At 31.8% G+C, this 144,179-nt stretch overlaps 4 protein-coding genes and 1 long non-coding RNA gene across 6 annotated transcripts; all 5 read right to left on the bottom strand.

Moving 5' to 3' along the window:
• Positions 1–6,674: 6,674 nt before the first annotated feature.
• Positions 6,675–9,068, bottom strand: LOC127732060 (uncharacterized). Its single transcript, XR_007996043.1, has 3 exons — positions 8,978–9,068; positions 7,992–8,070; positions 6,675–7,115 (listed from the first exon to the last, which is right to left on the bottom strand). It is a non-coding gene; the product is annotated as an uncharacterized LOC127732060 (long non-coding RNA).
• Positions 9,069–11,446: 2,378 nt separating this feature from the next.
• On the bottom strand, positions 11,447–19,805 carry LOC127732232 (uncharacterized). The gene is made up of 7 exons (XM_052241313.1): positions 19,522–19,805; positions 17,184–17,387; positions 16,456–16,565; positions 15,499–15,586; positions 14,881–15,003; positions 13,850–14,023; positions 11,447–11,556 (listed from the first exon to the last, which is right to left on the bottom strand). The coding sequence occupies exons 1-7, from the start codon at positions 19,574–19,576 to the stop codon at positions 11,447–11,449; spliced, it is 864 nt and encodes a 287-aa protein (XP_052097273.1). The 5' UTR covers positions 19,577–19,805.
• Positions 19,806–26,792: 6,987 nt separating this feature from the next.
• Positions 26,793–54,344, bottom strand: LOC127732054 (uncharacterized). Of its 2 annotated transcripts, XM_052241096.1 has the most exons (9): positions 54,226–54,344; positions 50,317–50,514; positions 48,177–48,280; positions 46,786–46,873; positions 43,734–43,862; positions 42,835–43,013; positions 41,995–42,117; positions 28,036–28,113; positions 26,793–26,867 (listed from the first exon to the last, which is right to left on the bottom strand). In XM_052241096.1, exons 1-7 carry the CDS (start codon positions 54,281–54,283, stop codon positions 42,109–42,111), a joined length of 765 nt encoding a protein of 254 aa, XP_052097056.1. In that variant the 5' UTR covers positions 54,284–54,344; the 3' UTR covers positions 26,793–26,867; positions 28,036–28,113; positions 41,995–42,108. The 2 variants fall into 2 exon arrangements, with proteins under 2 accessions (XP_052097056.1, XP_052097057.1); XM_052241097.1 differs by lacking the exons at positions 26,793–26,867; positions 28,036–28,113 and adding an exon at positions 37,022–38,043.
• An 11,910-nt stretch (positions 54,345–66,254) lies between these two features.
• LOC127732053 (uncharacterized) lies at positions 66,255–102,416 on the bottom strand. Its single transcript, XM_052241095.1, has 11 exons — positions 102,168–102,416; positions 101,332–101,418; positions 99,422–99,619; positions 98,097–98,200; positions 95,750–95,837; positions 80,762–80,884; positions 80,012–80,191; positions 78,595–78,714; positions 75,929–76,009; positions 69,715–69,793; positions 66,255–68,630 (listed from the first exon to the last, which is right to left on the bottom strand). Exons 2-11 carry the CDS (start codon positions 101,387–101,389, stop codon positions 68,039–68,041), a joined length of 1,623 nt encoding a protein of 540 aa, XP_052097055.1. The 5' UTR covers positions 101,390–101,418; positions 102,168–102,416; the 3' UTR covers positions 66,255–68,038.
• Positions 102,417–113,436: 11,020 nt separating this feature from the next.
• Positions 113,437–136,615, bottom strand: LOC127732231 (uncharacterized). Its single transcript, XM_052241312.1, has 12 exons — positions 136,578–136,615; positions 133,203–133,296; positions 132,577–132,756; positions 130,664–130,782; positions 126,802–126,922; positions 125,296–125,421; positions 121,941–122,147; positions 120,984–121,103; positions 120,204–120,272; positions 119,174–119,209; positions 114,687–114,765; positions 113,437–113,446 (listed from the first exon to the last, which is right to left on the bottom strand). Exons 2-12 carry the CDS (start codon positions 133,267–133,269, stop codon positions 113,437–113,439), a joined length of 1,134 nt encoding a protein of 377 aa, XP_052097272.1. The 5' UTR covers positions 133,270–133,296; positions 136,578–136,615.
• Between the last annotated feature and the right edge of the window lie 7,564 nt (positions 136,616–144,179).

Raw genomic sequence — 144,179 nt, 5'->3', positions numbered from 1 at the left:
TCCTCCTCTTCTTTCCAATGGCTCTTGATGGCGATCCCCTGGCATTTCTTTTGTTTGGCATCTTTTCGTTTAAATAATTTAACTAATTTCTGCAGCACCTGCTTTGTTGTCGACAGCAAATTAACAAGTAAGTGCCCGATACGGGAATTCCAAAATTCAGATTCCACCTGAGAGCGCCATCTATGACCATGCCAAATATGGCAATGAGCTAAAGGCTGCAACACCCACACACCCACAAACCCACACAAATATTTGATTGAATTAAACCAGATTATTGAAAATATAAAATTTTGATAATCTCTATTATTTCTTTAACTCTTATAAAGAAACTGACACAAAATTTTATAATCCTTTCTTTAATTCATGTAATTATTTCATCGAACTTCAGTCTTCTAGTAAAATAGTCGCATTGAGAATGCCGTTTATATATTTTGGCTATTTCTAAGAACACGAATGAATATACATGTAGTGTTGGTAGCTGGTTGGTTTGCTTCAATCAACTGTAACTTCCTGTATTTCGGTAAATGACACTTTGCACAGTATTAACAACCCATGATATGTTTAAACCCGTCACATGCTTTATGTGCCGGTCCCAAGCCGAGTATGTCTGTATTTCAATGGTTGTTGTTAGTTGATATCTATCATAATTATTTTCCGTGTGTGGTTATGTGATTGATCAGGCCGTAGGTTTTTTCTTTTAAATTGTCATTTTGTCACGAAGCGGCCTTCTTAAGCTGACTGTACGGTATGGATTTTGTGCATTGTTGAAGATCGTACAATGACATAAAGTTGCTTGCTAACACCTAAATCATTTGGATTTTTGAGGATTTTGTACATTTGCAATCATGCCACATCTCCTTATTGTTATAGAATGTAGCCGAATTAACAACAAAGAAGATCCATGTAGGCGGAGAATTTCGTTGCGTCCTTGCAGATTATCTCTTATTTTCGCTATAAACGATACTTGTCCAACTGCAGTTAGAAAGAAGCATATACATGTAATCCTAATCTTTATTTATAAAAAGATATGTTCGAACACGCAATTATCACGGTTATATATCATCTGCATGTCTCGCATTCTTGCATTTGTTTGGAACACAAATTGTAATTTGGTTTCATTATCTATACCAAACAATGCTGTATATAATTATTTCTTCATAGACATAATAATAATTCTAAATTAAATATAGCAATCTCTTACTACAACATGTCCGTTAATAAATAACATATTACTGCCAGTAATTTATCTTTTAAAAAATAAATGGACAAAGGAAAATATGCAATTTGGTTTCAAATATTTCTGACATATATTGATCGATTAAGAAATACTTCACTCTCGTCATGACTTTGCTCGTTTTAACATGGACAGGGACTACATTTGTTATCATCTGTACACCTAGTGTTACCAAGGTGTAAAATAGTGAAAAATATAATGTTTTAAGTTAGATGGGTGGTCTAAATTAAAATCCATAGAATTTTTTAATAATTTGTCAGAATGTATTTTATATCATGCTTTTTTAAAAAAATATAATAAAACGTATGGGTCACCGGGCTCTTTTTCACGCTACAGGTTGTGCAAAATTGTCAGATTTTGTATATATTATGTAATGAAAACCCAATTTTGTGTGATAAAAAGAAAACTTCACCATAGAATGTTTTAAAAAGATAAAATAGGAAAAAAAAGCTCTAATAGTATGCTTTCAGATAAGAAAAAGAAAAAAATTGGTCAACGGTCTCGTTTCCTTCCTACATAATAAAATAAGTAAAATCTCTACACATTCTATTATAAAAGTTACTTTATCTGAGTTTTCTCCCCTTAAATCTGAGTTATCTGCCCTTATGTGTCAAAGTTGAAAAAAAAATGATTCAAACAAAACAATTCTGTTTTTTTGTAAAAGACAGCCGTAGATATGATAAAACACAAAATTTTCTATATTAACATGAAAAGTCTTACACATGAATTATATACTACTCTCGAAATTTGCACATTTCATTAAAGATCTAGACGGATTGTTATCTGCTATTTCAAAATCCAAGAGGGAGGAAGACACCCCAGTTACCTTATGCACTTTTTCTGTACTTATGAGCATGTACTTTTACGTATACTTTTGATAGTTCACTGATTATATTTAAAAGAAACAATGTTGTGATCTTAAGAAAAGAACTTGTCCAGGTGCATGTATCTTGCCAGGAACTTCATCATTGGTTGCCTTTAAGATAAGTCATAACTCTTTAATGCATTTTTGTTATCAAAAGGAATCAGCTTTGTTTGCAGATGTTTAATAGTTACTTTTTTTGTATTTAAATTAGACCCTATATGGAATGTTATTATTAGGTGTAATGTTGTGTTGCTGTCTCATTGACATTTATCTTTATCTTCGTTACACTGAATAGATAAACAAACCTCGAATATATATCCAATTGGTTATTTTTCTGAATTTGCCAAGCCACACGTTTTTGTTCGCGTTTCAGAATTTGTCGAGTTCCTTCAATAAAGTGACATTACTTTCTAATACTCCACCTTGATGTAGACAGAAACTAGCAGCATCTTTCCATGTTTTTTTAATGTTGTGAAACGTAACATTTTGCATGTTGAACTCTGTTGAATATAGAAATGAGATATCTCTTTACAAACTGCAAGGTATGACTATTTGCATCGAACGAAAGACAAATTTGCTTGATTTTTCGTAAAGGAAACATGCATAGAAATTTCCAACACGGTCATTAAAATAGTAAACACTAAGACCATGGAAAGCAAGCACACACATCCCATCCCCTACCTCACGCCAATGTACATAAACGACATTTTCTTTATATGTGTAGCAAATGCACCCAATGATATCTATATTAAATAGAGCGTGAAAAAATGTCCCCCATCCCGCAAACGAAAACAGCCTCTAACCCCCCCCCCCCCCCCCAAAAAAAAAAACAAAACAAAAAAACATGCAAACAAACATAGAATTAAAAGCGAAAAAATAACAACTCCATCCCCTCAAAATAAAACCAGAAACAAATAAAACCAACAAGACAAATAAAAGAGTATTAAGACAATTAGAAAAAAACACGACAAAATATGAATATAGAAAAGGTTTTCTTGTCTACAATAGTGTCTTTCACCAGTAATATCAATATTGTTATGCAGTAGACAACCATGTAGTTTTAATTTTGACAACATTCTAAATTATAATTGGATTCCTTTTTTTCTTTCTGTCATGATCATTTTGGTCTAAAAACATTATAACAAAAATACCGAAATCCCAGGTTATTTCAAAAAGGGGGAGTCCACATAAACTGACAAAATAAAAGGAAAAGCCAAAACACACTTTTAATGTACTGTTGTTTGTCTGTTTGTCTTTTTATTTTTGGCCATGGCGTTGTCGGTTTGTTTTCGATCTGTGAGTTTGACTGTCCCTCTGGTGTCTTTCTTCCCTCTTTTTTAATTGTTTACAGTATAATAGACATTGCCAAAGCAGATTTTAATCGAACATGATACGTTGAAATGTTATGAATTGAAAGCGAAGTAAATAATGATAATGATAATAATAATAATAATAATTTAAACAAAATGGTACAAGATGCATAATATTTCTTACCTTCAGATTGCCATAAAGTAGGAAAAACTGAAACCAGGACTTTAAGTTGCTCCATATTTGCATGGTACAACAATATAAAGGATGATTCCACAGCAACAAGGAAGTATTTGCCCTAAAATAACTCCGATCCTAAATTAAAGTATTAGTTATTCATAGCAGGGGCGGACACACAATAATACACAGTCTTAAAAATGGAAGAAAACACGAACACGACATATTGAAAGCGTCTGAGTATGTTCATGTACATGCATTGTAGCATTTTATCTAATTTGTTAAATTCAATGATATAGATTTGGTACAACATATAATCGAATATTCTAAACCAGAAAGAATTTGGTCGACTGTTTAACAAGATTTTTGTCCGCTTGAAAAATTTGACAAAAACATTGTTTGTATTCAACTAACAGACCATAAACAAACAGCTGTTATGTGTTTTTTAAATGTTTCTTATATCAATAAAAATCAAATAACAGTCGCAAATTATACTTGTTTCAGTTTAATGCATTCTGTTTTAAAAGCTCATGTGTCATGCGTTTATTAGTAATAAAGTACCTTTCGCCGGGTTTTACATTGCGTATTTCAAATTTTGAACATTAGTCTCTATACAGTTCCTTTTGCATTCATATTTTTTTTTAAAACAGTTGAACATATGATTCGTTATGAACAAATCAAATAGGTTAGAATGTACAATAAAAGAACAACTGCACTGAAAAAAATATCTATAGATAGTATGTGCAATTATCCAACTAAAACTAAAGCATATGCTATGTCCGGAAAAACAAAATTGTATGGAATACCCCTTGATGACAATGATACATGATACTGTGCATTGATAAATGTTATACGCCTTTCGATTTTTTTATACTTAAAATAGAAAAAACAAAGGATATGGGGTATCTATCAATGACACCAAATCAGTACATGCACAGCAAAAAAAAAAACAAAAAACAAACAAACAAAAAAAAAACACAAAAAGCAAAGGAACAGCGCTTTTTTTGCTGTTCTTCATCTCAAAGTCACAGTGAGGCCTTCAACACGGAGCAAAAAAACTCTCACCTCACTGCAAGTTTAAGACGTCCCCTGGCAACCGTTTGAGTGGAATTCTTTGCAAAAATACTTTGGACAGGCTTTGTAAGATTTAACACCACCTAATCGGGCCTGGTAAAAAAAAACATACAGGAAAGTAGTACATATTTAAAACAAAATATTTCCTACGCATAAGGTTAATTTAAAACGTTAAACTATGTAGCATATATTTTAGCAATTAAGGTATCTGATGATAGGTGGAGGACTGGTGATCATTGTAGAACACACAAATTACTGATTATTTTGAATAATACAAAAATGAAGAATGAATTCTAAAATTGAGGGCATAAATAGCCTGTTTCTCAGATATAAAGTGCCTGGTTTGGTGTTTCCAAATTCCGGTAACCAGTGCAGTACGATCTGATGTATAAATACAGGTTTATTGATTCCGCTTCCATAAAATGTTCTGAAGTGAAAAATTTAACGTAGAAAGGAATGAGGACCAAGAATAGGTGGTGTGCGTCTTTTTTTTTTATTATACAAACTGGGCAAAAATTGAGAGAATAATGTGACACACGTAAGAGAAGTACCCCATGAACACAGAAAGCAAAGTAACAGAGCTTTTATTGCTGTTCTTCATCTCAAAGTCACAGTGAGGCCTTCAACACGGAGCAAAAAAACTCTCACCTCACTGGTATAAGACGGCCCTTGCTAGTTGTTGTTAGTTAGAACAGGGATTGATAGATGTATTAGTCCTATGTTATAAGCTATTTTTAATACATTTTATTTTAAAGGAGAGGAAAATTCAAATAATCTCATCATAGATATCAAAATTATGTACGCGAGATACTCGTTTCGTCTACAGAAGACTTTTGAGTGACGCTCGAAGTTAAAACGGCCAAATAAGGTACGAAGTTGAAGAGCATTGAGTACACAAAATTCCAAAAGAATTTGCCAAATACAGCTAAGGTAACCTATTCAAACTTTAAGAAGCAAACGGAAAAGATGAATCATTAAACGAGTGCATTTCATGCACTTAAACCTAATAAAACCGAATTCACACAAACAATATACTAAGTAATTGAAGTTATCAAAAAATGCGTCAATTTCCTTGCAAAACCACAAATCACCGAATGATTACTGATAAATTATACAAAAATAGTATCTGTAGAGGTTGTAAGCTGAGGAAATGACATGGCCGTCTCTTTTACATACTCAATTTATCTTTTTTAAACTTTATTTTACTAAGAAAAATCTATCATGTCTATCTTCAATTGCAGAAATGAATAGTTTCATATCCAACTATTGCAGTCATCACGTGACTTTTACGATTCAGTTTTATATCAGTAATTGCCGATCGTTTTATCAATGAAAATGAATGGGGTTCATACATTAAACGATCATAACTTTTGGTACATTTTGTATTTAAATAACGAGCCTCACGTTGTATATATTTACAAAGCTCCAAACCGTCATCAGTTTAGAACATCCGTCAATAAATCCACCAAATTTTCTCATTTGCATGACAGTCATAACAATTTCAATAACAATGAATCTGAAAGTCAACTTTCTAAAACACATAGATTCCTGCGACACGGTATGTGTATCTAACAAAGCAACCAGTTAACCAGTGGTTGTAGGTTACGATCGCGTTGCTTAATCATCATTTTTTGTATGTTGTGTCTTATCAATATTTGTCTTTTTGTCATGCTAGCCTATGTTTTTTAACCTACAGTTTTTTATTGTCACCTTGCTATCGTGTCATTTTTTTTTACAGATATACAAATTGTTTCGTTATACTGAAAAAAGATAAACAAACATATTTATACAAATTTATTATAATAAATCTTTTCAAAATCAAAACTAAGTATGTAAGAAACTTTTACAGCTTAAGAAAGTGTCATCCTTAAACGCAAGCACCTTGATACAACATGTTTGTATCATACATGCGCTTCGTCAGTCTTAAAATGATCATAATAGTCCTCATTATCTAAAACAATCTTAAGATTAGAGTGATCGTAAGTAGGGTCCTCGGTTACTGCCGTAGGAAGGTGGTCGTATACTTTTGTTATCGGGTCCTCTATTTTTTTAACGTTATTTAGATGATCATAGTCTCTATCAATTATATACGGATCTGATTCTTCTTCTGTGTTACTTGGAATTTGTTTTGCCAAACAATAGTTACTTGACATTGCAACTTCTGAAGAATCCCCTGTTAAAATTTGAATTTTCGCCATTCCGTATTCTTCTTGACCAACTTTAGTATTTAATTTGTTGAAATCTAAATTGGTTTGGTTAGAATTTACATGGTCGTACGTTTTGTTATTAATTGCATGGGAAACATTCAACTTTCCAATGTTTGGACTAAAGTTTTCGACCTCAATTTCATGGTGCATTACAAACTGAGAGGTCTTGTTGTTGATATGCGCCTCCTGTGTATCCTGCGCGCCTCCCATGTTTTGTGATTCAAGACTTGGAGGACTGTTATTAGACAACCTGAAACGAATCGATTTAAACGCATATTCGTCGAAAAAAAGACAGTAACTGTTTCATTTTATATTCCGAGTGAAACCAAATTATACATCCCGCCATTGTGTTATTGTTCTATGGTAATTTGTTGTATTTTTTGTATTCCTGTCTTTCATTTTTGCTTATGTGATTTATCTATATGCTATTTTGTTTTTCTTTGATGACATATTTGTTTGTTTTTATAGTACCCCTATTTTTGACATGTTTACCTATTATATCTGTTTGTTCTGTTCGCACAATGTTGTCAATATAATTGAATTTTATGCGAATTTCATACAAGTGAAAGGTTTAGCTATCTATAAAACCAGGTTTAATCCACCATTTTCTTCATAAGGAAATGCCTGTACCAAGTCAGTAATATAGCAGTTGTTTTCTATTCTTTTAATGTGTTTGAGCTTTTGATTTTGCAATTTAATAAGGGACTTTTGTTTTGAATTTTCCTTGAAGTGTGGCACTTTTGTTATTTTACTTTTTTAATTTAATGACTAAAATTTACCAAAAATAATTATTCGTCAAACGTTTTACCATAATGAAACATGTAAAAAATCGTGACGTATAGCGCGGTGAATATCAATTTTCTTCATTTGCTGTCTCATTAATAAATCCAATTCTTATGAAAAAAAAAGATTAACTATATGCTAAAATAAAATCTAAAACCAATATGGAATAATTTCTTTCAATAATATCAATTATCTATATTGTGTGTACAGTTAAAGTTTTTCTTTGATTAACATGACAATAGGGAGACGTATGGTAGCGAAAATGTTTACAACTTGAAATGTGTCTGTTCAAAAACATGTTTTATCGATTATTCTAAAAACATATGTTAAAATATCGAGGTACCTTCGTCGATGAATGAAAATGAGAATTGAAATCACAGCAATAACAACAATAATTGATGTTACAGTTCCAGCTGCTATGCCTGCAAGTTATAATATAAATATTTAAATAGTTTACATAAAACGTCGTTGTTATATCTCATTGAAATTTAAAATATCTAACATAATAATAGCACTATGAATAAAAACATACACAGTTCTACTTGTTTTAATCAATTTTAAATTGATAAGCATCTGACGATTTCTGTCTTTAATATTACGTAATGTCTATTGTATTTAGACCCTAAACGTATTCTAACATACAACTTATGGAGTAAAATGTTCTAAAATAAAACATGAGAATAAGGCTGGTCATTTTGGATGATAAATAGTTCACAAAGCAAGGTGACTTAATGTCAAAATAAAATTCATTTTTTTTTGTTGGAGGTAAATTACATTGACCGAAGCACATTCGATATTAAGCTAGGAAGCGCATCTTTTAAAAATTTTCACGCGATCTACGCTTTTACAACAATATAGATTAATATTGCAAATAGATTTAAAGCATTGAACGATTTTATTTATTCTATAACCATAAAATGAAGCATTAATTACATCAATCTTTTTGGCTGTTTTCCTACATAACTGAATTGTTGTAATGTTGTTAAGGAGAGCATTTGCAGTCATACAAATAACATCTTTTGAGAAAATAACTGCGTCTTGATTGTTGTCTGGCAATAAAACATTTCGACAATTATGAAACATCTACAAGTAGGTAATGTTATTATTTTACATGTACGCTTAAGGGTAGTCTTTACTTCCGTTTTTTTTTCTGGTTGCTTTGTTGTTTTTAGTTTGGTTTTTTTGTTTGTTCGAAAAAGGTACAGAAGACGCAAGCTTATAGGGGGCATTGTTTAACAACAAAAAAAAGTGCACTAGTTGTGTGTAAGGCAGATTTTTTATATTCAGATACAATAACACATTTTGCAAGCTTAAATCATATAACCTAACCTCCCGATTTGTCTGACTGGACACTTTTCTGCTGCGGTATCAAAAGACTTGGAATTGAAATTATGTCTCCTGTGTCTTCCTCACCTCCTAAAACATTCCATTCGATAGTCGTACAATTTTGATTAAATCTAACCGAGGTTAGTATTGACAATAATACCATTGATAATTCTACTACTACTAATAATAATAATACATTTATAATAATAATAATAATAATAACTAAAGACCTTAAAGAGTTCATGTCCCTTACCTAGGTCTGTGTGCATTTTCAAAAATGGGCAATCTCAACAGTGTAGACCAGAACAGAATTCATGACAAAATAAAATTGAGTATGGAAATGGGGAATATGTCAAAGAGACAACAACCCGGCCAAAGAGCAGACAACAGCCGAAGGCAACCAATGGGTCTTCAACCCAGCGAGAAAATCCCGCACCCGGAGGTGGTCCTCAGCTGGCCCCTTAATAAAATTGTGTACTAGTTCAGTGAAAATGGACGTTACACTAAACTCCAAAACATATAAATGAACTAAAATTAAAAAACATACAAGACTAACAAAGGCCAGAGGCTACTGACTTGGGACAGGCGCAAAACTGCGGCGGGGTTAAACATGTTTTGTGAGATCTCAACCCTCCACCTATACCTCTAGCCAAGGAAGAATAAAGAAACACATAGCAATACGCACAGTAAAACTCCGATGTCAGAAAAGGTAACAAAAGAAACTAAGCAAAATGACAATGATACATAAATTAACAAAGGACTACTAACAGTTACTGACATGCCAGCTCCAGACCTCAATTGAACTGATTGAAAGATTATGTCTTCATCATATGAAAATCAAGTACAATCCCTCCCGTTAGGGGTTAAGTATCATACCATCATAAAATATATGAGAAGAACATAACCCGTATCATGCCAACAACTGGTTTTAGAATAAATGTGTTTATTTCCGATGCAAAGACCCTATGAGTGAATCAATATTAATACCAAAATATGCAATCCTTAATGACCTGACAACAGTATCGTAGCTATATCCTTTCCGAATAAGTCTGTTTAAAGGTTTGGTTAGCTTTTGAGGTGAATGCCGACATTTTTGTGTTTTGTAAAGAATATTACCATAAAATATTGGATGTGAAATACCTTAACGTATAAGATGTCTGCATGTTGATTTATATTTACGAATGATGTCCTTGTACCTTTATTGTAAAAGAATCTTTTTAGATCTTGTAGTGTCGATCATATTTTCTGTTTACAGTTTCTCATTATCTCATTTTTGCCCAAAACAAAAAAAATCATCGTTTAAGGGCAATCACTTCTATAATGAGTCTACTAACTATGTCAGTATAATTTCAATAATTAGTATTTGTAGATCTTGTCTTGCTGATCATTTATGCTAGATAAAGTTTCTATCTATCTTTTATAGTTTTAGATAATACGCAATAACGCAACAAATTGGTGAACATCGTCATTAAAGGGCAATAACTCCAATAAAAAGTCATCTGACGATTTTTGGCATTTAAAGTTGTATAGATCTTGTCTTGCTGATTATATTTGCAGTTTAAAGTGTGTATCCATCTTTTATAGTTTTCAAGATATTGGGAAAAAAAGCCAAACAATCGTAACAAATTGTCACTAAAGATCAATAATGCCAATTAGAAATCGTTTGACGATTTCGGCCATTTACTATTTTTTATAAATCATGTCTTGCTGATTATTTTTGCTATTTGAAGTGTGTGTATTTAACTTTTATAGTTTCAACATATTAGGCAAAAACACAAAAAGTTGGTAAACAAAATCGTCATTAAAGGCAATACCCTAATAAAAAGTCGTCTGACAGTTTCCGCTATGTTAAGTTTTTTAATAGATCTTGTCTTACTAATCATTTTTTTTAATGTTTCCTTCTATCTATGATAGTTTTCAAGATAATAAGCAATGCAAAATCATAGGTAAAAATCGTCATTTAAGGATAATAACAAAAAGTCGTTTGACAGTCTTGATGTAAATAGACAGTAGGTAGATCTAATTATTTTGAACATTTCATTCCCTGTCAAATTTTCTCTATTCAAATCGGTTTTCAAGATATTATTAGACGAAACTTGCATTATACCCAAGGCTTATGTTCTATTGTTAGCCATATCGGTCATGTTGGTTGGCAAGCGGGGTCATCGGATACATTTTAAAAAATGGATATCCCGATGACAATTGTGGTAAAGTTTGTTTAAAAATAGCCCTGTAGTTTCAAAAGAGAAACTTCATCATCATCATCATCATCATCATCATCATCATCATCATCATCATCATCATCATCATCATCATCATCATCATCATCATCATCATCATCATCATCATCATCATCATCATCATCATCATCATCATCATCATCATCATCATCATCATCATCATCATCATCATCATCATCATCATCATATATTGACTGATAGCTAGTTATCTTCGTATGTTTAATTTTTGTATTTACTTACCGAATTTGCAGAAAAACGAGATATTGTCATTACAACCTTCCTGCTCTTCGCTCCCATCGTCCAATTTAAAACATTTCAAAGGTTGAAAGGTTTCTGTGTCGTCTATAAAATAATATTATTCTTCCAACATTAAACGCATTTGACGATTAATGTCTCTTCAGTGAAGGTTACGATGTATTAAAATTCAGAACCGTAATATACGGACACAAAAAACAGATACTTACAGATAGTTTTAATTTTCTACATAAACGTTGTATAGCTGATATAGCCGGTATGCAGAATACGATCAATAGAACAGCCAAACCCGATAAAGAACTATAAATATAGATGTGGGGGATGCATTCGATATTTTTCAATGAATTCAAAAGTTTCTTATAGGAAATTTCAATAAGACAATAATAAATAAATGTGCTACTAAGCTGGTGATACCGTCTGGTACATGTACTAACAGTTCATAAATAAAGTGACCAACCCAGTGGTAGTAAAATATTAAACGGTACAAATTTAATGCACCTGATGTTCGTTTTGACAATACATGTCTCCTTATAGATGATTGAGGCCTAAATATTTGACAATCCAACACCTAATATAAACGCTGAAAACTGGTATAACCGAAAATACTCAAACGTATAGAAAAAAAAGTATGAGAAGGATTCAAAACTATATGTATGAATGAGGGAGGTACATACATTATTAAAATATGGTGTATTACAACTTTGCATTAACTAGTCACGAAACAAAAGTACTGGAAAACACCAAGAAAGTGCGCGAATATTCAATTTGACTAAGAAAGTCGGATAATGCAATTCCTCCCCCCCAAAAAAAAATCATCCAAAGTTGAAACAGAAATCAATGTTGGTGCTTTATAATGTCGTGTTAAAAACGTTTTCCTTTAAATATTCGAATAATAAGAAAAGATCAAACAAAAAATGTTGAAGAGCACATCAGTTTATAAATGTTTAAGCTCGACTTTGGAATGCACCAAGTTAACGAAGCAAATTACGTGTTTCAATTTGGAATTAAAACATTAAATAAAAAGGAATATTGCTACAATGCAACATGAATAAATTCATGAAGAACAATTGATGTGAATATATATACATTAGTTCGAATCCCGGAGAGGGAAGAACACTAATTTGCTTCCGCAAATTTGCAGATTTGACATTGTTGTGCTGATATTTAGAGTAATCATATATATATTTATAGATTATTGATGGTTTTTCAAACGAGAAGGTGTTTCTCAGCTACAATCTCAACGAAGGGAGACAGCCTTGAGATAAGATATGGCTAAGAAACATCCTCAAGTTTGAAAGACCATTGATAATCTGTTTATCGCTATTTTGCCTATGAGGTCGTTCATCTTTACATTGACAACGTCACGTGCGCCCTTAGTTTCTGACGATAATTTTCCATCTCAAGCGAGTAGCATGATATGAAAAATTATCACCAAAAAAGATCAAAGGAAAAATGCACAAAATAGCGATATATATATATATATATATATAACTCTAAATATCAACACAACAATGTTAAATCTGCAAATTTGCGGAAGCAAATTTTTGTTCTTCCCTCGCCGGGATTCGAGGATATCGTGACAACACCGCCTGTACTATGTCGAGCGCTCTAGACCACTCGGCCACCTAGACTCAACTAAAAATTCAGCTTTCGGTGGTCTAGTGTTACCTTTCCTCGTCAGTAGAATCTAGAGTTGTAACATAGTACATGATATTTTAGGCATGAAGATGGAATTGATTGCAGATTACCTAAATTATCTGTCGTAAAGGATCGTAAGATGCCGTCACATAAATAATTACATGATAAGTACGTCTCAACAAGTGACAACTCTACGACGGATCCATCCATTGTGTCACCAGTGAAGGTGATACATGGCTGAAAACACATATTAAATTCATAATTACTCTAAATATCAGCACAACAATGTTAAATCTGCAAATTTGCGGAAGCAAATGTTTGTTCTTCTCTCGCAGGGATTCGAACTCATGCTTTTGGGATGTCGTGATAACACCGCCTGCACTGTGTCCAGCGCTCTAGACCATATATACATATATAATTGTTAATATTTTGATCCATACTTTTTAGAAAACTTTGGAAGAAGATTTCAAACAGAGAAAACACATGTTTTCCCACATGTCCTATTTTAAAGTTACAAGGAAAGATATTTGTTTCGTTCGTAAAATTCTCTGAAATAGTCACTGTTATCTCATTCGGTTTCAAATAAGATACTTTGATCATTCATCATTTAGATTAAATTAAAAACCAAACATACATGTCCATTTCGATTCTATAAAGAGATGTCCATAGAAGTTAATATTATTCTTCTGTTGAAAGAACGTAGTATACTTTAACGTTCATTGTGGTGATAGAAATGTCTTACATGAGTTTTTAAGAAGAAGTGTTTCCTTATGTCGTCTCCCATTTGTCCAGTGTTGATGTTTTAATGTTTGTGTTACACAGTAATTGTCTGGATACCATTTTATAAAAGATCCTTGTGTTTCACATTCATCTGCTGCTGTCAGATATTTTTGATATTCAAGTTTTGCACCATTATCTGTAACATATACATTTATATCAAAACCGAATAAAAAATTGAAAAATCTAATTTGCATTACTGTGAATAAGAGATAATGTGGGTACTTTACCTGTATTTAGCAAAACTTTTCGGAATCTTAGGTCTTAAATGCTCTTCAACTTCATACTTTCTAAGTTTGTTTTTGAGACTTGTTTTATTTGAGCATCATTAATGACTTTTGTAGACGAAACGCACGTCTGGCGTACTAAATTTGAATTCTGGTTTCTACGATGATTTTATTTAGTTGAATGGGGCAGCAACGGAAAGATAGGCACTAACAAAAATCAAAAGACCTCTACATGTAAAAATATGATGTCAAACAAAACATTTTCTCGAGTCTAGAATGGTGGTAAACTAGTTTTACTAAAGCATACAAAAGTATGAAAACAACATACAAGTCTGTAAAAAACAAAATTACTAGGATATCAATATCAAAAGAAATCAATCTAAAACTGTATTGACTTCAATTTACAGACAGGTTTAAAGTGTGTAGTTTTGTTAAACAACTACAGTACAATTAGTACTGGGCCTTCCTATGTTTCATTATCAATCAGTGGAACTGTAGATTTAACTATTGTTTATTTCAAAATGAAACCTAAGACTGTCTGTAGTCACTATGTCTGACTTCCTATCAAAATGTATTATGTAAAACCTATTTATCATAAAAGTGGTAAATTATTTCACATACCTTCAAGTTGATAAAAAAAAACATAAGTTTGACAATCGTATCACTTTAAAATGAAATAAAAACGAGCATTATTGTAGTCACAGAGTCAATCACTTTACCACACGCAACATGAAGGAAACGTTAAATGCAAAAATAGCATGTGTATTACCACAGGTAGCATTGTAATTTTCGTTGCAATCTTCATAACTACGTTGGAGGTTTTTACCGTCACACCCAGTTGCAACAATGCATTGTTTGCTTGAATCTAGAGAACCGAAGTTCGGAAGTTGATCTGTTAGAAAAAATATAAAGAAATAAATGTATGTCAAATTTCTGTTAACCCAACATGTTTTTTTCCAATTTCAGTAAGTTGTTTCAATGATTGTTATGTCGTTTTTTTCGAATTAGTCATTGCTACATATTCTAACAGATTTGTTAACTATTTGCAAAAATCCATTTATATATTGTGTACTATTAGTCTGATGTTTCGGTTTATGATATGAACACCACTCAAAGATTATTTAGATTAAAAGAAATAATAAGAAATTCAATACTATGAATTTTTTGAACACAGTGAACAAAAGATAAACTTTCAATGACACATGCTCCCTCTGCAAGAAATATGATTTTCACAATCAATTTTAATAAAAACAATGCTCATTCTGTTTTGAATGGCCGTTAGATTGGTACATATTGGAAAAAGTATCGTGCATGGATTTTGTGCTGTTATTCAAATTTAGTGTAAAAGAAAAATTAACCAGTGGATCGGACATTAAAATGTACTCACGTTCCCAAACTTTGTAGCAACCGACACAATTACAGTTATTGGCTCTGTGGAATGGCAGTATTTCTTCAATACAATAACAATCTTTTCCCTTTAAAAGACAATATATTCAAAGTTCTTACATGTATTACCATGCATGTATATTTCAATTGGTATATTTTTATCAATGGAAAAGAGTAGAAATTGTGAATTAATTCAAGGTGCAAAATTCCCAAACGCTCTTGACAAAAAACAAAAGTAAGGAAACAGCGTTTTTTCCTTGTTGTTAAACTTAAAGCAACAGTGAGGTATTTCACATAAACCAAATGTTGCATCTCACTACTAATTATATATAACCCTTGTCGCTTTTCGTGAATTTCTATGCTAGATGTCAGTCACGATATACTTGCATGTGCATTGACTAATCAGACATGGGGTAACATTAACAAAAATACAGGCTACAGTTGGCAGATAAATCTAAAATTGATATGGTTTAGTAATTGATTGATTTTTGTTCCGCCTATCGTCCAGTGGCAAATATTTCATGCATGTTCAGGACGAGAACAAATTAACAATACATACAATAGTAAGTCCTGTAATAGAGGCCGTCCGGAATAAAGGGGGGGGGGGGTAACCGTATAGTAAACTACATGTATAAAAAGCCCCGCATTATTGAATGTGAAAAATATAACTGCCCGATTAACATCGTATACATGTATCAGAAAAAAGATATGAGTTAACTTAGTTGTATGAACACGGTACAATTTGACTGATTTAATAAAAGATTATACCTTATTTGATGTATATTTTGTGCTGTGGAAATGATTAAATTAAACAGTCGAGTTATTAATCAAAACAAGATCGCATATTTGTGTTGTTCAGAATTAAATTAAGAAGTGATTGAAGCGTCAAATTTAAATGCATTAATTAACTCTCAGAAATATAGCATAAAACACACATAAAACAAACAATTTTACTTACGTTGATACTATAAAATTTGTAGTTATTACATAACATTTGGCATTTTAGCTTTGCGGTTTCAGGTGGTTCAATTACAAAGTGTTGGAAGTCTCCATAAATGTAAAAGCATCCTGTACAAAATAAACATCTATCAAACTAAAATAACGAGGTCCAATTTGTTAGCCGGCATGACGTAAAAACGTCGAATCAAAGAACTCATCTGTATATATAACTAATATAGTACAATGGTGTTGATTAAAAATTACACCATTCCAGGCCCTTTTGTTTTAACAATCCGAAAACTAAAAAGGAATGAATTTTTCACAGTCGTAATAAATTCCATTGAGCACACGGCTAATCCAAATCAGATTTAATGTGTGGAAGAAATAACAAAATTTTAAATGATACAGTTTGACTTTGAGACATTAGTTTAAGATTTAACATTTTACAACAAATATCATATAATAGGAAGAAGTTACACTTTATCATACTTTATTATTCTATATTTCGAAACGATTGAGTATGAACAAAGTTGTTGAATGATCAACTATGACGTAATCGTAAGGCAAGAGTGTATTTGAACTGTGTAGTATATCTGAGGTAGTTAATGCACGCATAAGCTGTGCATTATAAAGATTATATTACATTAAGAACAAAGAGAGTTTGCCTATGCCATGTGTTAATGGTTACTAAAGCATCTCAATAACCCATTTTTGCATCATTTTGAAGAAAGGGTTTAATTTACAAACCTAGAACATATGTCCACTTGGTTAATAGTTCGCTTTTGCCAAGCCAAATGTCTTCGTGTTCTCCGTTTTGTGTAATGCCCCTTAAGTGTTCTGACAATAAAGTGACGTTACTCTCCAGTGCTCCACCTTTTTTTGAACAGAAATTAGCAGCCTCTTTCCATGATTTTTTTTCATTGTAAAAAGTTACATTTTGCATGATCAATCCTAAGAAATTAATATAAAAAAAACTAAAATAACAAGAACAGTTTTAATGAAGATATTACAACTTTTCTTTCATTCGTTGAGTCAGAAGTGTACATATAAAAAAAAAAGCATTTAGCATTTAATATACGTCAAAAGCGATTTTCTGAATTAAGATGAGTAAAAGACCAAGTTTACACATTAATGAACGGTTTGAAAATATCATTTACAACTGATATATGGGCCTTTTTAAAAAAAAGTCCATTTTTGACAACTGGAAAATGATTTTGTTTTGAGAAATAAGTGATTTGACTGTACATGTCAATACTTCAACATCAGTATAAACTAAATACAAAATATGCAACCTTAATCTAAACGGTAAGTTTGACAACAAGGCTGTAAAAGTGAACAATGTGTAAGAAGATGTCCCCTTCGCAATTATTTTTTTCAGGCTTTACCATGCTAGAAAAAATAGAATTTAAAGGTATTTTTCTTCAAGAATCTGACAAAAAAAAGATTTATACGGTTTAACTATTTGATTTGCAAGTTTAGCTACTAGAAAATATTAAAACCGTTTTTAAAATATTCACAAATGCCCACTGCGTAACGTATATGTCCCCTATGAAACGTTATGTGTCCACTTCGCAACGGATTGTGTCCACTTCGAAACGATTTGTTGCGAAGTGGACCATTGCACAGTGGACGTGTTAGCAGCCATTGTTGGTACACGCGGTTACCCAGATACATGCTTTTATGATTATTGTCTTAGATAATACATTTCATTTCATTAACTACAAGCTTTTTAAGATTTGAGGTCAACATTTCTTAAAAAAAGACGTTGCAAAGTGGACAAATAAAAAGGTACGCTATCAATAGGAATTGCCAATTGATTGAATGCAGACGAATTATATCATGGGAATCCAAAGATGACCGCCATTTTACTAAATGAAGTTGTATAAGTTGCAAATAAACGGACAGACTACAATTTGAATAAAAGACTGATTATAATTTTGCCAATTGTTTGTTGTCGTTGCGAAGTGGACATTTTTTCATTGACGCCACTGAAAAAATTACTACCACAAATTTATTTGAACTTATCTAAATATTTGAATACTTTTTGAAATGTTCAGATGTAGCCCTATGAAAAAACATTGAAAAAGGAGCAAAAAAGATTGGTAAATTGTATGATATTTTTGAAAATTTGAATAAACTTTCAAGTGTGGACAGAGCGTTTTTTGCTGTTTTTGGGCCCTTTGGTCTGATATTTTCAGAGAGTCGTTACAACAAAGCAGATAAAAATGTTGTCGTTGTCTTTAATTACAATTTATAGGCTGAGACAAAAAAAAAATATATATATGATGTTTTCACAATTTATGCCCTGGACAGAGAAAGTGGACACTTTTTGAAAAACGTCCATATGTGCACTGAAATGTACGTTGGTGTGGAAATGCATTCCCGTGACGTCATGAAAAAGGCTAGAAATAGCATTGACTGGCTCAGCAATTAACTTATCCTTAACACAAATAATTTCGGGGCCGTCGATAGGTTAATATGCGATATGGGTTGTGATCATTGTTGAAGGTAACATGGTGACCTATAGTTGTTAACTTCGACTCTGGTGGAGAGTAACCCCATTTTTAATCATACTGAATTTTATTATTTGTATGAAAAGCAGTGATATCAAAATAAAAATGGTGTAGATTTTGTTGAAAATAACAATCATTCGTATAGCGTAAATGTGCACAAGTTTAGATGTACCAAAAGGTAGGCTAATATCATTGCCTTGTAGATTTGTAATTCCCTAAAAAATTCTGTAGGCCTCATATTACTGACCATTGATACAATGTATACATGATATAATAGTATCACGATTTTAACGAAAATTCTCACAAGATAAAAAAAAAAACACATCGCAGATAGACATGTCACTTTACCCGTTACTTAAACGCGACCAGTTTTGTCCTTTCACCTATATATCGCGTGCTTGACATAGTTGCATCAAATATCAATTTAAAAATCGCGGAACGAATCAAACTTGCTCCCACATATTTGTGAAGAACATACCACGAGGCGACCGCGCGCGTTTTGGAACAATACATACAGTTATACGACAATATATATATAAATAATTAAAAAAGTAACATAATTTTTATCATACCTTCAAATTTCCATAAAATAAGAAACACATAAATCAAGAGCTGAAGTTTCTTCATATTCTCACATCACACAAATCCTGGTGGACTTTTCTCTAAAAACATGAAAAAGGAAGTTTTATTTTCACAAAGTCTCAACCTAATTTAATATCAAGTGCCATTAGATTTAAACAATAAATTTTATGTCACGAGAAGACAAAAATAGAAGTGAGACGAGTGTGCTACAATCATTTTACCTGAATTGTCTATTAGCGAATAAAAGCACATGATTAGAATAAACATTTAAGTCACATTTCTATTGCAGCTTTCAGAGAGAAAACAAATAATAAAAAAAAAACCATAATTGTTTTGGTATTAGGTTCAAGCAAAAACAAAACCGCCAACGTGAACTCACTAGATGTTCTTGAAAATACTTCATATAAAACATCATATTCAGTTTGTTTAATGCAAAGATTTTAATGGTCGCCGTTTGTACTTAAAAGAACATCAAATATACAAATATCGAGGTACACAACACGACAAGCTCCCAAACTATCGGAAAGGTCGCGGATTTCCAGTGTACATGGTTATGATAAATTATGTTTAATTAATATGAAATAAGGATATGGGGTTTCCATTCATGACACAAAATCACTACATACACAACAACAACAAAAAAACGCACACACAAAAAGCACACAAAAAAAAGAACATTTTTGCTTTTTTTCATCTCAAAGTCACAGTGAGGCCTTCAACACTAATCAAACAACTCTAACCTCACTACAAGTTTGAGACGGCCCCTAGCATCGGTTTATTAATTTTTTCAGATGACCGTTGTTCAGAACAGATATTAAAATGAAAGATTTTGTACATGTGGCATATTTTTTTGTCTGTTTTTTTTCAATGGGAAGTACTGTTGGGGGACAAATAACTTAACTTGGCTTCGTAAATTTCTCGGATTTCGATTAGATAATAACACGTCGTTTAAAAACCCATAGCTCTAGATGTTTTTAACCCATATCCCTGGGCGTTGCTGCTTCCATTTTCCACGAGGAACTTCACGCGCTTTTCTACGGTATTTTATCTAAGTTCCGTGGTTGTTTCCAGTAAAAAAATGAATTATGTAGATTATCCATGATGTCTGTAATCAAATATGTAATGCATTAACGATTTTATCTAATTATACTTTCACGTTACACTTTGCGTCTGAAGTCCCCAAAAAAAGTCCCCGACCAAGACCGGGGATAAAATTGTTATCTACGTATATATGGGTATTTTAGGGTGTACAAGGGGGTACTTCAGGATGTTAAAATACCCATATATACGTACTGGGGTACCTCAGGATGTTAAAATACCCATATCTACGGATATGCACGTAAATAACTTATGTTCCCATACTGTAACTTCCGAAAAATGGAAGTTATTGTGCATTATGAAATCACTGAGAGAAAGTTGATTTAAATGGTATAGTCACCTCTTAAACATCTTCATGATTTATAGAACATATATTTGACTATGCAAACACCTGAAATCATGACACAAATATTGTTTGTATAATCTCATCAAAAAGTTTCATTAAAAAGAATACTAAATGTTCAGGACATATCATCAAACAATCGACAAAGAGAAAATACTTATTTTTCTTTTTTTTTTCTTTTCAAAAACTTTAGTTATGACTGTGGTTCATTAAAAACGAGAAAAAATATTCGTGCGAGATAAATAGTATACGTAACTAATCAATACATTTTTGCCTTTAGATTTTTTGTAAAAAGAACAGCAGACCTAGTCCAATAACAAATGACTATTACTTACACGTTTTTATGCTGATCATCTATTTCTTTTTTATTCATTGGGCCATTTTTGGTCAGCTTATTAAATTATTAAAAAGCAAATAAAACAAATAAGTAAGAAACATTTTAAGAAAACAAAAAGAAATAAAAAAAAATATCGTCCCGAGATCATACGTCATTTTCGTGGACATTCACATTGTATGCTTACAAAATACTAATCGTGAAAGATGTCGGGTATATATCAGTGAGACAGAATCAGATGACACAAATAACCACAAAGACATAAACTAATGTTTCAATTACAAAAAAATACAGAAAAAGAAATTGAAAAATCGTCAAATATTTTTTTTTAGATATAACATTCCAATTCGTTTGAATAACATTAACGGTACAAATTTTACTTTGCACCAGATGCGCATTTTGACTATTTATGCGCAAGACCAACATATTTAAAAATCCGATACCTATTAAAAAATAAAGGAGCTGATAAAAACCTAAAAGGCCAAAAAAGATAGCTTAAGTCAAGTACGGAATCCGAACTTTGCACTCGGGAAGCATATTTTCTAGTAGGAATTGGCTTAATCCCAACGATCTAGTTGAATAACGCACCAGAAACACACCGTGATGTTTGCTTGATATTCGTAGACTGGGTAGGCTTCAGTTGTTCTCCGTTTTTTTGGTTCAATGCATTTCTCTCGAGAAATACTATCAAGTTGAAACATTCATCTTGGAAACTGTATAACAAAAGTGACCGAAGATATATAATATTTATTATTAAAAATGAAGGAGGTAATATTTTTGTACATGTTGTACGTTTAAAATAACTGTGGTTTATTCAAATTAAAACTGAATAGTTTGATTTCTGGTTGCCCATTTGAGACAATGTTGCATGACTGTTCATTTTCATGTTGTATGCTCAACAATTTTAAACATTTTAAAGTCCTCCTATCCCCTAATTTTAACTGTACGATCGTCCCTTTACAATTTAAATGTATGACTTATTTTCTTTTTTTTTTTTGGTATTCTTCGATGTGTTAACATTTATCAGTGAATTAAATAGTATGTAGTTAATACCTTTGTAATAATGTATTGCAATAATACATCGAGCGCTCTAACTGACTGATCAACAAAAACACCTAGTAATTTGTAGGCTATTATGTCAACATAGACATCATACGTATTTTTTGTTTAAGTGTGACCATACAAGTTTTATGAAAATGTTTAATACTCTGTACATGCTATATATGACCAGACCTGAAGTAGTAATATACAGTCAAGCTTATTAATACTAAAAATGTTTGAAAGTTTAAAAAAATCACGAACTGTAATGAATTAGGAGACAGGTGCCCCTCGTGAGTACCCAAATCTATAGTAATTGCTGGATGTGTCGGAAAATACGTGTGGAAACCTATATGGGCTACACACGGAGGAATTTTTCCACTTCTTGTTGAAATAAGAAACCACCATACAGTTTCTTTAGATCATCCGTAGATAAATGTCCATAACATTGATTTGAACTTTCTTTTTGTAGTATTTTTAACTAACACATACAAAGTGTAATTCAGTACATTATCGGTCATTAAATAAAACACTATACGTCATTGATGAATCGGTTAATCGAATTCATAGTCCGTTGAAACCATTGATTGGGGATAAAATGTAGGTATGTTCATTTGAGAGTATATTTGTAGAGGATACCGCAGAGGGAGTAACGCAGAAGGTCAGACAAAACCATAATAAAAGGGAAAGAGATGATACATTAAAACAATTAAGAAATGACACAGGAAACTAAAGATTGAGGGGTAAGTAGGTTCCAATCCACTGGTATCATCGTTTCTGTTTCAGTTAAGATATTATCATCACTATAATATCGTATCATTATGACAAAACAAACACGTTTATCTTTGTTAATTATACATCATTATCAATCTCTTAACAAAAGTCAATTGTCAGAATGTAATTCCTTTTCCTCAAAAACTCTGAAATCAATGTAAATTTTCGTACATTGTATCTCCTCCATTTATATTTTATACATCAAATAAAGTACAAATAAATTAAATAAAATTAACCTATTCAGGTTGCTTTATCTCCAAAATTTACAAATCTAATAGCAGGGAAATAAATATTGTGAACCGAAAATTATTATAGTCACAATAAAGTAATGATAAGATGTGTTGTGATTGTCAAACAAACAAAAGGTTGTGCAATAAAAGTGCCATATAGATTATAATTCATCATTTGACATAACAAACACTTATGTGTATAAATTTAAATCAACTTTACAATCGAACTTTTACATTTACCTGCTGATGTCTAACCCCCAAAAAGTACGCGTTTGCTCAAAAGTAGTCATTTCACTAAAGGGACAACTTATATTGAAAATAAGTAAGACGGCAACGAACAGAAAAATGACATAAACGGTGTAGCTCGTAGCATTGTTTTTTATACATTTTTTTTGACATAAAAATACAATTTTGTTCCGCATTTACACTTTGACCATGGACAGATTTTCAACATTGCTGGGTGATGTACTAGTATTGAACTTGACCATTGGATACGATCGCAACTATTCCTTAATACTCAATAATGTTACAAAACAAACACTTATATAGTCCAAAAATATTTCTGAAAGGTTATGAAGAACGACTTCCGGTTTTCTTTTTTCGTCGTATCAATGTTTGTTCTTGTAATTTTAACCAAAGCCACGAATCTCACGAATTACTAAAATGTGGCCATTGTTGAAGTTGCAAGTGAGCGACACAGGCTGTTTAAAGCCTCTAGTTCACTATTCTGTAAACTCCATTCAGACCATCATATGTTACGGATGTTGCTATCGGCACCATTTTTATCGAAGTGTTTACGAATAACTAATTTACTTCGTATATTTCACGGACGCCATCACAAGTTTGTTGACCGTTATGAGGTATCTGTTTCAAAGATGACGACGGATATGTCCCAATTGTCGTACCTATAACGACGGGTGCCAAATGTGGAGCATGATCTGCTTACCCTTTCCGGAGCACCTGAGATCACCCCCAATTTTCGGTTGCGTTCGCCTTGGTCAGTCTTTGGTTTTCTATGTTGTTTTGTGTACTGTTGTTTGTCTGTTTGTCTTTTTCTTTTTTAGCCATGACGTTGTCAGTTTATTTTCGACTTATGAGTTTGAATGTCCCTTTGGTGTCTTCCGCCTCTCTTTTACATTCAAGTATTTGTAAATATGCAAGACATATAAGATTTCTCACTGTACAAAGTATGTATAATCTTAACATGCTAATTGTCAATTTAGAAATCAACCGAATGTCAAACAGGCATAGGGAACTGCAATTTTTTCGCCATTCAACTTGATAATTACAGTTACTAACAAAAAAGGAATACATACATGTATGGTATCCGGGTAACTAACTACAGATAATGTTTTTATACTATTTTGAGAGTTACTATTTCACGTATCCTTTTATATCAACTAGCATCTGCCAAACTACGCAAACTTGTATGTATACATTCTATATCATAAAAGATTCTTTCCTTTACATAACGACTATTTGTTGGAGAAAATTTTGAACTTGCTTAGCAGAAAAATTTCCAGGTGAGTATTTTTGCAGTAAAGTTTAAGTCGAACTCATTTAGGAGGATGGGCTTACTGTGTTTAAGTTACACATTGAAAAAAAAAATATTGTTCTAAGATTCCACTATAAATTCCTTATCAACACAAATGGTTTATGTATACCAATGTATAAACAAATGCTTTTTTACTTACTTATTTTAATAGGTGTTTCAACAAAGCTGACATAAAATGTATTATCATATTGGTTGCAATGAATTACATTGATTTCCCACTCAAATAAAAACCGATAATTTCACATGTGAAATAAACGTGGTTATTTCACTCCTCTGACGTCATACAACAATAGGCGTTGTCAAGACGTCGATAACGTCGGATCAAAACAAATTGTGAATGCGTAGAAAAAGATATAGTTCCTTACGTTTTCTACTTTAATTTCACAAAAAAGCCATTTGCCAATGTAATAAAAAGAATAACTAATAAAAGAATTCAAATATCGAAAAATATTCAACTCGTGACCGAACAACACTGATAATTAACTCATGCGCTACGCGCATTCGTGAATTATTGTGTTGTTCGGTCACTCGTTGAATATTTTTCTCTATTTGAATTCTTCGACTAGTTATTCTATAACTATCGTTTCCCAAAAAAAAAATATTTTACTTATTTACAAAATGAGAAATACCTCTCAAACGGAATTTTGGATACATGTATACATGTACGTTCATATTTTGGTCCTTAGTTGTGTATGCCTTTCCCAATCACTACCTATGGTTTATTTCATGGCTAACAGGGGAAAAAACAAATAAGAAAACAATTATTTTTAATTTTAGTTTCTTGTGTTCAATTTGGAGTTTAGTATTGCGTTCATTATCACTGAACTAGTATATATATTTGTTTAGGGGCCAGTTGAAGGACGCCTCCGGGTGCGAGAATTTCTTGCTACATTGAAGACCTATTGATGACCTTCTGCTGTTGTCTGTTCTATGGTCGGGTTGTTGTCTCTTTGACACATTCCCCATTTCCATTCTCAATTTTATTAGCAAAAAAAAAAAAAAAAAAAAGGGTATAACAACGCTTTGGTTGAGTCTTATTATTTATCATTTGCCAACAGAAAGAGAGCTATAGCTAGTTATGGCTGTTTTAAGAACCTGTGTTGGAAATTGTTAGTTAAAAGAATACTCTTCTACTATTAATGTCAACGTAGCAGTATTAATGCATACAAATTTATAAAAATAGACGATATAGTAATAAAATGATAAGTATAATGTTCATGTATTACGCATTATGGACAGAAATATAAGCAGGAGTGTGATGATTTATCAATGATTTAATTCTGTGTATTATTTGTCAACATTAAAATGATCATATTTTGCTCATTATTTCAAGGAGGAAATGAATTATTAATAATTTACATTTGATATGTTATTACTTTTCAACACTAAAATGCTCATAATTGTCAGTATTTTCCTTAACAGTAAAACCAGAATGATCATACGTAGGATCGGATTCTGTTTCACTTTTTAAATGATCATAAACTTTTACGTCACTTATGTCCTGCTTTTTAACACTATTCAAATGATCATAGTCAGTATTGTCTGTATACGGATCAAGTTCTTCTGTATCAGTGATTGACTTTGCCAGATCATAATCACTTACGTTCATCTTGTCAACCTCAGGATGTGTATCTTTCTTGTTAAATTTGTTATTTTGGTTGCCTCTGTCTTTTGAATTCATATCTTTATATACGGGATTTGAAATTGTATTGTTTGTTTTGTTAGCCTCATTTTGAATTTCGAACGCGGATGAGACGATCCTAGTATATACATTTTTATCTTCATCGATCTTGTTAGCTGGTTCTTTATTGTTTGACAATGGTTTTGCTACGGCATAGTCAACAGTAGGTATATTAAGTTCATGATACTGTCCATCAGAATTATCTTCCTTTGTATATGCAGGCACATTTACTGGACGATCGTCACCTCGAATAGTTTTCATGTGCGGTTCTTTGGACATTTTTCTACAATGAAAATACTTGCATGCAATAGTTCAAGGAGTATTTTAAAATTTAGACATCTTCATTGTTTTTGTAAGATTTCTTTATGCGAGTTTTTTGTATTTTTTACTTTTAATTCATGTGTTTGTCTTGCCTTTTCTTGTTCATTCGCATTTTTAATGCCGGAATTATAAATCCGTAAATTGGTAATATAGGATAAATGTTAGCAGTATTGGTAAAAAATGACTACGAAATTTTGTCGGCCTTAATTTAGAGTGCTACAGTTCCTCTTTTTATTTAAAACACCACACCGGCACTAAAATCAGTAGTTTTGATCTCTAAAGATGGTTTGCATGATAAAAAATGTTTGCCCACATAAATCATACTGTCCATATTTGGTATCAACTGAAATTTTCGGCAGCACAAATCGATCGTAACCAAGTGTTTAGCCTTCACTGTTTTTGTTGTTGTAAATTGAAATATGAAGCAGACTTTACGATTTCTTGGTATTGTGTTGAATGAGATGGTAACCATATTTCATTTCTCTGAAAATGGGTATTACTGTGATTGAACAAAATAATGGATTGATGCTTTTCCCAGTTTGCTAAGCATGTTGGTGTGTGGGTATGCTAATGAATTATACTGTTTATACAAGTGAATTGTTTGCATCAAACAGAAAAAAAAAAAAAAAAACCAATTAGATCATGTATCTCATTCCACAGAACATTTATGATACGGTAAATTTCCAGGTCATAACATATAGTTTGAAATTTTGTTTCATACATTATAAATAATTGTTATGCCTCAAAAGGAATGATCGAATTTTCTTCTTTTTTTTTTTTTTTTTTTGTGATAAGTATATCATTACAAATATGAATTATTTTATTATGCTTTTGCACATTCATACATCTTCGAAAGGTTGCTGTGAAACAAATGTGAACACATTTAAGATGTCATATCATGTTGAGAATAAACAAATAATGTGAATGGAAATGATTCCAGGCTCTGTAGAATCTTGCTCGTCCAAAGTGATCATATTTTGCAAAATACTGATTTATTATGATCAGCAAATGGTCTCTTTTTTTTTAAATGTGAAATATATGTCGATAAAGTTTTTCAAATATGGTAATGACCGTGTTTGTCGAAGAACAACATTACGCATGTCCTCATTTTACAAATTACTTAAACTTACTTGCTGTTATGTCAGCTTTTTCCGGAGACGTGGAGGCAGTCGGAAGAAAAATCGTGTCACCGTCGTCCTCAACTAAACCTTGAATACATTGCAAATACATGAAGTATATTATGACATCACTATGCTGTATTCAGAAGACACACAAAGAAAGAAGATAACATTTGTTTTGTGTATAATAACTTATGAATTGAGATTGGTTGTCATGATTTACCTGGGTGTTATGTTTTGTTCTTCTAAATCAAATCCAAGATTTTGAATTAGAGAAGTCCTACTTCAACCCTGTAGTAAGGCGTAAACGGCCTAATTAGTAAATGTGATTAGCTATGAAGGGAATATGAATTTTAAAAAAAATTGGCTATGTACTTGAAGTTATAGGAAAACGTGCCTTTAAAACTTATAATACTTCATTATTTTATATACGAAAGCGAATACGAAGACTTTATCAAACCAATGAATGGCTCACATAGGGCATGATACTTATAATGATTACAAATAGACATAGTGTCATGCCAAAAAATGACTTACGTGTCCCCGTCTTTCCACCTACAATACGGTAAGGTCCACGTTTAATGGTCGTACATTTTCCTTAAATTTTGAAACTAATATAAATTGAAAAACTAACAGTTTTATCTATTTACTCACATGAAACAAACCGGGATGCGGTATTCAGTACGTAGGTGAAACCGGACGCCATTTATCTAAACGCACGCAAGAACACCTTTATCGCTTTAGAAGAAAGTATCATCTATCAACACCTTAATAAGCACATTCATCCTATTAAATATTTAACAGTTCAACCATTAGAAGTAGTAAATAAGCAGCCTGGGGAATCTCATTCAAAGTATGTACGATCACGGAAAATAATTGAACTAAACTGGATTAAAAATTTACAGACAGTCTATCCTCTCGGTCTTAATGATAATATCATGGAAATTGGTAATATATCAAGAACCGATTCTGTTAACATTTTGGATATAGTTTCTAAAACTGTTCTTAAAAACCGTTCTCATGGGCGTAGAATAAATCGCAATCAGAAAAAAATTCGTACCAACAATACAAACAATTTAGACCTAATTACTATTTCAAAAAACAACGGCAGACATTGTTTGTTAAACAAGCTCTGTTCTGTACCTGTTAATAATAAATGATATCAACTTTTAGAGGAGTGCAACACAATACCATATTGCAGTCTTAGTATGAAATCGTCCAAATTATAATTGCATATTGTTATTCTAAACTGTTTCCCTAAATTGATCGCCCTGAAGATCATATAAAAAACATTTCTTTGAAATCAAATATGTCAATAAAGGTTTTGGTTTTGTAAATATTGCCGGTATTTTTAATGATCATTCCGCTAAAGAACAAATTCCTTGCTATTTTGATAATACTAAACCCCCTTATTTGTTATGTTTACACAAAAATCTACCCGGAAATATGTTAAATATAGAGAAGTGTGTAAAGATGTTAATATCAGTGACAATCCACCTACGTTATTAAATTGCAGTTATTCCGAATACATTTATGGCCCCATTTATCATGTTATAACAGGAGACCTTAACATCGTTCATTACCGGGAGTTGAAATAAGTCCTCAGTAAAGGACCTAAATATCGTCCTCCGTCAATTATTTATTTCAATGAGTGTCGTAACATCATCCTAGTCTTACTCCGTACTTACTGCACGAAATGGATAAAACGAGAAAAACTGACAACAAATCCTTAGATTCTTTTTTTAATTCAGTAATGAACATAGTTGATATTCGTATTAAACATTTTAAAGCACATTTTACTCCTAACAACAACCGTAATAGCCCTATTTCTCGTATCAAACATAAGATAAAAGAACTCGCCATGGAATATGTTTTGTCCCGGCTGAGTTGGCTGCCAATAATATCATTATAGTCTGACGTAAATTTTATTTTGAGGTTCTGCAAAAGGAAATCACGAATTCACTAACATTCTAACTGACCTTATTTTCGGAAAATGACATCTGTAACAAACATAAACTTTTAGCTACCTCTTTACAAGCAAAACCAAATACAATGAAAGTTCTAACTCTGTACTGTCTTTCGAAGCTGCACAATATCTACCCTATATACTACTTTGCCTCATAATCTCCTTAATAAAAAAATTCACACACCTAATTAAACAGGCTTTTAAAAAGTCAGAATGCGAATATATATATGTTCAAACTCTTTTCGGTTATTTTTTAGTAACAACAAACAATAGCTATATCAGTTGGACCTGCTTTTATACGATAACTGCACTTGAATTTTTACTAAATAACATTTTTGTTCGCTATGGAGATTCCGTATATCGTCAAGTTATCGGAATTCCAAAGGGGACTAACTTTGCACCAATTATTGCGGACCTGTTTCTGTATTATTACGAGTTACAATTTATGACTAAAATCAGCAAAGACCCATCGGAACAATATCTGATACAAAAATTTAATAACATTTTTAGATATTTGGATAGTATATTGGCTCTCAATAATAACGACTTGAGTATGTACACTAAAGAGATTTATCCCGCTGAACTGACTTTAAATTAAGCTAATACTAACAATGAACACTGCCCATTCCTGGATCTTGATATCTATATCTTTAACGGGAAGCTTAATACCAAACTTCACGATAAAAGAGATGATTTTTCATTTCCTATTATTAATTATCGATTTTTAGATGGTGACGTTCCCATGTCACCTTCTCATTGTGTTAATATATCTCAACTTATTCGATTCGCTCGTGTATGTAACTACGTATTTGATTTTAACGAAATAAATCTCTGTATTAATGAAAAATTATTACACTAGGGTTTTCGATATCACAAACTTGTCAAAACACTTACTAAATTGTATCATGTGTACAAGGACATCATTCGTAAATATAAATCAACATGCAGACATCTTATACGTTCAGGTATTTCACATCCAATCTTTTATGGTAGTATTCTATACAAAGCACAACAATGTCGTCAATCATCTCAAAAGCTAACCAAACCTTTAAACAGACTTATTCACAAGGGATATAGTAACGATACTGTTGTCAGGTCATTAAAGAAGACATTATTTGGCATTAATTTGATTAACTCATAGGGTCTTTGCATCGGAAATAAACACATTTATTCTAAAACAAGATGTTGACATGATCCGGGTTATGTTCTTCTCATATATGTATGTTATTCTGCGGTTTACATGTTGTATCGACTATTATATTATTCATTTGTGCGTTTCTCTGTGATGAGTGTTCCTGAGTGTGTTTGTACTGTATTTCTGTCACGTAGTTGATGTGTTTCCCTCGGTTTTAGTTTGTAACCCGGATTTGTTTCTCTCAATCGATTTATGACTTTTGAACAGCGGTATACTACTGTTGCCTTTATTTATGATAGTATGATACTCAACCCCTAACGGGAGGGTTTTTGTGCTTTATTTTCCTATGATAAAGACATTTTTTTTCAATCAGTATTATTGAGGTCTGGAGCTGGCATGTCGGTAACTGCTAGTAGTCGTATATGTTAATTTATGTATCATTGTCATTTTACTTAGTTTCTTCTTTTACCTATTCTGACATCAGACTCGAACTGGACTTCTTTTAAACTGATGTTTATTGCACGTATTGCCGTGTGTCTGTTTATTCTACATTGGCTAGAGGTATAGGGAAGGATTGAAATATCACAAAACATGTTTATCCCCGCCGCAGTTTTGCGCCTGTGCCATGTCAGGACCATCTTGACTTTGTTAGTCTCGTGTGGTTTTTTTTTAATTTTGGTTCATTTATATGTTTCAGATTTCAGTGTGACGTCCATTTTCATTGAACTAGTACACATTTTTGTTGAGAGGCCAGATGGATCCCGCCTCCGGGTGCGAGATTTTCTCACTGTGTTGAAAACCCATTGGTGGCCTTTGGCTGTTTTTCTATTCTTTGGTCGGCATGGTCGGGTTGTTGTCTCTTTGACACATTCCCCGTTTTGATTCCCAAAAGTGAAGAAAAATAAATTATAATGCTTATGATAGCCACAGTGTTGCAAAAATCTTCATGTTCACACAAAAGAAGAATTCAAAATAAATCGATTTTCTGTATCTATATTTTTGAAATTATTAAATATTATTTAAGTAGAATCTAGCATAATTTGTTGTTGATCTAATGCATATTCCATCAGGGAATTAGTTACATCTTCAATTGATTCAAAAAAAAAAAAAAAAGAAAATTATCTTATCTTTGTCAATCTTTATATAACAGCCCTGCTCAAAAGCTAATTTACTCTCATTCTCATTTGTGTGAGGTGCTTTCTAGTTTCAAAATTCTACACAACATTTAGAAAAGTCTCGATTTTTAAATATCTTAACAATTTAAAATAAGTTCGCAATTTAACCTGTTTTACTATTATAGCATTCCGTAGAAGATTATCTTTTCAAAATTGCATATACCTTTTTGACTGAAACATCTTTAATCTTATTAACATTGAGATTATTAATGACTGTTTTGCAATTATAAAAGAATAGAAGAACACCATGTGTTCATTCCATTCTGGTGCATATAAATGTTATCTGTTAGAATTTGAATTAACACATGACACTCGTTCATCATGTTCATGTCATTTGTAGTGGATTACGACCAAATTTCCCGTGAAGTGTTAATTAAGATGATTTCTATGAACTCATACATACAAATTTCAGGTATACATTTTCGCAAGGATATTTCGTAAACTTTTGCTCTAGTTCATACGAATTATTTTTTTTGTGATTTAAAATGAAAAATACTCCAAATTTCGGAACCATAAAGTAAAATAGAATTAATTGTCCGATAAAAAATTGGAAGATTTGTACAAAGGTTTTGGCATGGAATTACCAAAAACGCCTGTTAGCTTCAACATGCTTTCAGAGCTCTTTGATATAAATCATTTAAGCGGTTATGAATGTCGATGGAAAGAAAGAAAACTAATAAAAATCTACATTGCATAAGAATTAAACTAATTTTCTTTGTTCTTAACACTACCCATTTACATTTTGGTCAATTAAAACGTAAAAGATAAAGGGAGACGTAAACTCAAGGGCGACTTATAAAAAGAACAATGTTTACTTTATAATATAAGTAAAACAGATAAACAAATCTCTTAGAGAAGAAATGCAATACGTGAATCTATTAAAATTAAACAGAGAATAAACATATACTGATGCCATGATTTAGCATCAACCAACAGAGTGAACCTAAAACTGTGTACTTAAAAATCACTTTGTACGAACACAATCATCTTAATTTTTAATTTGTTATTCTTTATTTCCAAATCCACAAAACGATAACGAAAGACTTTTTTTACATGCCAGTCTAAAGAAATGGAAGCAGGAATATCAGGACCTACAGTCCATGCCCAGTACGACATTACATCTATACAAAGCCTTATTAGTTTATGATCGACTGTATATTTAATATGGATCTAAATTTCAAGAAAAAATTATTGTTACTAAGTCATATAAGTATTTTTGTGTCGCCTAATTTGTTACAAAATCGTCCAACTTTTTCACAAAAACGAGTTTTGCCAACTACAAATTCTTAATTCGCATATGAATACAAAAATGTATTGTGTCGCCTGACATCGACTCTGTAACGACACACAGAGATCATTTCTATCATAGCCTGCGTCAAGTCAAGTAAACCCTTTTAAAACCATGTCTTTTCTTTTTATGTACATACAACAGATCTTCAGGAAATTTTTATATATCTAATTTTCTCACTTATTTAATGGGTTTTTTCCTCCGTCTAGGATTAAAAAATAGTTGATTATACGTGCTACCAAATACATGAACAGCTTTTTACTTATGTCATTGTAAATTTACATGGACAAGAAGGGGGACAAACAAATTGAACACCTAAATATAGATGACAGAGGGGGTCCAAGCCATTATCGCTTGATGTGTGCGTCACACATTGTAAATTCGCAACTTGTTAACTTGTTTAAACTGAATTAACAGAATTTTAACAAAATTTAACAGATTTTTCTGCAGGATATACAATTGTGCACCTGCTACTTTAAATTAAGATGTGAGTTAATTTGGAAAAGGGGGGGGGGGGGTCACATAAGGAAAAAAATTGGATGAACATTTTTACATTTCTACTTATACTGTTTGAGGACAATAGGCTAAATTTATAAGACAGAACGGTATCTCAAAAAAGCAATATATTAATGCCAGATATATTGCCATAAATAAACCATCTCCTTGCAATATAAGACACTAACGAGGCCTTATTGTGGTTACTTTTAGAGTAGTTACATAAAAAAGACGAGGTCCATATACCGTTACATAGGGTAGCGCAACTGTGATCGTAAAATTTAATCATAGTTCAGTTTGATTAAAATCTGGTACATCAGATAGCAGACACATTTCAACATATGACATAAAATGTGTATGACTTCGGATAAATGTATGTATTACTGTTAATGTCTCTGAATCATTGAATAAGGATTTTAGGGACAGGCTATTTTTGCATCAGCCAAGTTTTATGTTCTAGTCCAGGTATAGCTTTCTTCAAAACTTATTAGGTCCAAACAAACAGTGAATTACACAATTTTATGGACATAAGATCTTCAGGAAAGAATTTTATATATCTAATTTTCTCACTTATTTAATTGGTTTTTCTCCTCTGTCCAGGATTTGAAAATAGTTGATTATATGTGCTCCAACTACATCAACAGCATTTTAACTACTGGTATTGTAAATTTACATGGACAAGAAGAGGGACATATTAAAAAGTTTGAAATAGGATAAAGTATTGAAGAAAGTTTACTAAAAAACAAATTGAACACCTAAAGATAGATGACAGAGGGGGTCCATGCCACTATCGCTTGATATCTGCGTCACACATTCTAAATTCGCAACTTGTTAACTTGTTTAAACTGAATTAACGGAATTTAAAAAAATTAACAGATTTTTAAAATTGTAAAAAAAATAAACAATTCCAAAAAACAACATCGACATCAACCAACAACAACGACTAGATAACAGGTTCTTGGCTTAGGGTAGGCACACATAGGATATGAAAGAGTTTAACATGCTTGTGAGGAATATATTGTCTCTTGATGAAGGACAATGGTGTTATACCACTACATGAGACCAAATTGCAAAAATCTGTTAGAAGTGGTTGTTCTTATCAGATCGGTCCTACATTTTGTAGCACAAACAAAAATAACAAACAGACAAAAAAAAAATAACGATCGCAGAGTATTCAAAGATTTTGAAAATTTGACCTTATCCCAATTTCAACTGTAACATATCTATTCTAACGAATACTTTATACTAATGAAATTAATTGTATCTAAACAACAACAAGCACACAGTAATAGGAAGAATGCATAAGCAGTTCAAATATTCTTCTTCTTAACCTTTGTGTTCTTCCAGCAGTTTGGTCGATGAAAATGAAACCAGGTTCAGGCTGTGGATTTTTTAAAGTTTTAAATCGTAACATTAACGAACATAATTCAAACTTTTTAGGTCTTTTGAGATAAAATATAACAAAATGTATCCTGTGCGTTGCAATATGCAAAAGAAAGACAGCCCTAGTGTGCAATAAAATTTGGCGAGGCAATTCGATGTTTGTTTTACCACGGTACACTTAAAAACTATTTATCACATTACAACTTTTTTGCAGTATGTATGTAAACAAATCAACGTTTAAAAAGGCGAAATTACTTCATATGGTCAAATCTTTGGTGACTTTTTAGGCCCAAAATTGGTATTGCTCTATATTAATTTATTGTTAGGTTGAAATTACAAGACATGATCTTTAAAAAAAACCGGCCATTTCCTACCTAACAAAAAACCGTAACCTAAACACTTTATACTGGGATAAAAACTCTCAGTACTGACTGGTCATTTTAATTGAATCTTGCACTTTTATATTGGATCAAATTATAATTGAAACTGTTGTACATTCTCCTAGTTGTATTATGTCATTAAGGCAGAAGACAAATTGTTTATAAATACAAGAAGAAAACCCTGAAGTTAAACATATTTGGTTTGAATATTATATCCTGTATTTCCAAAACTTGTTACAACAAATTATCTCAAAACAGGCATATCCTTTTTTTTTGATACACTTGTAAACAGTAATTTAATTGTCTTTCGAATTAAACACGGAATAAATTGATGATATCTTTTATCAATGAAACAAAACGTAATGAAAGGTAAAAGTTGCCAGTTCTTTCTTTTAATCTCCCCGTAAAATAGACCAGCTAGATACAATTAAAAAAGAACGCATTCGTGTCGAAAAATTTCGAAAACAACTTTAAAGATCATGGGTTTTAGTTTTGAATATTCGGATAAATTTGAAACTGTGATTTGAAGGCACAGTAATCGTTTTAACGGAAAATGATTTTTTAAATTTTATTATGCTGCTTTTATCTCAATTTAAAACAAACAAAACAGAGAGTAAATGCAATCAAAATATGAAATATCTGCCTATTCTATACATGTATCTATATAAGTCTGAAAATGAAACCCAAAACCGGGCAGATTTTATCTTTTACCAAACATTCATAAGGGCAATAACCCAGGAAGACCAATTATTTCAGCGAACGGTCATCCGTCGGAAAAAATCTCGGAATTCGTTGACTTCCATCTTCGTCAACATGTTGAAGACTTACCATCTCACACCAAAGACACAACCGATTATCTAAGAAAAATGCAGGCCTTAAATCCACTTCCCTCCATCACGACACTTGTCTCTATGGACGTCACCTCCCTCTATACGAATATTCCACATGCAGATGGCATTGATGCATGTAGAGAAGTTTGGGGTTCCCGACCAGTAAAATATCCACCTACTGAATGCCTGGCCAAAATGCTCACGCTGGTACTAAAGAACAACAACTTCACCTTTGATGGAGATCATTATCTACAAGTTAATGGAACTGCTATGGGTACCAAAATGGCTCCATCATACGCCAACATATTTATGGGCAAATCAGAAAAACAACTCCTTGATTCTTCAATCAAAAAACCGCTTTTCTGGTATAGATTTATAGATGATGTGGATATGAAATGGAATAAAAGTGACGAGGATTTAGATACGTTCATCACTCATTCCAACAACATACATCAAAGTATCAAATTTACTCATGAGAGATCTAAATCCAAAATCACCTTCCTCGATACTTCCAGCTCTCTTACAGATAGCATTATATCCACAGACCTATATTTTATGTCTACTGATACTCACCAATACCTGTCCCATAAATGTTGCCATCCTGATCATTGTACAAAGAGCATCCCGTACAGTCAGACACTCAGAGTCCAGCGAATATGTTCCAACTCAGAAATAACTAAAAAAACGAATGAGTCAACTCGAAACCCGCTTGAAGAGAAGGACTTTAAACACAGAACTATTCAAAAAGTTTTCAGAAAGCGGAAACTATTCCAAGGAGTAAACTGTTAGAATACAAAGATAAAAAAAAAAAAAAGACTCCATGCGTTCTTACTTACCATCCATCTCTCAAAAACAGCTTCGGTGTCATTCGTGAGCATTGAAAAACAGTTGAAAAGAATTCCAAATTATCCAAAATTTTTCCCGAGCCCCCATAATAGCTTTTAGGCAACCCAATCTGCGGAACCTGCTGGTGCGGGCTGAAGTGTCTGATCAGAGAAGTACTTCTGGAGAATGTCGTTCGTGTGATGAAAAACGCTGCAACTGCTGCCTACAGATGCATCACTCATCAACTTTTCACAGTAAGGCAACCGAAAATAACTATAGGATATTTTGCAATGTAACCTGCAAAAGTATGAATGTTATTTACATTCTAGAATGTTCGGTTTGTTGCCTCCAATATGTTGGTGAGTCAAAGCAGCCTTTCCACAAACATAGGAGTGATATCTCTAAGAAGCCAATTCTTCGGTTTGTTAGCATTCCAGACAGTCGGGTCATAAACTTGATGACTTTAACCGCATGAAAATCCTAGTGATTGAACAGATCATTCACTGAAGTGATGCCCAGCGACAGGTTTGGGAAGGCTTCTGGCTAAAGAAATAAATGTACATCATCCCAACGGCATCAATAAGAAATACTAGCAGTCTTATTTTACACTCATTTTTGGATGTACATATACACAGTCAAGTCTATGGAGTATCAAGTTTTGTTTTATATTATGATGTTCAAGATTTGGGATTAAATCAATAGACCAAAACTTATCTGTATTATTGAGCTATTTTTACACATACAATTAGTATTGTTAAAATTATTCACACTGACGAAGGCTATTTGTTAAGCCGAAATATTTGTCAACACGATTTTATAACATCACCTTTGTATATTACCATCTTATATAAGTACTGTTGTGCAAATCTTTAGACTAGATATATTGTGCTGTATTTAGACCCCTCTAAAAAGAAATATGTTTTGCATGCACATGTATAAAAATTGCGGTTTTTATCCAACGCAATCATAGGTTTGAACGTTGTTTTCAATTTAGACTTGTTTATATTTTTTCGTTTGGGCTTGTATTATATTTGCCTTCGGGTTTATATGATCCGTTCATCCTATTTTGACTCCTCAAAATTAAAGAGTCTATCCTAAATTGAGGTAAGTTGTATGGCTTTCCAAATACCGTGTCGATTCCTAACATCACTGAAGAGACATTAATTGTCGAAATCTGGATATGGTGTACAAAAACCTTTGCACCTTTTGTTTGCGATACACCATCTTTTCCGCTAGTTTCTTGTTTTCTGTTTAGTATTAAATTTATAATTAAGATCCATTTATTACATCGGTGATCCGTTTATTTTGCAATCGGAAATGGCAATCAGCAGGGTTTAAGAACATTTGTTGTTCGACCTGTTAGTCAAATGCGTTTTGTTAAAATATACTTTATCACTTTTTTGGTCTTTTGGAAAATGTTGTTTGTGCTGTATTAAGACCCCTCTAACAAGAAATTTGTTTTGCATGCACACGTATGAAAATTGCGGGTATTATCCAACGCAATCATAGGTTTGAACGTTGTTTTCAATTTAGACTTGTTTATATTTTTTCGTTTGGGCTTGTATTATATTTGCCTTCGGGTTTATATTATCCGTTCATCCTATTTTGACTCCTCAAAATTAAAGAGTCTATCCTAAATTGAGGTAATATGTATGGCTTTCCAAATACCGTTTCGATTTCTTACATCACTGAAGAGACATTAATTATCGAAATCCGGATATGGTGTTCAAAAACCTTTGCACCTTTTGTTTGCGGTATACCATCTTTTCCGCTAGTTTATTGTTTATTGTTTTCTGTTTGGTATTAAATTTATAATTAAGATCCATTTATTACATCGGTAATCCGTTTATTTTGCAATCGCAAATGGCAATCAGCAGGGTTTAAGAACATTTGTTGTTCGACCTGTTAGTCAAATGCGTTTTGTTAAAATATACTTTATCACTTTTTTGGTCTTTTGGAAAATGTTGTTTGTGCTGTATTTAGACCCCTCTAACAAGAAATTTGTTTTGCATGCACACGTATGAAATTGTGGTTATTATCCAACGCAATCATAGGTTTGAACGTTGTTTTCAACTTAGACGTGTTTATATTTTTTCGTTTGGGCTTCTTTTATATTTGCCTTCGGGTTTATATGAATTGTTCATCCTATTTTGACTCCTCAAAATTAAAGAGTCTATCCTAAATTGAGGTGAATTGTATGGCTTTTCAAATACCGTTTCGATTTCTTACATCACTGAAGAAACATTAACTGTCGAAATCCGGATATAGTGTACAAAAACCTTTGCACCTTTTGTTTGCGGTATACCATCTTTTCCGCTAGTTTATTGTTTATTGTTTTCTGTTTAGTATTAAATTTATAATTAAGATCCATTTATTACATCGGTGATCCGTTTATTTTGCAATCGGAAATGGCAATCAGCAGGGTTTAAGAACATTTGTTGTTCGACCTGTTAGTCAAATGCGTTTTGTTAAAATATACTTTATCACTTTTTTGGTCTTTTGGAAAATGTTGTTTGTGCTGTATTAAGACCCCTCTAACAAGAAATTTGTTTTGCATGCACACGTATGAAAATTGCGGGTATTATCCAACGCAATCATAGGTTTGAACGTTGTTTTCAATTTAGACTTGTTTATATTTTTTCGTTTGGGCTTCTATTATATTTGCCTTCGGGTTTATATGAATTGTTCATCCTATTTTGACTCCTCAAAATTAAAGAGTCTATCCTAAATTGAGGTGAATTGTATGGCTTTTCAAATACCGTTTCGATTTCTTACATCACTGAAGAAACATTAATTGTCGAAATCCGGATATAGTGTACAAAAACCTTTGCACCTTTTGTTTGCGGTATACCATCTTTTCCGCTAGTTTATTGTTTATTGTTTTCTGTTTAGTATTAAATTTATAATTAAGATCCATTTATTACATCGGTGATCCGTTTATTTGGCAATCGATAATGGCAGTCAGCAAGGTTTAAGAACATTGATTGTACGACCTGTTAGTCAAATGCGTTTTGTTAAAATATACTTTTTCACTTGTTTGGTCTTTTGGAAAATGTTGTGTGTGCTGTATTTAGACCCCTCTAACAAGAAATTTATTTTGAATGCACACGTATAAACATTGCAGTTTTTAGATCCATTTTGTTACATCTTGTGATCAATTTATTTGGCAATCGCCATTGGCAGTCAGCAGGGTTTAAGAACATCCGTTGTTCGATCTGTTAGTCAAATGCGTTTTGTTAAAATAGACTTTTTCACTTGTTTGGTCTTTTGGAAAATGTTGTTTGTGCTGTATTTAGACCCCTCTATCCAACGCAATCAAAGGTTTGAACGTTGATTTCAATTTAAACTTTGTTATATATATATATATATATATAAGTATATTTTAACAAAACGCATTTGACTAACAGATCGAACAACGGATGTTTTTAAACCCTGCTGACTGCGATTGCCAAATAAACGGATCACAGATGTAACAAAATGGATCTTAATTTTAATATAATACCAAATAGAAAACAAAAAAACTTGCGGAAAAGATGGTATACCGCAAACATGAGGTGCAAAAACATATATATATATATATATTTGAAAATTGAACTCAACAGTGTTAGAATTAGATTTTTTATGCTGACAAATTTTTGTCCATCAACGGGATTCGAACTCACACCTTTGATTCACTACAGTACCAATCGCTCAGCCTCCTGTCCAGCGCTCTAGGCTAAATATAACTTCAATAGTCGTAGTGGAACCTTGTCACGTAAGGTGACATAAGACATGTGTTTTAAGCGTGTGTAGATTTTATATTATTCTTTGATACACAATGTATCTTTATTTGTCAGCAATCTTACTCAACATTTTTTATATACCATATGGGATAATGAGGATAATGATTCAATTTATTATACAGTCACTAGAAATAAGTATATCATACAAACAAGTCTAAGCAAGTGACAACCATACAATATATATGCCCACTGGATTTCAGTGTTTTTGAGACACAGGGTAAATACAAATATTTATATAAGTCTGAAAATTGAACCCAACAGTGTTAGAGTTAGATTTTTATGCTGACAAATTTTATATACACGTCTAAACATGTGACAACTTTATGACAGACATTTTCTATCGAATAACACGTGGTTATACAGGGCTAACACTATACTATATATATATATACAACTCGTCTCATAGTTAGCCAAACAATGACAGATCTTCAAATTTGCGTCAGCAATTTTTTGTTCTTCCCTCAGCGGGATTCGAATTCTTGCTTCTGTGACATCGTGTCAACACCGCCTGCACCGTTTCCAGCGCCACATATATATTTGTATACACCATATTCAAGCGCTGCTGGAATATTGATACTTATAAATTGATTGATTGTAGTTTGCTTAAAGTCCAGTTGCAAATATTTCATGCATGTTCAGGACGAGAACAAATTAACAATTCTGCTCTCTCTCTCTCAATAGCAACTTTTCGATAATTAATAACATAACTTACCAAACCTGCATACAAACGGATAATTGTCATCACAGTGTTCGACATCTTCATTTTCCTCTTTTAATTGATCACCATCACGATGTATTTTGTAACACTTAATAAGTTGAACATTATCTATGTCATCTGTAAAATATCATTGATATTTTAGTTTACTGATTATTTAAATAGAAATAAGAAGATGTGGTTTGAGTGCCAATGAGACAACTCTCAATCAAAGTCACTATGTGTAAAAAGTAAACATTTATAAGTCAAAGTGCGGCCTTCATCAAGTAGCCTTGGCTCACACCGAACAGCAAGCTATACAGGGCCCCAAAATGACTAGTGTAAAACAATTCAAACAGGAAAACCAATGGTCTAATCTATATAAAAAACAAGAAACGAGAAACACTTAAGAACCACATAAAAAAACGCCAACCACTGAAAAACAGGTTCCTGACTTAAGACAGGTGCAAACAAATGCAGCGGGTTTAAATGTTTGTTTTGACACGTTGTCTTTTAAAACGTAGTTACAGATGTATGAGCAACAATCTTGCTCATTATCCTAGAAAACTTCAACGAAATAGAAGTGTAGGTGATCAAAATAGTTCGTGTACGACTTTGGCACACGCACGTATAAAATGGGAAGATGTCCATTCAGTGTTAATTTTTATTTAACATTCACAAAAGGTGACAGTGACATTATATCTAATATTCACTACACTGCAATTACCATACTATACATTTTCTTTAATTAGAATTATAAACACGATCAAATAATCATAGGAAACAAAAAAAGTAACCAAAAAAGATAAACAATCAACAAATAAATTAAGTTTGAATTTTGCTAAAGGAAACACTTACAAGATTTTCGTTGATAGAAATATGTTTCTGACGTCTTTCACTTGTCCAAAAGGGATGATTTAATCTATCAGAAGTACAAAAATTCTCTGGAAACCACTTTATGAAGGAACCTTGTCTTTCGCATTTTATAGATGCGTCGTGGTGATTGTCTGATGAAAATCCAAGGTTAAAGTTGTTATCTAAATCATAATTAAAGGGTTCAATTGCCATCGACAGTCTGTCTTGTTTCTTTAAGCAAGTGTTAATCGTTAATCTACTTACAGAAAATATAGCATGCACAAATACAGAAAGTTGTTCGCCTTTGCTTTTTTTTTTTAAATGTATCATGTCTGTGTTCATTTATCATTTCGTTGATCAGCAGGGTTTTTGGGTTATTATATAATCTAAAAATTAATAATAATCCTGTATAATCTATACTTATAGAAATTAAACAATCTAATGTATGATACCTGTTTCCTTACGAACCGTACGTATTTCTGGAAGAATGTTCATCAGGTTCGCGGACACATAATTCTTTTGAACCCTAACCGAATTAAACGTCAATGAGCATACATGAAAGAAAATAGAGAGTCAAGATCTGGTGAAATCGGTTTTGAAGAATGTCAAATTTACTTTATATTAACTATACGAACTATTAGTAAACTATTCGTTTAAGTAAACTGACCAGTCTTTAAACTAAAATATGTGTATTAAAAATTGAACTCATCTTGCATTACCTAGTTAATTTCTGTGTCATTTGGTGTCTTGTGGAGAGTTGTCTCATTGGCAATCATACCACATCTTCTTATTTTTATAAGCAAATGTTGCTATATGCGTTTGTGCTGTCCCTGTACATTTTGGGATTTTGTTTGTTGTTGACTTGGTAGTTTATAAATTTTGCCAATCTCGTAAATTCTTACCACACGTTACATTATGGTTGAGTTCACATGGATCATAACGTCGACGGAGAGTACCAAAGAGACAATTAGTTACCGCAATACATTCAGGTGGGTTGTCATACTCTCCTGTATCAAATTCTTGCAGTTGATCTATTAAGTATAATTTGAAACCTGAATGGTAATTTTTGCTTTAACTTCGAATTAGTTACTGATGCTATCTGAAGAGGTGTGCATTAACAGGATACTTTTATGTGATTACATTTTCACATTCCCCTGTTCACTGTTTGTAATAGATAAAGCAAAGCATGAGAGGAGCTTAGACCAGCAGTGCTTCAAATGCGGTATCAGAAGTTGTAATTGCACTTTCTAATTCTTCCTTCTTGAACGCGTAAAAAATAAGGAGAAAACGAAACAAAATGTAACCTCAATAACCAATTTACCTATAAACAACAAATTGCAGACTAAACAAATTAACGAAAACTAATCTAAGGAGGAGCTACAAAAAGGAATAACATATGAAAAAGAAGTATTAATGCTTTTATTTTTCAGATACTTTCATAGATTTAGAAAATATCAAATACTGAAAACGAATAAAAAGAAAACACTTGCATGAATTTTTTTTTAAAGGGAGACCATGTTCTTGTTTGCAGCTGTAATTTTTTTTTGATATATATACCTGTTTTATTTCACTGTGTCCGAAATAAATATTCTAGAAATAAATTGTAAATGACACTGGATGTTTAGTCTTGATACTTACTTTACACGATGTGTTTCTCCGTTAACTAAGTGTGCTTAGATATGTGTCACCGGACGTTACACAATCAATCAATCTTTTGTTGGAAGGGAGGAAATACCTTCACAATTGGTTTAGAAAATGTTTCCTTAATAGAACAACTCCTCTGAAACTACATGACCTAATGGCATTTAAAGCAGGCACCTTACTCCATAACAATAATGATTTACTGCTATAGCTCTTTGATTCTTTGTAACAGGCATTCAACAGATACAATTGGAAAGCTTAAAAAAAACAACAAAAAAACAAAAACAAAAAGTGGATGCCTTTATGATATTTAAAATCTTCGTAGAGACAGATATTACTATGATTTAAATAGTCATTTTGTATTTTTTATACTAATATATATGATTATTCATTATCATTAATCCCTGTTCCTTTTTTGATAAATATCAAATTACGTAGGTCAAAAAATTGATTGATTGTGTTAACGCCAGTTTGAGCACTTTTGTCTACATCATGGCGGACAGTTATCCTTTGTGGAGGAAGCCAGGGTATCCAAAGAAGACCACCGACCTTCGGCTTGAAAACTGGCAATCCTAGTTAATAAAGATCGGAACGCAACTGTCACGAGGGGGAATCCAATTCGCAATCTCAGTGTTGACAGCCTGTAGTTCAGTGGTTGTAGTTGGTTCTTGTCTGTCATAGTTGTTTTCGTAAATTGTTTTGTTATAAAAAAAAGACCGTTAGTTTTCGTTATTAAATTGGTTCAAATTTTTCATGTCTTGGTCTTGTATAACCGACTATACGATATGGGGGTTTCTGATTGGTGAAGGCCGTACGGTTGCCTATAATTGCTTACATCCACTTCATTTGAACTTTGGTGGATAGTTGTATCATTGGCAAGCATACTACATCTACTTATGTTTATATTAACGACTACCGTAGATGAACTATTACGACTAATCAGTGACCGAGGTCCTATGTAAAAAAGATAACCGTGACAGTGGCAACTTAACAGAAACATTTTGGAACCCTCATAAGCATTAAAACGAAAGATCTACATCTATAAAAGTCATGTAACCCAAATTGTTGTCATTTCATACAGTTTATGGCTTTGCCTTATTTGTTATTTCTACTACACCGAGGCCCGTTTTTTAGCTTAAGGTCAATTATATAAATCATTATGACAAGATACGTTTTTTCATCAACAAACAAATTTTTTGAATTAACTTTTTGAAATATTTTCTTTTTATACAACAAAATTGTATGTTTCAAAACATTGGGCAGTCTCAATTGTCCTAAAACACATTGTTCCGACACCACATTTGTCAGACTAGCTAGTGGTCTGACACCTCAATAGTCCAACACCCGAAAGTTCTGACACTTCCATAGTCCGAAAGCCCTTTAGGCTGTTACCTGCATAATTAGACCTAGGATTTAAATAGTTGGATGTTACGAATATAACGCCCTATCCATCGTATAAAAATGTAAAACAAGTTAACAGAATACTTTTGTCTATATTAATGTTAATAGGAGAATTTTATCACTCTGTCGTCAAATAGAATGATAGAGACACCAATTCTATGTTCATGTCAATGTCAGGTTCTTCTTTGTAGTTGGTGACGAGTCCTGTTGACTGCACTCTCCGTCAAATACACTGAGTATAGTTGGCAAAAAAAAAAACAGCCTTTGATTTAATTGTGATTCCTGGGAAGCATCATTGTCCACCAGCATCGTAATCAATCAATCTAATTAATTTGTTGCTTTACATACATGTGTTTAAAATATCAATACCAGCTTTCAAATGAAAGTAAATTGAAATACAATTTTATGTTTATCTTATCGATATTTGTTTTATAACTTAGAAATGCTATATATAATTATTGAATCAAACGTGTGTAACACTTCATATATACATTTTATAAAAATGATGTCAACTATTTGTATACTGTTAAATTGTTCGCAGACCGTATTACGTTGGCACGGAACTTTACCACAATGGAATGTGAACTACATGTAGTCTTCCAAGTTTCCTTATTTTAATACACATTTTTTTTAATTTCCAAAACATCACGCCAATATAAAACAGTTGTTTCCTCATACTTTTTATTATGTTGCGTTATCCTTCGATAAAGATTTCTTACAAAAAACAAATTTCAAATAAACCATTTCCTTTTTTACATTAAATAGATGCTATTGTTGATTATTTATAAGGGCTATTTTCATTTTGAGGCAAACCGATCTGTTTACTTCTTATTTCTAACAGAGATTTTAAACAAAAGACATCATCAATCGAAATGTTATTTGCTTCGACATTACATACAAGATGATACTCACGTTCCCAAACTTTAAAACAATCCGTACAATAACAATGATTGCTTTTTTCAAACGACGATATACCATGCAAGCAGTAACAATCGGTTCCCTTCAAAAAAATTCGTATAATCATATGTATATACCAGTTTGATCACATACCACATTTGATTTTGTTTATATTCGTAGAGTGATTTATTGAACTTAATGAATAAACCTTGGAATAAAATGTATTAAACAACAAAAGCAGCACGCCAACCCTATCAATTTCTATGACATTAAAAGTTCAATCGCATTTAACTTTTTTTTTAAGTTATTGATATGAGTCAACATTCTAACCCAACTTTTATGAAGTCATAAACACCAAATTCTTTCAAAATGAGAATTTTCTTAATCTTCATTTTTGAAGCAAAAACCATTATAGAATTCTTGACACATTTGTTATTACTAAAGTCGTGCGTATCTTTTCACTTGAAAACAACGAAAATGACTTTAATTTTCAGTTTACTGGTCGAATTCTTTTCTAATGACCAATTGGAAGTTGAAAATTTCTCTGTAAACTCTGCATTATTTTTAATGTTATGCATAAAATATATAATGGATTTCTACAAATGTTTACCCTAAACAAGAAATTGTGAACATGGGCCCGTATGCATAAAGCTACTTAGGTTAAGATTTGTTCCGAACGGACGGATTTTTCTTCATGTCCTACGATAAATTAGTATTACGATTGGATATCTTTACTTAAGTAGCTTTATGCATACGGGCCCAGCTATATATGTTAAGGTGTTAAGATGTTTTGCGTTATTTGTGTTGTTAAGTATATTTAGAATTTTATCCTTCAGTCAGGACCACTATTAAATTTTGAAATCTGAGACAATTAAACTGTATATTATAAAGTATGCGTTCTTCGAGAGCGCTACCAAGCCTTGTCAATGATGTCTTCGGCGATTCTTAAAAATATTTGTAACAAAATACTATTGTCATATGCCCTTCTCCCGTCGGAATTTTAAAATATAATATCTCAGAAAACTTTTTCCATCAGTTAATGTTTTTTTTTTTTTAAATTAAACTAACATGTCCACTCTTTTAGCGTTTTTTTCTTTTTTTATTGTGCCGTTGCTGTCTGATTGACACGCTTATCCATAAAAAATTTCATTCATGTTACGCTGTGCAAGTAAATACATCGTTTTGCTTAGTTAGTAAAATGCTATGAACAATTTGAAGAAGCTTGATGATTATTATTACAGCTTTCCTCGTATCTCAAAATATGAAAGTAACAAGACTATCCCATTTGTATCGGGATTAGAGGGAAGAGGTTGGAAATGAAAATGAAATTATATTTGTACATAATTTTAATAGAATAAACAGTTACTATCAGTGCTATCCAAGAATTTCTTTAAAAATATGCTTACCTTAATTGTATAAAATTTATATTTTTCGCACATTTTTTGGCAGTCGAGCTCCTCCAACTGCCATACAGCAAAGTGTTTGACATTTCCATTGATAAAGAAACAACCTGCAAATAAGTACCGCAGTGAACTTATTTCATCAACATAAAACCGTTAAGCATATAGATTACAAGAATATCAGTTGACAAAGACACTTTTTGTTGTCGCACGTGTAGAACTGTACAATATTCTGAATAACAATTGTATCGATCTGATAAGTTAAGCCTTTTTCAACTGATTTTGGCAGTTTGTACTTATGTTGTACTGTTAAATCACTATCCTAGGTTAGGGAGAGGGTTTAGCGCCAACAAATAAGTTTAACCCCGCCACATTCTACACGAGTCTGTCCCAAGTCAGGAGTAATTGAGTGGTTGTCGTTTTTGCTGTTCATCATATTTGTTTTTCGTTTATTGTTCTCGTGTTGTGCTGTCACACCACTGTCCCATGATATGGGAGAGTTGGCGACTTTAAAGTATTTTAACTCCGCCACATTATGAATGAGCCTATCCCAAGTCCGGAGCCTGTTTTTCAGTGGTTGCCTTTTGTTGGTGTATATTATACATGGTTTTCGTTCATTGTTTTGTACATAAATCAGGCCATTAGTTTTCTCGTTTGAATAGTCTTACATTTGTCATTTCGGGGCCTTTTATAGCTGAATAGGCGGTATTCGTTTAACTCATTATGAGTTTCCTCATTGTTGAAGGCCTTGCAGTGACCTATTGTTGTTAACTTCTATGTCATTTGGTCTCTGGCGGAGAGTTGTTTTATTGGCAATCAAACCACATCTTCTTATTTTCATAATTCATTTGATATCGCAAAACTACTTCCTTGACATTATTACATTTTTCAGTTTGATGGTTCCTTTTAAATACTATGAAACATTGTATCCAAACATTTGTGATGTTTTTTCTAAATATTGATGAGTTAATGAATTAATTAAACTGACACAATATGAGCAGACCTTAACCATTTTACAAAAACTTTTCCTTTTGAATCTAAAAAAAAAGTTATACATAAATTACTCCCATAAGAACAAAATAAAAAAGAAGAAAAAAACAAAAAAAAAAACCACTTAAAACCCTAACTAATCACAGTTGAATAGAAAAAACAAAGGCATTTTTTGCAGAAAAAGTAAAGTTAATAATGCAGATGAAATTAAAAAGAGAAATTAACTGAAGTTAATGAAATTAAAGAGGAACAAACAATAAAAATAAAGCTCATTTGAAAGAAAAAAGATACATATACATATACAAACAAAACAATATTTTGTATAAACATCAGGTACTTAGTACCTATATACAATAACACGATGTGATTTGATTGACATGACTGCAACAACTATCCATAAATGTTTATATATACCCAAATTACATGGATTTAAGCAAGTGTTGGTCAATGTACGGCCTTTACCCATACAGTAAAGTTTGCTATAAAGGTATACGAAATGACAAATATAACACAATTCAACAAAGAACAGCAACAGTATGATTTATGCTTAAACAATAAACGAAAATCAAATATGGAGCAAACAACGACAACCATTAAATAACAGGCTACTGGTGTAGTAATGGAGCAATATGATCATACAGGGCTCAACATTCAGTGCGAATGTGCAAATGTAATTTAAACACTTAATATATGCATAATTATACATGATCTTTAATTTGCAAAGCCATAGCAACAAACCATGACGAAATTTGTACATTATGTAAAAGGTTTCGGTTTTGTATCATCTACTGAGCAAATGTTGGACTGGCAATATATATGAACACCAAAATAACAGCTTCAAAACAATGAATACTGAAGTTGGCAATACGAGTGAGACATCTTGACTTGCGTTATTGGCGTTTTTAGGAACTGAATGTTGAAGACGGATCATTCGTGGTCTTTTTTTTTAAATTTTATCTATTTATAGACTTGGATTGATTCAGAAATTGAAATACATATAGTTGCAGACCATTTGAATTTCTTTTGGTTTCTTGATGTTTCTTTGACGTGAGTTTCCCATTTCCTTTTATTCATATACTTTCCCTTTTCCATTATTTATATCTATATCCCATAAGATATACATTTAAATGCTGAAACTAAATTTGTCCCCACAAACCTCGTATATAGGCCCATTGGGAATATGCCTCGTATTTACCAAACCATACATTTTGAATACCATTTCCTTCTATCTCAAATTGGTCTATCACTACCGTTGTATTACTTTCAAGGACTCCATTGTGTTGTGAGCAGAAGTTAGAAGCATTTTTCCATGACATTTCTTGTCGGTATAATGTCAAATTCACTGTTGACCGTCCTATAAAAAATATTCATGTCAACAATGTAACTTTATTCATACAGAAGTTAAATGTTTGTTAATCACATATTCACTCATCAACAATTCGTGAAAATGTGTAATACATGATCGAAACTGTAAGTGCTTCAAACACTCTTCACCAATGTCTGACTTTAGACAACGTGGCAATGCTACATCTGTCACACGAAAATCAGCTTATGCATTATAATTTTGTCTTTCCAAAGCTTTAGTTTTATGTCTTAGTTATACGTTATCCATATTTTTACATCCGTCTCAATCCTATATTTTGTCTTACATGTATTCAATTTTAATCAATTTTCAGAAGCTGACCTAACTGTCAAATACTCGAATCTATGTCACAATGTTTCTGCTAACGTTTTAAGATAAAACAACGATTTGAAATGCTTTTCACATCATTGGATGTCAACAACATAATTTGCCATTCGTTCTATTTTTGATAGAGTCTAATGTTTGATTTTGTCAGTTTTCAAGGAATTCGCCTTTGTAAATTTACCTTGGAGTTCGGTATTTTTGTTTATAATTTTTCACTTAATTAAACGTTAATATTAGCTGTAAGGAAAGCACAGACCAATATGTATATATATATTTTTGCATTGATACGCGGACTATTATTTTAGTTGTCATGACAGTATATCATTATGCGCATCCATCCTACAAGTAAATCTTTTCCTGAAAGTGTTGTTGTTGGTTCATCTAGTTTTTATTTCTTCGTGTAACAACGTTTTGTGGACTGTTGTTCGTCTTTTTGTCGTTTTTCATTTTTGTCATGGTTTTGTCAGTTTGTATTCGACTTTTGTATTTGATTTGAATATCCCTTTAGTATCTATCGCCTCTCTTTTACATTTTATTTTTCGAATAAAAAATAGTCTTGAAAATTACTCTTGCTAGCCGTTCATCACTTCAGAAGATATATCATCGCAAAGATAATCGAATAATTAAAAAGTTAAAGTCTCTAACAATAGTTAATGTTACTTTTATGATGTGTAATGTAATTCGCAACAAAGCCTACAATTAGACTAAGGTCATCATTGTTTTGCAAATAAAGAAAATTACTACATGAAAAAAAAACAGATATAAATTGTTTCCGTGCGTACAACAAGGCTATCATTCGGTATGACGAGATAAATGATCGTGAAAGAATAAGTAACGGTGGTTGTGATTGGATCGTGAAAGATCTGGTATAGGATCGTGTGAAGAAAATCTTATCGAGGAGACACATCCAACGTTATTAAATAATCTCATTTAGTAAATTATAATGAAAATATTGGAAAATTAAAACTGTCTGTCAAAATAGTTCAACATTATGATCAGTATCCGAGAAAATTCATGGTTTAAAAGAACACCGTTACAAAACAAAAGGAAGATTGCTCATCGAAATTTAAAAGAAATAAAAATATAATTAGCAAACATGATTTTTTTCATATTTTGAATGAATAAAATACTTTTCTATTAAAAATATCGTTGCATGATATTGTTCAAAATGGTTATTAAAGTTATATTGTTTAGTAATCAGAAACTTTGCAAAAATGGGAATATTTTGGATCGTGAAATATCTGTTGCCGCTTATTTGTTATTGCAAAAATCCACGAAAACGACTAAATCATTCTTTAAGAACATGATAATTTATATTTGTAATTGGTATATCAACAGTTTGGATTTTCATGACTGTTTCTGCTTCAGTTTTGTTTGTGAATATGGCTATACTGGTTCAATGCCAGTGGATCTGATTATTTGATGATCCCACACCGAACAGTTGCCCTATAACACTATAAGCAAATCTGTCCGTCCTGCATAAGTGTCACAAAAAGATAGGATTGTTTCATCTGATATCGATTAGTTTTTATACACAGTCAGATATATAAAACGAAGGTCCTTGTTTTTCTTTCGAAGCATTTGGAAATAAAAATGTAGTTTAAAAAACCCGCAGGAAAACAATTGTCGTATGGCACAGGGATTTTCCTAAGTTAATGGTGGCTTAAACTTAGTTCTTTATAGTTAGCTAAAACGCCCACTTGTATGACAGTTGTTGAATGTTCCGTAACATTGCCAAATTTGGTGAGCCATCCAAACAGACATAATTGGTTAACGTGAATATAACTGGGATCCAGCAGACAAAACTGTGTAAACATACACCACAGACACACCACAACTGAATTAAACGTTCAAACACACATACAAATATATCAGCCAAAGACACCAACAAAAAACGTTTTTGTATTTGATAATGCAGTCAGTATAGTAAAGCTATAAACTTTCAATATTAAAAACGAAATAAGTTAAATATAAATAAAAGGGTATACAAAACAAAAACAACACAATAAAAACCTAATATGTCAAAATCGCATCTCTTGACCCACCCGCATAAGAAACGCCAAAAGCCAAAAACCTGAAAGCTGGATACACGTATACAGAGCCACGTCAAGAGTCATACGACCAAATAGAACGTAATAATAGACAAATAAAGGTAAAACTGTGAAGTAGATAATATTCTACACAGAATCGGCACCTAGAATCTATTCGAAAGACAATCCTGTATTATTTGTGAAGTACACATTGAATATTTATCTATTAGGTCCTGGTACTTTCCAGTGAACTTTTTGAGAAAAGGACTAGACGTTCTTTCACAAATCATGGCCCTTTTTTTTTAGCTCAGACACTGATGATGTTTTACAAATTCTGAGTAGCAGCTGAAAGCTCCTGAAAATTGTTTGTGTTGAGAAATGTATACTCAAAACGCGGATGAAGTTGGTAAATTGCTGCTTGGGTGAGGAAAATATATAATTTCAAAATTGGAATGATCCCGCTTGTCATAGACTTTGGTATTGAGATGACCGCTGTAGTCAAGTTCGAGGTTTATGTCTAAAATTGAGGCAAAGGAAGCTGTGGTGTCTGCAATCTCTTGTTCAGGACTATTACTGAGATCCAATCAGAAAAGTTTGTATTGTTAATGGAAAAAACATCTTCAATATACCTGTATGTGAAATTAAATGATATTGCTTCTTTGATCTAACCTTTACGAAAACAAAAACGTACACGTTAAGATATTTCCAGGGGAAGACCACCATGCCCTCTCTCGTTTCACTGATTTTTGGATGCATTAAGCATTAAAAATACAAAGATAGAATTGAGAATGGAAACGGAGAATGTGTCAAAGAGACAATAACCGGACCAAAGAGCAGAACACAGGACTATCTGACACACTAAAAATTGAGTTTCAAATATATCATGATATATTTGAATGTGACCATTATAGGTACAAAACGAGATTTCTTCTTAAATATTCTCATAGGTTTATGTGTCGTCTTTTGTGTTTTCCTAAAACGTACTGCATTTTTTCTTTAACGTAGTGCACAGTATTTATCATTAGGTTAGTTGAATCATTTTGACAGACATATTTCTTTTTTTCTGATTTGTTCCACCTTTTAAAAATACAGCAGATTTTTCACAGATTTTGAAGTAGAATGACCGTAAATGCATTCATGATCCGATACCAGATCTTTCACGATCCGATCGCAATGCTTGACCACCGTTAGTTATTCTTTCACGATCATTTTTCTCGATATACCGAATGACACCAGTGTAAAACAACAGATTGTATAGATAACAATCATATATACCGAATTTATTTTCATAAATGCTACATTTGTAACAATTTACTTGTATATCTTATTATGATATTGATTTTCTCACCTTCGTCACACGACAATAAAGCAATAAATACCGAAAGTAGAAGCTGTTGATCCTTCATTTTCTCACAGATTCGTTTTCACTGAAGAGCTCTCAGTAACAAGGAAGTTTGTAGTGTTATCCATTTTAATTTTATCCGTCAATATAATATATTGTATTTATTTATGCATAATATAAACCATTTATGGTATTATTACCCCTGCGTAAAAAAGACATACATTAGACAAGGGTGAACGGAAGTAAAACGTGTGTAAATTTTACAAAGAAAGAGTTGCATGTATTGAGAAAAGTATGTTGAAATATGATCTTTTGTATGAACAGAAGTAATTATTATAGCATGACATTGAATAAATAAGGAACAGTTGTATAATTGCCCGAAATCAAACAGTTATTTACCCAAGTCAAAGAAGGGTGTGTTTTATTTAAAACAAATGTAGCCAGTTTCAAATGTTCACTTACTTTTTAATGCTGACCTAAAAACAAAAAATGGGAAATTGACATTAAAAGTGAACGTGCTCATGTTTTTTTTTTTTTTTAAAAAAATGTATCGTCTTTTACTGTAAACTTATAAGTTGTTTTTCTTCGTCATGTTCGTATTGTAGACAGATCTTTTGTTATAGACTAGTATGTTTTCTTTCTTTCTTCTTGTACCGTTTCATGGTCATCGTGGTTCGGTTGTGGCTTGGAATGCAATGTTTTAAAAAGTGACATATAATTATGAACCCTTTTGCAATTCCAAGAGACAGGCTCAGGTTTTTTTCCGGTTTTGGCAGATTTCTTGGTGCGCAATTATTAACTTTTTGTGTTTGGTTTTTTAACTTGTTTGTGGTGACGTATTTGTATCATAATTACTTGTCTTGAGATTTTTCATTTTTTCTAGGGAATTTTTCTCAAAAGTAAATGATCTTTAAGAGGGTCAGAGGATATTTTTTATTATGTCCGCCATTACAAGTATCTATGAAATACATGTAACGTATAAAAAAATCCAATTGATAATTTGATGGACATCACGGAGAAGTACGCGAATGCGTTCAGATGTGAATAAGGGAGGCGTCAGCTAGTTTCAGATCAAGTGTTCAAGTTTTCCAGAGCAACAAAGAGTAGGAAACAGAAGAACGCGACTTACTTTTAACTAACATTTTATTACTGTCATAAGCGATGTCCTTAAACTTATTTTAATTAGTTTTACTCGTTGGATTGTCTCATATTTTGTCATGCTGGAGCCTTGCGGTATTGTTTATAATCCTTGTTGGGACCTACGGTGAGCTTTTTTTCTCAAATCTGCGTCCTTTGGTCTCATGTAAATAGTTATCTCATGGTAATCATACCACATCTCCTTATTTTTATATAATTACATTTTATTTGATTAAATGAGGTGTCCCGATTGCTTGCAATTGATAAGGTTTCAGAAGACACAATGTAATTGTGTATATATGTGTGTGTGTGTTTCATAGGTATAGAAACTTAATAGTGATATCACCACTTGTATCTATTTCGACAGTTATCTGAGGGTTAATTAAGAAATATTATTCACTTACATGTTGACTGTATGATCCCGGAAGTATGAAGGAATGTTATAATGTCTCGTATTCACAACTTTAAAAAACAAATGAATAAATAAACTATGTACATGTAGCTAAATATCGTCGTGTGATATTTAACTGCAATTCACTGTTTCTGTTTGATGTAGTAAACGAATTACTTTTTTAAATGTTGTATTAATATCTATAGACGTTGTAAATGTGAATTAATTTTCCTGATCATCAAACCATATAATACGAAGGTTGTCGAGTATGTAAAAATTGATTAATTTAAATGTCACTAGACAGTATATCATCACTACTTCATTTGATATGACAACAAAGAATACTATATATTTAAATGTGGATACAAATATTCTGTCTATTATTTCTTTTGTTTTACTGAGCCTATACAAATTTGAAAGAAAGGTGAAGGAAGGGGGAGGGGAAGGGGGAGGGGAAAAGGGGAAGGGGTTCACGTTTTTTGTTCATTTGATAAGATAAACGATTTTTTTCTTTGCATGCAGCTTTATATTGATACAGAAATAAACAAATAAAACATAAAAATTAACACAACTGTTGCCACTTACGGAGAAGCAATAACATGTAATTGTCATTTCATTCCTAAACATTTAAGTTTCTCATTCAGATTGTTCCAAATCGAGGACGTGCAGTCAGTCTAACTGACCCTGTGTGCACTATTTTCATCGCTAAGACCTTGCTCAAATACTAGAGAATCATCTTCGATAAATGGGCTAAGCTGCAGTTTGTTGTCTATTCAAATTTATATCAATGAATAGAACTGTATACAAACGTTAATCAAATACAAAATTCATCGTTAATCACACTTGAAACTCTACAATATATTGTTAAAAAATATATGGGAAACCCCTCAAAATTAACAAAGGAACCATGAAGCGAAGTATTCCCTCGCAACAAAAAATAGCGGCGTGACCTTGTCCTTTGACCCTTATTGGCAATAGCTATAGGCATCTAGCCCACCCATTATTAAAAAATGTGCATTAAATGTGGTACATATAAATATCGGTTTGAAAAACACAAGGTCTACAGAGTCCGTAAGTGTGTTACGGACGGACAAACAACTGCGTTACAATAGCATCTTTGCAACGTTGTTTTTAGGAAATACAGAAATGTAAAGACAGGATTAAAAAAGCATTCCAAAAACCAGTTAATCTTCAATGGAAAACTCGCACATACGGGTTTATCAATGGAAAACTCGCACATACATCGAGCTTCGAGGTGTTTGTAAACTTTTGAATCAAAGACAAATGTTCATAAAACAGAAGATAATGTTAGGTGAAAATTAATGTGAATCTTTTTAAAATATGAATAAGCATGAATTCCAACGAAAACAAATCCACAGAAAGATAAAACAAATTAAATATTTTCTTACTTTGCGTCTGTTTCCCTTGAAACAGCTTTTTTTTTTCTTTTTTGGGGGGGGGGGGGGGGGAAGAAATCCCAAAAATGGTCAATAGTCGTATCGAAAAATATAAGTTTTGTACACCTTTTTATGTTCAGGCGTGTTTCAGTTTACTTTTTTGTCTTGAAAACGTAGAATGCAAAAAATATTTGATACATCATCTCGCTTTAGATTCTATATTTTAATATACTTAGGCTACATGTTGATATAAAAATATTTAAAATTGACAGTACCAAAAACTTATATATACGGGTCAAGCAAAATATCTTTCTACTGAGTCATAACAACAAAGTACATGTAGGTGTGTTGGAAAAACAAGAAAAAAGTAGCTTCGTGCTACTACAAATGTTAAAACTTGGTGTATTTCTGACTTATATTTTTCAACTTTTCGCTCACTCATTTTTCAATTAAATCTAGGCACATTATTATCGTATTCATAAAATGGAAAAAAATATCGGATAACACCCCTTTTACATTCTTTCTAATAAAAGCTCTTCCTTGAAAAAAAAAAAAATACTTTTGTTGTTCTTTTTTAAGCATAACTTCAAAAAATCTGATTTGTGGTATGTGTTATCTTGGGTAATTTGTTTTCTACCTCTGAATTTGTTTAGTCTGCCCTTCTACGAAATGTTTGAATTGTAGATTTTTTGGGGGTGTTATTTTAACTTTTGATAGTGATCCCTGACAACAAATAAGACAATAGTTTTATATTGACAAAAGCCATAAAAGTACATTATATGATGCTATATAGATAGTAGATAAATTCTTCTTTTAAAATACAAATACAATGTAAGGATTGTTATGATGCAAATAGGATAAATTGATCGGTTTTTAAGAACTAAATTGACAACGCGTCATACCTACAATGGCTAATTTTCAAAATTGAAAAAAAATCGGTGGGGTAATGGGGAGAAAATATTGACGAAGTAAATCCTGACTGTAAAAAAGTCTATTAACAATAATTATACGACAACACATATGATAATGAAAATCATTTACAGAACTAAATGCGACAAGAAAATATACAAGCTCGCGGAAAACAAACTAAATCTTTGAATATTGTTTTTATTGGCATAAATATTGATTTTGTTATCAGTATATTTAAACCATACTAAATATTACACATATGTACTTTCTCGGTACTACAATCTGTCGATACTTATAGTTTAGCATTGCACAAGGTCATGTTTTTCTCTGACTGTTAATGACGTCTTTACACTAAATCCATTGCAAGTTGGATGTGTACTGATTGATATTTTAGTCTTAGATACATGATTTTTTTCATTAGTTGTAATTGGTTTTGAACTAGCTGTCAGTAACTGCGAGTACTCTCAGATCTGTACTTTCTATTTGGATCCATCTGATGAGTTAAGCCTTTTTCCAACTGATTTTTATAATTTGTTCTTATGTTGTACTGTTACACCACTGCCTAGGTTACGGGAGGGTTGAGCGCTCACAAACATGTTTAACGCCGCCACATTCTTTATGTGCCTGTCCAAAGTCAGGAGCCTGTAGTTCAGTGGTTGTCGTTAGTGCATGTCTGTCATATTTGTTTTTCGTAAATTGGTTTGTTATAAATTAGGCCAATAGTTTTCACAATTGAATTGTTTCATATTTTTCATGTCGGGGCCTTTTCTGGTCGACCATACGGTATGGATTTTTCTCATTGTTGAAGGCCGTACGGTTGCCTATAACTGCTTACATCAACTGCATTTGACCATTGGTGGATAGTTGTCTCATTTGCAATCATACCACATCTCCTTATTTTTATATAATAGTTTTTGAAATATTTATCTTACCTACATGTTAAGGTACGAAAAAGAATTTGTCCACTTGTATTTTAAATTACACAACAGACTATTATAACTCAATCGTTAAATTAAGTACATTTTTTCTATCATTGAACCATTCACACATTCGTGATTCGGTTAATCGAATTCTAAGTCTGTTTATAGATCTTCATTAATTATGATTGAATGCAGATCTATTGATAGTAATGTCACACGTACGTCTGAGACGAATTACACACTTTATAGTGACCAAGGTGAAAATTGTTGGTTCTACATTTTTTTGTAATTTTTCTTGGTCTTAAATTTATTCTTTTTTAGATAGCGATTAGATACCCAGCGAAAAAATAAGAACACATATACGGAAATTATTCACTTTTCGAGACCCACAAACGAACAGTCTTTCATTCGTTTGTTAAATGTTTTCAATATAGTCAGACATACATTCAAAATGCATTTGTAGAACGTAATGTGTGGTAATCAATAGGTGAAAAGTTGTTCTAGGGTTTCAACAGACATAACAGACGACATTTGTTTGTGATTAACGTTTTAGACAATTTAAATTAGTGTTGTAAATTTTGAGATAGAAATTGGCTTTCAAATGAGCAGCTAAGCTGTTTGGTAGAATCGGTCCGATATTATGTCGGATATATATCAGTATCTATTTGTTCAAATAACATCTAAGCAAAAGCACATATAATTTTAGACAGATGACAAATCAAGCGTCTCTATTATTAACAAAATTTTGTCCTAATTGATTCGTGCTCTACAAATGTGTCGGATGTGTATTCTCAAAACCATGTTATTTAACATGAAGTGTTAAGCAGGCTCCACCTAAGGCAGATTCAATAACGTAGCAAATACATTTTCAAGGAAACGGTGGGCTAGATTCAGAGATCTACAACCGAATACTGACATTCATCCACAGCAAATACAAGATAATCCTATAACTCTAATCGCAACCATGCAAAAGGTAAAATCACAAAAATACTGAACTCCTAGGAAAATTGAAAAAGGAATGTCCCTAATCAAATGGCAAAATCAAAAGCTCAAACACAACAAACGAATGGATAACAACTGTCATATTCCTGACTTGGTACAGGCATTTTCTTATGTAGAAAATGGTGCATTGAACCTGGTTTTATAGCTAGCTCAAACCTCTCACTTGTATGACAGTCCCATCAAATTTCGTTATATTGACAACGATGCGTGAAAATGAACGAGTTGATTATAGACACAATCATTTTGGAGAATACAACAGAAGAATATTGGACAAAGTTGATACGTTTTTAATATTTGGGTATTTCATTCTTTTTTCTGTCATTGAGCGGAACATCATCAAATACGGCAAGTACCTATTTGTATTCCATCATCACATGTATCAATTATGTCTGCTTTGATTGCTAACCAAATTTTATCAATATAACAGAACTGTAAACAACATTCATACAAGTAGGAGGTTAAAATAGATATAAAACAAGACTAAACCCACCATTTTTTTTTTAAAATGCCTGAACCAAAACAAGAATAATTATGGCAATTGTTTTCCATTCGTTCCATTAGTTGATATAGTCTAATGTACGATTTTGTGTGGTTTTGTATGGCCTTTACCTTGTTTGAATATACCTTAGGGGTCGGTATTTTTGTAAAAAAGGCTTGAAAATGAGAGGCGAAAGATAGCAAAGAGATATTCACAATCATAAGTCGAAACAACTAGACAATGCCAAGGCAAAAAACGAAAAACCACGAAGAGAAAAACAACAGTACACAAAACACAACATAAAAAACTAAAGACTGAGCAACACGAATCCCACCAAAAACCCGGGGTGATCTCAGGTGTTCTGGAATAGAAAGCAGATCCTGCTTCACATGTGACAATAATTATTTTTGACACGAAAAGACAAAAATATAAAGGAGACGAGTGTGCAAAAATCAATATACTTTACCTGAATTGCTTATTAGCGAATAAAAACACATGATTAAAATACATAAATCTAAGTATCATTTCTTTTGCAGCTTTTCAAAAAGAAAACAAAGAATAAATAAGGCCCAAAATTGTCTTGGGATTAGGTTCAAGTGAAAACTTGAACTCATTAGATGTTCTTTAAAATACTACATATAAAAAATCATATTCAGTTTGTGTTATGCAAAGATTTGAATGGTCGCAGTTTGTTCGTAATGGAACTTTTTGTTTATGGATTTAATTTATTTATAAGTAATGACTGTAATTTTAATTATGTCTATTGAGCCATAACATTAATTACGGCGGTGCACATTGGGTATAATTCGCTACGCTATGTGGCATACAATATGCACAGCTGTTATTAATGTTATGGCTTAATAGACATGCTTTAAATTACAGTCATTCCTTAAATATACAAATATATAGGTACACAAAACGACAGGCTCCAAGCTATTGCAAAGATTGATGACTCCTAGTGTACATAATTGTGATTAATTATTTTAAATTAATACGAACATTATAGAAACGCAAAGGATATGGGGTATCCATTCATGACACAAAATCAGTACATACACAGCAAAAAACAAAATTCACAAAAAACAAATAATTGAACAGTGCTTTTGTTGCTGTTCTTCATCTCAAAGTCAGTGTGGCCTTGAACACGGAGCAAACAAATCTTGTTTTTTCTCAATCGATTTATGACTTTTAAACAGCGGTATACTACTGTTGCCTTTATTTACCTCACTGCAAGTTTAAGACGGCCCCTAGCACCGGTTTGTTTATTTTTCAGGTGGTTATTGTTCAGAACAGATATTAAATTGAACGATTTTGTACATGTGACCGTCGTTTAAAAACCAATGGCCCCGGATGTTGCTAACCCATATCCCCGGGCGTTGCTACCAATTTCCAAGAGGAACTTCAAGCTTGTATTACGCTTATTTCCTTAGTTCCGTGGTTGTTTCCAGTAAAAAAAATGAATTCTGTAGATTATACATGACGTCTGTAATCAAAAATGTAATTCATCAACGATGAAATCTAATTATGCTTTCTTATAACATTTTGTGCCCGAATTTCGCGAAAAATTGGCATATTCGGATCAAGACCGATTCGTTATCTACGTTCATATCCGTAGATATGAGTATTTTAGGACGTACTTGGGTACTTATGGGTGTCAAAATACCCATATCTTTGGATATGCACGTACAAATTATATTCCCATACTGCAACTTCTAAGAAATGGAAGTTATTGTGCTGTATACAACCACTGAGAGGAAGTTGATTCATGTGATGGATCCTCCCTTTAAACATCTTATCGATGTATAGAACAGGTATTTTACTAAAACACCTGTAATCATGACACAAATTTAATTTGTATGATCACATCAAAAGATTTCGTTTGAAGGGATGCTAAATGTTAAGGACATATTATCAAACAATCGAGAGCGAGAAATTCTTTTATATTTTTGCTTTTCACAAAACTTTAAACTGTGTTTCATTAAAAACGAGATAAAATAATCACAGTTTAGAGTAATCAATCAATAGATTTTCGTCTTAATTTTTGTTTGTAAAAAGAACAACAGACCTAGTCCTTTAAAAAATGACTATTTCTTAAACATTTTTATGCTGATCTTTATTTTGTTCTCTATTCATTGGTCCATTTGTGGTTAGCTAATAAAATTTAAAAGAAAAAGCGAATAATAAAAAAAAAATAATAATAACCAATAGCAAAATACGTACGAGAAAATTTAAGAAACAAAAAGAAATAAAACAATATCGGCCCGACGTCATATGTCATTTTCTTTGACATTCACATAGTAAGCTTACAAAATATAAATCGTGAAAGATGTCAGATATATGTCAGTGAGACAAAATCAGATGACACAAATAACCAAAAAGACACAAAATCATGTTTCAATTACAAAAAAAAAAAAAAAAAAAAATAAAGAAAAATAAAAATAAAAATAGTCAAATATTTTTTTTTAGATATAGCATATTAATCCGTTGGAATGACATTAATGGTATCAATTTAACTGCACTAGATGCGCATTTTGACTATTTATGCGCGAGACCTAAATATTTAAAACTCCGATACTTGAGGAGCTGATAAAACCTACAAGGACAAAAAGGTAGCTTTAGTCGGGTAAGGAATCTGAACTTTGCATGAGGGAAGTATATTTTATAGTTTATAGTCTATAGTTAGAATTGGCTGGATCACGATCTAGTTGGATAACGCACCAAAAACACACAGTGAATTTCGCTAGATATTTGTAGACTGGGTTGGCTTAAGTTGTTCTCCATTTTTTTGTTAAATGCATTTTTCTTGTGAAATACTATCAAGTTGAAACATTCATCTTCTACTGGAAAATGTATAACATACGTGACCGAATAAGTATTATTTTTATCAAAATTGAAAGAGGTAATATGTTTGTACATGTTGTACTTTTGAAATGACTGTGGTTTATTCAAATTGAAACTGAATAGTTTGATTTCTGGTCGCCCATTGGAGACAATGTTGCATGACTGTTCATTTTCATGTTGTATGCTCAACAATTTTAAACATTTGAAAGTCCTCCTGTCCCCTTATTTCAACTTTACGATCGTCCCTTTACAATTTAAATGTATAACTTGATCTTTTTTTGTATTTTTCGATGCATTAACATTTATCAGTGAATTAGATTTTATGTAGATAATACCTTTGTTCTAATATATTGCAATTATACAAATAATACATCGGGCGCTTAAACTGACTGATCAACAGTAACACCTAGTAATTTGTTGCTATTATGTCAACAGAGACATCAAACGTATTTTTTGTTTAAGTCTGACTATCCAAGTTTTATGAAAATGTTTAAATACACTGTATATGACAAGACTTGAAGTAGTAATATACAGTCAAACTTATTAATACTAAAACTATTGGAAAATTCAAAAAAATCAAAAACTGTAATGAATTAGGAGACATGTGCCCCTCGTGGGTACCTAAATCTATAGTAATTGCTGGTTGTGTCGGCTTTAAAAAGGAAAATACGTAGGGAAACTTATCTGGACGACAAACGGAAGAATTGTTCCATTTCTTGTTGAAATAAGAAACCACAATACAGTCTCTTTAAATCATCCGTAGATAAATGTCCAGAAAATTGATTTGAACTTCCTGTCTCTAACAGTTTTTAATCTAACACATACCAAGTGTAATTCAGTACATTATCGGTCATCAAATAAAATACCATACGTCATTGGTGAATCAAATTCATAGTTCGTTGAAACTATTGATTGGGGATAAAATGTAGGTATGATCACTTAGGAGTATATTTGTAGACGATATAGCTGGAGGAGTAACGCAGAAGGTCAGACAAAATCATAATCAAGGGGAAAGTGACGATAAATTATAAACAATTAAAATATGACACAGGAAACTAAAGATTGAGGGGTAGGTAGGTTCTAAACCGCTGGTGTCATGTTTTTTGTTTCTCTTTAGATATTATAATTAATAAAATATCATATCATTATGACAAAACAAACACGTGTATCTTTGTTAATTATACATCATAATAAATCTCCTAACACAAGTCATATGTCAGTTCTTTTCCCAAAAAACTCTGAGATTAAATTCTCGTTTATCCTCCGTTTATATTTTGTTTATCAAATAAAGTACCAATAAATTAAATACAGTCAACATATTCAGGTCGTTTTATCTCCGTGATTCACCAATTCAATAACAGTAAAATAAGTATTGTCAACCGAAGTTGTTATACACAATAAAGTAATCAAAAGATGTAAAATGATTGTCAAACAAGAAAAAAAATGCAATAAAAGTGTTAAATGGATTATAATAATTCATCATTTGACATAACAGGCACTTATGTTTATAACTTAAAATTTAACTTTATTAAAATGGAGTTTATACTTTTTCCTGCTGATATTAACTAAATAAAAGAACAGAGTCCGCGTTGCACATATTTTATCTGTTCTGTCCAAGGGCAATAACAAAAAAAAAAAAGAATTTCTTTCTTTAAAATCTAAAATTTTCTTACTTGAGAGTTGAAGACTTGGGAGCAATTTCCGATATATTTGATATTTCCAAGGGAAACTCATTAAGAATATTCGATTGGCACTTATTTTCGAAATTGTCCGAGACATTGCTGTTATATACCTTTGGTATGAGTTTGATAAAAATCTGGCAAAAACTGAATATGTGAGAGCACTTACAATGCACATTTGCATATAATTTATATTTCTAAGGAGCATAACTCTTTTAAAAATAGTTGATCGGCACTGATTTTCAAACTCGTCCGAGACATTGCTGATATAAACCTACAATATACGTTTCATAAAAACTGGCTAGAATTGTACATGTGAGAGCTCTAACGATACAATTTTCCATGTAATTAATGTTTCCAAGGGGCATAACTCCTTTATAAATAGCTGATCGGCACTGATTTTCAAACTCATTCGAGACATTGCTGATACAAATCTATGATAAAAGTTTTATAAAAATCTGGCAATATTGTATATGTGAGAGGACTAACAAGACCGGACGCCCGGACGGAGGGATGGACGGACGCCCGGTCTTTCTATGTCCCCCGCCACGCGTCACGCGGGAGACCAACATGTACGCATTTGCTCCTCACTAATCATGTCACTGAAGGGACATATTATATCTCAAACAGGTCGGACGACAACGAGCAGAACAGTGGCATCAATGATGAAGTTCTTAGCATTGTTTCCCCTAAAATGTATTGCCATACAGGACCAAGCAAGAATCTGAAGTCTATTGATGACACAACTCGCATAGTGCACCAGCTAACTTTCAAGTCTTTAAACCACATACCGTTGACATTTCGTGTTACCAATCGAATCCAAATTTTGCTTATCTCTCACGGAACTTCGAAACCAATTTCATATCATTTTTCGATTTTTGTGCTGCTTATTTCAACCGGGGATTGTTTGTGAACTCTAAGAACAATATCTTTTCTAAAACAAATCAGAGGTTTATAACTGAGATTTCACCATAAAATAAAGTATTATAATCTTAATTCATTAATAACATATCAAAGATGTTTTTTGTCAAAACGGTCGCTTCTGTTTATCAATCTTAACAACAGTGTAACGTTTTGAGAAAACCAATACGAGCAATAGGGGTAGTGGGCGATATGTGAACATTTTTTCAAAAAAGTCCAATAGCTCCTGAATGATATAAATGAAAATAACGAAAACTGCAAAACTAAAAGGTGGCTCGCTTTGATGATTTCACCTCTGTGAAGAAAAACAATCAGGGAAAAGTATCACAGCAAAGTCATGTTTTTACTCAACAATTGAGAAAATGTCCAATTTTCCATGATAACTTTAAAACGACATAATTCGAAATCGTCAAAATGGTAAGGTATCTTTCTTAAAATTCCATGATTGGTGATAATAAATTACAAAACTGTGAACAATGATATACATTGTAATTCGAAGAACATAAGAAGAAACCAAGTGACAATGTTAATACCATATTGCGTAGTGGTTTAATTTAGAGAAGCGTTTCGATAATATTTTTTATTCAAATAAAAATTTTTGTTCGTGGTGTTGTATTTATATATATAAAATACCAAGAAGATGTGGCATGATTGCTAATGAGACAACACCCACAAGGGACCAAATGACATTGATGTTCACAATGATAGGTCACCTCACAGCATTCTACAATGAGCAAAACCTATACTGCATAGTCAGATATAAAAGGCCCCGAAATGACAAATGTAAAGCAATTCAATCGAGAAATCTAACGGCCGGATTTATGTACAAAACAATAAACGAAAAACAAAAATGAAATACAGCAAATTTTGTACAAATTGTAATTCTTACAAACACTTTTTGGACAAAGTAAATATACAAATTATAATTTGTACAATTGTTTTGTTTATACTTAATTATTTTATGAGTTGAATCAATAAAGCTGACGTGAAAAGTACTACAATTTTTCAAAACAAAACGTAATTGCTTTACTTAAAAAATGCATTTTAGGTTTGTTATCTACAAAATGAGAAATAGGTTAAATATCGCTCTAAATCCTGGATGCATGTACATGTATACATGTATGAGCATATTTCGGTCCGTAGTTTAAAGTCGCAACATGTTCTATGGTTTATATCATGATTGACAGGACACAGAAAGAGCAGAAAACAAACAAAAAAAAAGAAGCTGATCATTAGTCAATAGACAGGACAAATATGGTTTGCTCTAAATTTCAAGTTAAAAAGATAAATGTCTACAATAAATGTCAGGCAACATTAATGCATTATAATTTATGAAAATGGATGATACAGTAATCAAAAGATAGATTTAAGATATTACGCATTATGGATACAAATATTAGCGGGGGTTAGATAATTCATCAATAATTTACCTTTGTGTACTCTTACTTTTCAACATTAAGGGCATACGCTACAATTTTGATTCCACGGTGATTCGTCTACAAAAATTTGCATACAAGCTGTTTTATACCTAGTCAATTCAAATATGTCATACAAACTATACTTTCATGTGCTACTTTTTGGGATAATTGGGGTCGAAATTTTAGACATTTACTCAAAATTTCGGTTTCTCGGATATTTCTATCTATTGGATAGGCATACTTAAGTTAACTTTTTTGTTTCAAAAGATAAATACAAAAAAGATTTTTGTAAAAAACATATGGAATATCTTATTTACATAAGTATGTTTTAAATTTATGCAACAAAACAATTCTTTGGAAAGTATTCATAATATTTAATAATTTTCGATAAAAAACGGTAGTTTTTGTGGTATACTTATCTGATTTAAAAAAAATCCATCTGTGATTTGTTCGTAAAAATTGTTACAAATGATCTTCATACATAATCAAGCCAAAGGTCATTTAAAACATAGGGATCAATGCACCTTTTTTCAAGCGTATGATTAAAATATGAGTAAAAAAAGAAACTTTTCCAAATATGTCATACTTTGACATCGCGAAAAATAACATTTTACGTGAGCAACGTCATTATCTCCGTTGTAACTGTATCGTATGCTCTTAAAATGATCACGGTTTGCTCATGATTCAAGGGTAAGATGCTTTATAAATGATTAAATTTATATGTTATTACTTTTCAACATTAAAATGCTCGTAATTCTCAGTATCTGTCCTAACAGTTACACCAGAATGATCATACGTAGAATCAGATTCTGTTGCATTTTTTAAATGATCATAAACTTTCACGTCACTCATTTCAAGTTTTTTAACATTATTCAAATGGTCATAGTCAGTATTTGCTGTATACGGATCTAATTCTTCTGTATCACTGATTGGCTTTGCCAGATCATAATCACTTACGGCCATTTTGTCAACCTCAGGATTTGTACGTTTATTGTTAACGTTGTTATCTTGGTTGCTTCTGTCTTTTGAGTTCATATCGTTATATCCTGGATTTGACATTGCATTGTTTATTTTGTTAGCCTCATTTGGGATTTCGAACCCGGATGAGACGATCCTAGTGTATACATTTGTATCCTCCGTGGTCTTCTTCTTTGGTTCCTGATTGTTTGACAACGGTTTTGCTAAGGTATAATCAACAGTTGTTATATCAATTTCATGATACTGTCCATCGGAATTATTTTCGTTTGTAAATGAATTCTTATCTTTTGGAAAATCTTCACTTCGAATAGTTCTCATATGCGGCTGTTTGGATGATTTTCTACAATATAAATACTTGTATAAAAAAACTTTGAAAAACAAACTTCTAACAAAAACCTTCATGTTCCATCAGATGTTTTCGGCTAATATTTTCAGTACGGAAGTGTAATCCATCCATTTGGTAACTAATGACTAATTGTATAATATAAATGACAGCAAAACTGATGCCCAATTTTGTCGGTCTTAATTTAGAGTGCTAAAGACTTCAAATATCACTGAAGAGACATTAATTGTCGAAATGCGCATGTGGTGCATTAAAATTTGAACAATTAATGTTATTACTTATCATTCGATTGAAAATACAATCTATACTTCCAAGGCAAAAAACGAAAAACTATCAAAAGACAAACAATATTATACAAAGCAAAACTAAAAAATGAGCAACACGAACACCACCCAAAACCGGGGGTGCTCTCATTTGCTCCGTAAGGCTATACATTCTTGATTGACATGAAAAGTTATGCAATTAAATCTGGTCCCACCTTTTGCTTTGTTTGCGCAATGGTAATGTCAGATAACAACAAAAAAATGTCTTATTGCGTAATGTGTTTACCATGTTCTTTGCATGTTGTTCTGGTGATCTTTAATTAACCTCGAAATCTTTTCATTTCGTAATATGTTTTCTAAAAGGTGGAAGTATGATAAGAGTGGTTATTACAGACTAATATATAAGCTGGACACTTTAGGACTGAAAAGTCACGTTTGATGTCAATATGACATCATAAAGTAACATGTCGTTTTTTATTCCTTAAAAAATTTAGTTTTTCGCATAACGTCACTAGGTAAATGCCCGAATTACAAATGTAAGACAAAATTCGAAATATGAATACAGATTATTGACAGCCTAATGCCAAATGAACATCTTATTTGTGTTTGTTGAATGATTTATGGGAATGTTTGAATTTTGCATTCAGTCATCCAAAACATTGATCTAATCATTATTACATTGTATTCTTCGTTTGTGTTTATTGGTAGCCGATTCTTTTCGCTTAAGGTGTATCCAAAAAGTTTGTTAACGTGTATTATAGTTACTGTGTGTTCATACATCGATGGCAATTTAAAATTATATTTGGAAGCAATCATACCTTTTTCTGTGCAAGAAAATGGCTGTAACACCAATTAGCGCTATAATCAATACAGCTGATACCGTTCCACCAATTGCACCTGGATAATACATATTTATAAAGTTAAAGCTAATTCGCATGTGATATTATTCATAGGGAATTACAATTACCATAAACAGAAATGACGAAAGTGTCTAGAACATAAGGGAAATCTTAATTTTTACCATTGCAAAACATTTTGTGAAGAAATGTTCTAGAAGTATTCCGTATGTATATATTGCAGTTGATGCTATATACTGAAACCTATATATATCATCTTTTAAATGCTTAAAATTAAGCTTCTTATGGTAAAATAACAATCATCTCATGAAAACATTTCAAAACGTTTTTATCAATTGCTTAACTGTTACAGACTATAAGGATCACAGATCACCGAAGATACATTTCATTTTTATTCGCAAATGAGAGTTTATTTATGGCGTTGTTGCAGTTCACGTTTCTCAATATTTATCGTTTTGTGTTAAAGTAAAGAAGTATTTTGGCTGCGACCTTGACCACAACCAAAGAACGGCTAAATGCAAAGTGGGTGAGGTTGTCATGCGAGAGAAAAATAAAATACGTCTAGCACACATTTCGTTGTTATGTAATTATATAGGCTAGATTAAGTCCATATTGAATGTTTTCAATTATTCTTATTAAAAAAAACATGCTAGACCGTCCCCCTAAAAACCGAACACTACAATGACTTTGCATTGTGATAAAATGAAGAACAGCAAAAACAAATCCCTAAAATAAGTTGTCGGAAAATTAATTAAATGATTTGCTATAAAGGTCGAAGTTCAAAAAATAAAAGGATACTTTTCTGAAATGATGTGCCAAAAAGAAAAGCAATGTCCTCAAATCAGAACATTGCGTCATCTTGTGAGGCAGGTGGTACCAGTAAGATATAAAGAACTGACACACTATGTGAACAATAAAACATTTTATGATACACTAACTACAAGTAGAAGTTTTACACACAAACTAATGTTAAGCAAACAACTGGACGTGGCTTTAGTATCCTGGATTACGTTTCAATGGTTCAAAAGGATAATTTCGTAGTACACATTAGATATTTTTCTTTTTAATAAAATCAAATGAAGTTCAACGTCTTGATTATGCACACGTAATGCATGTTATTAGAAGCTGAATGCATATCTATGTAAGTGGAGTGCAATCAAATTGTTTCAATGAAAGGGAATGTCTGTTCCTTGCCCGGTTTTGGCTATACCTTTTTTTATCGTTTTGGATTATAGCTCTTCATCTCTTTAATAAGCTTTGGGTTTTAAAATAGTTTGGCTTCGAGCATCACCGAAGAAACATTTATTGTTGAAATACGCATCTGGTGCAGAAAAACTAGTACCGTTAATGTTTTATCGAAATCACTTTAAAAAAATCCATAAAGCATAGAAGTTGCTTATAAATTAAGATACGGTGATGTTCGAAACAGATCAAGATTTTCAAATTATCTTATGTTCGTCAATGATGAGAACCGGCAGCCCATATGCAATTAAAATTAATCTGCATGTCAGCAATGAAACCAAGCATATCAAAAGATGTAGTATGATTGCCAATGAGCCAACTCATTACAAGATACCAAATATCACAAAAATTAACAAACTAAAGGTCACCGTACGACCTTCAACAATGAGCAAATCCCATACCGCGTAGTCAGCTATATAAGGCCCCGAAATGACAAATGTAAAACAATTCAAACGAGAGAAGCAACGGTCTAAATCATGTACAAAATAATGAACGAAAAACAAACATGTTACACAGCAACAAACAACAAGCACTGAATTACATGCTCCTGATTTGGGACAGGTACATACATAAGTGGCGGGGTTAAACTCGTTTAAAGGCGCCAATCTTCCCCTCTCATGGGACATGTACAGTGATGTAACAGTACAACATAGGAACAAACTATAAAAACCAGTTAAAAAAGGCTTATCTCATCATATTTATACAAATAGAAATACATCTAACAAAAACACCGAGTGGACGTGGACGGGTACTTATACATCCATACAACAAAAAGACACTAAATACATATATGAAAGTACTCGCAGTTACTGAGAGCTACTTTAAAGCCAATCACAACTAATAAACAAAAACATGCTTCTAAGAATAAATTATCAATTTGTACACATCCAACATTCAAAGGATTTAGTATAAAGACGCCATAAACAGTTAGAAAAAATAACATGACCGTGTGCAATGTCAGGATACAGGTATTGACGGATTGTAGAGCCATGAATGTGCATATGTATATAAAAAAAATATTTAGTTTGATTTTAATTTGAGACTAACAAAAGCAATATCAATACCAATAAAAACAATATCCAAAGGTATAATTACAGTGTTAAATCGGTATCCTTTTAGAAGAAGTTTATTTGAAGGATCGATAAGTTTACCCTAATCGTTTCTAGATTTCCAGATTCTTTGAACATCATCTCCGAGAAAATGAGGATGTTTCCCGTTTGAAATAGGTTTTCTACAGACCCAACCAAAATTTAAAACCAATCTATGGAAGAATTTAGTAAAACTTTTAAGTAATTTGTGGTAACGAAATACATGCCTTATATTTTACCTGTAATGCATATATTACGTTCATTGACATCCAAAAAGACACCACAGACACAGGCATAGCGAACGAAATATAAACACCGTAAGATGGTGCCAAAGGAACATCACCGTCCAAAAAAGATTTAAATGATAATAGGGAATCAAAAAAGTACCTTTTTCGTAAATGTTAGTGTAAAGTTTCCCTTATAAAACTGAAATATATAAATATAGGAAAGGGCAGTTATTACCGTTTATGTGTGATTTATTTAAAGTGGTGACAATGGTGACAATTTGTATATTCGATGACTACGAAGCCAAACAAAAACAAAAATTTTGCTTTTTTTATTGACAACTTCTAAGAATTGAAAAAACTATTAAATTTAAATTTCGTAATTCGTTCTTGTTTTATTAATTCTGATTTTATTTTTTGATTTAAAAAAATGAACAAAACGTTATGACACACATATACACGAATCCAGAATCTCAATTTAACAAAAGGTGACAGTCTCATTACAAGTAATTACAGCGAACTTAGGTCCTCTCGTAGAATTTTTTTGCGGCATTCCCATGTACGACGTCCTAACAAGGGACAACTTTATCGATGCCATTAATCTGGACAGAGCGCAGGTGTTGTTGTTATGATATCAAAGAAGCAGGAATTCGAACCCCGCCGAGGGGAGAACATAACATTTGCTAACTCAAATTTGCAGATTTAATATTGTTTGGCTACAATCGAAACGACGAATATATATAAATTATGGCGTATATCATGTATAACCACATGTTTTCCGATTACAAACGTATGTCGAAAAGTTTTCACATATTTAGACTTATATATACCCCTCTGCCAAGAGATTTGTTTTGCGTGCACACGTATAAAAATTGCGGTTTTTGTCCGACGCAATCATAGGTTTGAGCGTTGTTTTCAATTTGGACTTGTTTGTATGTTTGTTTCGTTTGGGCTTGTATTATATTTTCCTTCGGGTTTTAAGATCCATTCAACCTATTTCGACTCTTTAAAATTCAAGAGTCTATCCTAAATTGAGGTAAATTATATGGCCTTCCAAATACCGTTTCGATTCCTAAAATCACTGAAGAGACATTCATTGTCGAAATCCGGATATGGTGTACAAATTTTTGCACCTCATGTTTGTGGTATACCATCTTTTCCGCAGGTTTATTGTTTTCTGTTTGGTAATACATTAAATAATTAAAGACCCATTTTGTTACATCTTGTGATCCGTTTATTTGGTAATCGCCAATGGCAGTCAGCGGGGTATAAGAAAATCGGTCGTTCGACCTGCTGGTCAAATGCGTTTTGTTAAAATATACTTTTCACATTTTTTGGTCTTGTGGGTAGTGTTGTTTGTGCTGTATTTTGACCCCTCTGCCAAGAGATTTGTTTTGCGTGCACACGTATAAAAATTGCGGTTTTTGTTCGACGCAATCATAGGTTTGAGCGTTGTTTTCAATTTGGACTTGTTTGTATGTTTTTTCGTTTGGGCTTGTATTATATTTTCCTTCGGGTTTATATGATCCGTTCAACCTTTTTCGACTCTTTAAAATTTAAGAGTCTATCCTAAATTGAGGTAAATTATATGGCCTTCCAAATACAGTTTCGATCCCTAACATCACTGAAGAGACATTCATTGTCGAAATCCGGATATGGTGTACAAATTTTTGCACCTCATGTTTGTGGTATACCATCTTTTCCGCAGGTTTATTGTTTTCTGTTTGGTAATAAATTAAATAATAAGATCCATTTTGTTAAATCTTGTGATCCGTTTATTTGACAATCGCTAATGGCAGTCAGTGGGGTTTAAGAACATCGGTTGTTCGACCTGCTGGTCAAATGCCTTTTGTTAAAATATACTTCTTCACATTTTTTGGTCTTTTAGGGAAGTGTTATTTGTGCTGTATTTGGATCCCTCTGCCAAGAGATTTGTTTTGCGTGCACACGTGTAAAAATTGCGGTTTTTGTCCGACGCAATCATAGGTTTGAGCGTTGTTTTCAATTTGGACTTGTTTGTATGTTTTTTCGTTTGGGCTTGTATTATATTTTCCTTCGGGTTTTAGGGTCCGTAGGTGACCTGTTGCAAGGCTAAATTTATGTCCCTATCCAATATACCCTCATTTCCCGTGGCAGTCTAAATTTCTCCGACCTTAATCCCTTAATCTATTACAGAACCTACCTATTGTATTTATTGTGAACTTGTTCTTGTCCTGAATATGCATGAAATATTTGCCACTGGACGTTAAGCAACCAACAATCAATCAATCAATCCTTCGGGTTTATATGATCCGTTCAACCTATTTCGACTCTTTAAAATTCAAGAGTCTATCCTAAATTGAGGTAAATTATATGGCCTTCCAAATACCGCTTCGAACCCTAACATCACTGAAGAGACATTCATTGTCGAAATCCGGATATGGTGTACATATTTTTGCACCTCATGTCTGTGGTATACCATCTTTTCCGCAGGTTTATTGTTTCCTGTTTGGTAATACATTAAATAATAAGATCCATTTTGCAAACGTATAAAAATTGCGGTTGTTGTCCGACGCAATGATAGGTTTGAGCGTTGTTTTCAATTTGGACTTGTTTATTCATATATATAGGCTCAACAATAACAAATGTCAAACAATTCAAATAAGGAAATTAACGACCTGATTGATAAACAAAATAATAAATGAATGAAACACAAATATTACATGCAGCAACACACGACAATCAATGAATTACAGGCTCCTGACTTGGAAAAGGCACATACAGAATTTTCGTGTAGCAAGTCCAAGGACAGATTAAAATCTTCAATCTAGAATTGTGAGAGAGATTTTCATGTTATATAAAAAATAAAGAGTTTATATTTTTCCTATTTATAGTCAGATATAACCGACGAGTTGATTTAGTAGAAGTTAACAACTACATTTAATGGTTCACATTCGTTTTTGATAAAAACACAATATAAATATATCAGGGTTTTCCGCTTTTTTCGTGATTTATTGTTGGAATCTGTTTAAAGTCCCTGAGTAAGGCCATGTCGTCTCAGAATACAATTTGGTCTCAGGAATTAGGGTATAACATCCTATAACAAGGGTATTTAGTCATTTCCCTCGTCTCGAGACCAGGTTTTATTGGGCAATGCAGCTAAGACTCTACTACTAATGCATTGCGATTTCATCTGAATCATTGCAAACTTTGAAATAACTGTCATAAAAATTCTACAAGAAATAAAGACTTATAGATAGAACTTTCTTAACAACTTTCAATGAAATCGGTATTTCAAATGGTTACAAAAATAATGTCTCTGCCATGATTTTCAAACTCGTCTGAGACATAACTTATATCAACATTTGACAAACATTTGATAACAAATCTGGTAATAACTGTTTGTTTGAGAGCGCTAACAAGACAGAAAAAGAAGAACGGAAATACTGAAAGCCGGATGGACGGGTGGCAATTTAAAATGTCTCACATCCCTTTGTGGCAGTTTCAAACATTTGAATAGAGCAAGAATAAACATTTAGATTATGTGGAATTTCATTGCTGATCTAAAAATACATGCATGTTAAACCGGAGCAGAATACATTGAAAATAAACATGCAAAAATTACCGAAAACGTCAACTTACTTGCAGTTGCGTCAGTCGGTTCGCCGCTATTGAAAGACATATTCTGAATAAAAACTGTCTTTCCGTCGTCTCTGTCGGTTCCTTAAATACAAAGTATACATACCAAAGTATTAAAACAAAACAAAACAAAAAGCAACATGATTTTCTTAAATGTATAATTAGATTGTAGAAAATATCCATTCGGGTGCTTTAATAAAGAAAAAAGAAACGAACATAGTATTGTGACTATACAGATTCATTTCAGTTACCCGAGATAATAAACTGCAAATATCCATATAAAACCTTGTTATAACAGCCACTCATCATCGTCAGTTTTCTCTAAATGTGTTTGTAATGAATAAAAAGTAAATTAACAAAAGTACCGAACTCCAAGGGAAATTCAAAACGGAAAGTCCTTTATAAACATGGCAAAATCAAAAGCTCAAACACATCTCACAAATGGAAAACAACTGTCATATTCCTGACTTGGTACAGAAATTTCTTCATGTAGAAAATGGTGGGTTAAACCTGGTTTTATAGCTAGCTAAACCTCTCACTTGTATGACAGTTGCATAGAATTCCATAATTTTAACACTAATGGGGGAACCAAACAAACAGACATAACAGGTACACACGTGAAAAGTTGAACAGCAGTCAACATTGTAATAATCTTAATCACTATAAAAACAAATAACTGTTTCAACAAAGAAATACAAAATGGTATGTAGACAAAGTACATAAGCATAAGACAAGAACTAAAAATTGACCATAGCACAATAACACAATGGCTGGATGCATTTGTACCGATCCACGTTCTTTGACACAATCTTGACTCATTAACTTCTCAGACACTGGTCATGCTGATGACGGTTTATAAAGTCTGAGTAGCAGCTGCAAGCACTTGAATACCGAATAAGTTGGGAAATGTATATCACATATGCAGGTGACAGAGTAACAGCTGTTGGCAAAACAAATATATTAACATTATTGATTTTTACATGGGAAGGCATTTCATACTCTCCAGATATTAACTTATCAAAAATATTGAAAACAATACGTTATAAATTTCATGGGCCCGAAGCGCTGTTCTTGATTTACCTTTGTCGGGAACTCTCAAAAGCGAATATTTGAAAGCCAATAATGTACAAGAACCGAACTAATTGAAAAGATTTATGACCGAAAGGACTTAAAACAATTGCTAACTCCATCTAGGGTCAACTTTGCCCCAGGGAGTTAAAACATTAGTTTCTAAAATTCTATTATTTATAAATTTATAATCGAACAATTTTAAAAAAGTTTGTTAAAAATAATGTCAGTACCGAAGTACTCACTACTGAGCTGACGCTGCCCTCGTGACTGATACATGTAGCTCGACAGCAGAGATATCGACCAATATTGTGTTGTTTTATTTGTTCACAATATTGCATATGTTATATTTTTCCCACAACATTTTACATACATCCTCCAGCTCAGGCCATTATCATACACCTTAGACATATAACAGGACCGTATAGAAAACACATATAATTTAATACTATAGTGTTATTGAATGGGTGTTTTTATATTAATCCTGTTATAAGTTTAAGTATAGTCGTAGGTCGAGGTCAGCTGTATTGGCTCGAGTCGTTGCCGAGTTTCAATACAGATGATCGAGACCCAATACGACTGTACGGGGATAAATATGAAAACACCCATTTTATGATACCATCATTTACCAATAACTTAAAATAATCTCCAAAAGCTGACTGAGAATACACATGACTGTAGGAAGACTCATAGAGGATCAATATGAACTTTTTGGGTTCACTATCTTAGAAAGGAATACACTTTTTATAATGTGTGATGAATTACTCTTTTCTCCACCTCTAAATAACCCTTTGAGACCTCGATTCTTGCACGAGTTATCACCCATCAAAATGAGGTCTGTAAACAACTTATTATATGATGCCGAGGATAGATTTCACAAACGGTCCTTTTCAGGGCCACCAGTATTTTACAGAAAAAGTCTTCATATGTTAGACTTATGAGGCATGTTAGTCATTAAAAAAAAAATTATCTGACGTAAGTGTTTTGACAATATTTTACTGCAGTAAGACATGTACAAGAGCTTCTTTAACATGCATTTTTAGTGGTTCGAAGGGCTCTTTAGTATAATTAAACAAATGTGGCGCTATCGAAGCTGTGTATATCCAAGATTGTCAACCCTTCAACTTTCTCTCACTTCAGACTGCGCCCTCAGAGAAATAATCTTTTACGCTTGAAAATTCGGGATATTTACCCTGTATACGCGCCATAATTGTATATACACAAACAATACAATAGTACATTACATGAAAAATAACAACAACCCCAACATCAAACGTGAAACCAATAACCGGAAGTTAAAAGCCTGTGTCAAGATCAGTAACAGTTATGTATTAACCCGCGTTTTTCTGTATTAGACCTGTATTAACGACCAGTTCTTAGACACACATGAATGTATTAACTGGACAATTTATAATGCATTTTAAGTCATTGGTTAATAATGCATTATTAACAGCCTGTTATTTTGTAGCCCTGGTACAGATACGAGGTTGGCATGTAGATCATAATATATCGACTGACGGGTAAAATTGTAAACGGAGACTTACCATTAATAGGTGAAAATGAAGATAGTCATTAAGATATACATGTATCCATTTACTTACCAAACCTGCAAACAAAACTAAACGTTTGTGTACAGTTGCCTATCTTTCTTTCTATTGTTTCGTTGTTTTGATGACGATGTATTTTGAAACATTTTTGAAGTTGCAAATTCTGAATGTCGTCTGTAAAATAAAACTTAAATTTTGTTTTGGGAACTATTGCTTAGGTTAGTTTTACGAACTATTTAGATAACATAATATGTGAAGAATTTTCACTTGTTTTATATTCCAAAATAAAGACTGATCGATTGTTTTCAACTTAACGTCGAAATGCCGCAATACTAACATGCATATTCAGGACGTTTACTTATTGTTGGAAGATATGACACCCTAATCATACACATCTTCATTTTTTGTCTATCGATAAACAAATCAAGTTTGAAGGCAAAACCACAAAATTCGTCGTGCCAATAACTCCTCAAATGGATTGATATACAAATAAAGAAAAGATGTGGTATGATTGCCAATGAGACAACTATCCGCCAAAGTTCAAGTGCAGTGGATGTGAGCAATTTTAGGCAACCATTCGGCCTTCTACAATGAGAAAAACTTTACCATATAGTGAGCTATACAAGGCTCCGATGTATGTTTTCAGTAATGTTAGAAATTTTGTTAATTCAGTAGAGCTTGTTTTGTTTTTGTTTTTTGTTTTTTTTTGTTTTTTTTCTGTGACGTTTTTTTTTTTACTTTCAAGGTAACAGGTCAAAATTCTTCAATTTGTCAAAAGTTTTCATTTCAAGGCAATAACTAATATAAGAGTATAACATGTATTATTTACGGTTTCTGTCATTAATCTTTTTTTTTCGCAGTGTCGTCATGCCATATTTGTCAAAGATCTTTTATACAATTACAGATAGGGAATAGTAGCACAACGAGAAGGGATTGACGATTTAGGACTATTTCAATCATTCTGATGTTAACATGCCTGACCCGGGAAAGGAAAATCTTCGTTCGTTATCTTAAGTGATACATAATTTACACTGTCGTTAAAAGCTTTTGGTGTTGATATCAAAGGTTTTGAATATTTTGTTTAATCTCTAATTGGCATCGTTTGTTAAGTTTTGTTGCTATTTAGAGTTTGACATATCGCGTAGACAATTGTGTATTGTCGAAGATTGTAATATATTATGGCGTATTGATATATGATTTGATTTTTTTTGTCGCTGTGTTGCTGTATTATTGGCAAATATTTGCATATTTAATTTGTTCATGAATCTTTTCTGCAATCGCAGGTAAAGATTAAGATTAAGTCCTATTTCATAATTTTTATAAATGCCTTAGTTCTAAACGTTTTTTGAATTTTAAGTGACTACGTAGGAGGTAAGTAAACTCAATTTGCGACAGTAAAAGCTACGTTTTACGCAAGCCAAGTTTTAAATACAATACAGTTTTATCTCCTTAATTATTTGATACCACTTACATGACTTCTTAAGATAAAACGTATGGTTGTGACGTCTTCCACTCGTCCAGAATGGATGATCGAATTTATTCGAACTGCAAAAATCATCTGGATACCATTTTATGAATGAACCACCTTTTTTGCAATCTTCAGATGCGTTTTGGTAATTAACATACGTATACCCAAGTTGTCTGTTGTCATCTAAAGCATAATCAAGAAGTTCTCATATGGAATTGATTTTTTTAATGCAATGTTCCCCCTGTTTTTAAACATGTACAGAATATTGTGATAAAAATCTCGATTTTTAATATCCACAAACTTAAATCATTGTATTAACCAAAATACAATGTTTCTCAAGGCACGACAATTGGTACCCACGAATATAAACGAATCGAATGGCGATTTGTATTGTGATTGATGCCAGTTTTTGTGTGCACAACACGTATTTTTTAGATTCTTCATCAGTTTTGTTTTAGCCAAACTTTTTTTACAAAGTTTTATCATCTTAAACAGAAAAAGGGCGAAACAAAGAAACGATACAGGCATTTGTCAAGCTTCGTACAGGGAGTTATAACCTTTTTTTTCAGCCAAACTATCCTTATCTAAAAAAGAAAAGAAAAAATACAGTCAAAACGTATAATTAGCTTACATTTGTTATACATACAATGCCTTTTTGATTTGCATCTGCTGTTATTGTGCGGACTGTATCCTGTCTGTGAGTATTATGTATTGTTGTTTAGAGAGTTCCTAATTAATTTCTTAAATACTTACCACATGTTACATCATGATGCTGTTCACATGGTTGATACTCTCGACTGACATTATCACCATCACACTGAGTTGCTGCAATGCAACCATTGCCGTGTTGTTTATTTTTAAATCGAGGAAGTTTATCTGTGAAGAAAAACTTATTTGTATTTATCGTAATACATTATCATTTGTAACCTTAACTGTGTTTTTCGTGGCAAATTTTATATGCAATTGCATACACATTGACGTTTAATTTTAAGCATGATGATAGATTACATTCCTAGTTGTGATATCAGATTGACATGAGCGGACTTGTAGAGTTTTGATAAATCTATTTACCTGTTTTTTCAATAGTTATGTAAGTGAATGTCATCTCAGCATACTAACACCTGAGCTGTAATTTATACCAGGTTGATTTTACACTTTAAAGAAACATGGAAATAACTGTTTTGAAAGAAACAAAGATTTTTTAGAGCAATATGTGACAGACCATTATTGGATCTACAAATACCCTATTTATATGAATGCAAGATTTAAATCGGATATTATAACGATGGTATATTTGAATTCATCATACCGGAATTGGATTTCATTTGCGTTAACAAGAGTGTTTTTAAAATTATATAATATATCAGGGATAAAATCCCGTATATGAAAAAAGTAAACAAAAGCATGCGCACTGAGGTAAGTTCCTATTCGAATATGAAATTGCGTTCACAAATATATTCATTCTAGACAAAATCCGACGGTACTTGAAACTGGATGCAAAACTACATATCTCATAAGATTTGCCTCCAAATTAGCAAATTTAATACGCACTTAATCCTAAATTTGTGTAAACGCATTCCGTTATTGTTGTCAAATCGGAATTGGTAGTATCGTTTGAATATGTTTAAAGTTTTGGAAAGAAATATCACAGAGATGTTAGGTATGTTCATTGATTATATGAATCGATTTTTAAGTGACCGTTTTCAATCCTAGACAATTGTCGTCTTAATTCCTATCTAGAATTGATTGACTCGAAACCTTCAAGGTCATGTTTTTCTCTGACTGTTAATGACGTCTTTACACTAAATCTGTTGGTTGTTGGATGTGTACTGATTGATATGTTAGTCTTAGATACATGATTTTTTTCATAAGTTGTTATTGGCTTTGAACTTGCTGCCAGTAACTGCGAGTACTGTTAGATCTGTACTAAGTGGCTTTTTGTTTTGGGGATATATAATTATCCGTCCATCTCCGCCATGTGTTTTTGTTAGATGAATTTCTATTTGTATCCATCTAATGAGTTTATCTTTTGCAACTAATTTTTATAGTTTGTTCTTGTGTTGTACTGTTACATCACTGTCCCAGATAAACGGAGGTTTGAGCGCTCACAGACATGTTTAACCCCGCCACATTCTTTATGTGCCTGCCCCAAGTCAGGAGTCTGTGGTTGTCGTTGGTTCATGTCCACCATATTTGTTTTTTTGTAAATAGTTCTGTTATGAATAAGGCGATTAGTTTTCTCAATTGAATTGTTGCATATTTTACCTGTCGGGGACTTTTATAGCCGACTATACGGTATAGGTTTTTTCTCATTGTTGAAGGCTTTACGGTTGCCTATAATTGCTAACATCCACTTCATTTGAACTTTGGTGAATAGTTGCTTGTTGGAAATCGTACCACATCTCCTTATTTTTACATAGTGATGAGGAGCGCTCAAAATCATGTTTAACTCCGCAACATTCTGTGTGTGCCTGTCAACAGAGGTATAAATGGGTGTTGATAAGGCTAGGTTAACCTTCATTGCAACATGTTGGTACCCAACTTTAGTACCTTAACGCATACGAAAACTCGACGCAGGTCAGACCTGGACACATCGTAACTCTAGATATCTTTTGCTTTTTCTGTTGTTGGGTTTTTGCCTGATGGACACAGACTCATTTCATTCAAACAAACTACAACGAACGAATGTACAGTGTACAAAGTTTGTTCGTATGTTGTGCTGTTACAGTCCCTGTAACGTAAAAGTTAACACTTTTTCATTCGGGAATCGTACGTACAGCGTTCGGGAATCGTTCGTATAGAGTTCGGTAATCGTTCGTACATCATTCGTATAGCGTTCGTACAACGTTCGGTCAGCGTTCGTTCATCGTTCGTTTATCGTATGGTAAATGTCATCGTTTAGGGTTTTGTATATCGTATGGTTCATGGCATCGTTAAGCGTTTTATTTGTCGTATGTAACATGGTATGGTTTAGCGTTTAGCGTTTCGTTTATCGTATGGTTTAGCGTTTCGTTTATCGTCTGGTTTAGCGTTTAGCGTTTCGTTTATCTTATGGTTTAGCGTTTCATCTATCGTATGGTATATCGTTTTGTTAGGCGTATGATATATGTTTTATTTCAGAAAGTTATTTCAATTATTATTTTGAGTTAAAATAATTTAACATAAAAAAAAAGCGGGGAAAAAAACAGTTATTAGATTGGATTGATTTATAGTTGGTTGCGTACTTGTATATCCCAAACAACCAAACGGATGCCCCACTTTGGCAAGGTTTTTTTACTGCCAGCCGAAAGAAGACTTGTAGTGACCATATTTATATCCCCTTGTCACCCTTTGGACTAAATTAGACTGGAAAGATTGGATTGGAGACATTTCACTTATTAATTAAAGCAAATAAGTTATCTTAATTATTATATTTTTTGTTTTATACAAATTGCGTAATTCTTGATGTCTTTTTGTAATTTTGAATCATTGTGTTAATTACATTTCAAATTTGATCTTATAAAATGTTGAAAAAAAAACTAACCTAAACAATACCCTTAGTTCAATGGAACGTGAACTATCTATTTTACATAAAAAAAATTTAGTCGTAAAAAATAGTATTGGTTGTAAACGTTTTATCTTGATTGAGAAACGTTTAGAAATGTAATAAACTTACTTTGAATGTACTATAACTTAATGTAGATTTGGAACTGTATACCGTTTCTTACCGATAGAAAAAAAAATCTGCAACTAATATCATTACACTATGGAATACCCTGCTATATAAAACGAGGGGGAAACATTTCCTTTCATCAATACAGTAAATAAAAAACCCACTTTTTATCAAGGTAATCGATATCACGCAAAAACAATAACTAGACTTAGGTTGGGTACTACTTTATTACCTGGTCAGCTATGCCAGTACATCCGCAATGTACCTCCAATATGCAATACATGCGGCATTAAAGAGGATATAGAACACGTACTAGTTAACTGTATTAATCACTCACAAGCCAGACAAAATTTACAATCAAACTTGGATAAGGTTCAAATACAAAATGTTAATACCAAAATATTGCTAGATCCTCCTAAAGATAAACAACAATATGTCTGGTCGTGCTTGGTTCAATATTTAACAGAAATTGATTACCATAAATTTATATAAGTATTAAAAAAAATAAAAGTAATATAAATAAAATAAATAAAATACACTGCAAGAGTTATCCGGGTCAGTGACTCAAAATGGAGTCAGGCCGTAACCGGCAGTAATAAAACAATTTTTACAACAATAACAGGACGTACTAATTTAAAAGAAAAGATCGTTAAGAATACCAATTACACTGCAAGAGTTATCCGGGTCAGTGACTCAGAAATGGAGTCAGGCCGTAACCGGCAGTACAGCAGGCTCTTCAAGACGGCTTAACAACACATCGGTAAGAAGACCAACTACACTGCTAAAAGTTTTCCGAGTCAGTGACTCAAAAATGGAGTCAGGCCGTAACCGGCAGTACAGCAAGCTCTTCAAGACGGCTTAACAACACATCGGTAAGAAGACCAACTGCACTGCAAGAGTTATCCATGTCAGTGACTCAGAAATGGAGTCAGGCCGTAACCGGCAGTACAGCAAGCTCTTCAAGACGAATTAAAATCGAAATAAATTTATAATCTAAAAAATGTTTGAAATAATTAAACATATTTAAAGTTAGTTAAAATATATGTAGTGCTAAGTAAACTAAACTATTGAAATTATGCTAACTAAACAGTAACTCACGATAACATTTGGCTTTTTTTTTCCAAATTCGCGGCATCCAAATTATTTTTGTGTCTACTTTTGGTCCTTATATAAATTTTCCATATCATTAAGCCGCAAGTCAAATCTAAGACTTAAAAAATGGTCTTTCGCAAGATCTAGTTTGCGCTAACCCAGTTTTAATAAGCGTGGGGGGCTGTCTTCCTGCGGGCAGCGTTCCAGTGTACTAGCACTATAAAGTCTCAATAAAAGTAGCACTAGCACAAAGCAGTCAAAATTATACATACACCCTTTGGTTTTTTATTTATTTTATTTTTATTGTACTTAATTCTCTTTTTTTTTTAGTACATACAAAACATCTTACTAATTATTTTTGCAAAACTCGCATACACAAATTTAGGCATCTTTCGGTTTACACAAAATATTTGGCAAATAAATTCACATATTACACAATTTGGCATATCAAAATTTTCCGCTCTTTACTTGGCTGCTGGTGTACCAGGTCAACGTTGCTGCCGTTCACTGCTGTTTGCTTGGCCGAGCTTTCCTCCTTTTCCTACTTCTGGTGGCTCCGTGTTTATTAATTATTTATTTTTACGTATATATTTTTTTTTTTTTTTTATTTTATGCTTTATATAAAAATTTCATTTTTATATTATTTTATTTTATTTATTTTTATATTCTTTTCTTTTCTTTCTTTATTAACTTATTCATCAATTTATTTATTCATTTAGTTATTCAAAATTTTACTCTATATCATTTTTTAATATTATTTTCCATTTGTTGTTCCTTCCATCACAATCATTTTGACATGAGTACATTTGTTGTAACATGAGACCAAATACCGCGAAATTTATAAGTCTCTCTCTCTCTCTCTCTCTCTCTCTCTCTCTCTCTCTCTCTCCAAATTTTACAAATATTACATGCCTCTGTGAAATTTCATATCGACGCATCAAACTATTTCCTTTAATCGTGCATAGCTCATTTTCCGATTCACTTAAGGTTTTTAACGATCTTCGTACTTGTTCATTACATTCTAAAATTAAAATCCTACACAAATTGCCAAAACTATTATTTTCAGGCTAGACAGCGTAAAAGATAAATGTTAGTGTACAAACGGTGTTTTGAAGGCCGATATCCATTTGCGCTGTAAAAAAAAAGAATTAATTTGCGCCACAACTTAATTGCGTCAATTCTTCTTTTGCGTCACTTTATTTTTGAAAACTGCAGCATTAAAATTGCGCAAATGTTATAGACATCTGCAAATGTTTGTTCTTATTGCACTAATGACAAAAATTTGCACTAAGGACCTGACGGAATGATAGAATTGACACAAAGAACATGGCATATAGAAGGACACTTTCTAAAAGTACATATTTACACCCTAATTTTCTGACAAACCGGTAATTTCGTCGCCCGGGGATATGAATTTGACATTAATCTTCCTTCAGTAACTTTGCAATACGCAGCCGTGACGTCATTTCCGTATATTGTAGATAGTACGTGTGATATTTAAACCAGAAATACCCATTCAAGTGAATTTTATCTTTTAGGAGGACTCCATTTCGGGTAAAATTAAATATAAATAAAAATAAAATTACAATTACAATTAAAAAAAATGATAATAATAAGTTCATTTGTAAACTTATATTATTACTTTATTTCATGAATCTTATTTTTGTATTCTTTTTTTTGGCGTCAATTACTTAATTTTTTCTAATTGACCTCTTCATAAATCGAAAAACGCATAAATTTTAAACCTAAATACAATCACATGGCATTGAATGATTTCTCCAGCTCTAAACTAGTTATAGATGCCTCTTAATTTTTATTTTTCTCGTTGGGTTGCTTGTCCATTGACGTTTACGCCATATATCTTTTTCGGTATTTGTAAAAAGCCGCTCATCGATCAATTTCACAAGAAATCTAACGAGAAAAATACTCTAAGTCATGAACATTAAAGTATAACTTGCTATCAATTTTTGTAGTAATATTGTTTTGTGAAGAGAGCCCTTCAGGACACTTCATCGTATACGCACACAGATAAAATAAATGAAACACTTTTAAGCTGTTTAAATCATGCAGTGAATTTGAAAATATGGTTTAAAAAAAACGGTTATTTCTGTTTAATACTTTTCTGTCCCTTGTTTTAATAATTAGGACACGTGCCACCGGTTAAACTAGTCAACCATGAATTATAATCTCAAACAACAAATGTTTTATTGGTTTGTCATAATTGCTAATCAATGTCGTATGGTTTTCGGCAATATTGTAACAATAAGGGTTTATCCTTCAGTATTATAAAATTGCTTCAGTCATTTAATATATTTTATTTTTGTTGGTCATGTATAATATTTTTAGAATGATAATATAATTGCATCACTTTGAAGCGTTATTTATATAATTATTTAATATTTATTTAACTGCATACCGATTTGATTGGCCAATAACTGTTTAAACACATGACGGCATAATAATATTATACATGAGCGTTTTTGAAAAATTCGGCAGATATTTAATCAACGGCTCCAACGAAAGTTTTCTTGTAGGGTAAAAGAAGGGGGAAATAGACCTCTAAGGAGTAAAACTTTAAAATTTGTATAACCTTTTAATTGTTTAACTTTTCATATTCAGGCTTTCTCCTCAATTGCTAATATGGAGAATCGCGTTTTAATGCCATATCTTTTCTCATTGTTTCTGTTAAATCAAAGACATGTAATACATGTATTCTATTTTCTGGATAAACTTATTCACAATGATATATGGAAATTCGGGACGATTTAGAAATTGGCATGTTGTGTATACACCTTTCTATTGGTAAACACTATATATGTTGCCCACTCGATGTCCCTATGTGTTTTTTGTTGTTTGATTGCTGTCTTATTGTCGTTAAACCCACCATGGTCTACTACTGTTTAAGTTCTGTTTAATGTACGTTTAAATCAGTTTAAAACAAACTGAGTTTTGCTCAGAGGAAGAGTAATAGAAGAGGTTTGTATATAAATGCTTAGTGCAAAGTAAACAAAAAAAAAGTTTCACTTTTAAATTTTCAACTCCCCAAAATTTTAAACTGTATTGATTTTGAAGACGTGTCTCATCTAAACGAAATCTGATTGGTCTCCAACTTACCAGTTTATTGTTTCCCTGTTTTGCACATACCTAAATATAAACCTCATCACATTTGATCCCAGAATTATCAATAAAATTGAATTTGTCGTAGTAAATTCCATTGAGCACAAAACAAATCCAAACCAGATTTGAATTATATGGATATTCAATTTTTTTTTAAGAAATATGAAGAAAAATAATAATTATCTTGTTTGACTTTGAAACACGGAGTAAATACTTTAAATTACATTGTGCACAAAATATCATAAAATCTTCCTAGGAATGAGAAACTCTTTCTTCATAGAAATGTATGAAATAGTTTACACTGGACATTAAACAACCAACAATCAATCAACTAAAATATATTCAAGGGATTATTATATTATGCATGTATATGTATATAAATGCCAGGTACCATATAAATATATTGAATAATCAACAAAATATAGTGCTGTCAAAAAGACACATTAGCATTAGGATATCAAAATAATTCACGGTTTTTTTTTCAAAATGATTAGCAAACAATCCGCTTTCCGAAGCATTTTTCAGTTACCGTGCTATCGCTCCGTGTCGGTTAATAATTTTTAGAATAAAGTTAAAAAATCGATCTACGTAACACACTATATAATATATATAGAAGTCACAGTAAACATTAAACTTATGCATGGCGGAAAAGAAATATACGAAAACAATGTGCATGCAGCCTCGCAAATAATATTTAAAAAAATGACATTTAATTTAGAAAAACTTAGGACTTAAATTTTTGTATTTTTGGTGGGATGTTGAAGTCTCTTTAGAATATAGAAAATACACGAGAAAACCTCTTAGTACACTATCAAAATGTGATTGGTGTCCATTGTACTATATATTGTTTAAGCATTTAGTGTATTCTTATTCATTTGGACATCTGTGTCCCTGGCTCTAAACAAGAAATTGCGAGGACGTTATGCTTTTACCTTTTTTAACGTCAATTTACCTTTAAAATGATTTTTTAACAGAATGTTATATATATAATTTTTAAATTGGTGTTTTGCCTTGTGAAAACAATATGGTCCTAAAGCTAAATGTCGTCGTCAGATGTCTAGTGTCTCATAAGCCTCTCTAGTCTGGGTATTTGTCTTATCTTATTATTGTGAAATGTTTATTACAAATTTATATAATTTGTATATAACTTGGTAGACAAGTATGTGACACTTGAATAAAATAAATTTTCTCTCTGTATAATGGAAGGCGCTAAACACTTTAGAATATACACCACTTGCTGTTTTCTTTACCTGGACACAGATCTTATTACGTAACAAGTACGAATAATGTAAAATAATCGATATGGTATATTCAGTAGAATAAACATTGTATCTCTGGACTGGGATATTTAAGATATTTTGATCTGACAATGGGTGTACATTTATTTGTGTTTTATGATAAAAAAAAATGCACTTTACCATCCTATTTTCACAAAATCTTGAAAATGTGTTGACTTGGAGCATTTATATATATTTTCAAAACCTGAGACAAATCACTGATTTTCAATTATAGATCTATCTCATTATTATCAGCAGTGGGCAAAGTATTTGAAAGAATTGTATTTAGAAATGTATTTAGACGTTACGCACGTTCCCAATAAAACTATACGCTTTTGACGTTCTTCGAAAGAAAGTTTTAAACTTTTAAGCTTACAACCTACTTATGTGAAAATGCCGCTTAAAAAGACCGCAGAATTTACATTCTTCCAACAAGTATTCATTTTGCCGAGATTTTCTTAGTTGCTTCTTTATATGCCTTCATTTTTTTAAGCTGGGCTTAGCATTAATAAATGCAAAATTTCATAGAATTAAAACAAAATTTCACACATGCAATTTTTTTAATTTTGCGATAAATTGTCTCCAACAATAATATGTAGCACTGAATAACAATTTGATGTCTTGTAATATGATTTAAAATCTGTTTTGTATATTATTAAGAGTCTTTTATTTTCAACATTCAAAATGTTTTGAAACTTTAAAACTGAGTTTGACACTATGAGTGAAACAAATGCCGGAAAATCTGAGGCTACATGTACATCTAAGGACGAGCGTGCTTCCAACATATCACATTGACTGTCTTTGCTTATAACCTTTCATGTCTTATTTTCTTAATTTTCTTTTTACTATTTGTGTAATATCAGTTTCTTCTCTTTCTTAAAATTTAGCAATGTTCTCCTTGTCAGAAGACGTCTCCAAACTTGGCTAGTGAAATTGTTATTATTTAAGAAGTACGTTTTATTTATTTTTTAATAAAAAGTGGCTTATATACTAGTATTATAATCAATAGTATTTATTTTATCAGTTAATACTCGAATAAGTCAACAATCTTAATATCAATTACTATTTTATGGAAAATGTTAAAAATTGCATTTTATTTTAAACTTTATAAAATGTGCATTAAGTTTGAAAAAGAAATACGTGCTCTTATGATGATGCCATTGTCAACTTTCAATATTTCAAGGTTGGTCGGGGGTCTAATTTTTGTTTAAAAGAAAATGTTTTCATTGATTACAATTTTTAAATCAGGATTATTTTATCGGGCAAATAATTAAGAAAAAATCATTTTATGAAAGAATTTTCACATTTTGTACAGTAAATCAGGCCGTTAGTTTTCTCGTTTGAATTGTTTTACATTTGTCATTTCGGGGTTTTTTATAGCTAACTATGAGGATAGGGTTTTGCTCATTGTTAACGTCTTTGTCATCTGGTCTTTGATGAAAGTTTGTCTCGTTGGCAATCATACGGCCACATCTTCTTCTTTTAATAATTACAATAAATTGATCTATTCTGTGATTTATTAAGAAAACGAGGACGATGATTTCGTATTGTTTTTTGCTTTCGGAAAACATGTGTTCATCTGAAATATTTTTTTTCACAAACAAAAGCTTAAAATAAGGGACGGCGATCCATACTTTTTTTATTATATGTTTGAAATTATAGAATTTGGCAAAGTATGGAAAGTTCTTTTTATATAGACCAATATCTACCTTACAGATTAACAGCAGGCCGAAATCTGATTTTTAAATATATAATTACTTTTAAGTGACCAGATGTGTATTTTTAAGTAACTGCTATATATACACATGGATCAATGTTTTCTGAAATGAACAAATATGGATCAGGAATGCATTTCATGCACTTTTTATACTATAAATAATTTTTGGTTTAGCGCTTCCATTTCTAGTCAAGATATAACTGAGTATCGGTTTACACTAAATATTTTTTGACATTCTTTTTAAAATCATTTCCAAATGGATAATATTTCGATTTCAATGGTTTTGGTTTTGTAAGACGTAAAAAATGCCAGAGTTTTATATATACATTGTAGTGTATAGACAGCTGTCTATTGTTGCCGACAGCATGACTCCAGTGTTGTACGGTTATCTTTGTCGTTGGATTGCTGCCTCATTGAAGCTTATCTATCTCCTTTTTTCATATGAATATGAAAGGAATGAGACATCGTACGTAGATTGAGTGGATCGACGTGTTTCATGTACGCTAACTATTTCTGTCCGAGTGCAGAATCTGATGGCGGTGGTTAACCGGTTGTCATTTATCCATGTTCGTTTTTTTTTATTTGTTTTAGTTTATTCTTTGCGACGGGATTTTGTTGTTCCTTTACATAAGCCATTGTGATATGCATAAAATATTTTTTTAAAAAATGTATATTTGGACATTATTATACGAAAACAAAACGATCACTTCAGAGAAAATTAAAAAAAAGAGATCAAAGTTGGAACAAATGATGAAATCATATAAGACATCGAAAAGAGGAGACTTCCAGTAATAGTCTTGATGTGCAGTCATGGCACCACATGATTTGAGGAACCATGGGACCTCGATCATAGGTTCCCGGTGGACGTCGATCTGAGTCTTACATATATATATGAAATATGGCACTGAATATTGACTAAAGACTTTAAGTGGCTTATAACTTTTGGTTGTTCAATATGAAATGAACTCGAGACATATAGTATACAAATGCCATTCACATTATGCCGTGCGTATTTCTTAAGATAAATAGAACTATAATTAATGCATTCAACTCTTAGTTTCACCATTTCTTCTGAATGAACTACCCCTAAATGGATAAAATAATGTTTGTCCAATTTGCAGACAATAGCAGGCGTTATTTTTTCTCCGATAAAGTTTCAATCGAATTGCCTAAATTACATGACTTAAAGGCAATAACTGTTTCATTTTGTTTGCGGGGCATTATCAATTATGACTGGAAACGGCAATTCCCGATAAAAAAATTACGAATGTTGTGACCACTACATGTAATGCTGTCGCGGCTGCATATTATGCTGTGACCACTGCATATAATGATAATCATCAACATAAGGCAGTCATGGCGTTCCATAAAATTGAATGTTTTTTCCATCCATATCAGTTATACAACAGGTGTGAAAAATTTGAGATCTATAGTAGAATTTCGTTTAATAAAAAGCCTCCGAATTATACTTTGAATTATTTTGTCCATCAGGACATTTTATTGGACACGGGAAAACTGACGATGTTTTTAAAGTTACACCGCAGTTACATAATGATGACTTCAGAGAGCTTCTTTAGGACATGTATATATTTTCTGATATTATTAAAATCCATTTTTAACCGTTAAATCTTATAAAAAGTGAAGGTTTGAGTAGCTAATTTGGACATTTTTTCTCTTCCATCTCTAAACTCTTCTGACGATCTTCCTTCTCTAACAGTAAAAAACGTCTAAAACCCCATTTTACGTTATAGGTATACAATACAGTTGTAAAATTATATAACATTCTACTTACTATTTAATCCGCACTGGGATTTCAAAGACGCGCACAAAACTGTAACAGCGGGACACCCTTAAAATGACGTTATAGGCATCGAAATGAGCAGAGTTTTTCATTACATAATGTACAAAGCACAAACTCATCTATGTTATCGATTTCTTTGGTTTATTTCCTTTCGAATGATATGCAGAACATGGATATGTATTGTATAGGAAAAGAGCTTCAATTTGAATAACCCGCCATCTATCGTATATTTCCAAAGAGACACCAATACCGTGCGCAACGTCTTAATCACTTAATTAGTTATATTTCAAATAGAAAAAAAGAGTTTCACCTTTTGAGAATACTAATGCAGGAGTTCCGCAAGGCTCTGTATTGGGTCCCCTACTATTCCTTATTCATGTATATGACATAGCTGGTAATTTGATAAGACTAACTCGATTGTGTGCTGATGAAACATCCCTTTCTTTTTAAAGTAATAGTCCTTACACATTAGAGGATGTCTTAAATAGCGATTTAGAACAAATCTTAGCATGGTCTTAAGATTGGCTTATTGATTTTAACCCTTACAAGACAAATGCTATGCTATGGTTGTACTCAACAAGATTACGACAATTTAGAACATGTTTAGTTAGAAGCAGGAATATTAGTAACTGGGTTGCCCGTGTTTGCTTGTCGGGAAGTTATATATTTTAAGTGAAACAGGCTGAAATTTGCTAGTGGACAGAAGAAAGTCCAGAAAGCTCACTATGTTCTATTATTTATATAATGGGAATGCCTCTACGATTTAATGCCACTTTTTGGTCAAATTTCTAATTATAATTTGCGAAACAATTATGTGATACCCAGTTATAGATAGATTTAACCAGAGAATCCTTTTTTTTCGATCTACTACTATTGAATGGAATAGCCTAAACCCCGACATACGTACGTCCAGAAATATGAATATATTTAAACGAAAGATGAAGTCTAAATTGATACAGACACCTAAGGTGGCGTAGCTAGGCATTTTTTTTTAGTGTACGCCCGAACTTCGAAGAGGCGCCTAGTGGCTGCAACATACCCCAGCGTGTCCGTGACAGAGCTAGTGTACACGGGTTCCAGAGATCGAAGCCCCCCCCCCCCCCCCCCCTTACTGGCAAAAATGGAAAAAGATATTAATGCTGTCAGGCACCGACCATTGAAAAACAATCGGTCTGTTTAAAAAAAGAAAAGAAAATAACTGTTTGTTTTTTTGTTTTTGGCAAATTAGTAAAATGACCGTTTGATTTAAAATCATTTTAAATTATTTTGAAATAGATTATTGATAATAATTTATTTACATGTGAAAAAGCTAGACTTTGTGGCGTAGGGATGTAATTGAGTGGTTTTGTGTGCAATTATTTCCCATTATTTCGGCAGTGAATATCTGCAAGTATTTCATTATGTTGTTTGATTTACACATTATAACAAAACTAAGAATATGACGGATAAATTTATAGTTAGCTGTTTAACGTCCAGTGGCAACTATTAGATGTATTATTAGGAGGACCTTTAAAATGTTATAAATATGAACAAGGACATCCTTTGTTATGCAAACATGTGTATCACGGAACAAGCGATGACCTTTAGACCCTGTGTAGCATATGTATATTTAGGGTTGCTCCGAATAAAGGGGATATAGATACAGGAAAATAAAGTAAACAAAATATAAAATAAGAATAGAGTATAACGGGCAAAATAAAAAATAGAGGAAAATGGTCTTAGAAAATTTAAGAATAGAGGGAAACGGTTTTTGTTGTTAGAAAATTCAAAAATGAAGACGCTCAATTATAATTTCACTTAAGAATTCGAAATATTTCATTTGCCGGACGCGCTCTTTTTTTTTATTATTGTTTAAAATCAAGTGCATTTGTAGTAAAAATAATACACTATCGTTTGTACATTGGTAAGGATTTATGTTTGGTGTTGATGAGGCACATAACGGTAATTGTTTTTATTTGAAATTTCTCAAATATTTGATTTTGTTCGACTGATTTGAATAAAAATATATCTATAATCGAAAAAGTTTAATAACGATATGTAGATGAAACTGTTATTCAGTCGATGTTTAAATACATGCGATAAAAGAGAATATATAAATATGATTAACAAACTTTTTAAACAAAAGGCAAACCTTAAGACCCCGAATATACTTTGTAAGAACATTAGATTAATTCCGAATTCCATCTAAAATACATTGTTCATTTAGGTCAAAAGAATGTTAATACCTTAGACTATTTTCAAAAAATGTTGACTGAAAACCCTGCAGACTGCAGTTTACTCGCACATTCATCAAGTACCTATTTCCACGGCTATCGTATCTTTTAATTTGTTTAAATTTATTTCAGTGTTTATTTTTCAAACTGTTCATGTAAATAATTTTGGATCAACATAGAGTCAGATTAAGTTATAATTTATTAAATGATTAATTAAAAACTGAAATATGCATCCAATCTAAATGTTACGCCTATGATAACCTATATAAAAAGATTTAACAGAACACAATTCATGTTTTATATATATTTTAAAAAACCATATACGCTAAACGAAACTATGTACGCCAAGAAACGATGTACGCTAAACGATACGATATACGCTAAACGAAACGATGTACGCTAAACGATACGATATACGCTAAACGAAACGATGTACGCTAACCGATACGATATACGCTAAACGAAAAGATTGACGCAATACCATACGATGTACGATAAAAGGGAGCTTATGTTATCGTTTATGGTATGGTTTATGGTACATGGTTTTGTTCGTACATCATTCGTTCAGCGTTCGTACAACGTTCGGTTAGCGTTTCGTTTGCATTCGTACACCGTCCGGGAATCGTACGTACATCGTTCGGGCATCGTCCGTACATGATTCGGGCATCGTTCGTATTGTTAACTTTTACGTTACACGGACTGTACATGTACACCACTGTGCCAAGTTAGGCAGCATGCAAACATATTTAACCCCGCCACTTTCAGTAAATATCATTTTTGGAAAAAACTTTACACATACATGTATTTTTATGATAAAATTATATACAATTCATCACAAATCTGAAGTATAAAATATAACATCTGAAACTCACGTTCCCAAACTTTAAAGCAACCCGCACAGTTACAATCAGTCTTTCTCTCAAATGACGAAATATCATCCGTACAGTAACAGTCTTTTTCCTTTAGTAATAATAATTATAATGACAATGATAATAATAATACATGTAATAATAACATTTATTATTATGATAATTATTATTAAATTCAATGATGATAACAATAATGAATCTGTCTAGACGTTCATAGAATGGCAGAGGTTGAGACTGCAAGAATGATAGTTGTTATGGGGGAAGTGCCGGTTGAAAAGGTGTCTGTACATTAGCTGGGGTCGGATGAGGGGCCTGCATTTGAATAGGTACTGTAGACGGACTATATGGAGAATCATGAATGCCTTGACCATATAATGCTTGATGAGCAGCACTATATGATCCACAAATTGTAAAGTCATTTTGAGTTGTGTTGTCATTGCATTTGCGGTTATCGCCATTTTTGTACGTCTCGTAGCTGGGGATGGGGTACTTGTGTCACTTCGATTCCTTTTTTTTTACTTGTTTCCATTTAAATCACCACATAAACTTCAGGGTTGGCAAAAACCCGGGTTTTATGAGTATTACCCAGCCCAGTGGGAAATACTGAGAAAACCTGGGTTTTACTGGGTTTTTACAGGGTAATACTGGTCAATACTGGGTAATAGGAAATACTGGCCTATTTTAAGGAGGATTAATCACAAATACAATAAGTTAAAGATTTAAAAAAAAAATAAGATATAACATTTTAATTTATAAGTTCACTTGTTTGAGATTCTTAATATAAAGTGTAAAAATCTGAGAACAGATTAATTGTCCAGCAACTCTAAGACAAGTGTACATGAAGAAACATAAGACAAATATGAAGAGCTTTTCTAAATAATCCTCCTAAAAATCTATTTAATTACCATTCTGTCTAGATTGGTCAAAGTGTTGACTTAAAGTCGAAGAATTCAATTTGATTTTTTTTAATAATTATAACTTGTATTAAGAATTAACATTTATATTAAATTTGTTTTCATTATCTAAAAATGTTTACTTAGTTTTAGCATATGTTTATGTACATCACTAACTTATAAGTAATTATTCAGATTATAACACAGATTTGTTTATATAACAACAATCAGCCTTTTGATTTCGATTAGTGTGTATGGCCTGTCCCCTTAGGGTGTTTATTTACCAATAGGATTGTATAACAATTAAGATTTTAAATTCACTAAAATACTGCAATTAAATGCATTTTTTCAAAGTTTCAAATTGGATTATTGAAACAAAGCTTGGAAATTAACAATGTACTCTGAAAAGGTGCAAAACTTGTATTCTGCCTACATAGAACTAGTGGAGAAAAGGAGGAAATTGAATTTTCAATCTTCAGGAATGACTCTTAATGGTTATCTGTATAGAATGTATATATTTAGCTATGATACTATTAAACTACAACAAACCTTTACTATTTTGTGTAAAAATAAGCTTGAAAAATCATATTACCCAGTATTGCATGCCCAGTATTACCCGTTTCTGGGAGTATTGCCCAGCCCGGGAAAACCCGGGTTTTCCCACCCGGGTTTTCCCGCCCGGGTAATACTTTGCCAACCCTGATAAACTTACTAGTTTCATTATATTGAATCTAATCACTACTGTTTCCCACTATTGGTTCATCCTTTACTTGTCCAAAATCAACAGTAATCACCATTGTGTACACCTGAGTTTTCTCACGACTCCTACCTGCCCGCCATCTTTTAGTATTTTCAAGTGTTGAGTAAGTTAATTGAATTTATAAAGGTATATCCATATTACCCTTGGATTAAAATAATTGAAGTTCTATCAGGTACAATGTAAAAAGATGTGGGATGTTTTATGAATAGCTTTGAAGATTACGAGTTTTGAACCTTAGTTTATACCAAACATATACCACGATATATACTTCGAAATTACTTTGACTATGAACATTTAAGTTGTTTTCTTATGTTTTATGTGTAGTATCTGCTTCGGTAGTGACGGTTTTTGAGTTTATATCTAATCAACTTAAACTCTATTAAACTCTGCCGGTGTGAGATCTGCGGTCAGTTTTAAAAATAAGTGGTAATGTTTGTAATGTTAAAAAAACGGTTTGGAATAACAAAAATCTCACATATCGAATGTTAAAATATCGTTGAAATCCGATTGTTTATTGCATCATTCTGTCTTATACATGTTATATAAAAAGTACTAAAGTGGCCTTTGATGTTATGCTTTCCTCTTGTTTTCTGTTGTTTAGTTGCTGTCTTATATACGTTAAATATCTTCATTATAGATAAACTATTTATACTTATAACTTAATGCTATCCAAAAGTATTCTTTCAAACATAATTACCCGAGCAGAATAAAATGTGTAACGTTCGCATAATTTTTGGCATTCAAGCTCTTCCGAATATTCTAACGAGAAATGTAGGAGCTTTCCATAGAAAAGGAAACAACCTGCAAATAAAAATAGAAGTCAACGTTTAGAAAAAAAAGGTAATAATGTTAGCAATAATAATAAAAACACCAACATAAGTGTACACTCAAAGAAATACATAGACGGGTTTACTATGTAAATAAATCAACTAACTGTTCATAGGACTACTAGTCATTCAAATAAAATTTACTAGGTAGAAAATTAATGAAATAGAATGACTAGTAAATTAACTAGAAAGATCAGTTCTTTTAACTAGAAACACTAATAAATTAACAAATATACTAGTTATAATTTGTCCTTTACTAAGAAGGCTAGTACATCTACTATGTATTTATTCAGTGTTATTGCAACTATTACTATTATAGTTTTGTTTTTCAACTAGTACGTTTAACTTCATTCCCACTACTTGTATCAATAGAAATGTGCGGGATAAACTTCCAACGAGACAACAACTCAACGACAGCCAAAATGACACCCAGGCGACAACATACGTTAACAAAAAATAGATGTCTTTACAATATGCCATACTTTAAATTGGTACAAGTCCAAATAAGTTGGCAATACATTTAACTGAAACATTCAAAGATCTGCCATCAATAACTAATAATTGAAATAAGGAACTAAAAAAAACCAAGATATGATTATCAAAAACTACTGACGAGGATCTTGACTTGCAAAAAGGCTGTGATTTAACTGGACCCTTTTCTACGATATCCTTTCTGGTACATAGGACATGAACACATATATATATATATATGCGTTTGATATTAATAAAGATAAAAACACATTATACCATGTATACTATGCTGAAGTTTAAGATACTCGTTTTATTACTTATCTTACAAAATTATAAGCCTAGTATCTTTGATGTCTTTTTTTTTACTACCATCAATTTCTACAAAAACTATAAAAATTTTTAAGACAATTTCAAGTTGAAAATAAGAATGCCGGAAAAAAACGTGGTTCAGCAGATAACAGCAGTTTTAGTTCACTAATTTTCGGAAACGGATTTAAGGCTTGGCCTTTTGTATAGACACATGTCTACTGTTTAAACCATATATGTATGTTGACCTCTTGATGTATTTTGGTGTTTTGTGTTATGAGGTTGCTGCCTTTGTGAGTTTATATACCATATCTTTCGTAAGTCATTAGATATGTATTTCCCTTTACCTTCTACAATTGTACTTAAATTCATTGAAATATACATCTAACATGCTAAAAATAAATTAATTACAACAAACCTCGTATATAGGACCAATTTGAATATGACACGTATTTACCGAGCCATAAATTGAAGATACTATTTGAAATGTTCTCGAATTTTTGCATCACTAATGTTGCATTACTCTCCAGGACTCCGTCATGTTGTGAGCAGAATTCAGCTGCATTTTTCCATGACAATTTTTGCTCGAAAAATGTCGAATTCAATATGTGCTTTCCTGGATAATAAGAAAAAAGGTCAAACAAGTTGTCTTATTGTACACCGCAGAAGATTTAAGCTGGAAATTACGAATTAACAAATGAATAATTATCTGCTGAATGTGCCATCAATGAATTTTTTACCGATTTCTTATCACTCGATTCTACAACTGTTGACTTATATGAACAGCAGATTCTGCATCTTTTTCTTGAATCGAAGACCTTTCATGAATACTTTTCCTTATTTTGACATCCGTGGCAATGCTTCGGAGTTGTAATTCGTCTACCGTCATTGGGGTTCTGATTGATAATTTGTCCTTGTAAGCGCTAGAGGTTTGGTATCCTGTGCATGTAATCACAAAAAAATGATAACAAATCCAGATTACTCATTACTTGGATCCTTCGGTTTTTTTTTACATATAACATACATATAACATACAACTGACTTAGTACACGTTTAATATATATCTAGTGATTATACACCTTTAAAGAAAACCTTATCGCTAATCACATTGCTAAACATATTGTTTAGGCACATGCTATAAATGTTTGAAAAGCGTAAGTTGAATTGAAATATCCTGTTTGTCCTTGGCTTGCTGTTTCATTGACGAAAATGTTTCTTCTAAAGTGATTACTAGATATATGGTAGTATTCATGTAAATTTTGACTAGCATGCCAGATAAAAAAGGCCAATAAGAATATGTTTTCTTTTAAAAAAAACCTTGGATTGCGTATCGATAAAAGTATATATCAAAAAACTATACAAGTTATACATTAAAGAATATTCAGAACTGGTATTACAAGTAGTGCACATTTAAAATGAAAATCTATAACAAAAGACAAGAAAATTACATTAAACAGTACTCAGGAAACTAAAGGTTAATCATGAACAACAGGGATTTCAACAAATATTTATCCGGTGTTTATTCGGATGTTAAGGAAGGATACATGGTTTTCGTTTCACATGTGACAACCGTGACACCACCACTTTGGATTAGATGAATGATGTTTCTTTTCTAAAGATCCACATTATCAAATTAATAACCAGCCGTTCTTTGTAAATTTAAACTTAGCTCAGCTAAATTATTGTACACCTCAATATAAAATGGAATAGAATGTCTTTCATGTATTATATATAATTTCATAACAACTACATGATTTTAAACGTTAATGTATTTTCATATTGCATTGTACATTATTGACTATTAATGAGGTTGATAAAAGGAGTTATAAACTAACGATTTGTGATATTCATCGGAGCGCACACCCGCGGTGAGTGTCACATCTCTGGGATTGATAAATCATAGTATCAATTTATTTCAAAAGTTAACAATTGTTTTAATGACTAATTGCTTAGAGTATTTGTTCAAGCTGATTAAATGCTCGTTGATTTTATATTTTCTAAATACATTATCTGCTTCGACAGTTTTCTAACTTATGTGTTTTAATTTATTCCTTATACTTTTAAAATATACTACCGTATTGAATATTTATTCTTTCATTCAATAAAAAACCCCATTCTATTTAATTGAGACATTTTAAAATAACTCACAAAACATTCTCATTACTATAACTAGGTACAAAATAGGTGTCAAAATATTATATAATTGTACATGTATTTACCTCTCATGACTTTTCCTGTTATTATAATGTTTTACAGTAGTAAATCTATTATGCCATTAGATAATGAGAACAGATAATGTAAAGTTATATAATACAAAATATGTCTTACCTTGGCCATGTTTCCATAAAGCAATAAATAATGAAAGATACAACAGGTGTTTATTCATCTTCTCGCAGGTTCATTTTCAATGGAGATCTATACAAAACAAGGAAGTTGTTGTTAACCAATGTAATTGTATCCGTCAACTTAATGCATTGTGTTATTAATACACATAAAAGGCTATTAATGGTTGTAGTTGACAGGTATGGAGGTCTTGATTGGGTCCTTCATTTCTATATGTGTTAACTTTTTATGCATGCCAATTTTCTTTATTCTTTATGAATTTTAACTTGTATTCCCTATTCTCTAGATATTTTGCTCTTTATTCTGTACTTTAAACCCAAAATTGTCTATTCCGTAAACTCCAACCAGACCCTCAGTTGTCTACCAAAATTCAGTACGTAAGTATGATATTAAATATGATATTTCATCTAGGAAGGTTTTGTAATTCTTGTGAATTAAAATTGCTCTAAAATGAGTGTTCAAATTAACAACAACAGAAATAGTTGTATATATATATTCATGATAAACTCAATTTTAAGAGACTTTGAGTTTCAGGAACTATAATTGTGATAAAATATATCTTTCGTATTTATTATAAAAGGTCTGTGCTACTTATGGTTAACATTTCTTTGTCATATTCTCTTATTATATATTTTTTCCAATGTTCTTGTAGATTTTATAATCGTGTAATACCATCGCCATGTTTAATTTCCAGAAGTTTTGATTATTTATAACTTTTCCTTCAAACTTATGTCTTTAAACAGCCACACAGATGTTCTTACATATTTCAATGATAATCGCATGATCAACTTTACAGTATTTTATATATTAAATGTACTTACATGTTTACGACCGATCAAGGAAGTAGGAAGTAAGTTGTTTAGGTTCGCGTTCACATCACTTAAACAATATGCATGTACTAATTCACCGTCGCAAGACAAATATTTTGAACTTCCTACAATTGTTTTTGGTTGATTTAACAAATTAGCTTGCGTATCTGATTAACACAAAGAATTAGTACAAAGAAATATTTTAAACGTGGTAAATTTACATTTAACAACCTGTTCATCAAACCGTATGATACGAAGATTTTCAAATAGGTAAAAATAGACATACTAATAAAAATGTCGCTAAATGACTATCATAAATTATTACTACTTTAACACATTATAAAATTATAAAAAGAATTTCACTATCAATGAAGGTTAATATTTTAACTATAGATTGAACTAGTTCTCATGCTGTGTAGACCAGATATATGAATGTGCATATATACATATAAGGGACCGTTCAATAATTCAGATGGATGGGTCGGTGCAAAATGGGGCGGGGCAAGCACTTTTTTTGTGTAAATATTTGGATGGGCGAGATCTTTTTTTAATATGTATTGTGGATGGGCCAGAACTTATTTTATAGGAAAATATTTTGCTATAAATTTTGTCGTCGTGTAGGAAATTTCTTTTGCTGGCACACAAAACATATTAAAAAAAATAACAATTTCAAAATGATTTTAATGAATTTTAGAAATAATTAAATCATGTAAGGGATAACAATTTTAAAGATTTAATTAAAAGATAAAAAAGCTAGAATTTTCAGTTGACTAGTTTCTGATAGTCACTTATAAAAATTTCTATAGATTTTCAAATCAACTTGGATTTTCATATTACTCTATAGAAATCTCAATTGTATTTTGACCTTACAGAATACTAGGTTGTTTGGCAGTTTGGTATTTTACTGTCAAATTTATGGATTTAATCAATAGGTAAAAAAATAAGCTAAAATTTTCAGATTAGGCTAAATTCAGATAGTCACCTTTAAATTTGTTTATAACTTTTTCAAATCAACTTGGATTTTCATAAAACTCTACAGCTATCCAATTTATATATTGATCTTACAGAATGCCAGGTTGTTTGGTAGTTTGGTGTTTTGCTCTCATTGTTATGGCTTTAGTTAATAGGTAAAATAAAAATCCAAAATTTTCAGTTTAGGCTAAAATCAGATAGTCACCTTAAAATTTTATATAACTTTTTCAAATCAACTTGGATTTTCATATTACTCTACAGCTATCTCATTTCTATATTGATTTTACAGAATGCCAGGTTGTTTGGCAGTTTGGTGTATTGTTGTCAAATTTATGGATTTAATTAATACATGTAGGTAAAAAAAGTTAAAATTTTCAGTTAAGGCTAAATTCAGATAGTCATCTTTAAAAATTGGTATAACGTTTTCAAATCTACTTGGATTTTCATAAAACTCTACACCTATCTCAATGTTATATTGATCTTACAGAATGCCAGGTTATTTGGTAGTTTCTGTCAAATTCTATGATTAAATAAGAAAAAAAAAAAGCTACAATTGCATCAAAGTAAAAAAACATGTCTGCTTTTGCTTTAAAAAGACCATAATTTCTTTCTTGAAAAGTAGAATAGATAAAGTGACATTGTACATTTGAAATATAGACATGCTCTGTTATTAAGACAATAGTTGGTAATTCAGCATATGATAATATGTTTACTGGTCTAAGAGTTATTGTCCCTAAATTTAAATTATTCCCTTTATTTTAAATTAATAGTGATTTTTGAAAATTGTATACAAATTGGATATTTAGTTTATATTTTTTTTTTATTGTTAACAAAAGTTTGAATAAATCTTCATGTCCTATGGTCACAAAAGAGGAAAAAAGTGGTGAGTCAGACCCTATGCCTGAAGTGGATGAAAAATGTGTTTGTCCTACTATGGTTTGCACCGGTCCCACCTGCCTGATAAATATTGCATGGTCCCTTACATGAAAACACAACATTTTAAAACTTTGATCAACTACAATGTAACAATTTTCACATGAATGGGGTTATCTCCCATGTATCAAAACTTGTAAAATTATACTTGTTTAATATATTCAGTATAAACTAGTAGTTACTGATCAATTCTTAAAAATATAAAATAACTATAGCAAAAGATTTGCATACTGACTTATATTTACTAATTTCAAAATGACAGAATAACTCCAAGAGCACATGTATTTAAAAAAAAGTTAATTTCTTGTTCTACTTTAAATAATACCAGAGGCTGTCCTCTAATACATGTTTCAATGATAGATAATCGATTATCGTATGGATGATATTCTATATTAATCTTAAAGACAAATATAGGATCAATATATCAAAAATATTTCAAACACCAGTCTTTCAATGTACAAGTATTTCTATTATATTTCAAGAACCAAGCAGGATATAATTAAGGTACATGTATTGAAGGAAAATCAGAAAGGTTTTATCAAATGAGTTTTTGTGGTGCAATTAAAAGATATGCAGATAATGTTTACCTCCCATATTTTGAATGGACTTGAGTAAAATGTAAAAAGGGATCTGAATTCAATACAAAACTGATAGAAAGGGGAGATAATTTATTGATTAGCAATATAATTTACTGTCATTTTAAGACACTACCACATATGCAATTATTTAATAGAACTTAAGAAGAGATACATTAAACTGTTTCAAATTTAAAATGACCTCAGATTTCAGAATAAATATAAACTTAAAATTGAGAATGGAAATGGGGAATATGTCAAAGAGACAACAACCCGACCAAAGAGCAGACAACAGCCGAAGGCCACCAATTGGTCTTCAATGCAGCGAGAAAATCCCGCACCCGGAGGTGGTCCTCAGCTGGCCCCTAAAAAAAATTGTGTGCTAGTTCAGTGAAAATGGACGTCACACTAAACTCAAAAACATATAAATGAACTAAAATTAAAAAAGATACTAGACTAACAAAGGCCAGAGGCTCCTGACTTGGGACAGGCGCAAAAATGCGGCGGGGTTAAACATGTTTTGTGAGATCTCAACCCTCCCCCTATACCTCTAGCCAATGAAGAATAAAGAAACACATATCAATACGTACTGTAAAACTCAGTTTAAAAGAAGTCCGAGTCCGATGTCAGAATAGGTAACAAAAGAAACTAAGCAAAATGACAATGATACATAAATGAACAAAGGACTACTAGCAGTTACTGACATGCCAGCTCTAGACCTAAATTAAACTGATTGAAAGATTATGTCTTCATCATATGAAAATCAAGTACAATCCCTCCCGTAAGGGGTTTAGTATCATATCATCATAAAATATATGAGACGAACATAACAAGTATCATGCCAACAACTGGTTTTAGAATAAATGTGTTTATTTCCGATGCAAAGACCCTATGATTGAATCAATATTAATACCAAAATATGCAATCCTTAATGACTTGACAACAGTATCGTAACTATATCCTTTCCGAATAAGTCTGTTTAAAGATTTGGTTAGCTTTTGAGGTGAATGCCGACATTTTTGTGCTTTGTAAAGAATATAACCATAAAATATTGGATGTGAAATACCTGAACGTAAAAGATGTCTGCATGTTGATTTATATTTACGAATGATGTCCTTGTACCGATGATAAAATTTAGTAAATGTTCTGACTAGTTTGTGATATCGAAAACCCTGGTGTAATAATTCTTTAGTAATACAGAGATTTCTTTCGTTGAAATCAAATACGTTGTTACATACACGAGCGAATCGAACAAGTTGAGTTAGTACATTTAATAGTATGGTTAATATTTCTTCATCTATTTATGATTTGTATGAATAGTGTTAGCACTTCTTAAGTCTCTATTAAAGGCTTGCTGATATAGTATACTATAACTTATGTATTGAGATGTAATTGTGATGTTTATAGGTATATTGTATCAGGCTGTACTTATAAAATCAAATATATACATGTACAATGATGTATATTCATGACATTTATACTTAAATTGATTTCAATAATTTCTGATTCTGATACATATAAATATATAATATATACACCAAAGTCTATTCTTTGATTTCCAGACATAAATTAACATGTAAGCATTAAAACAGAAAAAAAGAACCTATATCATTATTGGTTGTCTTTAAATTTTAGAGGGGCAAGCACTTTTTTAATAGAATATTTGAAATGGGCAAGCACTTTTTTGCAGAATTTAAAAGGATGGGCATCAAGTTTTTTAATAAAACAATATTAAGAATGCACCGGCCCATCCTTCTGATAAATATTGAACGGTCCCTAAAATAAGGGGGTTAAGAACTAGAGATTTCTTCTTATGTCAGCTCAATAGATAAACTTAGGTCATGTGCCAAAAATAAACTTTACAGAAAGACATCTTTTTGAAAATCTCGAAGTAAGTGTTAACGAAACAGTTGATACATGTACATAGATATGTTGATACTTTTTTTTATAGAATTATATTGTTCAAGTAATCATACCTAAATATACACAAATTAAAATTCAGATAAGTACAATAAAATTTAAATTTACAAATTTTCCAGGACTCCAACTCAGTCTACTAAGTATCTTTTTGGGTCTATTCATCAATACTGCAAATCATTTGTCCTTCAAACATATATAACATAATGAAACAACTGCACTATAATATGTCCTTTGATTGAGTTAAGCTATTTCAGTTGATATTTTATAATGTGTCTTTCTATGTTGTGATGTTAGACTATTGTTTCAGAAAAAGGGTGAAGGTTTGGTACCATTAAAACTTTTAAACCCACTGCATTTGTTTGCACCTGTCCTAAGTCAGGAATCTGATGTTCAGTAGTTGTCGTTTGTTGATGTTGTTCATAAGTGTTTCTCGTTTCTCGTTTTTTATATAGATTTGACCGTTGGTTTTCCCGTTTGAATGGTTTTACATTAGTAATTTTTGGGGCCCTTTATAGCTTGCTGTTCGGTGTGAGCCAAGGCTCCGTGTTGAAGGCCGTACCTTGACCTATAATGGTTTACTTTTATAAATTTTGACTTAGATGGAGAGTTGTCTCATTGGCACTCATACCACATCTTCATATATCTACTTTAAATTAGGTGCATTGGAAACACAATAATGAATTGGAAATGTCTGAGACGGAGAATTATATCACACATTATTTAACATATCTTTCTCGACCACATACGTTTCTCGGCGGATGTTTCGAACTAATAGAATGACGCTTTATTATATCGGGACTGCCATGATATTAAATGAGTAATATATATATTGCAGGTACAATGCATCACATACGACTGGTTTCGTTCAAATTTGATTTAATCGGTTTCCAAAATAAGTATCATATTGAATCATTATTATTTACGCTTTAAATATATTAATAGGAAATACTTTTATATTCCTGATATGTTTAACGCACAGCAAAAGGACAATTAGAAGTGCAACTTATTTCCCGCAAAATATCGGTAGTTTGTTGATCAGATCTAACCACAAAATCGATAAATACTGTCGGTCGATCATAAACATATTTGTCACAACCTATAACACACATAATTCCCATAGTTGTTAAGGCCTAATATCGCCAGTTTGGAATTAAATCTTAACTCTTAACAAAACGATGGGTGGGTGTAACATTGATATGATAACTCTTCTATTGACTTTATTTCTTTTTGGGAGGTAGGTTTTTGTTTTGTTTAAGTCTTCTTTGCGTGTATTCGTCATGGCCTGTTTGTCAGAAAACACTTTTTGTTGCTTAAAAATCGCCATACTCAACCATACATTGCCTGCAAAAGTCTGGTTTATGATTCTCTTCTAGGTAAATTTGTACTGGTTTCTTCTATCCCCAATTTATCACAAGAGTTATCTTATTAAAGTCTTCAGAAATGTACTACTATTGAGTTATTGGTCCGCGTCCATTCTTTTTTCGTTTTGAGATATCAAAAACTAAAAAACGAAAAACGACAGTGTTTTCATTTTTCGTTTATGATTTCTCAAAAACCAAAATAAAAACGAGTGTTTTCATTTTTCATTTTTGATTTTTCAAAAACCAAATTGAAAATCAAGAGTGTAATCGTGTTTTGTATTTAATTTCACTAGATAAGAAAAAAGTCGACCTTTAGATTCAATTTCTGTATTTTGTTCTATTTAATTCTCGTTTTACGTTTTACAATGTTTTCCTTTCCTCTTTTATAGCCACTGATACTCCGGTGAAATTACTATTTAATGTAGACAGAATAGACCGCCTGACTTATGATTTGAACTAAGGTAATTAATGAATTAAAGACTTTCAAATTTCCTTGTTTTTATCTATAATAAAATATAAAATTATTATATTTAAATATTAAATGAATCACAAATTTAAATAATACAATGAAGTATTATATAAAGATGGTAAAAATAAAACTATTGATTACAACATCACATTAACAAGGGAGGTTATTACTCATCTGATAAGAAAACTATCCCTGTCGTTAAGTATGCACAGCGGTTATCAGATCAATAGTATTTAAATTGGAGATAATGCCGGAGAATGGAAAAGACTTTATCAATCTAAAAAGTAAGGATGCATGATCTTTACTTTTAAGTTCGAAAGGTTGGTTTTCTAAGATTATTAGAATTGCATGATGACTGAAGCCAACCAGCCAATGTTACATGAACATTCAAGACGGTAATATGTATACGCTATTTAGATTTATATTTAAAAAAAAAGTGCACACTCCAACTTGAGGTAACCAGGAAGCGGTCTAAAAGAAGATGTCTATCACGATCTTACTTGATTTTTATCAAAATATAAAGTATGTGATAAAATGTTCTACGACTTTTTTTTTATTAAGTCGCAAAATCACAAAACATAAGGTTGTGAGACTAATTGAGTTTGATCAGTTTCTTATCAGTTTGCCTCAATAATTGTTGGTTTATTTTGTTTGTTTCGACTTTGCGTGATGGCAAGAAAGATATTTTGATAATCGTTCATAGCCGTGAACTTGTTGGACCATTTTTTTTCAAGCAGTAAAGCATCGAAACTTAATTATTGGCAGCATATTGGGTCAACCACAGAAATAGCAAGAAACATGTGGATTTCCTCCAATATTTAGGACAAAAAAAGGGGGGAGGGGGGGTCTTTGGTCTTTGAAAGTGACGAGGCCAATTTTCCCTGGATTTATAAATTTTACTCATAGGGTCAAAATCTAAAATTGGTCTGCACATTGAAAATTGAAGATGACGTTATATATTGTAACAATGTATTACATATTCCCCTGAAATCAAATACTATTCAGTGCTATATGTTTCTGTTGAAAGCATTGAAAGGGTTAAAGCCTAATTCTCAATCACTTTTTTTTTTTCACTCACAGGTCCCAAAATGTGTTTTTCATATCTTTATCGTATTTGAAATGTAATATCAAAAAGTTTAAATTATTTAAAACATCTTTTTTGTAATTTTAGTTCATTTATATGTTTGGGAGTTTAGTGTGACGTCCATTTTCATTGAACTAGTACATATTTTTGAGTATGTGCCAGTTGAAGCCCGCCTCCGGGTGCGTGATTTTCTCGCTGTCTTGAAAACCATTGATGGCTTTGGTCTATGTTTTGCTTATTGGTCGGGTTGTTGTCTCTTTGACACATTCCCAATTTCAATTCTCAATTTTATTTTAACAATTTTACACATAAATTTCCATAAACTCAAAATGCTATTCAGCGTTACACGTTGCATGCATGCTGTTGAAGATACAAATTTGCTTTTATATGTTTTTTTTTTTCAAATTTTGCTTCGAAGGCCGTCGATAGCCAAAAAGAATAAGTGTCCGAAAGACAATAAATAGCTTTACTTCTAACACAATTTTGGTTTTGTTAACGATGATCTTCTTATACGTTTACGGAATAAATACTAAAAAGCAAAAATTTGCAAAAATCGCGATTTAGAGCTTTCTTTAGGCATTTATAAGTTTATGATACGTTTAAAATTAAGCTATCATATTGTGAAACCCTTTTGGATTTAATACTATGAATCTAAGTAAACTTTAAGATTGATAGACTTTTTGTAAATGGCCCTGGTTTGAAATAAATCAAGGGGTAATCGGCTCTACCGTTTTTGAATGTTTTTGACTTTTACATCGGCTAACCAAAATTAATTAGTTTGTATCCGAAAGACAATACATATAATAGCTTCACTATGTTTATTTTTATTTTATAGAGGTTTGGTTTGGTTAACTATTTTATTTTCGTTTATTCATTTTGACGATAAATACTTAAACGTTGCCAAAATCTTTCAAGAATTTTCCGGTTTGGACTATATGCAGACTCTTTAGGCGTTTAAAGTTTTTAAATCTGTTTAAGAATTACCCATTAAATTGTTAGAACCTTAGAGAACATACATTGGGTTGCGATACTTGTACAAAGAAATTTGGTTAAAGATTGATATACTTTTTGCCAATTTTTCTCTATTCTTTATATTCTAACACCGCATTATTCATTTTTCTTTATTTTTTGGTCCATTTTCTCTATTCTTTATATTTTTTGCCCATTATTCTCTATTCCGTAACCCTCCTTCCGCCACCTCTAGTATATGTCACTACGTTGCCTTCATAAATGAGTAAAAGTCATCACGAATAGGACCCGAATGGCAAAATAATTGAATGCTAATCCCCATTTTGAATTGTGAACTTTCGGAAATTTGGTTTTCAATCAAACGATCTTAATAAAAAAAAACAGATTATCGTCGTGAATGTTCGTGTAAAAGTACTAATACTGACAGATGGACCTTGGTCATCAGTTCTAATCATCTTAGATTACTAACCTTTCAAAACTTAAAAGTAAATATCATGCATCCTTATTGTTCAGATTGGTAAAGTCTTTTCCATTCGCCGGCATTACCTCCGATTTAAATACTATTGATCTGATAACCGCTGTGCATACTTTAACGACAGGGCTAGTTTTCTTATCAGATAAGTAGTAACCTCCCTTGTTAATGTGATGTTGTAATCAATCGTATTTTTACCATCTTTATATGATATTTCATTGTATTATTTAAATTTGTGATTCATTTAATATTTAAATATAATAATTTTATATTTTATTATAGATAAACACAAGGAAATTTGAAAGTCTTTGATTCATTAATCACCTTTGTTCAAATCATAAGTCAGGCGGTCTATTCTGTCTACCTTAAGTAGCAAATACACCGGGGTATCAATGGCTATGAACGAGAAAATGAAAACATTTTAAAACATAAAACGAGAATTAAATAGAACAAAATACAGAAATTGAATCCAAATATCGATTTTTTTTTCTTGTTTAGTGAAATCAAAAACGAAAAACGAAAACACTTTTGATTTTCATTTTGGTTTTTGAAAAATCAAAAACGAAAAATGAAAACACTTTTGTTTTCCGTTTTGGTTTTTGAGAAATCAAAAAATGAAAAACAAAAACCCTTTTGTTTTTCATTTTGGTTTTTGAGAAATGAAAAACGAAAAATGAAAACACTTTCGTTTTTCGTTTTTTGTTTTTGATATCTCAAAACGAAAAACGAATGGACGCAAATATACACGGACCGTTATTGTCTTCTATTCGGTAATTTCCGTATATAGTGACCTTAAAAATAAGACTTCTCGTTAGAACTTCGGCCACCGCACAGTGCAAGTTCGAAGGAAAACCCGTAATGAAAAAATGTAAACATGCGTGTACTGGAAGGTAAATAGTAATACTTGATTCTTAAAGAACAAGTTAAATACACCATATCATTTAAAACTGTTATGGAAAGTTAAATTAACAAATGTGAACGCACAGAAAAAAAATAACCTCTCCGTATCAATTCACTTATATCTCATGTGCTCCGTGATTCCGTGTTGATACATTGTAGTTATCAATGTCACAATTCTGTTAACTTCGGCAACATAATCGAAAGTTATTTAGCTTGCGATCAACAATCACTGAATGAAATATTATTTGTCAACAATACGTTTTAGATTGATAATAAATATAAAAAATAAAAACGTGCATAATGGACTTAGTTTAGTATATGCATGCATTGGTTCAATAATTTCCTTAACATTATAATTACAAGAATCTGGTTTTATATGACTTTAATAAGCAGTTATACATATAAGGACGCATCAAAAAGTGTTACATTATGATACTAAACAACATATGTATAAGTACGTAAGGTTGCAAAATGTCAGGTTGATTTGGGTACAAAACCACTCCCCTTGATAACTGTGTAATTTAAATAATTTACCTGAGTGTAATAAATTCCCCCCTATTTTTCTACCTTAATGATTTTATGTTTTAAAAGAATGTAATTAATAAGTTTTTTGATAATTATTATGCAAATATTAAAATTGAATATAATTTGCAAAATTAATGCAAAACTCATACATAATAAATCCAAATTTATTTGACAGGTGTCTGTTACCCAACTGAACAAATCCAACAATCTAAAACATGATAGTACATCGACTGAAATCTGTATACGAACAAGCCTTCTCTACTCATGTTGGTTATATTAAATAAATGAAATATGGTTAATGTACTTAACATTTGTCTTAACAACACTGAAATATTTACAAAGTCATGCATCTTCAATTTTATTACAATATAAAAATAATGAGATGTGGTATGATGGCCAATGAGACACCAACCCGCCGAAATTCAAATGAAGTAGATGTAAGCAATTATAAACAACCGTACGTCCTTCAAAAATGAGAAAAAAAACATAATGATCATTAAGTATAATCAATTTGAAATGTGTTTTAATACTTGTTTAAATGTATGTTTTCGACCGTTGTAGCACACTACCCGATGGATACCCGCAGTAAAAATATGTTTTCTTTGTTTGTTTGTTTTACATACACAAACATTGATGGTTAATGTGATAAAGAGAAAAAAGTAAGCATTTACAAATGATCATATCTTTAAAAAAACACGTAACACATTGGAACCTTACGAAATATACCAAATAAATGAGAAATAATTCGTATAAAACATCAAAAGATAGTTTCTATACAGTACAAACCTTCGTTAGTTTTTAACATCGAAGTGATCATAATTGTCAGATTCTGATTTACAGATATGAATCGTTGAATGGTCATAAGTGACATCTGAATCAATTATGATCGGAACATGGTCATACACTTTCACGGTGTTATCTTCCCGATTCTTTACATTTCTTAAATGGTCGTAGTCTGCGTTATCTGTGTAAGGGTCCATTTCACCTGGGTTTGATATTGGTTTTGCCAGGCAATAGTCATCAGATCTCATTTCGTCTGTTAAGGAATTTGAATTTTGTTGATAGCCGATTTGATTTGTTTTGTTATTTTTTATTTGAACATCATTGTATCCTGGATTTGCAATACAATTATTTGTTTTCTCAGTATGATTGGATGCATCGAAAACGGCAGAAACAATCCTTGAATATTCATTTTCAACTTCTGCTGCTTTTTCTCTACGTAAATTAGTATCTGATAGCGGCTTTGCAAACGAGTATGGACCTAATGTTACATCTGTTTCATGATACTGACAGTATGAATTCCTTTCATGTGCACAAACATTATTCTTAAGTACATCTCCTTTGCTGCGTTTTTCATTAATTTTCGGCGTTTTAGACATTAATCTGAAATAATGAAATGATAAATTCACATTGCAACGATATAATACAGACCTTTAACATTTGATTAATAGTCCATGTTTGTTATCTGTGCATAAGTGTTTCTCCTTTCAAGTTTTGTATACAGATTAGACCGTTGGTTTTCCCGTTTAAATGGTTGTACACTAGTCATTTTTGGGGCCCTTTATAGCTTGCTGTTCGGTGTGAGCCAAGGCTCCGTGTTGAAAACCGTACTTGACCTATAATGGTTTACTTTTAAAAATTGTGACTTGGATGGAGAGTTGTCTCACTGGCACTCATACCACATCTTCTTATTTATTGAATATTTTACATTTGTTTATTGGTGGCATTTCATAATGCTCATATATCACCATAAAAGACATAGCGGAGTGATGTGTTGTTTTCATATGTAACCATGGTAGGCACTCTGGTAACATTGACATATCTTTTTTTTTCTAAGTGAACCATGATTATACTGATTGATTGATTGATTGATGTTTAACGCAACTTTCAGCACTATTGTGCATTTTCATGCGGTAAGTTTCAATTGGCAGATGAAGCCGGAGTGTCCGGAGAAAACCACCGACTTTCGGTTGGAAACCTAACAATTCTTGTCAATTATGATTTGAGTCGAGCGCACTTGTAACGTTTTGGATTCGAATTTACAACCACAGTGTTGACAGCATTCGACTACTAAGACCACTAGACTAGGCCCGACGATCCCCGATGCATATAGGCCATTAAAATTAATGCAATTGCAAATTATTTTCTAGCAAACAATTTATTGTATTTGTTTGGTCATACACAATATTTATTAGATTTTTTTTACGTTCCCTTCAAATACAAAATACAAAAACATACAAAAAAAAACCAAACAAACAGCAAGACATTGTAGCAATTATAAGTGAACTAGATAAATTCATCATGGGTTATAATTGTGTTCGCCAAACTATTAATTAACAAATGATACATACCTTCTCCTATAAATAATCACAATTACAACTACTGCAACTACTATCACAAAAGTAGACGTTAAGGTTCCAGCAATTATACCTACATTAAAATATATTTCTTATAAGCATAGCAGTACAATAAAATGTAAAAAAAACTCGTAATTGATTTTTTTTTCCAAAAGGGAATTGTGGTACTTTTAGATGACGCAAATAGGAATTTGAGTCTGTGTATCTTTAAAAGAGATACTAGTTTCTTATGATTAGATAAACTATAATCCCCTAGTGTTGATCCTTGTAGTTGCATTGCAATAATACAACAATGACAGTAATTTTACCCCCCCCCAAAAAAAAGTGAGAATAGAGAATACATAGTATCCTATCTTTTTTTGGTTTGTAAGTGAGACGTATTATTTTTCTTGGTGAACCAATCATAGATATAAAACGCAAATACTCTGCCTAAGCAGGTTAAACTGTTAAAAACTAAATTGGTCAATGAGCAATGATGTTACATCTATTCTAAAGGCTCAAATGTTGCTAGTCAACTATACAAATTTTGTTTTGCATACAGAAAAGACCCCAAACAGACCTCTTTTAAGCTTGTTATTTGAACCAGAGATTAAGATAATTTTGATCTTCCTTCACTCTACTGTATTCCATAACTTTAAGCTACTAAATGAGGAGTTATGCATGGCAAGTCACTTCGAAAACATAAACAAAAACTCCATCCATAATTGCTTGAGAGGAAATCCTGAAAATCATATGCTTGAAGAACGCTTATTTGAAATCTTAACAACTTAACTGGATACCAATAATACAATAGCGTTCTTATGTTTGTTCGTCTTCAAAATGTTCCCGAAATTTTTTTACACCTACTAGCTTTCACTTTGTCCCCAATTAAGACGGGTATCTATAGTACCTGTGAATCTATCTGCCCTAAGGACAGTGTGACAAATCTGTGCAAACAAATACACTCCAAAGATCTATTAGATATCTTGCACGCTAACTTGCTCTTCACGTGCAATTGTAAAAAAATACATATGATTTTTCACCATAAACACCAATGTTCTGAATGTGAAACTATATATAAAAGAGTTTTGTTCTAAACATAAGAATGACCTACTTATGATACATATACATTGTTTTAGGAAAGAACAAGTCATAATTTGCAAAAAACACACTTTAGTCCAAACAAACAAATTAAGGTTTTATGGACGCCATTATCTTGCGATTGACTGTTATGGAATATTTGGAACCACAGACATTGTTTCAGTTGTCGTATTTACTGATTCGATCTCTTTTCTTCATCATCAAGTCAGCGGTGTGATTTGTCCTCGAATCAAGATATGCAAATGGCAACAATATAAAAATAGGGAGATGTGGTATGATTGCCAATGAGACAACTATCCACTAAAGTTCAAAGTCAAATGCGGTTATTATAAGCAACCGTACGGCCTTCAACAATGAGAGAAAATCCACACCATATAGTCGGCTGTAAAGTCTGATACAGGAATTGCTTCCTCTTTTGAAGCACATGCCTTAATCCTTGGTATTTGGTGCAGTTCGTGTTCAATCTTCAGTTTTGTTTTCAGTAATTTGTTGTTTTTGCCATTGTGTTGTCTGTTTTATTGGAAAAAAAATAATGAAAAGAAAACTTTTCGAACTCTGCGTTTTTTTAACGGTATTCTCCTCAATTGAAATCATACTTATATGAGTTTCGTTTTATATACGTATATCGTTAATGTTCAACTAGACATGTTTCGGTCCTTCTGGGTATGCTCTTTAAACTAATGAAGTCGTTATGCAAAACTGTGAACAAAGCCTTTGTCGAAAGTGGTATTTACCATTTCTTGACAATGAAACAACTCTCAAGAAAAAATGAATAAGATGCAATATAAGGAATGTCAGTTTGCCTTCGTTATGATTAACAGTTTATATGTATGACATATTTACCATTTATACCATTTGTCTGTTTGTCTTTTTATTTTTTAGCCATGGCGTTGTCAGTTTATTTTCGATCTATGAGTTTGACTGTCCCTCTGGTATCTTTCGCCCCTCTTTTATACGACACTACTTAACAATCATGTTGTCATATTTAATAATATGGTCTTTTGGTATATCTCGGTTTAATTTGTTTTATGCAGTGCTTAAAAATCCCTTTTCCTTAATATATTTTTAAAAATCCCAATGTAAATTGGACTTTCATAGAAATGATTTAAGCCATTACTTTTTTGCTTGATAAAACGTATCAATGCTTATGTTTGTTTCAGAAATGAAATATACTAGTGATGTGTGATTCAGCTTCTGACGATAACTTTGTTCATATAACTTTTAGATTTAAAAGTTTTTGTACCTCCTCATGCAAAGTAGGCCGTACATAGATTTAGCTACATGTACATTTATCATTTAGGGTCCCTGTCGGTATTATAACCCTTAAGATTTCCATGTATCATGTGCTTTCCAATGTTTTGGTTTGGGCGCTCCATGTGATATAAATCCAGCAAAAATGCTTTGGACGCACGTAATTATGAAATGCTATTTTTATTTCATATCTGCCTCCTTGGCTTTATAGACCTATTGTTAAAGACTCAAATGACACTCATGTTGTTAAATTACGTCGTTTCGTATTTACACACGATCATTTATTACCTTACTGTTCATGACTTTTTTTTTATAAGACGCACGTGCATGAGAACCTATATTTATTTAGACGGCATAATTTTTTTCATTAGCAGGTTAATGACTCTGAGCTTGCTCTCAGGGAATTTGAGAACTATCCAATACCATGAACAAAGTTATTTTGTGTTTGTGTAACCCAGTCTACTACTTTTTTTAAGTTTTGTGTTTTTCCTGGTGGTTTTAATTTGTTTCTTTGTTTATGCTTATGTTTTAATACTAATCGGCACTTGAATAGTCGTTTCATCTTTAATTTTATAGATTGTGTCCTATTCCAGATTATTTCATTTTGACTAAGTTGAGATTCGCATGGCGAATGATGCATGCATAGCAGAAAACGCTTTCATTGTCGACGCATCCGGTTTCGCTCTTTTAGGAGTTCAGGCGATTCCCTCAGATTGTGTTTGTATCCTTGATTTGGCTTCTTAGCCGATTTATCAAATTTGGTTAGAACTATCCAAACCTGTTTTATGTTAAAACTGTCCAAACTTTTTCTGGGGTATAACTGTCCAGAACTGTTTTTAGACTAAAACTGTCAGAAACTATTCCAAAGGTGTCAGAAAACATTTTCTGAAACAAAACTACTAGTAAATCAAAGTCTGATATCTTTCTGATAAACAATGTGCCCGATGTCATCCTAGTTTAAGAAGTCACTGTTTTACCTTGATAGGTTCAATGGTTATTAAGACATGTAAAACTCCAAAACTAAGTCGCATTTTGAGACCAATAATAAGCGAGAAGAAGAAAGACAGATTTTTTAGTACAAAAATAGGATATATTAGTCTGTGCAAACCTATTTCATAGTAGAAGCAAACCCTCTTGATAGCATACGACTATGATTAAATAATCAAGTAATGCACTAGTCCGTATTGTAACTGTATCTTTTATTTCAATTTTAATGATATTGTTGCGATCCATATCATCTCCTAAAAACTAATGATTCAACGAGATGATATTCTAAAGCGGAACAATTGCTCTTCGAGAATGAATCTCCCGTATGATGTATACTGACATACTTCACGCATACAACATAATACGTAAGAGACAATTTCCAAAGAAAGACATGCTTATATTTTTTTTTCTATTTCTTCGCGCGACATCTAGCCAATCATTCATCTCAAAACCGTGCTAGGAACCGTCTTGACCTAGTAGTAAAGTGTGAGTTTTTGCTCAATGATGAAGGCCTGATTGTGACTTAATAATGAAGAACATCAATATAAATGTTGTTGCTCTGATTATTTAAATTCTATCATCGACGTATAGGGATTTTCTGTCATGAATGTATACACCACACCATTAAAAAAAAAAAAAACACACACATCCAAACAAACTAGATCAGTACTTTGAGTATTTTTTCTTGTTTGAGATGTATAAATACCCTGCCACGTCTGGTCAGTGTTTTTATAAGATGTCTATCTGCTTTGTATAAATCTGATGAATTAAGCCCTGTCCAACCCATTTTTATAGTTTGTTCTGATGTTGTGCTGTAACACGACTGTCCAAGGTTAGGGGAGGGTTGAGCGCTCACAAACATGTTTAACCCCGCCACATTTTTTATGTGCCTGTCCGAAGTCAGGAGCCTGTAGGTTAGTGGTTGTCGTTGGTTTATGTCTGTCATATTTGTTTGTCGTAAATTGTTTAGTTATAAATTAGACCGCCAGTTTTCTCGATTAAATTGTTTTATATCAAACCACATCTCCTTATTTATATCAACAGAGAAGATCGTCAAAATATACATTATTTGTAATAAAAATTATATTAAGGATATACAAACCTTTATGGATATGTTACTTTCTTTTAATTATTCATATTATTTCTTAATATTGACATTTTACCTGAGCTCTGGTTGTCTGTTTCTCCTATGCCAGAGTCTGCAAGTAAAATACACGAAATTATAACAAAAAGATGAGCAAATCGAGGGACCAATCATAAATCACAAGTCGTGAGGAAATACTACTACGCCATTGAAAACAAGAACATAATCGATGAGACCAACACAAATTACCAAAACACAATTGAAAGCCAAAGATTGAGCAAACAATCCTCATCAAAGGCGGCACTGAACCCAAACACTCCGAATGACAAAGCAGTCTCTGCTTCATCTGTCGTGCTGTTCAAGGACAACTAAAGAACAAATTGTGATATGTTACATTTGGTGATGTAAAACCAAAGAAAACAAAACGAGCTAATGGATGAGAAGGTGAACATTTTCACATTTTTATTCTATGACGTAAGACAAATGATGATGAGGTCCAGAAAACATTGAAAATTAAACTTCAGCTTTACAATAAATCACACTTTGTTCAATATCTATCATGTAAGCAACAACCCATCATTACTCAACATTCGATCCATGAGCACTCAGTATCGATATAAAAGTCAATTATTCCATTTTTCTGTTATATCTTACGCCATGCGAATTTCTAAATGATGTCACCGAATATTTAAGTTTTAAAAAAGTGCAATATTGATTGATATATATATATATATATTTGTTTTGCATGCACACGTATAAAAATTGCGGTTTTTATCCAATGCAATCATAGGTTTGAACGTTGTTTCCAATTTAGACTTGTATATATATATATATATATATATAAGAACGAATAATCTTTCTTGAAAAATGTCTTTTATAATCCAACATTGCTTCTACATTTGATTGTGTCGATTATAATATCTATCATTGCGATTTAAGTCTTCTGTAAACAGATGTTTGTACTATAATGGCAGCAAATTTGTGGATAATATATTATCTTAACTTGCTGTCTGATTACAGAAATGAAAAGGTCTGCGGACGATGGACAACAAACGATTACAATATAAATGTATCATTTATTAAAGACTACTGCAATGTACTTGTCTTACCTTTCGAACGACAAACAGGTGTTGTAGTAGAATTATAGATTAGATCCTTTTGAAAATCCATGGGAATGTCTGTATAAATTATAGAATAAAACATATAAAAAGTCTGTAAATCTTTGAATAATACACACAAGTTAAAATATTAATTGAGTTTGTCATTGAAAACTTCACACGTAATACATTGAAACATTAAGTTACGAAGAAAGGTGAAAACCCGTTTCAGATGAATTATTCTTTCTCATTTCTGCATGCTTTTGGAATTTTTAGACAATTAAAAAGTCACACTTAATCATTAAACATGTCGTTATTAAACAATTGTTGCAGAAGGTATGCTGATTCAGTTTCAGGATTATTTAAAAAAATTTACTTATTATAGTATTAGATAATTGAGTTATTTCTTTTGCTGAATCAACAACGAGAAATGTCCAAGCCAAACTCTACGTAGGTTGAAAACGTGTGTAAACTAAACGTTTGTGCCAGGTACGAAATGACTTTACATAACTGGTTTGAGCTGTAAAACTGAAAAACGTTCATAATCGAAACACAATATTAGTCCCCAAGAAGATCGGTTAAGAAACTATAAATGCATAGATTAATTTATAAGTATTGCAAGTCAATTGCAAATTTGACAGACAAAAGTAAACCAGAATAGAAAGAAATGCATGTCTGTCAAATGACACATACAGAAAATATAAATATTCAGTTTAATTATATTCTTAAATACTGAATGACAGCCATACTTGACATGTATTGGTGTGTGTTATATCCTTTCAGTATGTTTACCTTGAGTACATTTGTAATGAAGTTTATCGCTGCAATTTTTGGTTCTCACCAATCCACCATTCATTGATAAAGATTTGCAATGTAAAATGTACTTCGCAATGTTGTTGAAGTTTTGAAGGACTACAAAACAAATAGAAGTAGTTTATCAAGACGCATGGATCAATAAATCGCTCATTAAAAGTTTGTATCGATATATTGTGATAATAACCTAACCAGTTGCAGAGTAAAATGTACAGTTCGAAATTTGTCGCCAAATTTAGTTTTTATATAACTAATGTAAGTACGCCGAGCTGTGTTCAATATATGGTTAATAGGTCATTGTTGACTACAAAGATGAAAACGGAAAATTAACAAATATATTGTAATACAGCATCCTTTAAATATGGCCAGAACTTTACCATTGGCTAAACATGCAAAAATATAATTCACAGGGAATTCAGTCCACTAGAAGTAGTACTGACGCAGTGGTAGTGAATACTGGACATTTAGAGTAGAGTAGAGTATATATTACTTTCAAGACGTATTTATGGAGTATCATTTTTGTATTGGTGTATTCAATGTCAAAGAGGGAAATACGATCAGAATTTAAGAACTGACTTTTTGTTAAGTAATACCCTTGAGTATTATAATAGTCAACCAGTAGTGGTGAACACATCACCTATTGAAAAAAAATGCATATTGAAAATTGAAGATTATCATAATAATTTATAGTGACTTCGTCAAATTTCTTTAATTATATTTTGTTTTATTTTTTTGCTTTAAAATTAATACATGATACAATATTTCTGCACAGTAATATAGAATTCTATATATAGCTATAGCCAGAAGGCCTTTCATCATAACTTTTGTACTTGTTCTTGCAAATCATATTTAAACATTCATGTTTTGCGAGTAAGTGACATGATTTCATCATAGAATCTTGAACGCGTCAGTGCTCTGTTTCTCATGATCTTTTACCTGTTTTATCTAAATTGTCCATGTCCAGTCTCTGTCTGTAAACACCAACCCAAATGCATATTCCTGGTCGAAAGGATTTTGATACATCACAGAGTTTAACTGGATTCCCAGAATGAAGTAGTGGATAAGTGAAATGTTCTTCCTCACAAGTAATGCGATATTTGGAGAACTGTAGATAATCATCATTTACAGCTCTTTGCCCATCCCCTAAATATTTTAAGGAAGAATGACATGTAGAAATATTTGCCTGTAGTAAGGAGATCTATTAAATGTGGTCAAATTTATAATTTAAAAAATCATGGTAATTCTATTTACATTTCGAGTGTACAATTGTCTTCGTAATAGAATAAAACATGAGGAGGAAAACGAAACAAATTAAAAGCGCAACATGATTCATTGGTAGACTGCAAACTAAAGTAAAACATCACAAGTTGTTTAGATAAAAGAGAAGGTCCGGTAAGGGCTAATTTTGGCCTAAAGTTTGAAGTACATCTGATGAAAGATTTTTGACATTTAAAAACAAATTGAGTGTTCTACTTCAGCATGTTCAGTCGATTCAATTAGTTTATGTAAAATATTTGGACTGATTTTGTCATTAAACACGCTCAAATTCAAGCTTAAATATAAAAAAAAAATCTATCAAATATGCCATAAAACATAACTTTTCAGATGGTTTTTGTTTAAAATATAAATGACCGTATTCGTGTTTAGTCTTAACCTTTATATTTGTTATTTTTAATCATCAAATACAACATATATTCAAATACTGAGATTGAACACAAGTGCTGCTACTTCCATTTTTGACAAAAACCTGATAGTACCTGATGCATGTGCATTGTATTGTCAAAAAACGGTCGATATTAATGTAACAAAAGTATTCTACTTTCCAAATATTGTAAATGTTAAACAAATTTGTAAAAATGCTTTATTTTGGGACCAAAAAGGGGTCTTACCGGGCCTACTCCATCCAGACCTATCTACAGTAGTCCCTTCAATGATGTTTGGACACTTTACCATCGATAAAATAAGATATATCAAGTTCTCTTTTAGAACATTCAATAACTTTTATGGGGATGTAGTCCCCAATAACAGTAAGAAAATGACGTCATATATAAAATTCCTAATAAAACGACCAACATCGGATACGTTTCCATTATTCAGTTACCAGAAATTCAGCTGGGAATTTTTTAACATAAAGGTTTGTTTATATAAATCTGCTGTTAATGGGATATTGTAAAATATTCTAAATGTTTGCTGACTTCGTCCCCTTTCACAGGTAACACCTGCCTCGTATTATTTATCTATACACAACAGGTTGTACTGTACATACTGAAAGATACAAGTTTTGGATAATCTGAATACAACATATCGGAAAAGTACTGAAGTTATTGTCAGCCAAAAAAAAATATTATAAGAAGTAGATAAATAAAACAAAATTGAAAATCTTACACACTCAACAAGACAACATTTTCTGTCACACATTTTACATAGCATTTCGACATACAATAGCCGTTCAGACTGAAAATGACTGTATAAAGAAACAAATAAGTAAGGACGGACAGATACTAACCCAACACAGAAAACTAAATAATAAATAGCACATATCAAACATGTCAAATATGTCTGATGGTTGTCATAAAATAGTAGCACATGTCGAAAAATTAAAATGTGTATACAAATTATACGTGCTATAGTTCTTCAGTGGCGGTCATTGAGCGGATAATTGTAAACAGTTATCTTTTATATAACGTTCGCTAAAAAATTTTTATATTAACTTAGTACTTTATGTCATTACACAGCTGCTAGTGCTAAGTAAAATGAAATGATTAACTGCATCATAGACCTAAACACATTTGGTCAGCAATAAGTGAAAATATCCGATTTTATATTTAAGTCACCGTGACATACAGATTTGAAGTAAATTTGTGTTCTTCAATTACAATTCTGAATGAAGATTGTTACTGAATTTGAAGTTCTTTTTTTTTAATTTGCTTTTCACGTATCGGTATTGGATATGTTTTAAAGCGAACCATATCATCCACCAACCATTTTAAGAGTTATATAGGCATTCTTAAATCAAGTGTTTTAGATAAAACCTTCTCCATAAGATTGTAAGCATTTGTCATCGCGTTTGTTGCTAAACTTTTCATATCGTTAATGACTGTAGCAGCCGTGCTTGATGACAGATATTCTTAAAGAGTTAGGAAATGTTTAATCAAACAAAAGTTGAGTTGGAACTGTTCCTTTATTTAACTTTCATATCTTTAGGAACGATTGTAGCTCAATCTGAAAATTACAGAAATTTGACTTTGCTCCGTTAAAAGTGATTGTCTCTCGCGAGAAATCATTAAGTACGCGTTAAGAGTTTAGATTATCTTGTATGCACATTTTCAATCAATCAATTATTCCAAGTGACATGTTGACATTCTAATTTCAAATTATTATCAAGAAACTATGATAGACACACTAATATCAATATTTAACCGTTATATTGAATACATGATTTAAAGACTCACATGCACGTTTTATATTGGTCGTCAAGATGTTCAACTAAACACCTTTCTAAATTTCTTATCGCCATTCTGTCTATGGGTGAAGATGGCCTTCATAAATGTTGTGATGAAGTATATTAAAACGGCAGTGTCAACCAGATACGGATTCTTTAAAATTCAAAGAATATTCTGCTAAATCTTCAATCAAATCTTTACTATATTGCATTAATATCAAAACTTTAGATTTTTCTACTTTCTTCACTACTATTCTTCATGCTCAATTGAAAAAAAAAAACGAATACGTCGCATCATTTAATAGAGCTTTTTGTACTAAATGGTGTTCGTAGATACACATTTCTTATTTAAAGTCATGAACAATCTTACCTCGTGAAGAACCGCACTGATTTCAAAAAGAAAAAAACACCGATGATGATTACATCAAATTTAAACATTTTGATCGACAACATACTTGTTTAGTTTGTTGGATTGATATATCAACACACAGTTGGTATTTTAATTGCTACTAATTGTGTACCCTTACGTGTGTTCGACTTGTTTTCGTACTTATATCAAGGAATATTCTCACCATACCTTCTCAAAGACAAAAGAAAAAGAAAAAACGTCTTGCAAAGTTCATTAATTTCACCATTAGATATATGGATGATGTGCAGTGAGTGCTTGCATCTCATATTCACAAGTAAACTTGAGATGAAGGATGTTACCGAAACTGGCAGCTCTGCTTCAGAACTTGATCTTTTCATCAATATTGACACAAATGTATGACTTTGAACTAAATTGTCTTATGTCGCTTACACATCTGAGTTTGAGCATTCATTGTTTCTTTCATTATGTAATATACTCACGACAATAAGGTAAGCAATATGCTGAACATCTGTTCTTATTAAATGTTGGATCTGCACCTTCAGAGTTGCATTCATACGAGAGGCAGTCATGGTGATATCCCCCTACACTAATTTGTCCATGAAAAACTAGAGATTTGAAAAAAATACATATATCAGGTTGTTATTTAAATAATCGTTTAAATGAATATGCATACATAATTTCCAACCTGTTTTTAAAAGATTCAAAATGAAAAGGTAGGAAGAAGAAAGTAACATCTGAAATTTCGGTATATTCCAAAGTATAATACACGCAAATACATTGTGTTGAATGCCTTCAAATAGCGGAAAGACGACGATCTTTACAACAAATGTACAATGCGTTTATGTTACATGTTTTGTTTTCAACGATGTTTATCTGTTACTGTGACAGTAATTGTATATCAGACATTGTATTGCAATAATGTAAACATGTTTTAGTGGTTTATACAATGAAGAAAGTATATTTTATATATGTATGGGTCAAGTTAACCTTTGACACGTCGACTAATTATTCCAATAGAAAATTATATCCGACGTTTACTGATACGCCTTTGTGTGGTATAATTTGAAGAGTTTTCCTTTAATATCTATCGCCTCTCCTTTTAAAATGATTAATCATACACTGACAGACTAGTTTAAATAAATACATATCAAGGCGGTTTGAGACGACGGACATTTAAGAAATTTATGAAATTCAATTTGCATCAGTAGTAAGTGTTATGATATTTTAACTTTTTTGGTTTTACTACTGTGGTTGTTGTGCGATTAAGTTACAGGCTACGAATAGAAACAAATTGAATAGGAAACGAAAAAATTGATGCCTTTTTGATATTCCTAGACTCATCCAAAAGTAAATGTTACGGTTTGAATGGTCATTTTTGCGCAAAAAATCTACGTATAAACACATTTCAATTACAAACTTTCTTACAATTCAAATTGCATGGCTAAATTAAATAGTATTTAATTGACGACAGTATCTTAAATTCAATATATCTTTAGAAAAGCTATTCAAAAAATTCAAATATAAAAAAAGTATTCAACGAGAGACCGAACAACACAATCATTCATAAATTGGCGTAGTGCATGAGTTGATAAACCGTGTTGTTCGGTCACGATCATATATTTTATAATACTTTTGGATATTTTAAGTATCGAATTACTTATTCGTTTTATTACATTTACAATGGACTACTAAACGGAAATAATTTAGAAAATGGAAGGCACAGTTACTATATCTTTTTTTAAGCATTCGCAATTGTTTTGATGAAACGCCGTCGACATCGTCTTGGCAACACCCATTGTTTTACAACGTCAGAGGAGTAAGCTTATCAGAATAATTTTACCTGTGAATTATCGGTTTTTACTTCACTGAGAAATCATAGTAATAATTTGTGTTATTTGTGTTGGAGAAGTTTAAGTGTCTTTGTTCTTCAACATATCTAAGCTTTCGTTAAGATTCGGTAGAAAAGACAAGCTCTAAAAACAAACCTTTGTATACAACAGCATATAAATCACAATCTCTTTGGTGTTTACATTCTTGACATAAATTTGCCTTGTCACTCTCTTGCTTCATTGCTTCATGTTCATCAAAACACACACATCTCTCATTCTGAAATATATATAAATCACAGTACATTTGCAGTTTTATAACTATAGATCTCTTTATCCGACAAGATGTCGAACTTTCCCGGCAGTTGTCAGAGTGTAATTAACACCTGCTGTGGTATTGCCTATGCAATACCTGCTGGAAGGTCGTAAGTCAATCTGTTATTCCTTGAAAATATTTTAAGGAGTAAGTTCGGAAAGGGCCATATATGGCCCCGACTATTAAGTTCAATGTTTCAAATTAAAACATGTTTTGAGTTGATTAAAAGACATGTGAGAAATATTGATAGAACTATTTTTGTCAAAGTTTTATTTCAAAACGGTAATATTTACATCCAAAATAGGTCAAAAATAGAGATTTTTGCAAAATTTGATTTAATCGGTCGGATTTCAACCCAATTTAGGCCTAGGGAACATAAAACGCAGGCGTCGAGAAACTAAATATTCAAGTTAGACATATTAAATATCATAACAAACATTTTTGTAAAAGATCTTTTTTGTCGACGTATGTACTCTATGTTTCCTGTCCTAACATCAATAGAAATTTCCCGTTTTCATTGATTTGTTCGTGGAAAATAAACATTAGTGCTATTGATGACATCATGAAAAGACTGCAAGTATGTACATTTTCAACAAAAAGACATATTGCCTATTTAGTCATTGTATTAGCTATGATTCATTGTAATATTGGTCAATAAATTTTAGCTAAAAAAAGGGCCATTTTAGGGCCTTATCGAACCTTCTCATTTCACTATAGAGATATTTTAGTATCCATAGTGGATAGATACATGTAAAGTAATGCATTGTCTTTAATGAAGAAAATTAAAATAATTTGATTAAAATCGCCATTCATTCTAATTCATATGTCTGTCGGAAATTGAAAAATACATAAAAAGCAAATATAACATGGTATGCTGATTATTAATAATATTTTCAAACAGTATAAACGACGCACGTTTGTGTTTAAGTTTCTTTATTTCTTTCCCCTTCATTTTCAAACTTTTGTTTTTTTAATTAACAGTTAAACTATGAGTTTAAATGTCCCTTTGTTATCTTTTGTCTCTCTTCTACGGTTATACGCTAGATATTGTAATATACAGTAATGTTTGGAAGAAGAACAAAACATAACGGTCAGTAAACAAGGACAATGATACATATTTTATGTTATTTGTATCTACACAATCAAGAATTGATAAAATAAGTCTCACTATACAAATCCCTAGACAAGTAAATACATTGTTCGTCTTTTGTCGTTTAAAAAGATATAATATTCTGATATGTTATATGCATCGATTAAACATAGCCCGCGAAGATGATCTGTCATAATACATATATTGTATGTCCAACAGATAGCCGTTCGATTAAACCTGACAGGAATTTATTGGAATCAAACTTTAATCTTTATATCTCAATATTTGTAAAACCGTGAACATGTTTTTATATGTTCTGTTACATAATTTTAAGATTTATTTATTTAACAAATTTGTTGTCAACCATGTACAAAATATTCATATCGATTTTTCTCACAGTTAGGATTTATATATTGTAACGCGTGATTACACATCGACATCATGATGTTATCTGACATTTGGAGAACGTGTTCAGTTGCAGAAATTCATGAATGAAATGCTTAATGCCACCATATATTCACAAACATGCAAGGCTAGAAAACATCTATGAGTGGTTTATTTATAGAAACGTGAAATTTGGCAATACGAATACCCGATTCGTGTCTTTCCGTGATCAACTGAACATATGAAAGCAACCTTATTTTGTATTTTATAAATTGTAAAAATATTGAAATAGATAAAACTAGCCCGATATCTCCCCTTATCATGCTAGTAAGAAAGTTTAACATGTTTAAAGATAACAAAATTATTGTTTAATTATCCTTATTAGGATATTTAAAATTAAACTTTGATATACATTTTGTAGGAAAGAAAAAAAATATACTAATTAACTAACAAGGGTTTGTTATATAACATGACAGTAGAAACTGTAAAGATAGAAAGACAAAAAAAGACTTCATTAGAAGCTATTGAAAAAAAACGTTGATAAATAACATAAACCTGTAAAAGGACAACAAAAGTATGAAAATTATTTTTGAATAAATAAATCAAATATTCTTTATTTCAAGTTCGATTGGATAGATGCAGTCAGGAATCTACTTCGTCAAAATTATCTACCCATTACGTCACCTTATGTTTTCAAACGTAGAAATGGAAGCCACAGTAGTTGCGCTGCCAATTTAGCTTTTGAAAACCGGTAAATTTATTCACATAGTATCATTATGATTCTTATATGGCAGTTGTATTTTAAAACACAAATGTATCTACTAGCTATCAAGCATTATTTAATGTACTTTTATGCCTTTAGTAAACTTTAAGTTATTGTCTTGTCGGTTGTCAGGGGGAATTTTTGAAAGTTCAAACACATTGAAAATTTTTGTTTGCAATATTTCGTGGAAGGGCAGACTAAAAAAGAGTTTGAAGACTAATTATCCTAGATAACACACACAAAAATTGAATTTTTGTGGAGTTATGCACAAAAAAGATCCACAGATAAAGTCTGTTGTCAAGTATATCTAGTAAAAATTTGATATTCAAACACACCTACTCTGTTGATGTTGTTATGACTTATTAGAAAGGTATGTCACTCATTTTGTTAGTACTGTGAGTTTTTAAAGTTTACAAATATCTCGAAGCTCAATACATATTTTAAAAGTCAAACACGTATATGAGATGCCTAAAATCCTAAACTATGCACCTACATTAAAATTTTAACATGTTTAAAGCCCATTAAAATAGAAGTAAACAATTCAAATATACCAACTTGGCTTTCTTTACCTTCTCTAATAAAGAGTTCCATTTCTTTTGTTTAATTTCAACTGGGTATCAGCCTTGATGCGTTCAACATAGTCACACACTTTGAATTATTTAGAGTGAGAAAAACCTTTTGTTTAGCGGAATGTACAGTTAAAGGATAATGTTAGCTTCTTTTCATTCCTTTGTAGAAGCTCCAGTATGAGGTTTGCTAAATATGAATACATCCACACAGTTGGTACCCACGAAAATGCCGATTGTTGGTTGTAAAACACGTCTTCCAAACGTAACGAATATTTTGTAAATCATAAAATCAAGCATATCGATGTCAGTTTTAGAAAAAAAAGTGTTTGAATAAGAGTATTTTTACAAAGTACGATATATCCCTCCTTAAGGCAAGATACCGTTATCTACAATGACTATTCTTTTTTTTTAAACCAAGTAAACAAAGCAGGACCAATTGTTTTCAATTTGTCTTCTATTTGAAATTGGGAATACTTGTGTAAGGGATAGAAACGGCAAATAGTTTAATACATTTGCAAGAGAAAAGAAATTTCGTTTGGATGTACTCTAACAGATATCTGGAAATGTGTAATGTACACATACATGTAGAGTACCACCCTGCAGTACATGGTAGGTCGTTTCACTAAAACTTCGATTTATACTAATAATATCGAAAGAGGTGTCGTGGAGCACTTGGATGTCCCAGAAATTTAATGTTTAATATAAGGACACTCCTGTACGTTGGATATCTAATACAGCGAAGAAAGATCTAGTTGTTCATCTTTGGTTGAAATTTCAAAGGAACATAGAACAGACTAATGAGTATTTAGAATGTTCTCCTTGGTAACTGTTCTACGGATCTATAGAGAAATTTAAGCTGATCCTTGCTAGGAGTTATAATCTATGACTGGTAATCTTACTTTTTGGTTAAAAGCAAAATATTGTCTTTTCATGCATTTAAGTTGACACAAGGCCGAATTTTTAGCAACCATCTCATCTCTTTCTAAGCTGTTACATGTAAGTGGTATACTATAACAACCTTCAATTAAAAGAAAAAGATTATAAACAAACACCAGACATATGGAAACGGCTTCTTCGCAGATGTGTTTCTTTGTAACACAACATTTTTTAGCAAACTGTGGCTGATTGGAACGTTTTTTTAATTACAACAGTTTCTTCAACACATTTCTTGATCAAATATAGAAAATAAAACTACAAATAATACAATAAACGATATCAATTTTACTGCATCATATAGGCATTTCGCCAAGTAATGTATATTCCGTTATGCTAGAATCACAATATAAGAAAAAAAAACCAAACGTTGAAGTTATGATCAACAAAACTATGACAAACAGTGATGCACGAAGGAGATATTTTCCTTAATTTTAAAATTTAATGTGACAAAAAGTTTGGCCTATTAAAATGTATTGTTAATATTTGTTTGTAGGACCGTTAATTCTGGGTATTATTATGGCAGCTAACCCAAGTAAACCTTCATTATTTTCTTTTATGAAATTTGTACAATATTTTTATATAAAAAATGTATGATAGTAGAATCATACATATTTACCCTTTATATAAAAATACTATAGACACAGATATATGTATAGCTAGATAGTTTTTATGAAAGAAAAAGGAGGGATTTTGTGTATTCATTCATGGCACAAAATCAACCTCAAGTGAATGAATTTTAGTCTGAAACCGTCATTGATCTGAACAGCTCTTTAAAGACTAAACAGTAAATTATTATTTCCATTTCAGCTTTTTGGTCTATATTTAGACTTGTCCACTGCGGTAAGATCAGTTCAGTCTATGTTCAGACTGTTCAATAGTTGTTATTTACCTGTACAGATCAACAACATACTGAATTGTATTAAAAGCTAATGAACATTACTGAATTGACTGCAAGCGAATGGTCTGTACAGTACTGAATTAAACGCAGTCAATTATAGTCAAATCTCGTTTCTACAGTCACCTGTCTCTTACGGTAACTTTTAAACCCTCCCAAACGTTTTCTCTATATAATTTAACTCTTTTCCGCAGTCACCTGTCTAACGCGGTCGGCGTTTACCTAATGTTTGGACGTAATCTTCATTTCAACTTTTAACAACGGTTATTTTCAAATTTTTAACTACCACAATATAATCATGACGAAAAATATATGTGTTCAGTATCGAGGTCAAAAGGAACATTCGAACCAGTTTGCAACTGAAATCGTGCAACAGAGGTTAATTTGTGAATTTCTCGTGTTCCGTTCTTTTCAGTTTTCATTGAAAACAGTATCATCGACTTATGTATCCACTATCTTTATTAACTATTTCGAATGTGTTCTTTCAAATTAAGAGCACCGGAATCCGCCATTTTTTATTTGTCAGCTCACACGAACGATTACTCTACCAATTGAAAACACTAAAACAATTTGCCCCTATCCCGGCCGCTTGCGATGTCGTAATCAGATTTTTGTTCTGAACCTCATTTAAAAGGTAGATGATGTTAAGATCAAAATAGCTAAAATTATTTTACTAGTAAATACATACTCTTGACAAAACATTATGCAAAGGACAAGGCTTTTTTAGGCAAAATTCTTTGTTTAATATAGACAATATATGCACTATAGGAAAAACAAACCAATCGTTTTCCTACTTAGTGATGACGTATATGTTTGCATTGTCCTGTAATTGGCCATGTTCAGACAAAACACATGCTAACTGTTACCCCCAAAACCTTAAATTACTACAGTTTACAAAATTGAATGAATGGTAACTGAGTAGTTGAAAATCGGTGTAATATAAAACAACCAAAAGCACTGGCAACAAGATATTTCACTTACCTCTTATTTCAATCCAAGGAAGTAAGGCTTCAAAACCGCCAACCCAAATACTGTCCACTCCAGTATGATTACTCAAGTACTTTTTGAGAACATTTACATTGCTTTCCAAAGAGTAGTTATACCCATAACAATCTAAAACCGCTTTTTTCCATGTGTTCCTTTTCGTTTGCAATCCAATTACTGGAATACATTTTAATATAAGAAAACAAGCATAAAATGTAAAAAAATAGGGACAATTACACCCTGTTGTCGAAGAAGGAATGACATCAACATGCAGCATATATAAGGACTTACAGAAAAAGATTTGATCACCAAATATTTTTAGACTAACAAACAATAACCCGACAAAAAGGTAATAACAATTACAAAAACATAAATTATTAGCAGCTTTTAATTACTTATAAACCTTACGGCATTCAGTACAAACGAGTAAAAAGCAACATATAGCATGTACATACGGCCATTCAAATATGAAACCAGTTATATTAAAAACAATCGAAGAAACGTTATGTATATAGGAACACAGGTCAACAATGATAGTGTTTGAATGAGTGAAATGTTTATTGGATTCTACTTCAACACTGTATATATTTAAATATGTAGTAAACAATTCCGTCATGACTCACCTTGTCCATATTTCCAGGAAAACAACAAACATGCAATCCACAGATAGGTGTGTTGTCGGATATTCATAATACGTCCTGTTTCATAAAGTGTCCTCTGTCATGCAAAAACTATCTGTTAGTTCCAACAAGTGAAGCAGTTTAGCTGGATTATGCCTGCGACTGTCAGAAGCGAGATGTTATACATTAAACAAGATGGTCAATTAAAAAGAGGACAAAACATTACAACGAAAGAGGGAACTTCAACTTTGAACTCCTTTGACTTAATATGGCAGAGAATTTTCGAAGTGGAATGCAAGAAATTGACTGTAAGGGTCAGTTATAAAGGCGAAGTGTACGTAATTGCACGACGCTAGCGGAATTTGGGCTCAAAAACGTGCGTCGTTAGTTACGCAATTTATCTCCCTTACTCCAAGAAAGGAAAAATAGGTACGCAACCGAAAAATTACTTCGTGTGGTTTATCATGAGTCCAAACAAATATGTCTGCGCTGTCTCAAAACTTCAAAGAAATGATCGGAATCACTCCAATCAGAAATCTGAATATTTTATTGTTAGCTTAATCTCTGTTACCGTTTCAGACTCATCACATAGGTTACATGTACTAAATAAAAATTGTGTTTATATTGTCAGAAAATGAAAATGCTTCAAACAAAAATTTTCACCCAATAAACAAACAAACCTGGGACAATTCTGCTTTTTGCTTGTACTATATTTGTTCAACTCCAACGGTAATGACCCCGCAAAATTTTTTTTTTTAAAAACCGTAGTTGTATATGAAATACATACATACAGTACTAGCAAAAAATTGTCGGTGAATGACATGATAATATGTGAGTGTGTGTGTTTATCAAGAAGGACGTTGGCATGTTCGTTTTTATATAGACATTAAGGTGAGTATTAAGTATATAAATGCAATTGAAAGTTTTAGCACATATTTCATATTTTTATAAAAAAGTATGAAGATACTAAGGTGGTAATCGAACAGTAATGCAACATATAAGTTACAAGTCGATGAACAAAGACGACAAAAAAGAACCATCAGAGTACGTCCTCAAAAAACAACATAGACAATTAAAATTGAGAACGAACAAGAACCTCAACCTGACATTTATCTTAGAATAAGTAAAAACTATGTTACTCAACTTCAGCACTGTATTCAAAATGCAAAAAAAAAAAATTCTATTCCATTCGCAATTTTTCGGAAAAGTTAGATCTAATTTTAGAATCATTGTTGAAACTGAAACTACACACTAACACGGTGGTGATAAAAAAAGAATATGACATTTCCTCTTTATCATTATAGGTAGGGAAAATTGTTTTAATGTGCTTTTGTGCATAATTCAGAAGTACATAAAGCGAATGAAAGTTTGAAGTAGATTCTTTTTGAGGATTATGAGTTTGAAGAAAAAATCTGACACTTGTTTGCTTCTAATCTGTTCTCAATTTAGAAACCAATTTTCTTTATTTCATAAACTCTACAATAATACTGTTAAATTTAACATATTATGCGCTATCGCCGATGTCAAAATACAACAAGCATTATAATTAATCCATCCGTTTTCATTATAGGAATAATTCATAAAGCACTACACTATATTAACTAGTATAACATTACACTACTATGAACAGTCTCCTTGCATTTACACTTAGTAAGTAGATCTTAAGGTAAGTCTATGTGTACCTCTCTTGAAGATGCATAAAATATGTGGCACGGGAAGTAAAACTATAATCGGTAGGTTCTATTTTGTTAAAGTTTTATTTGCGGGTTGCATGTGGAACAAATTTTGGTAATAAATAGTTTCATTTGTTACTGCAACTCAGTTCATTCAGCAAATATTGCATTGTGCTTTTCCATGCAGCTAAAGAAAAGAGCAAGCGACCGAGACAGGAAATTTGGTGAAAATAAATTGATGAGTTGTGTCACGTGCATGTGTGTGAACCAGTCAAAATGGGTTTAGATGTAAACTAGATTGCCAGCAATATCTCGAATTTGTAGCACCGGAAACGGTGAGGATTAAAAGATGCAGAACATGACTTTTGATTTTGTATATTGATTGAATATTATAACTAATTAAAACATGTAGGTTGGTTATTCCGTCAACGGGACAAAATAAAATCTCGATCAGTAACATCTAATATTTGATTCGTTAAAACAGCACAAAACAACCATTACAAAAACGGTATGGACAACTGTTTGATTTGGTAAAGATGAAATTATAATGATTGATATTGACGATTGGAAGCCGACAGTAACTTTCTTTCATACATTTATTATGCCGATTTGCCTTTTTTCGGCGGTAAAATTATCCATTAAAAAATTAGTTAGCTTATTTTCTAATTAATTGAACGTTATACGCTTTCAAATAAACATCAGTACTAAATAGCAGAACGGCTGATACACACTCGCACTTTTAATATGCCAAAGCACAGCAGTGTATTAGCGTTACTTATATATATATTGTATAGCGTAGAAGTTGTGCATGGCAACGTCAATGTAGATATCAATAACGTCGCCGAATTAATTTATTTTCCGCTGAAGATTAAACTTCCACAGGATATAGCTTGAAAACTAACCCGGTTGCTTGAACTTTCTTTAAATCAATCGTTCATTTTTGAAAAATATCTGTGGAATAGTAAAGTAAAATATCATGATCATGTAAAAAAATTCGTGCCAAATTTCATGCTTTTCCCCATATTGTCTATGCATTTTTGGCATATCATGTAGTTAATTTCAACAGCCCGTATCTCAAAAACGAAAACGATTAGCCCTTCTTTTTATTTTATTTCCTAGAGTATTTTTACAAGCAGAATCCATTTGTGAAATTTAGAAACATTCTGTGGAGTAGTTATTTACGTACACTTCGCCTTAAACACATTTTATAATGCCATTCCCATGGCCAATATAGACTTTCTATATCCATGTATTAAAATCCCAGCAGGTCCTGCATTTGGAGTCCATTTCCTCAACATATGCCAGTTTATACGACATTTGATGGCTGGTCTTTCCTATCCTGGTTTTGTTTATTGATCTACCGTTAATATCTTAAAAGAAGCTACACACAATGAACGAATGACTCTAAATGGAAGAAACAACCAAGATTTGCAATTGGTTTATGGAATGGGTGTGTCATATGTACTGTTGCTGACATACATGTTCTACTCGTCTTAGCAACGACCTCTTCGTCAATTGTGACATCAGCCTAAAAGACTCCTCTCCGTATCTTAACTTGAAATAAACAATATGATGCAAGCCAATAGAGGAGCACAAACTGCGTATCGTCCATAGTACGAGAGTTTACCTATGCTTTTGATGTACCAGATGCTCAATCTTTAAAGTCACATGAAACAATACCTATACATAACAATGTCGTTCTTACCTGTACATTTACATATTACTTCTTTTACTTCGTTACTTCTGTTGATAAAAAAAATTAAACTTCTTATTGCTAGTGAAAAGACTTTGTTTCAAAACAGCGAAAGTTCATAAATGGTCATTAAGCCTTATGGAATAATATAAAGGGACACATTAAATGAATGAATGAATTATAAAATTATAAAAATAAACCAGGATATAAAATCTTCCAAGCGAGAATAGGGTTAAACCTCATATAAGTGATTGAAATACTATCAGTTTTTATGTTTAAATCATTATAATAGATTTAACAGGATAGGACAAATATACGAAATGTATACACATTGTTAGAATCATGATGTATTTTGAAGGTTCATACCATGTTAAAGAAATTCGGAACTCTTTTCGCAGGCACGTATTTTCTATAATAAGCTTCGAGATAAATCATTTACTATGTTTACAATGTCAAATATTAAAGCAAACTGACAGAGATTAAAGAAAACAAATATATATCATATTGATCTATGCTTCGATAGAGATTATGATCTTATAGATTATATTTAAATTGGTCATATTAGTTTATTCAACATCGGTCATTTTAAACATCGTGTATTGGACAGGGTCAGCGGGCCTATGGGTATATTGATCTGCGATGTCATGAATATTAATTTTGACTGTTTTTAAATATCGAAAAATGGCATACAATGATAACATATTTCAAAATTAACAGAAAAGATCAGTATCATCATTATAGTCTCTGTTCATTCTTTTCTATTTAGTAAAGAGCAATTACGTTTTGATATTGAACGGTTTGTGTTGTTTGAATGTTACAGCGATACATACATATTGCAGAAAAAGACATTTCGTATCACATTAAAAAGAAACATCGGTTTGTATTATCTCGTCATCAGCTGTTCAGTATTTAATAACAAATAAGTCTCTTTGTGTCACTAGGGGTCAAATGGATGTTTATGGACCTTACATCATCTACATTGTTCACGTATCTATTATAATATTTCAACTATTTGTTCTTCATTGTACCATAGTTTTTATATTACGTCTCAAGCATCACTACTAAGACGTAAATTTTGTATGTGCGGATATTGCATTAACTATTATTAAATTAAATTGGCATCTTAAGTTGTACTTGATTATAAATCAATGAAAAAGCTAAAGAATTAATATACATCATATAGACTATATAATTTACCTTAAAGTAAGTTGATGGTGTACAGTTAAATTTCCTGGGATTGTTTGATCAGCTTATGAAAAGATCGAAGATTAGTAATAATCAGGAATTTCGTTAAACTCCTATTGCACTAAAACAATTACTTCCTCTACAAATGAAGAATTTTCGTTAATAATACTAGAATGATGGAAAATAAACAGTTACTACTTAAAATATTCGTGATAAACTGAACAGGAAGCATTAGTTTTTAACGGTTGCCTGACTACACATAAAAGACTATTAAAAAGTTATAGCACATTTGACGTATCGTTTACAATACATAATTGGAGATAGTTTCATCATTAAATATTTATTTGCCAATTTGTGAAGTTTTGATCACATAAAATTTAAATAAATACAAATCTCATGTAATGTAACACTTGTACAGATACAATGGACGTCATTCTGCTTATTGGTGATTGAATCCGTTGATCTACATTATATGAAGATACTCCGAAGAAGAGATCGTTGAGTGAGTGTAAGAGAGTTATTGGAAAGTGGAAAAAAATACAGACAAGGTTTATCGCAATTTGTTGTTCAGACATTTACAAAATGATTTAATATGGTTTTACAGAGAGAAATATATCTTCCTAAGGCAAAGCCCTGGTTCCTTGTCCGGTTTTGCTACCCTTTTGTTAATTTTTTTTGTAGTATTTGCAATTCAAAAAAAAGAAAGGGAAGATACAAAATGTGAAGTCAAAACCGACTTTGCCATGGCAAAAAACGAAAGACGAAAAACAGATAATTAAGTACTATAATAGTAAACAATACATACAAATAATAACTGAGCAACAACAATGTAGAACTTAAAGCAGATTCTTATCCACCAGTGACACCGTCACGTTGTTCATGGTTAGTATAAATCCAGTGATAAGTCTCGTTCAGTGATGTCGCTGTATCATATTTCGGATGTTCAACATCTTGGCTTCTGGCAACACTGACGTTTATAATATAAGTGCGCATCTAGTACTATAATAGTGAAATTTGTACCGATTAATGCTTTTTTTTTTCTTTAAATTTTGTTTAATTTTCTCGTATTCATACGGCTTTTTTTTTTTTTTTAAACGATAATAAATATTTTTATTCAATCATTTCCTGATATATAAATACCTAAGTAGCCCAGGTCGCATACTTAAGGACCCCTGTATTTTTAACAGCCTCACTTGACCAGGGAAAAAATCAAATGAGTTTAAACTCCCATAGTTTTACATACATATATTTAAATAACCAACACAATAGATTTTACTTGTTAAGCATCACTGTAATACATAATTATTATTGTATATCCGGTTCACTGACTACCATGTGTTGATTTAAACTTGAAAACTATATATTTTGATTAAGAAAAATGAGAGTTATAATATAATTGGAAATTATTGATGTGTTTAAACAAAAAAATTAAACTATTCTGTAATATACGTATAGATTATAAAAGGATAAAGCACACTTGGTAAGTACTAATGTAGTTATAACCATGATATATGTGGTAATTTACTAATATATATAATATTCACAGGCATAGATTCAAATATCGATTACAGTAAAAATATTAGTTTAAATTTCTTTCTGTAAAAATAACATATGGTTCACTAAGTTCTTCCTACGATACAATAAGATTTTTATATATGGAATCGAACACACCTTTAGTTTAGAACAGTAGAACTAAGTATATCTTCTTATATTTTTTTCGATAAAGAGTTCAACTTTTGCTCTACATATATACTTGATATCCGAGCGAAGCAAGAGTAGTTTTAATTCGTTTTTCATGTGCAATGTCAGCAAAGCCTGTGTAGACTGCATATTCAGTTTAATTTTATCAAATTTGCATTTATTACGTATTTTCCAAAAAGCCCATTTAAAATAAAGTATTACTGGGTAAACAATTGTATTATTCGAATTATCTGCACAGATTCCTAATAAAATATCTTTTTCAACGAGTGACTCGTTATTTATTAAGTTACAAAGTTGAAACTTTCTGACAACTGTTTCTATCAATGGTTTAACATTGTTACATTGATAAAATAAATGCTCAAGAGTTTCAATATTATTATTTTCATCACATAAGTGACATTTTCTGTTTGACATATGCATTATTTGCAGTCTGTTTTCAGTATATATAATCCTGGAAATACATTTCCATTGAAATTGTTTAACTTTTTTATTAATATACATTTTACTGAGATTTAGCCAAATATTTTCCCAATTTATGTACTCGCTATACAAATTTTCCCATTTTGTTTGACACTTAGGGGTCTCAGTTATGTTTATGTTTAGCTGAAGATATTTGAATGTCAAATCTTTAATTTTAATGATTTTATTATCTGGATTTAGAAATTCAAAGTTTTCAGAAATTTTGATTTTGTGGCTTTTTACAGAGCGTTGAACACCTTTTTTAAAATCTGCATGAATGTTTGTGATATGGAACTTTTAATTCGCGAGTATTCCGAAATACAATTACGTTTATCTATTAGATGTTGATATATTTCATTGCACGATTTAAAATCTTTGTTATTATTGTCCTATATCACCAATTGTTTTTATTCGACTTTTTGAAAAAGAAGAATAAAATAATGATTTGCTCTGAAATAAAGTATTTGAGTTTCAAAATAATCACTGTTTCTTTACATCCATTTCGTTAAACATACCCTGTGTGATCCCTGTCAACTTTGACCACGATTGTAAAGCGCTTTTCGTAAAATGTGGTAGGGTTTTGATATCAAGACCTGAAAGGTCAGAACATCTACACAGAAAAAGTTTATCGGCAAATCTCTTATCATTTTTTTTTTAACAAAATTTACCTATTACATTCCAATTAGAAAATGGCTTGTGTAATATCGAATATAACGATTTGATATATTTACTTTCTATCCAACTATCCAAATTTACCATCCTCATGCCCCCTTTTTAACATCTAAACAACAAACCTTACGGTCTACTTGATTTACTTTACCATCCCAAATAAAACCTTATATTATCTTGTTCAAATCTTTTTTGTATTTTTCATGTACACCTCTTATTTCTAACTCATAACCACAAACTGAAATAATTAAATCTTCAACAATAAGGACTTTTCCAGAGTATGTCAATTTTCTACTTTTCCAGACGGGTACACAATTTTGTACCTTTTCTAATATTGATTTTCAAATTTTGTCATTATCAATGTTAAAACCATGGTGAATACCTAGGTTTTTTTTTTACATATTTGTTGAATTTGGAGGTAGACTTTTTCAACAAATTAGTGGCGGATTTACCGGGGGTACAGGGGGCACGTGCCTCCTCAGTCGGGGTCACAAAAAATTTTCTAACGTAGTTTTATTGCTACTGTATCTGCTTATCAAGATATCTAGATCGAAAATTAAGACACAGTTTGATTTGACTTCCTAAACTGGTCGTTAATTAACCCCAGCTTCAACATGCGTGATTTATGACAACTTATCGATGGGTGTGGAAATATTGACACCTTTGTGTAATGTCTGTATCCAAAAGCTTTTTATGTAAACTACATGTACTTGCTGATTGGAATTAATACGAATATATTTATTGGTTTCTAATACAATATTACAGGATCAAGATCGATTAACAAGTGAAATATTGATCAGGAAAGAAATTACCAAATAAAGTCGTCTTAAAAGAATATAGATATTTAGTGTCAAGAATGTTAGTATCGTTATGAGAAACGTCTTTATTACCAAACACTCACATTGTATTCGGTTTCTGGGGAATGTGTCTTTCTCAGAACAATGTTATTCGAAATATATTAAAGAACAAACATTTTTTTTCAATGCATACAGCATTTTTTTTTTTTAAACTGAATGTCGTGTTTCTGTTCCCCTTATTTTTTTATGGAAACCAACGATTTGTCTTTAAAACAAACCTTCACAAAACATGAATGGTCTGTGCCTTATATATACTCATTAATAAATGATATTGTATTTTTAGAAAACCTACTTATACAACAGTTATATGTGTATATTTTTTCTTGTTTCAATTACCATGTATGAGGGTATGAATAGGTAACCGTGAATGAGGTAATATATGAATGGGGTTTACAGATTAGAGAATAATGGTCAAAAAGTAAAGATTAGAAAAAAATGGGCCAAAAAATATAGAAAACAGATTAAATGTGTGATGAAATATTAAGAATAGAGAACAATTGGGAGCAAATAAAAGAGTAGAAAGAAATGGATCCAAAAATAATGAAAGTAAACTATATAGAAATGGGAACGAACTGTGCGCCTCTCCTTGCCGACCTCTTTTCATATGAATCGGAGTTCCTTCAGAAACCTGTCAAAAACAAGAAGATCAAAGAAGCCAGGTTATTTAATTTCACTTTCAGATATATTGATGATGTTTTTTTCCATCAACAATCCCAACTTTTCTGATTGGGTTCCATTAATATATCCATCTGAACTAGAAATTAAAGAAGCAACAGACACGGCTTCCTCCGCCTCATTTTTAGACTTATACCTCGAATTTGACATACACAGTCATCTCTGTACTAGAATCTATAACAAACGAGACGATTTTAATTTTGAAATTATCAATTTCCCCCACCTTAGTACCAATATACCAACTTCACCTGCATATGGGATATACTTTTCCTAACTTATTCGGTATTCAAGAGCTTGCAGCTCCTACTCAGACTTTGTAAAACTTCACGAGTGTCTGAGCAGAAAGTTGATGAACCATTGGTATGTCAAAGAACGTCTCGTCCTTTTTCTAAAAAAGTTCATCAGAAGGTACCAAGACCTTGTTGATAAATATTCCGTATCAATTTCACAAATAATACACGATGATCTTGAAGTATAGGTTCTGCGTACTGACATTGTTTATCATCTTAATAACGTGTTGTAGTATACTTTTATTTGTCTTTATTAATATTACTTTTACTGTTAAGTCTGTTTTTTTAGATATCCATTTGACGTGACTCTGTACTTATGTATCCCGACAATACTATTTTATTTATTAACATCACTTTTACTGTTAAGTCTGTTTTTTGTGATATACATTTGACGTGACTCTGTACTTATGTATCCCGTCATACTTTGAACGACAAAATTATTTTATTTATTAATATTACTTTTACTGTTAAGTCTGTTTTTTTGTGATATCCATTTGACGTGACTCTGTACTTATGTATCCCGTCATACTTTGAACGACAAAATTATTTTATGTCTACCTGTGTGAATTTCAAACGCGCGATTTTACGCCAGTACTTAAAACCTTCCATCCTTTATGGGTGGATTTTACATAGATAAATAAAATCGTATAATAAAAAAGCAAAACGAGGATGTTAAATTTGATGTATGCCTTTTTGTGCTTCTTCGTTACATTTGTTTGTTTTTATAGTGATTAAGATGATAACTCAATGTTGACTGCTGTACCCCTATTTTTGACATTTTTACCTATTGTGTCTGTTTGTTTTGTTCACGCATCGTTGTCAATATAATGGAATTTGATGCGACTGTCATACAAGTGAGAGGTTTAGCTAGCTATAAAACCAGGTTCAATCAACCATTTCCTACATAAGAAAATGTCTGTACCAAGTCAGGAATATGACAGTTGTTATCCATTCGTTTGATGTGTTTGAGCTTTTGATTTTGCCATTTGATTAGGGACTTTCCTTTTTGAATTTTCCTCGGAGTTCAGTATTTTTGTGATTTTATTTTTTATGCTATCTGTTGTCCAGCTTATCTTTTCAAAAGTAGGCCGTCTGCGTTTATTTGCGCCAACATGTATTCCTTTAGTCTTTTCGTAATTAATTTTGGAACCCGAGGCCTTTTTGTATTTGTCAGAAATTTCATTTTTATTAAATAATTGTGTGTCGTCGGCAAACATATTCAATTTGGTTTCTAGTAGCTCCCCCTTTTCTTCCTCAGGCAGTATAATGCCTCGAATGTCTTTTCTGCCCTTATTGCACAGGCCAAGGGCTCTGCTTGTAATATATATATATAAAAAGGGGCTATAGGAACCCTTGTCTGGCTGATCTAGAAATTGAAAAATATTTTGAGACGTAGCCATTTGTTTTAATACACGTCTTTGTACGTTTTAATAGAATTTTGAACCCAACCACGAAAATTGTCCCCAAAATCAAATTCCTTCATAACGAAGTCTAGCCATCCCAATTCAATCCTATCAAAAGCTTTTTGTTGGTCTAAAAAGACAATTATACCCTCTTCATCTTCATCATCAATATATTCTTTGATATCCTGTATCATTCTATTCCCTCTCGTTATATGTCTGCCTTCTACAAACCCTTTTTGGTCTGGGTGAATTAGAATTGGAAGGAGTAATTTTAATCTTCCTGCTAGTATTTTTGCTATAATTTTGTAATCGCAATTCAGTAGTGTAAGAGGGTGCCAATTTCGTATATTTTCTCGTTCCCCGCCCTTAAATAGT

The sequence above is a fragment of the Mytilus californianus genome, unplaced genomic scaffold (assembly GCF_021869535.1).
Source record: "Mytilus californianus isolate M0D057914Y unplaced genomic scaffold, xbMytCali1.0.p SCAF_22, whole genome shotgun sequence".
NCBI lineage: Eukaryota > Metazoa > Mollusca > Bivalvia > Mytilida > Mytilidae > Mytilus > Mytilus californianus.
The sequence above is the reverse complement of the archived record's forward strand: the minus strand, read 5'-3'. Positions and strand labels throughout refer to the sequence as shown.

What these genes read in the sequence shown, in the direction of transcription:
- LOC127732232 (XM_052241313.1), bottom strand. Translation starts at nt 19,576, where the DNA reads ATGAAGAAACTTCAGCTCTTGATTTATGTGTTTCTTATTTTATGGAAA. An exon ending in TATTTTATGGAAATTTGAAG is followed by an intron (nt 17,388 to 19,521) that starts GTATGATAAAAA and finishes TTAATTTCTTAG; the next exon opens with GATTGATCATGCAAAATGTA. An exon ending in ACTTCTTCTTAAAAACTCAT is followed by an intron (nt 11,557 to 13,849) that starts GTAAGACATTTC and finishes ATTATTTTATAG; the next exon opens with ACGACACAGAAACCTTTCAA.
- LOC127732054 (XM_052241096.1), bottom strand. Translation starts at nt 54,283, where the DNA reads ATGAAGGATCAACAGCTTCTACTTTCGGTATTTATTGCTTTATTGTCG. An exon ending in TTGTTTTAAAGTTTGGGAAC is followed by an intron (nt 43,863 to 46,785) that starts GTGAGTATCATC and finishes TATACTTAATAG; the next exon opens with ATCAACTGCAAGAATTTGAT. An exon ending in CAACCATAATGTAACGTGTG is followed by an intron (nt 43,014 to 43,733) that starts GTAAGAATTTAC and finishes ATTATGATTTAG; the next exon opens with ATAACAACTTTAACCTTGGA.
- LOC127732053 (XM_052241095.1), bottom strand. Translation starts at nt 101,389, where the DNA reads ATGAATAAACACCTGTTGTATCTTTCATTATTTATTGCTTTATGGAAA. An exon ending in GCATCATGATGTAACATGTG is followed by an intron (nt 80,192 to 80,761) that starts GTAAGTATTTAA and finishes ATTATGCTTTAG; the next exon opens with ATGACAACAGACAACTTGGG. An exon ending in GTTTTATCTTAAGAAGTCAT is followed by an intron (nt 78,715 to 80,011) that starts GTAAGTGGTATC and finishes TTTATTTTACAG; the next exon opens with ACGACATTCAGAATTTGCAA.
- LOC127732231 (XM_052241312.1), bottom strand. Translation starts at nt 133,269, where the DNA reads ATGAATATCCGACAACACACCTATCTGTGGATTGCATGTTTGTTGTTT. An exon ending in ATATTGCTTACCTTATTGTC is followed by an intron (nt 122,148 to 125,295) that starts GTGAGTATATTA and finishes TAAAATATTTAG; the next exon opens with GGGATGGGCAAAGAGCTGTA. An exon ending in AACAGACAACCAGAGCTCAG is followed by an intron (nt 114,766 to 119,173) that starts GTAAAATGTCAA and finishes ATTTTAATGTAG; the next exon opens with GTATAATTGCTGGAACCTTA.